The sequence below is a fragment of the Nilaparvata lugens genome, chromosome 2 (genome assembly GCF_014356525.2).
Source record: "Nilaparvata lugens isolate BPH chromosome 2, ASM1435652v1, whole genome shotgun sequence".
Classification (NCBI taxonomy): domain Eukaryota; kingdom Metazoa; phylum Arthropoda; class Insecta; order Hemiptera; family Delphacidae; genus Nilaparvata; species Nilaparvata lugens.
In genome coordinates, this window is record NC_052505.1 from 63,747,900 (window position 1) to 63,892,078 (window position 144,179).

A 144,179-nucleotide genomic window follows, 5' to 3' on the forward strand; every position below is an offset into this window, starting at 1 on the left:
AATTTTATGAGATGGAATAATACTTTTGTCACAAGTACTGAGATTCCAGAGGCGTTTGCAGATTATTTCTCATCTGTTTTCAACAGAAGTGACAATCATGCTGGAGTTTTTGATGACACAATTGGTCACTCCCCTTTCCACTTGAATTCTATCTCAAGGGCTGATATAGGTAATTCTATACGGAGCTTGAAAGGTAATGGATCTGTTGGTCCAGACTTGGTTCCACCGTATGTCATCAGGGGCTGCTCTGATTTGTTTATTGAACCGCTTGAGTTCATTTTCAATCTAGCACTGAAAACATCCACGTTTCCTGATCTATGGAAGCAAGCCAAAGTAATTCCCATTTTTAAAGCTGGGAGCAGACAATCTGTTGAAAACTACCGTCCAATATCCATTATTGATTGTTTTGCAAAGATTTTCGAAAAATGTATTTATAAAAGAATATTCAATCATATAGAACCGTGGATTGCTGATGGCCAGCATGGATTTTTGCCAGGCAGGTCTACAGTGACTAATTTATTGCATTTCCGGAGTGAGGTATCAGCTTGTCTTGATGCAGGTACTCGTGTTGACACTGTGTTTACAGACTTATCAAAAGCTTTTGATACTTTAAACCATACAATTTTGTTCCGGAAATTGTCATCCTTTGGGTTTTCACTGTCAAGTGCTAGATTTATTCTTTCCTATCTGTCTGATCGGAATCAATTTGTTTCTGTTGGTGGTCTTCATTCCAGATCTTTCAGTAGCCCATCAGGCGTTCCACAGGGTTAATATTTGGGGCCTTTGCTCTTCATAATATTCATAAACGATTTGCCGGCTGTCATAAAGCATTTGTCTTGTCTGCTGTATGCAGATGATGTGAAGATCTTCAGGGTGATTAGGTCTGAAACTGATTGTCAGCTGCTTCAAAGTAATGTAGATAGTTTTTTTGATTGGTGCTTGAGAAATCAGCTCAGAGTTAATATTGGTAAATGTGCTATGCTGTCTTTCACAAGACAAAGAGATCCGCAAATTCCCATCTATAGAATCAATAACCAAATAATTAAGAGAGTGGACCATTTTATAGACCTTGGTGTAATTTTTGATCCTGTGCTCAATTTCAATCATCATGTGAGAAGTCTATGTTCCAGAGCATGTCAACAGATTGGATTCATTCGGAGAACCTGCTCTCAATTTGACAATCACAATATTCTTATTCTATCATATAAGACACTTATCAGAAGTTTATTAAACTACTGCTCTGAAGTATGGCATCCATATCTCGCCTCTCATAAGCTGGAATTAGAAAGAATTCAAAGTAAATTTCTAAGGTTTGTATATTTCAAGCGTTTTAAAATGTTCTGTCCTTTCAATTTTCCCACAGCTAACCTAAGAGCCATATTTGATATTTAATCCCTGGAAGCATCTAGGAGCTGTAAATTGCTTTTGTTCCTATATAACATATTGAACAACCGTGTCCAATCAACCTACCTGCTTTCATTGCTGAATATATATGTGTCTTCAGTTTCACGGCGTTCCGGCTTCAGATTTCTCCCTCCCCAATGCAACTCCAATAGTCACTTCAATTCTCCAATCAACCGCATGATGAATCTTTATAATTACCATAGTTTTCACCTAGACCTTTTTCATATGAATCCCAGTCAGTTCAAGAAGGCATGTAAGCGGCTCCACCCGAAGTGACACCTATTTTTCCCACGCTAGACCTCATCAATTCACATAGAGTACCATATTTAGTAGATGACTACCTTTCATTCTTAGCTCTGTTATCATTCATCTCAATCTTGGAATGTTATTTGTATTTTCTTGATTCCCCTCTCATTATTTTCTCATACTGTAAATGGTTTCTAGTATATAGTATAGTATCTAATATTTAGTTTTCAGTATATTTAGATTCTCATCACATTTTTTTCTCTTCACAAATATGAAATAGTTTTTCCATTATCTCTTTCTCTCGATTTTCAAGTTTTTTGTAAAGTGATTATTGTAATTTTTTTTTGATTAGGGAGCAATTTTTGGGGTTTTCCCGTATGCTCCCATATTGTTGTGAATAAATAAATAAATAAATAAAACATTTTCCGCAAATACTGGGTGATTCATAATTATGGTAAAATAATTTAATACGTGATAGTAGAGGTAAAAATAAGAAAAAAAGTTCTTATAAACATAAATCTATAAACGCTTCATTAGCGAGCTATACAGAGTGAAAGATTTCGCCCGGAATTCAGTTCCTCTGGTGAAATACACCGATGCTGAATTGTTTGGGGACCAGTTTTTCAAAAACTTATGCTGGATTCATATGGAAAAATATCTGAAAAATTGAATAAAACTAGTCTGCAAGCTGTAGTGTGAGTAGTTTTTGAGAAAAAAGTTGAAATATGCAAAAAATCTAAGTAGAAAAACACAGACTTCTACGTTTGATGCCCAATAACTTTTTTTAATGACCAGTAAACAAATAATTTTTTGCAATAAAAATTGTAGAGAATTTAATTCTGAAAAGAATTATGTAAGCTGTGTAAACTAAATTTGAATAAAAGTTGAATAAAATGTATTCTTATGTAGTACATTACACCACAAAAATTTGCTTTTTATGAGGAGAGAACTAATAACTCATAGGTTGTAGCTGATTGTAAATAAAACATGGATTTATTAACAGCTGTACCAAAACAGCTGATTTATATTAATGTAAGGTTCAGAGTTACCTTACATCATTATTTATAGAATTATTATTCTATATTTTATATTATTATTCTATTATTCCATAACTGGTCTATGTTTCAAACAAATGGCACAAAAGTCAGATTATGTTATTGAAGCGATGACTATTCATTACGCTTGCGCCATAAAAATGTTCTGTCTGTCGCCGTGTCGTGCTATCTGCAGACGAACCAGATCGAAAACTAACCTCGAAAATCAGAATCTAATTCTGAATGCTAAAATTAGCTAATATCAACACTTCTCTATTTTATTAACGGATGAAATTCATTCATTTTTCAGCTCATACTTTGAATTCTGTAGTTTTTTTTACCAAAAACTAATTGGAAGACAGCTATCAGTAGGTACCTAATCGGCGTTAGTTGGATTTAATTCCCCGTAAATGGCCTGTTAAATTTTTTCACGTCGATTAGTTCAACCGGCATTATTTTTTCATTTTTACCTTTGTGCAACCAAATTTTATTCATTTCAGCTAATTGCCGTTGAAATGGTGCCAACTAATCAGAATTAAACATCTTTTAAGCCGGTTAGTTTAATCGGCGTTATCACTTGAAATTTCTGTTTTGAGCAAGCAAAATGTATCGGTAACCTCGATTAAAGTATGGCATTTTGAACTTTAACCGACGTACGTGCAACTGGGTTAGTTTATCAACATAGGTTATTCCCAGTAATGTTCTCTAAATAAAAACAATAATCTATATTTTCAGGGAATTTCCTTTATCATCAATCAAAAATACCAAGAGAAATCATCCTGAAATTTCACTCTCCAAATTTGAAATGATCTATCTAAAGAATTTAAACTTCAGGTACTCATATCTCGGAAAGTGATATTGGGAAAAAAAATCTTGCGAAAACTTATTTATATTGATAACTTGATAGTATACAAAACAGAGAACTCAAGGTTCGGATTCTAGTAAAATGCAAGTAAACAAATCTCATCCTAATAAAAACCTCATTTAACACCCAAAAATCCGTAGATGAATCATTTATAGTTGTGTCTCACTCAGATATTGTAATAGTTCATCACTAATCTCATGAGCATGATTCATTAAGCAAACTGAACATACAGCAATCCTCGCATGAGTTGATTCTATTTGATTCTCTGGAGAATTTGAGGAGAATTTTATATCCGTAGTTGATGCAATATCGGAGTTTTCAAAAAATATTATCTGGACCAACCCTGTGATCAGTTTTCATGTATGGGTGAGAGGAGAAGGGGACCAAGGGAATGGTGGGAAAACGTTTGAAGAGAGCATAATTGGAGCGAGACTCAGTGAATTTCCTTTTGAGCATTGTGCGGAGTCTTCCTTTGAGATAACGAGTACGTTCTTGAAAAAGGAATTTCCGGTTCGGTAGTGGTTCAAAACCAGAACTAATTAAAACGTCTTTGAACTGACGGAAACTGCGGACCGGATAAGGTTTTATTGTTATGAAATTTACAGATGAATGGTTGAAAGTATTTCCCTGTTTATTTGTGTTCGGACGAGTTATTCCAGACTGATAATATAACATAGGAAAATAGATTCTCTTCACTGTTTCAATTCTGTACCTCTGTGATGATACTCAGATTCCATGTATTTTGATAAAAATTGTTTGTGATGAATTCTCAATCTTATCCATCTCTTACGTCGTTTATCCTCATTATTTTACATAATGTCTCCTTAATCAAAACATAATGTCAATAACGTTTTCAATGATGTCAACTGTTTGTAACTTACAAAATAAACAATATTTTATTTGATTTGTGAGCAAATTTTGATGTGTCATGAACTATGTTTTCTCTGCATATCGTCTGAACGATATGGTGCTTTTGAATGGATTCTATGGTATTATTTTATCAATTTTTTTTGTTTTGAAAATTCATTCCAGCTTTTTGAAAATAATTGGGAGGCAAATTATTGTATGGGTGTAAAACGTATGCGGTTTGCGTACTTCAAAGTACTCATGTTTCTATAACAAACATAATATTCCACCAGTATCCTTTTTTTCAATGTACCTGTTTATTTATGTATTTTTTTCATTTGATTCGAGTTAGCTGATTAAAAATTTTGATAAAGTTGAGTTGCAGGTGTGGGTTGGATCGCTGGTGGAGGGTTTCTGGAAATATTGTTTACAACGTTATGGAGAGGAGAAACAACTTTTCAACTTTTCAGTGATTCACCAAAATTGGTGGATTCATTCCATCTGTACTCCAGATGACGTATACAATGAGTAGGCTGGAGCATGGACTATGGAGAATGGAGGATAGACCATTCTCTTTATGAGATTGTTTCATTTATGTGGTTTTTGGTTGAGAATTGTTTTGTTGTTTTTAATGATAGCCTACTGTAAATGACGTTTTCAATGTTATCAACTCTCTTACGAAATAAAAAATTTTACATTTGATTTGTGATCAAGTTTTGATGTCTCATGAGCTATTCTGTATTTGATTTGAGGATTGATTTCGAGAATCATATTCGATTTTGAGAATTCCAGTCTCACTCTTGGGGAACACTAGGCAGTCTAGTGAGTATTCATCCAGTGTTGAGAGATACTATGTAGAGGGACCCTCGACAATGCTGAGACCCTACAACGAATATTGTATCAAAATATCTATACTGGAGAACGCACGACAATGTTGAATGTCTCCTGCATGGTTGGCTCTCAGCTCAGGAATTGAGAGTCACATGGTTGGAACGAGCCAATTTTTCCTATAATCAAAAAATTATGAATTGTATTATATATATAATTATTATGCTCCGCCCCCTGGACCCCCGACTTGAACGTCCAAAGATGAGATCAGCGGGCTCGCTTCGCTCGCCTGCATGTAGACCTCAGCGGAACCTCTGGACTACCGACTGGATTGTCCAAAAATGAAATCAGCGGGCTCGCTTCGCTCGTCTGCATGTAGACCTCAGCGGAGCCTCTGTACCGAATTTGAACGTATTATGTCAATTTGATCTCGAAAAACACCTGCTACTATATCGGCGTATCTTTGGCGAACAAAATTCTTCCACCTCAGCTAAACCTGTAAACTGATTTTTTTGTAATATATTTCCATCAATTATTGAAAAAGGTGAGGAAACGCAGAAAAGCTGAGAAAACGCAAATTTTGGCTAACTGGATAAATTGGGATTTAGGAGGTCCTGGATAAATGCATTCCAATCTACAACTTGATGCCAACCTAACAAAGTCAACTCAACTTAATGCCAACCTGACGAAATTTTCAATTTTGTTACCAGAACAAATGTTTCGAAGAGGTACTCTCTCTAGATTATAGTTCTATATTAACATATGGTATGGATATTTAAATTATAATTTTAAGATATTGGAATAAGAATAATATACATGCTAGAAGAACTTTAAACCCTTAAAACCATCCTTAGAGTTAAAATATCGTCAAAAGATTTCTTAGTGCGCCTCTAAAGGGCCAACTGAACATATCTACCAAATTTGAACGTTTTTGGTCCGGTAGATTTTTAGTTCTGCGAGTGAGAGAGTGAGTGAGTGAGTGAGTCAGTCAGTCAGTGAGTGCCATTTCGCTTATATATATAGATTTTGGAATCGACCAACGGAATTTCCAGCAATATATTTAAAATAGTTATTGATTCATTAGATCTCGTCCATACTCTTAATCCTTTTGAGTATTCCTTTTGAGATTTGAGTATCTTTCTCATAATATTATGGTCAATCTCCAACAATGTGAACATCTCAGGATCTCTGCGATTCCTATTATCTACAACTCCTTTATAGTGTTCAATAACGAATAAGACAAAATCACAAACGATGTGAAATAGATGTATTATTTTCTGCCAATGTTTTAATTTGCAAATACAGTGGGAGTTAGAATCTTGCTGGTGGTGTTGATGGCACTAAGCCATCACATACAGGCCACTGCACATGCATGTGATGACACCAACCGACTACATACCGTCGTTACCGAGCTTCAAGATGCTTAATAATTTGACACATTGCCGTACACAGTCATGATCATTGAAGCGTGCTAATTGAATAGCAATCATTCCAATGGCGACGATAGAAGATGATTGGCTGGTGCCGACTAGTTGAGCGCGTTCTGGGAGAAGGCAACGGTGTGCTGACTGGTTCGGGGATGACAGACGACCATAAATGACGAACATAATTGCCAGACTAGAGTGCACCCGAAGGTGTGATGGAGACTGTATGGTGGGGAGGGGGAGGCTGTTTCCACGTGATTTCCGTTTAGGGACGCGCTATTGAGAGAGCGTTAATTATCCTTGCCTTACCGTGGCTCCACCGTGCCTTACCGTGCCAGCAGCATCCGCGCTGAAGGTCCTCCTCACTAAGCATTCATCAAAGAGGCCGGATATTAATATTACATCATTACTCTGCTGGCTGCCTTATCACTTTGGCCATGCATCCGCTATAATGTAACGTGACTTAAATGTTTACTCCTTTGCCGTGGCTTAATATTCGACACTAACTAACACCAGATCGTGTTTCTAGTCTCTAGGCAAACGAATTCTAGAGCATACCAGGAATTGATGGTACGCTAGAAAAAAGGGGCTGCAATATGGCTCCTGGTGAGATTGGTAACGCTAATTATTTATGTGAAATATATTAACGGTTATTGAAATTTGATGAAACATCAGAGGTAACTATTTTTGAAATTTCTGGTTGATAAAAGAGCTCATGGAAAATTAGACTGATATAGAAGCAGTAATAATATTTAAAAGCTATCTATCCATTATTGAAAAATCCTATTTTATGTTATGTGTACATTAACTCAAACTCAAAAAACTAAAAACAGTTTGGAAGTTGGAACAGGCAATAGCTCAACCCTTACACTTGAAATGTCTATGTACAATAATTTATTTCTATTGTTCTTAATGTTTACTCCTTTGCCGTGACTTAATATTCGACACTAACTAACACCGGATCGTGTTTCTAATCTCTAGGCAAACGAATTCTAGAGCATACCAGGAATTGATGATACGTTCCATTACATTTCACGTGGCAATAGTGAACTCTTCCTGAAAAAATATATTCATCCATAGAAACTATTATGTTATATTGTTTATCCATAATAAACAATGATATTGATCCTTATAACTCTTACAGTGGATTGCGAAAAAGTAGTGTAGTTCCATTACTACATAACCTAATACCTTGAAACGCGTCAGTAATTTACTGAGAAGTTAATCCAAAACAGGATTCAAGTACTGTGAATTTCTATGCAAAAAAAAATGTTCTAACTAGTTGTATGAAGAATCATCAATCCATTCCAATAATATAGCACAATCTCTAATTTTATGACTATTTATGACTAACAGTCATTCACACAATCAAAACGTATGAATTAATTATCCATAAATCATCACTGTTAATAATAGGGATAAATAGATCAACGCAAACATAATAAATTATGACATGTACTATGATTTGCTGTCGGAATATTTCAATCGGACAAAATTAACAATGGATACACAGCTATTGCAGTTGGTCTAGACAATGTGATTTGACTCATCAAATTTGAAGCCGGAATAGCAAATGATTTACACTGGCGCTTGTCAGAATGGACAGGAAATTGAGAGCGAACGATAAACGCGTTCTGGGATTTGTTTGATTGATTAACAAGCGGCGCGTTAATTATGTCGAGCAAATATTCGAACGAATTGTCATGAGGTGCATCCTCGTCATCCAGTCATCCAATTACGGTGGCCTTGTCGCAAATTATTGCCAAAGATACAAACAGCAAACAGCGTTGTTTGTTGAAATCAGGAGAGGTTTTGCGCGCAAAACAATCCGAGTTGAAATTACAAAATAGGCTTGATTCAATTTTTTCATTAAGCTCTTTATGTGCTCCTTCCAGGAAAAATTCTGGTCAATTACAAGTCCCAAGAATTTAGTTGAGGAGGAGAGTATTAAGCTATTTCTAATGGTTGGAAGGTGAGTCTCGTCTATCCTCGATTGATTGCGTATGGAACGAAATTGTATAAGGTGTGATTTATTGCAATTTAAGGAAAATCCATTCACTTTAAACCACTCGTTTATTTCTAAAAGTGTATTCTTTAATTGAGTTACCAATGTGATCTGATCATCGTTTGATGCTATACAAGTTGTGTCATCCGCATACATAATTAACTTTGAATTGGTTGTTGCCTTAGGTAAATCATTAATGAACAACAAAAAGAGCAAAGGTCCGAGGACAGATCCTTGTGGTACTCCATTTGGGACCCTGGTGAATGAAGAACATTTTGCAGAAGATGGATCTCTCACACATTGCTTCCTGTCGGAAAGATAGGAGCGGAGCCATCTTAGAGCTGTGCCTGCTATTCCATAAAAGCTCAATTTTTCTAGCAGGATTTCATGATTGACACAGTCAAAAGCTTTTGAAAGATCGCAGAATATGCCAGCAGCATGCTGCGATCGATCAATTGCAAGTGACATATATTTGACAAAATCATAGATTGCTCCAGAAATGTCCTTCTTTTTACGAAATCCAAACTGGTCTTCAACCAATAATACTCTACCTCTGGTATACTCACCTTTTTACGTACAACTGAATTTCAACCCCTCATAAGGGGGTGACTCAGGGGTTGTAACTCAAATATTTTAAATGTAAACACCCATTGTGTGCTTAATTTGAAAACAAGGCCTTTTCGAAACAAGAAAGATGGCATCAATAAAAATGTTCCATGGTACTTGTATCGAAAATGGCGGCTGATTGAAGTTTTAATTTTTGAAGAAATCAGGGGTTGAAACTCAAATATTTTTGATGTATACCACTGTGTGGTAAATCCTATTATATTGAGCGAGTAATTTGTGTATTCTTATATCTGGTTATTTATGTTCAACGGATCTCGAAAACGGCTCTAACGATTTCCACGAAATTAGGAACATAGTAGGTTTATGATATAAAAATTCGATTGCACTAGGTCTCATCCTTAGGAAAACTCGCTGAACGACATTGAAAGGATAATTAATCCTTGTCTGAAACAGCTGAGACTTTCGTCGTCTGTGGATAGATTCTTACCAATGTAAAGAGCTTACAATGTTAAAAATTAAATGAAAAATTTTACCATTTAAATTGAACTTCTCTTCAATAAAACTTGAACATTTAAAAGTTACTTTAGATAAAAGCTGGAGCGCACAACTTGGCAACGTCGCAGTCAAGCTAAGCTTCAGGCCGAGAAAAGTGAATTCACTTGGGTTGACTCCCGATTAACTACCAGCTTTACGCCCTTTATCAAATACCAATACTGAGAAATTCAATTCAATGATAGTAAAAAAATATATAATATTAACTGATAGACTAATTTTAACTTTAGCTCTAGGAGTTTCAAGTATAATGCCTATCTTGGCAATATATTCCACTGTACTTACTTTCTGTGTATGTATTTCCTACGAGCAATTTCAACGATCAAATGTATTTCATCAATAGATGGAAGTATTGAATAGTACCTTCTAAATGTGAAATAAAAATATAAGAGTCGAATATTGTCTTCTTTTTAAGAAACTTCTGAATTTAATGCATTCGCTTTTTGTGCATCTATAACTGACTATACACCGTAATGATAATCGATAGTTCAATAATATCTATCAAAGGGAATATATCATTCTACTACCATTCAGTTTTTGTTCGTAATAATATCCATCAATTGATATCAAAAAATATCACTAATACTTTCAAAACAAGACTTGTTTCAACTCATCTTCTTTTATTTAGGGAAAATGGCTTCAGATGAGTCGGAACTAGTCGTGTTTTGGAAGGAAAAAATACTAAGAGTACGGTATTGAAGATTTATATCATGTTTTAATAATTTCAAAGTAGCCTTATGAAGAGAAGTGATAATTCATATTAATAATGTATTAATAGGTTATTGAATGAATAAATTGCTGGAATAATGATAATTCATTTAATCTTGTCCATTAACTCAATTATATCGAGGCATAATAGTATACAAAAATCACAGAAGAATTGATATCCAATAGCAATAGTTTAATCTATCTTTACATATCTCTGTGGGTTTATAATAACATCATTGACATGAATCAAATACTTACTATTCCTACTAACAAATGCAAATGATTTTACAATATACAATAATACAAATGATTCTACAAAATACAATTTTTCTGATGGTGTAATGAATCTATGCATATCAAATGAAGCAAAGTCGGCCTGAACTACACTTGCCGTATTGAACATGTTCTGGCCTCCTATCTATAGTAAATAAATAAATAAATAAATAAATTTGTTTTATTGACCAATAAATACATTTAGGTAGGCTGTGATACAAGCCATTTTGAATTCAAGCAGGTAGTAGTCTTATCATAGAACATTTCTATTGATGTCATCTTTCTTGTTTTAGAGAAGCCTTTGAAATGATCTATCACACAGTGGGTGTTTACATTCAAAATTTTCGAGTTATAATCCCTAAGTCACCCCCTTATGAGGGATTGAAATCCAGTTGTACGTCAAATATTCGACCAATAACTTATCCTGGAAGTTACATTATTATATATACAACTGTCTCAAACTTATTGAAGGGTTCCCATACTTCACTCTGTATCACAAAAAAGAAAAAAAACACAAACAAAGTATCCCTGTGCAGGGTCAGGGGGGGATATTGCTGAAGTACGGTATACATATGAAACTTGCAATTTATTGTGATACTGTGTGATATTGTGTTGATTTGCATTAACGAGTGGAGTTCACATAGAAAATCTTCCTACTCATAACAGCAGTTACTACTTTGATTGTGATCACAAAGTAGTGAAGAGAGCCTTGAAATCACATAAGATTTCATCCCTAATCAATGCTCCAGTATTGTGGAATTATTTCAAGTAAATCGCTTCCTGAACCTGTAACATAAGTGACAATATAATTGAGAACTTCAATGACTAAATCTAAAAATGTGTTTGTTAAGTGCCTTAATTATTTGATTGTATTTCCACCTTATATTATTGTTTCCGTTAGGAAGGCACGTTAGGATGACTGTAAATGAATGTCAATTATGTATGAATGTGATTTTTTGTAACTCTTTGAACGCTTCAACTCTGTGTGAGCTGTTTGTAACTCGGAACAAGCAATACCCTAATATTCTTGATAGTAAGATAATGATTATTGTCTCTGAACATAAGAAATATTATTTCCGTATGGAGTAATCTAGTTCTTGAGCCACGTGAGCTACATGGGGTTCCCCGCAATTCTCGCATAACAATAATTCCATTTTTCTACTCAAGCATTTCTTAGTTGACGACCAGTCCTAATGGTTTTCATCATGTACCTGTATAATATGAATCACTTGGAATTAAAATTACGGAGGACAATAATATAATTGTATGACACAAGCACAGAAATTGAATTAACTGATTCAAGTTTTACACAAGAAGCTGTTATTATTCAAAACTGTTTAGAGAAAGCCAGGGAAACATTAGAAAGACGTGGAAAACAATTGACGCGTTAATAGGATTAAAAAAAAAAAAAGAACCACTAAAACTGATTGTTGATGAGCAGGGAAATAGCATACATGATAGTAATAAAATTTCTAATTCGTTTAATTCTTATTTTCTAAATGTTGTGAATAAAATGAATGATGAATTAGAACAAACCACATTGCAAACTAGGGAAGAGTCTGCTAGAATATCAAAAATAAGGTTTCCATACAATTCTCCAACAAATTCAATTTTTCTCCACCCTACAAATCCGGAGGAAGTAGCAAGTACAATAAGAAAATTGAAAAATAAATCTTCGCCAGGTGTAGATGGGATAAGCACAAGCATGATTAAAAAAACTTACATGAATTATTTGAACAAATTAACCGATCTAATTAACCTAAGTATTGCCAAAGGAAAATTCCCAAGCATGTTCAAACACAGCGTAGTTATACCTATTCCTAAAAAGCCAAATTGTAAAAACATAGATCAGTTCCGCCCAATTTCACTTTTACCGGTTTTTTCCAAGATTTTAGAAAAAATATTCAAGATTAGACTTGAAAACTTTTATAAAAATAATAACTTTTTTAGTGATAACCAATATGGTTTCCGTGAAGGAAGAAGTACAGAAGCGGCAATTAAAAATCTCATTTCAAAAATGAATGACAGTTTTAGTGTTAATAATAAGTGTGCAGCTCTGTTTCTTGATATATCTAAAGCATATGATGCAATTGATAAAAACATGCTTCTAAAAAAACTTGATTTATCAGGAGTAAGAGGAATTGCCAATGATTGGTTAAGATGCTACCTATCTAATAGGAGTCAAAGGGTCAGAATTAACGATACGTTGAGTGAACCCGGGGACATTACCATAGGTATTCCTCAAGGATCAGTGTTATCAAGTACTTTATTCCTGGTCTCTATTAACGATTTGACGGATGGTGACTTACAGGGAAAGATTACATCTTTTGCAGACGATACAGTTATATTTTATTCGGCCAAAACAAATCAAGAACTTAAAAATAAATTAGAAATGGATCTTAAGCACCTTAGGTGGTGGTTTTGCGAAAATAAATTAACTATCAACACAGACAAATCTAATATAATACAATTTAATCTTCAAAACACGGATCAGGAGTTAACTAGTATTTACTTCCATAAATTAGATTGTGCGCAACAGGTGAATAATTTATTGTGTAACTGTGAAACTATAAAACAAGCACGTACAGTTAAATATCTGGGCCTCATATTGGATAGTAGGCTCACTTGGTCAGATCATGTACAGAAGATAAAACATGAGTTATTTGTATACATAAGGAAGTTCTATTACCTCAGACAGTTATGTCCAAAAGAAGTATTGTTACAATTATACCATGCAATTATTGGTTCTAGAATAAATTATGGAATAATATGCTATGGGAGTGCATACAATGTTCATATTAAACCTGTGATTACTGGTCAGAAACATATATTAAAAATAATTTGTAATAAACCTAAACAATATAGTTCAATGATGCTCTTCAGAGAACTGTCAATATTATCAGTGAGACATTCTTTTCTATTCAAAGCATTGCTGGATTTAGCTGGAAATAATTTCGATATTCAACAGATGAGAGAAAGAATAAACCTCAGGAATTCACAGGACATTAACCTCCCAAAACCAAGATTAGAACATTCCAGACGACACTTCAAATACATAGCTATAAAAATATTCAATTCACTTCCAGTAACAACAAGGAAAATAACGTCACGTCAGTTATTCAGAAAAGAAATCAAGAAATTCATTTTACAACTAGACAACCCGAATGATTTTTTTACTAAATTAATATAGGTCTAAATTTAGTATAATTTACACATTACACGACATGAACACTGCAACAATCAAAGATCATTGAACTCACAAATCCCGTCCGGTATGCGTAAACAGTAAGACAGTATCAAATTTCAATCACTGTATCTTTCTTCAAAACGCATTCATTTATGGTATAATTACATCAGCACTTTGAAAAAAAAACGAAACGTTAACTATGAATAAAATTGAACTAAATATGAAAAAAACAGCAACCACTCCGTACATAGTTTTAAGTTTTGTGTAAGTGTGTGTGTGTGTGTGTGTGTGTGTGTGTGTGTGTGTGGTGTGTGTGTGTGTGTGTGTGTGTGTGTGTGTGTTTGTGTGTGTGTGTGTGTGTGTGTTTATGCGCATGTGTGAATGTGTGTGCGTATGAATGTGTGCGCATATGTGAATGTGTGTGCGTATGAATGTGTGCAAGAATGATTATAAATATTGACATATTGATTTATTTCAATATAATACCATATTCAATTATTATGTTCTTCATGATATAATATTTAAATTTGTATATAAATATTTTATTATATATATTCAAGTGTCCCCACACAGGGTAGCCTATAGGGAACACATATTAGAAATTAGGAAACAATATTGTATTTGATTTTTGGAATGCATTTGATTGTATAATTATTTTTTTTTGAATAAAGAAAAGAATTAAAAAAAAAAATTTTTTTTTGAATAAAGAAAAGAAGCTCTATTTTCATGATGATAACTTAGAAAGGATTTTTCACTGTCATATTCCAGTTCTAGATTTTGATACAGAACTCATTCTCAGAGCAATTCAGAATAGCTGCTGATCAATATATATTCTTGATCCTCCTTTATCCTTCTGAGTCAATTCTCAGACCAGATGTTGGATATTATGCCTGTTAGACATTCTGACGATGCTTTCAAGTTCAACTGAGCTTTTCCATAGTTTGAGGTTATATTTGATATAATTATATTGACCTTCATGATTATGAGAATTATTAACATATGAATATTATAGTAAGAACATAGCGCCTTATTCAAATCAGGAACCACCTCTTCATAATACCTATGTTATGGTATCTGTTGTTTGATAACGTTTTTCTTGAAGAATGTAGGCCAACTTGAATTCCGAGAGCACAATAAGTTGCACGCCTCCAGTGTGCATGTTCCAAATTACACCTCTTATGAGATGTGAGGTTGCTTTCCGTCTGGAGAAGATAATAGTGGAAGATGAGGCTTGGAGTGGTGTACTGTGGTGTAAAGCACCTGTCAGCAGAGTAGAACGGTGTCTCCGTGGTGTTGTGATTTGTGACCGGACAGCGTGTTGTTATTCATCGCAGTCTCGGCCATCACCCGGGGCTTTTGGGACAGAGTTCATCCCCTTGACTACCGTATAGGCCCTTGCTGTCTAGACGTCCGTGCAAAGATCAATAGAGCCACTTGGGTACCGTCTGTTTCTAATTGCCTCGCGTGTACTGCATATAGGCGACTGCAGGCGCAATGTCTGCAACCCGCCAAACAAACGTATACTGCATATAGCTGCGTGGACGTAGGCGCTGAGTACACCACCCGCCGCACAGATGTAGAGTCGTGTTACTGCTGACATCTAAACGATTGTCCAAAACAGTATTCAACCATTATTGTACATGTACGAGACAGGTGGCGGTTGCGAGTAATTGCTGTGTATGTACTCGGGCCTCCACATCGTGTTTGCTGTGTCATCAACTGTTCGAGCGATACTTTCCCAACATGGGAATCTAATATGCTAAATTAAGTTGGTGGTACTTCCGAGAGCAAACACAACACATTTATCGGCCATGCGATATAGAAACAGAACAGTTTTGATAGAATTCAAGAATATGAGCTGAAATGTGCGAACACTGAATCAAATTGATCTTACTTTTGAGGTCGAACTCATTGGGGCGTATTGGGACAACACAGCTTTGATTATCCACTGTAATGAAGTTGAATCATTATTTGAAACTGGTGTGGTTTGCATTGTATTTTCCTGAATAATTGAATCGTCAGCGAGCAGTTTCACTAGAACAACGTCTCTTTTTCTTATGGTTTCTCGAATAAACCATAACAGAAGACATCAACATTAGCCATAACATCAACATTCATTCTTTTAAACAGAACGTTTCAGGCTCCCTTGCTAGTTGATAGATGTCACCATCATATAAAAACAAGTATTTGCTATGTCTAAATTGTCTACTTGTCTAAAAGTTATTTTGCTATTGAATAATAATATAATGTTTCCTCTCCAAGATTAAGAATCAATTACTTCCAACTACATAAGTTCGACAGTGCTCTCTCCTCTTTAAATCGATCAAAATCAACTTGAAATAACTTTTTAACCCCACACGACACTTGGTAGTCGTTTCTTTTTTGTATGTTTCACTCAAGCTCGTTTCGATATGGATATGTTTTATTATTTAAAATGATCTGGAATGCATAGCTGGAATGGCACTTATCAATTGCGTGATAACAACTGATTGATGGTTCAGAAACCTTAAAATGAGTATTTTATAATTTCATAAACAATACCTTGATTTATTAGGATTGACTGTTGATGATATTGTTCCTATTGAACTCATTGGACAGTTGCTCACATCTCAATATTTTTTTATTCACAGATATGATAATCATAGCAGAAGCTTATGGAAAGCGTGAAGGATGTAATTGTGGGGGATGATTCTGTATAAAGCTTATAGTGCTACTACAACAAATAACAAACCTCTATACACTAAAGCCAGCCGGCCCTGGGTTATTGAAGGAACGAGATGTGGGCCACAGATTATGCACAGTATTGAATTCAGCAGACGATAACTTACTTATCAATGATATTTAGTGAGTCTGGAGTTGACTGAGCATAATCGATTTAAACTTCCACTACTGACTTTCACTGAGTTCCCAACAGATGCATTGTATTGGATTTTGTTTAATAATTAGCAACCGTAGCATCTGCTCTCAACAAGTGTCATAGCAATGTGCATAAATCATTTGCAGCCAACCAGATGTTTGCATTTATTTAAAGAGCATTATTTCGGAGCAGTCGCCTCTCTCAGGACTGAACTACACACATGACTCGTCGAATATGTTTAGAGTACATTCACAGCGCCCGTTTTCTATAATATATTCTGCTAAAAAGTTGGTCCTGACTTTTTTGCTCATCGCATCTGAATTGTAAATGAAACGGCGGAATCATTTTGAACTGGCATACTTGAGTTTGAGTGAAGCAAGAGATTCAATTACTGCGGTTGGAGATTTGGAGATAGATGATCACATTCGAGTACATTCGAGGTCAATAATTGACGCTTTGATTGCTATCTACGAACACGTGGTTCTGAGAATCGCTTTGAGAGAACTTGAGTCATTCAGAACAGCTTCAACTCACTCTCAAACATGCTCCATCAACGGGCAAGCTCAGGTAGTTTGGCAAAGTGCAATTTGCATCAATCATGCACTGTTTACAGGAGCCCTTCAACTATGATAATAGTTATTTCCCTGTTAATCATTTCCAAGAATTTCTCTTGCAATGCAATCTACCGAGAAGTAGGGCGTGTTTGCGCGAATATAATTAGATGGGGTACATTGAAGTATTAGTGAAGACTTGAGGCAACTTTAATAGACTTCTCAAGTGGTATCCATATCCTTAGAAAGTCCTCGCTCAGATTTCGTCCAAATATTCCTTGTAGCTTGTAGAACAGGGAATTCTCCTTAATAATAGAACTTACTCTCAGTTGACTGGTTTTAGAACCAGGAGTCGTCGTGGACCAGCGTAGCGAGTTCCTACTGATGACTTTAGTCACGAGTCAGTGTTCGTTTGTGGTTTTGTGAGTTGATGTGTATGTTCGACGGTGAATTTCGAATTCTTTTGTCAATAAACATCAAATTTCCAACACAAAATATTCAATCATTCGATCGTATTGACGATTTAGAAAGGTCACATTAAAAGTGAATGAGGGAAAATAGCTATTCATGTATTAGGAGCGTGAAATGCGACTTTTTCGCTTGAGAAAAACAGTTGTTGAGCGACACATAAAGGTACGTACAGACTTTCGCTCTGCTCCGCAACCGAACGTCACTCCAGCAGAGCGATTGATGATCGACCGGGGAGCAACAGTGGTTTGACCGGGGAACGCGAGAAGAGCTAACATCTTCCGGTGCGATGGAGGAACGAGGGCGGTACAAGGGCGGAGCGTGCTCGGTGCGGGTTGGAGGCGCGTATATGTGTACGCAGCTTAATGGAGCACGATATTCTGCGAAAGGATTCTAGAAGTTTCACGGTCGAATTACATACAATATCTTTTTCTACAACTGCAGTATAATTTTCCCCCAAAAAAGTTGTATGATTGACTCACCTGAGTCTATAGAATATTCAAAAGTCAGCATAAAACCAATTATTACAGCTACTTATACAGGGTGGGTGAAAAGTCCGAGAACGGCTTAATATCTCATACACAAAGGTCATTTGACGGTGGGTGTGATTGAAGATCCCACTCGAATTGAAAAAACCACTTTACAATGACTTTAAAAATCTGGTACACCATCTGGATCCGCCATATTGAATGCAACTTCATTTTTATCAAATAAGGAGGTGGTCATGCGATACATGATTTCGATAGGGAATTTCAAGATAAAATGAATGGCGGAAACCGCATATCGATATCTCAAACCGTTTCGGGAATATTCAAATTATTAATCAATACTATTCGAAGCAGAAAAGAGAGAAAAAAGTCTGAGAACGGCTTAGTATCTCATAAAAAGAAGTGATTCCAAGGTGGGTGTGATTGGGGATGTTACTTGAATTAAAAATAATACTTTACTATGACTTCAGAAACATGGGAAGCATCTCTATTCTAATATCTTACATTTGAAATATGTTAGAAGGTCTAAGCTCAGATGAGGAAGCATGATAGAGGTGTCTGTCATTGATTGAGTCAACTAAATTCAATACCACAACCAGAAATTTGATCAACTCATGAAATAAATGTTTGTATGATATTATATACTTAATATTAGTAAACGATAAAAATTTATACAAATTTAAAAATATCTTATTCTATTAAAAATACCAGCCAACAAATATTTTTCATCTGCAATTCAAATCTGAAATGCGTGATCTGTAGTCAGCCATTTTTGATAGCCGCCCAGCTGATAATTGTTACAACTTTTGTCGATAGATAGCGCAATCGGCAGTGCCAATCAGACGACCGGTTTTTAGGTTTTAGATTCGAAGTTATGTTGTTAGGAAACATTGTCACTAATAACGTGAGTTATTAAAATGATTTGATTTGCAGTTTCTATAAGAAATTTAGATGGGAGAAAAATGTTGTGTATATCACAAGCAAAAAATACTTTTTCCTCCACCTACTGTCTAAAGTACTTACTTTACTCCCTGAAACATAATACTAAAGTGTCACTTTTTCGCTCTAGGTAGTAAAAAACAGAAAAACTCCCTAGGGAGTAAAAGTGACTCCATTTAAATAACATGGAAAGCATCTCTATTTAAAAAACTTACATGGTAATAGGTTACAAGGTCTAAGCTCAGATGAGAAAGCGTAATAGAGGTGTCTGTCATTGAGTCAACTGACTTCAATACCACAACCAGAAATTTGATCAACTCATGAAATATATGTTTGTATGATATTATATTCTTAATATTGGTAGACGATAAAAATTTATAAAATTTTTAAAATATTTTATTCTATTCAAAATACCAGCCAACAAATATTTTTGATCTGCATTCTGCAATTCAAATCTGAACCGCGTGATCTGGAGTCAGCCATTTTTGGTAGCTCAGCTGATATGATTGTTACAACTTTGGCCGATAGATAGCGCAATCAGCAGTGCCTATCAGACGACCGGTTTTAAGGTTTTAGTTTTTAGGTTATGTTGTTAGGAAACATTGTCACCAATACGTAAGTTATTAGAATGATTTAATTTGCAGTTTCTATAAAAAAAATGTAGATGGAGGAAAAATGTTGTGTACATCACGAGCGAAAAATACTTTTTCTCCCTCAGGAAAATTGTTGCCCTCGGCTTCACCTCGGGCTTCAAACTTTTTCCCTCAGGGAGAAAAAGTCGTACTTTTCACTCTAGATATACAAATAACTATTTCTCCCTCAGGTTGTAACAAAAAGTTGCATCTTCCAATGTTTTGCTTACACGCTCATATCTTGAGGAAGGTGTAGGGATGGGGACTTTTGATATGTTCACCACCTAACTGGTCCCAACAAAGCTGCGAAGTCAAAAATTGTGTTCAAAACATTCTCTACAAATTCCTCTGTCAATTGGTCTATTTTTGCATAACTGAAGATCTCACACTCAACACTGAAACTGCTGCAGCAGTCGTGGGGATGTGCGTAAACTTGTGGAATTATACATCAAATTGAAGAGAATTTGATGATCTGTAAGCTCATGATCAGCGTGAATTTTTCCCATCGATATTCAAACAGTTATAAGAGCAAAAATAGCAAAAAATTGAAGGAAAATGTGTTTTTTCAAAAATGTCACATCTTTTAGAGCTAATATCTCGAAAAAGTGAGAGAGATATTATAGAAAATGGTTGTTATATCAATATTTTATGAAATTTTGTAAGCTTTAATTTCTTATAGAATAGTCATGTCTGTAAAATGCATAATTTTCGAGTTTTATGCGAGAAACCAAAAAATGGTACCCTTGAACCACCCCCACCACTATAGCACAATGGGTAGGGGTGGGGACTTTTGATATGTTTACCTCCTCACTACCCCAAACAGAACTGCGGGGTCAAAAATTGTCTTCCAAACTTTTCCCTCTATAACACTTCGTTGACTGGGCTATCTTTGAATATTAGAGGATGTAATCACGTGCAGCTGCAGGCGATCCCTAGCGGTCACTGCAGGAACTAGCATTTGAACGATAACCGCAGTGGCATGCGGCTTGCAATCGCCTGTTGCCACATTATCTGTTGCCACCGTCACCGCACGTGTGAACACGGAATTAACTTGGAGCACGTACGCAATTAATGCGGCCTGAATATTCATTGCGGCCGAATAGTAACTACCGGCCGAACTACTAAAGCGTTCCGTCGATTGGCGCGATAAAGCCAAATGAATTCCGGTGCTCATCGCCAGTTGTGACGTACATCTTGTTTTTTGCGCGCGCTAAATGTGTTTCGCCTAATTTTTGCCTCCATCAACGTTCGCCGCCGCAGGCACTAACACTCGATTGCTATGACGAACATCGTGTCATTGTTATAGAACACAATTTGGTGTCGAAATTCATCACCGTACAATAATCCAATGGATTAGAAAGCTAATAAATTCAAAGTGCTCCAAGTAGATCTGTTCAACCGCTATTATATTCTCATATCTTGTATGGGAAACATTCAATCTCATACTGTGATGGCCATAATCCAATAAATTGGTTATAATTCAGTCACTATATACATTATTGGTGCATGCAATTTATATTGTAGTTCTGATATTCTTATATATTATTCGGGTACATGAGAGAAGTTCAGAACCAATTTCCTCATGTCTTCATGCAAAATTTCCTTGAGCTATATACAGAATGGCCCAAAAACCTCATATTTTAGGCTCATTTTCCAGTTTTTAGCCATTTATATCAAATCATGTGATCGGCCAGAAGAATTTGCCCTCGCCTTTTTTTAGATTATAAAATTCTGAATGGAATTAAATCATTCGGAACTTTCTATCTCCAATGAATACTGAGTTATGATTTTTCAAAAATGAGTGATATTTGAAGAAAAAATGAATTTTGATGAATTCTAGTTTTTGATCAACAATATCTTCCGATTGTTACTATTTAGATGTATCCCTTAAGTGGTCGCGCGGGGTGTTTTAAACACCCCAGTAAGGTAAATTTTGCTCTAGCTTGATTGATCGATTGGCTAACCTGCTGACCGGTACAGTACCTTCAAACCAGTGCATGAGTGGGAGAACGAAATCAAAAAACCAGTTCTGCGACACTAATTGTACGAGTAAGATCTCTTCAATTGTCTTTGGGGTGTCGGAAACACCCCACGCGACTACTAAAGTAACTTTTTGTTAAGTTACTGACACATGAAAACAGTATGTAACAATTGCCTAAACTAGGTGAATGATGTTGATGCAAATAAAATGTAAGTTGAACATGGCCTAAATTTACTTTTCCTCATATTTTACGTCAATTTTCAGATAAATATAAAGTTACCTATTTAGTAAAAATTTCTGTTACACTTTCTCGCATAATATATGAATTGGTCATATTTGGATATGAGCTGCCATGTCATGGAAAGCATGATTGAATTGAAATTCATGGGATTAATTTAGTATTATTCATATTCAAAGCAGTAAAACATTGAAAACAAGAAAAACATTATTCTGAATATATATATGTTTTACAAAACTTGTACAAATACAGCTTGACTCGAAATCTGGTAATCTTTTATTTAAAAATCTGATAATTTATAAACTAAATTTTAAAATCGCATGAGTGTAAGCACAATGATATCAGGGGAGTCCATTTTATTGTTTGAAAATAATTTCTTCCCTTAGTAATAAAAAGGAAAGCAGTTATGAAATTTTTCATTTGGGGTGTTCTGAACACCCCATGCGAGCACTTGTGTTTCAAAAAGCTGCGCGACCACTTAAGGGGTATAAATCTAAATCACTCTGGGCGTATTCTTGTGCTCTACAGTCTGAGATCAGGTAGAGCGCTCTATATCATATTGATTTCCAGGTACACCCGTTAAATGCACTTAATTTCAGTATTTCCTAGTGGAGAGGCGCGCTTAAGGATACCTCAAGGATCAAAATTTCAAACACTTATAACTTTTGACACAATGCTCGAATTTCATCGCACTACACTTCATTCTTCTCGGCCCGTCAAAGCGGTCCAAAGTCATGCATCATAAGTCAAATTCGGTTGAAAAACGGAAAATTTATTTTAGAGTGTACTTAAGCCCCTATTCCAATAGACAAAAAATGACCAATTTCTAAATTCAAAGCTATGTATCTCGGTAACTTCTAATTATAAAAACCATCTCTTGATCTTGAAATGTACAAAAGAATTTTCTCTTTCATCTGCTGTTACCGATTCATGAAAAAATATGTTCGTGAAGAGAGTTTTGATTGTTGAGAAAAATCCGGAAATTGTAGATATTTTTCTCATATCAACGGTTTTGGCAGTTCTGTGATTGGGAAAAGTGAATCAAGATGAATTTTAGGCAACTTATCTCGAGGATGATGAATTTATTTACAATTTGGAATCAATCGTGAGTTTCTATGATGTATCAGACTCGTCTTATAAACTCTTGATCAACAGTAAAATCACGAAAAAAAAGTAAAAACTGAAATCGCCATTTTCGAAATCTTCTGTAAATTGCGAATTGTATTGGAATCGAGAGTATCATTCATTGGACTGTGTAGAGGGGGGCAATTTTCACATCCTTACCGGATTTGGAAATTTTATCAGAAGTATTTCACAAGACATGCAGCTTCGAATATAGAAATTTGGCCATTTTTTGTGTATTGGAATAGGGGCTTAAGTACACTCATCAATAAATTTTCCATTTTTAAACCGAATTTGACCTATGATGCAAGATTTTGGATCGCCTTGACGAGCCGAGAAGAATGAAGTGTAGTGCAATAAAAATCTGAGCTTTGTGTCAAAAGTTATAAGTGTTTGAAATTTTGATCCTTGAGGTGTCCTTAAGCGCGCCTCTCCACTAGGAAATACTGAAATTAAGTGCATTTAACGGGTGATTCTCATAAAACATAATCTCATGAACTCATGTCATTGTGCGAAATATCAATGTGAGGACAATGTAGTTGGTGATGATGGTTGTAGCTAAAAATGAGGTGTTTCTCACAATACAAGGAGCATTGTTGTCAGGTGTACCTGAAAATCTATATGATATAGAGCGCTCTACCTGATCTCAGACTGTAGAGCACAAGAATACGCCCAGAGTGATTCAGATTTATACATCTAAATAGTAACAATCGGAAGATATTGTTGATCAAAAACTAAAATTCATCAAAATTGATTTTTTCTTCAAATATCAATCATTTTTGAAAAATCATAACTCAGTATTCATTGGAGATAGAGAGTTCCAAATGATCTCGTTGGATTCAAAATGAAGCTGAATTTGAAATGAAGATGGATTCATATGACGGATCCAGGATGGCGGCAAAAAGTTTTGAAGCGACAGAACTTCGTTTATTTTAAAGAATAGGATTTCTATGGAACTCACTGAAAAAATCATACTTTTATGGGTGAGAGGTTGTGGAATAAGAAGAGCAGTTCGTGTCAAAACAAATGACGGAATTCCATCCCACCCCGATGACTAGCCATTTTTCAAACCATTGATGATTCCAAGAACATCATAATTTCAATCATTCTCTTGAATGAAAAACTGCCATACCATGAGGAACATCAAAACCATTCTAATTTCCCATGATTTGTGTATTTTGAAGACATATTTACAAATTCCTCAGCAGCTGTATTGAAATACCATGAGCTATAGAGTAGAGATTGATATAGGTGTACTGAACGAAATAACAATCTTAATTTTTCTATTAGAAAGTTGCTGTGACAATTCCAAAAATCGTTATTACATCAATTTCCAGAACAAAATCACATTAACTACAACACTGAATTGAAAAAATGTTGTTTTTTCCATTTCGATGCTGACTTATGTATAGATCAGACAAGTAGGCCCATAAATGAATTGAGATCAAAACTGAAAGTAGAATCAAACAACATGAAAGGGTTTATTGCTCTTCTATCTCATTGTTTAAGGCAATTTCCATACTGTATCCAGATTAAATGAAATATATTAGTTATATTAATAGACCGTCATCGCCATTGATAATTCATTTTGCTTTGCGGTTTCGTATAATGTACAATTTCGAATTTATTTAAAACATGTAATTGCTAGAAGCTGAATCAACTACACGTGTTAATGATACATACATTTTAATTCAAAATTATTGTGTGTTCAAATCATGTGCAGTGAATGCTCGCATTCAATATGTATATTTCACAGGAATAACTGCAGCTTTAAAATTCCCAACCACAAGCTCCCTCACCAAAGTTTTGATTGATTCCTGAAATTTTGATTGGAATTTCGATTGAAATTATTGGTATTCAAACGGTAGAATAGGCTCGTGTCCTGATGAGAATATATTTCTAACTGGTTCCAGATTATGGAAGGATAATATCCTGTTATTAGAAAACATAACAATGTGTGCTACACAAATTAATCATCTCAATTCGATTTTGATCCGTTTGTTCGAAAAATGCTTTACTTTGCTCTACTGTGAAATGCTTTACTATGCGGAATGATTATTTTGGAGCTCTCAAAGAAACTTTCTATTTCCAGAGATGTCTTCCAGCAGACACCAATCCAATAGCAGAATTAAAAGCACGGTGCTCATCCAGTATGTGCAATTGTGTAGTTCCTCAAGTGGATGAACTCTTATAAATTTGAAAAGAAGCAAACTCTTCATGAAAATACTTGCTCCATTAGTCAGTCTAATCTAATAAGAACCGACCCAATTGAATTAATCTAATTCCATAATGATTCCTACTATAATCATTCTATGTATTTGAATTGATATCACAACATCTAACTCCGAAATATCACTATTGTCATTATTATTTTTGTATCACACTCCACTAGAAATTTACGCGTAACTGTATGGTACCTTCATGGAAATGTTTATCTCCATTTGTACATTCATCCTCTATCCAACCTATTTGTCGCAGTCTTTCAGTTCTATAGCTGTGGCTAAATTATCTATAAGTGTACTGTATAAGTCTATGTGTGTATAAATTGCGATTTATGATATTATATATTATATTTTTGTTGAAGGTGTTTTTCAAATCGTTCACAGTCTATATTGTGATTACTATTTTTGTATCACACTTCACTAGAAATTTACGTTAAACTGTATGGTACCTTCGTGGAAAAGTTTATCTTCATTCGTACTTTTTTCTTGTATCAAACCAATTTGTCGCAGTCTCCTAGGTCTATAGCTATGACTAAACTACCTATAAGTGCATTCTATAAGTCTATGTGTGAATACATTGCGATTTATGATATCATATATATTTATATTGGAGATGTTTTTCAAATCGTTCACAGTCTACAGTATAACAAGCTTAGAAGTTTTCCAGTAGTAAATGAAATCACCTCCAATAGCTGTAAGCATCTGGTGCGATAGCCTGTGCTCAGGACGTCTATATTCAAGAGAGTGTACACTTGGAGGTAAGTTGGGTGATACGAGTTTCGTGTTTCTGTAAACTGAATACAGTGAGACAGAGACTATTATTGCATTGATACTGAAGCTACATAATCAACTAGCTATCTGTATGATGGTGTCTTGCTCCACTTCAATATTGTCACGGTAAGATTCGCCAAACAGCTTTGATAAGCAACTTTCTATAATAATAAGCTAAAAATTACAACTACCCACCTTTATTGGCTGTTGAAATAACAAAAAAATCTATTATATATTCATTCATTAAGATCCAGATTCACAAACAGTTGTAAATGGTTTTCGAATAACCTATAACAGCATAATGAATGTTTGTTTACAATAAGGGTTAGTTTCTCGATGCAAACTGAGCCGGCTACCTTATCAGTCAGCTGATAACCGGCGTGTCTGTTTCTGATTGTTGACTGCTTGCTTCGATTTTCAATTTTATTATGTTGTTTATTGTACATTCTGACCTGCTGAAAAATCTGCTCATTGTTCCCCTATATTTGTTTTGCTTGTTTTCTCGTTTTTATTTGTAAAATTATTTATTTCTTCTATATGGCACACCTGAGCACATTCTCTTCATTTGTAGCCATCCTATTGGTAGATTTGTTTTTCTGACCAGTGATTGGTCATTAACTGGTCATGTGACCTTTTCTTCCCCAAACCTAGCTTCTCAATTTCTGAGAAGAAGGAAGAAAGAGAGGGATTAACTGAGCACGCTAATGGAGAGTCGTTTGTAACTCCTATTTGTTATTTTTTGTCATTTTAAATGTTTCTTTGTTAAATTTATGTAAGAGTGCTGAATTTCAATTAATGTAGAGTTCCCGTAACGTTAGAATTTAATTTGATTACCAAGTCTCAGTTAAAAAGGAATTATTAATTGTTGAAATCGTGAGCCAAATAATGAAGCCTAATGATGCCATGCAGCCTGACGAAAGATGCCAGAAATGCAGTGAACAAATCTTCATGAGTGAGTGCGCGTATATTATGGGCCCATATAAATGTGAGTGATTTATAATATCATTATTTCAAAATCTCTGCGACTCAATTTTCCATAGACAAACTGGTATATCGTTTGTAAAATTTCTGACGTTACACTGTCCAAACTTGAGTCGGGCAACCCTTGGGTGAAAGAACTACATGCTCATCCTTAATGAATTTATAAACTTGAAAGAACTTTTTAAAATTCAAATTATATTGTTTATGGGCTTAACCCTTCATTATCAAATTCATTTATTAATTATTATTGAACAAACAATATTCTTATATGATTTAGTAAATTTAAAAAGTCTTCGACCACAGCACAATCTTTCGGAGGAGACAATAATTCGTCGGTCCCGACTACCAAAAAAGTAGCCTAGTCGTCATCTCTCATCATCATCCCTTTCATCATTACCCACGCACAAGCCTAAGAGCTTATGTGGGCATCACCCTCGATATTATTATTATTATTATTATTACATAGACTATTTCAAATTTCGAGATTGTACGTCCTTCCTTTCGCTACATATCTTCCGTACAGACGTTCACAATTAGAGATAATACTGTTCAGTTGAGTACTGAATAATATTAAATAATACTTCTTTCTTGAAAAGATAGAAATGTGACAGTGATTATCAAGGAGGCCCATCAATTGATGACTTTGAGATGCAAAACTTCGCATTGTAGAATCATATATACCTATAAATATAAAACGATCAAAAATTGGTTCTTTTATTAGCCTACTTTTGTCCGTGGTTGATTTTTCAACATTTTAGACTTGACATCTCATTCAAACATCTATAGAACAAAATAGGTTGAGAACTCACAAAAAAGCTATGCATACAAGAATTTCACATTTATTTCAGTTTTATGTAAACAAAAAAATTGAAGTACAAAATAGCAAAACCGATTAATTAAGTAATTTCAATCACACATTAAGGTGAATCAAAATTCAAAATAATTTCATTGTTGAACATTGGCAAAATATTACAACAACGTCAGTTCACATATCGATATCAACACATAATCAAATCAAATAGATCTTTATTCACATGATGCACATATGAAACAATTATAATGAGAAAATGAGAAGAAAATTCCTTGATAATTAGTTTTCAATAGTATAATTATGAAATTATCACAATAATAAACGACTCAATTGAATAATTGTCCATTCATAATTATAATTAATATAATAATCCATTCAAAATGCTCCTCAAGAAGTGGAATCCTCTAAAGAGTAGCTAAGAATTCAGTCATCCCAGAAAAACCATCATCATGCCCTGAACTAAGTCAACACAAAACTGACTGATCTCATCTGCAGTTGCAAAACTCTGGTCCAAATCACCTGATTTGCGTCCACGGGAATCGATGAAACTCCAAGCAGCCCTACATGGATTTGCAGCCTCTGTTATAATATGAATAGCGCGTTTGCATTTTTCTTAATAATTATCTCAATCTGTGTCGTCGGTATTCTCTTTTCAGCCTATTCGCAAGTTGCACTAGATTATACCTGGTTCCAGACAAATAATGCATTATCAATGATTCTCAAATGAGATATTTGGAAATGATAGTTTATCATATCCAATATCCAATCTCTCATTGGTTAAGCTCCGAACTAATCCTTTACTTGTGAACAGACTCTATTCTGGCCAAGATCGATTGAATTGAGGTTTTGAAATGCCAAAGTAATAAACCAGAACTGCCTGACAGGTGCTTGTTTTCTAATTCAATGTATGATACAACCCCACTTACAGTTTTCGGACCAATTCTACAACTGACCATTTCTACAGTATTTGAATAAAACCGGGATACATGCACCAACTTATTTTATTCATCTTGACAAGGACAGGATTCATAGCATTTTATTTTCCCTGATTTCTATTCAAGATTAATATTGAAGCTGGGATAAATAAACTGGGAATCTATAACGCTCTCCTGATTGATAAATAAGTTCTTTTTCTGAATAAAAAATGAGTAGTAAATATCTATTTGGTGTGTATAAATTTCTTTTGTGAATTTAACATGCGATTGATGAAATCGCTATCCTTCCCCACGTTTATAAACTATTTCTATTCTAATTCATTGTAGTTATGATTGTGACTAGTATAGGTGAAACAATCCACAAACTGAAAATCCTAAATGAATAATTTGGCTTATTATAATTACACATTCATAACATTTGAATAAACATTCCACGTATCGATATAAGCTACTCAGTAGGCTACTGGGATTCAAGAAATTGCACAATTCACAGTGAATCCCAACTCTAAATTCCGGGGTGGTCCTCGACATTGCTGGTAGGTGAGGGAGTACATAGAAACATTTTTTTGGGAACCCCTGGTCTACATTGCTATATTGCGTTTTTGCTATTTGTGCTTATTAAAAAAAAAATAGAGATTCCGGAACTGCTATACAATGAGCTTCCTGATAGTGATAGAGTACCGTACTTCATTTTATGTTTCATTGTTGAGAAACTTTCAGCTACCCAAATCAGATTATTTAATAATATGAACTAGAAGGACTCACTGCTCACACAACCCTGATTCCTCATTCTTTATTTTCTCCAAGAGGAATCATTCTGGAATGCCTTGACTCTTTGAGTAATAGCCTGCGCGGTCACCCTCCCTATATGAGAACTAGTGACTACGATTCTTTTTGAGCGGGGTATGATTACTAAATTTTTTCTCCGGAACAACGTCTTTTCACACGAAGTGATCATGCCATACACGAGTAAAATATTCAATCTAAGGTTCACAAGACAGTTTTTGCAAGGATATTGACAGACACAGAAGGAAATGGCAATATGGAGAGAAACAAAGAGACAAATTTCATTTTTTCTTAGCCTATCCTGATCTTTAGATATAATGTTAGGTTACCAACTTTTTAGTTTTCTGTAAATCAGATAGTGAATTCTCAGAGAAGCCTGTTCGAGAATATCAATTTACTGACGTGCTATTCTTGAATCTTAACAAACCTCCCATTCCCATCATTCTAGCAATAGACCAACTTCAAAGCGGGAAATTCTCGGGAAATTGGGTTTTCAAGAGTCCATGTCTCAGTCACCATTCATTGTGATGAACCTTATTCGGCGTTGAATTCTAGAGAATTTTGTGCTCTTGGAAACGTTTCCGGATTTTTTCACTGTGAATAGTTTTTGAGTTATATGGAAAAATAACAGGTATTTTTTAAGACTGTGAGGTTAGCGAAAAGTATTTTTCCGTGAGGAATCATTTACAGACTACTTGTACCAAATAAGTAAAAAATCAGTACTACAATACATTCTGCAAGCATGTATCCTCGCTCCCTTCTCATGTCTCAAGTGGATGAACAGAAAAATGAACTATGAATTCGCTAAGCTGTGAATCGATGAGACTGAACTAAACAGGAACTAAGCTTCTGATTCATAAATTAACGGCAAATGCCATAGCAAAACCAGTTACTTCGAACAGTGGAGGAGACGATGGGGATTTGCAGGGATATGCAAGTAGCCCGCATTGTATGCTCAATCCGTAAATGAGTTTTGTGTGAGTGTGTATTAGCGATCGTAGCACAACGTGGTGGCAATTTTGGGAACTGGAGTGTATCCCAATTAGGTAGATTACTAACAAAATGGGGAGATTTTTTTTTTATTACGTTTTTACATGGTTTTAAGCATGTAGAAGTGATTTTTACTAAAATTAAGCAGTGACAATACGGGGTCTCCCCTTAGTGTACACACCTCCCCTTAATGTGCCGTATTATACCTTGTTACAACACACCACACACACACACACACACACCACACACACACCACCACACACACACACACACACACACACACACACACCACACACACACACACACACCACACACACACACACACACACACACACACACCACACACACACACACACACACACACACCACACACACACACACACCACACACACACACACACACACACACACACACACACCACACACACACACACACACACACACACACAACACACACACACACACACCACACACACACCACACACACACACACCACACACACACCACCACACACACACACACACACACACACACACACCACACACACACACACACACACACACACACACACACACACCACACCACACACACACACACACACCAACACACACACACACACACACACACACACCACACACACACACACACACACACACACACACACACCACACACACACACACACACACACACACACACACACACACACACACCACACACACACACACACACACACACACACACACACACACACATACACACACACACACACACACACTGTGCCGGGCACTGTCTTTAATTCAGGCCTTTTCCCAAGTTATAATAGTAAATTTAATACGCAGTAGACTAGAGCCATTATTGTAAGTGAGTTAGCGAAATAAATTATTTTCTCTCTCTATTATGAACGGCCATGACTTCGAGTTTCCCATGATAGATATTTAAAAATTGTGGCTCCGAGTCGTCGAGGAATGTAGATTATGGAATTATCTCTAAAACTTAGCCTTCTTGTCGCGACATAAAATGCGATAAGTTGGAAAACAGCAAGCATTGAAATTATAACAAAGTACCGATTTTGCAGTTACTATTTGGTCCAAAGGCTGTAGAAGCCACGCGACGATTGGTCAAATTGATTCCATTCGCCCAATAGGAGACCTGTTTCTAAATACAGTAGTGGGGCGATTCCCCAGCCGACAGACCAGATTACGTTTCGGAGGACACTTTGCTAGGAGCACTACGAGAGTAAAGATGTAGTCATTATGTTTCGCCCTTTTTGGGCAAGTTTATAAGTTTATATAATGTAGGAGCTAGTTTTATTTTTATTAAAGTTTAAATTTACTAGTAGTGCCATGTCCTGAAAGGTTTAATTGTGTTTCTTCATCATGTACGAATAATTGTTTCTTCAAATAACCGCTAAGGTACGTAAAATAAGGTTAAAATATAATTTAGGGAATAATTTAAGTGTTATAAATTGATTGAAACTTCCATAAGAGTATTGAATTAATTAAGCCTGTTATTTTTCAAGTTAATAATATTGATTGAGAATAATCCTTTTGATTTTATTAGTGATGGAAGATAATTATAAATTTTTTTTCTACAGAAGTATAGAGAGTTTTCAGTTACGTTACATTTGAGTTATTGTTCCTGGAGATATATTATCGTAGAGTATTGCTGAAAGTCAGGAAGATAGCCTTTAAATTGAAATGAAACTTTTAAGAATTGTTCATATTGAGTTTATGACATTTTTTTAATTTATATTTTTCAGACTCTGTTTTCTTATGTCATTAAGGCTTTTGAATGATTTAGTAAATTTTTTATGATAGAAATCTTAATAGATGAAGAAGAAAGTTTTTCTTCTCCAGGAAATTAATATTAATGAATGCTCAAATTGTAATACAATTTAAATTATTTTCTATGTGTCTACTAATTTTATTTAATTAAAGGTGAATCTTATAAGGCAAACATTATCTTTCCTTAAAGTGAAATTTTCAATATTTTTTTCTTTTATTGTGTTATAAAGTGTCTTGTTTTATTAGGTGATAAATTCATAATTTCAGTTGATACTAGTTTTTGGACTTGTATTTGTAGGTAAATCAAATCATAAACTCTGGAATGTTCATTTTTAATTAAGGTTCTGAGCAGTTTTGGGCGAATGCCCGTTATTTACACTTGGATTCCGTCCTATAGTTCATAAATAATAAATAAAATAAATGTTGGCTAGCGCACAAGTTTCCAACAATACTAGCCGAGCTACTATATGAAAAATTGCATTTGATTTCGCAATCCAAACGAAAAATATCATATAAGTTAACATCATAATTAATGAAGTATTCATTTTCTAAACGCATTATATTAATTTATTACGGATGTTTTCATAAAGGTTACATTGTATTTCAATGACACTCTGGCAAGTAAATTTGTTTTAAATCTGTTAAATTTTGAGAATGAAATCAGAACGTCAAGATAAAATCTAAATTAAATAACAGAATAAACTCCTGTTTTAGCTTTTGATGAATTGTAGGAAGAGTTAGAAATTAATGCTGTAATACATTTATTTACAGCGGTTCATGTGTGTCCCCAAACCAACTTCTTGTACTACCACCCCTTTGGTTCCGCAACTTTATGTAAAACCGCTTCAAGACACCCGTTCAGACGACAGGTCTAGGGACGTAAGAGGACGTCGCCGTCAAGCCAAATTCAACCGGTAAAAGCTCACCGCCAAAACAAGGTACTGTAACCCCGACGATAAAGCAACGTACAAACCAACGAAAGTGCAGTGTAGTGAAACAAAGGTTCATTCGAGAATGTCAATAAAAAGTGGGGATTCAAAATTATTATGAAATGGGTTATATGGGTTACTATCGACGAAATTTGGGTTCAACGGGTTTTTTCTTTCTTGAGTAATTTCATGTTGAAATTGATTGGTTATTTTATGACTGATCTTGTTTGGTTTTGTGACGTATTGCTATCTAAACGGGGATAGTAATGCGCCCCCGAATCAGATGAAGAATGTCAACAAAGTAACATGATATTGTTGTTTCTGTTGTTCGATTTTAGCTGCCAATGTTTATTGAAACTGTTTGTATTTTTCAATTATTTCAAATTGTAGTGATTTTCTATAGTATAAACCTATTAAATCAGGCATGGCAAGATTAATTGAAGTTTTCTTGACTCTAGCCCGTTCACCTGCATGAATTAGGTATAGACTCAGGTATTTTCTAGATGTGTCGGCCTATTTCTAAATTCTAAATTTTATTCAAAATTATCTTCTCTAGGCACACAACTGCGCCGACTCTGCTGTCTAGAGATATTTAAATCTCTGGAATTCAAATTTGCTAAAAAATTAAATTTTTCATAACTTACTCTAATAATACTAGATCAATTTTTCTGAGTCTATACTTAATAATTCATTCTGTGAACGTGTTAACTGTCAATATTTTGGGTTTGGAGTTGAATGAATAATTTATTGTTGCTACTCTAATTTTTCTGAAGTTTAAATAATTGTAGATGAAACAGGAAAGTTATTCAGTTATGTTAAATCCATTAAAATGAAAATCTTTTGAAGTGCTTAAAGATAAAGTCAGGTATTATTGAAGCTTAAGTTGAAAGTATTCTGAAACTTCATATTGAAATTGATCATTAAGAAATTAAAGGTTTAACGTTAGAATAAAAATTAGTAGAAGAAACTAGCATAGGTGAAAAACAACTGATTCTAGTGCTGAATAAATTTTTGCATTCTGTAATTCCGTGAATGATGATAGAAATTATTGTAATGTCAACGTACGTATTCTGGTCTCACGTCTGGTAGTTGAATATCATTATTGTAGTAGTGAAAGTGAATATTGAGATTTTAAAGGTCAACCCAAGTAAATTAGGAAAATTCGGAAATTATTATGGGAGAATGTTTGAGGAAAATAGGAATTTTTTTTGATAAGTTTAGGTTGATCGAAGGTAATCAGAGAATAAATAGGAAACTGTTTTATTAGTTATTGTTGATATGTAGTTTTGAAAAGTTGATGAGTAGTTTTGGCCTTGAGATGTTTAAACTAAATAATTGGGTATTGTAGATTAAAGTTGAAACGATAATCAAATCCTTGGGAATTTGTATGAAAATAAGTTGATTGAGATGAGGTTGTTAAGTCCCTTTATCAGTAATGTTTATTCTCGAAAAGGTGAATCAGTTTTATTATTGGAGATATTTTTTTTAGGTGTGATTTTTGCGGTAGGCATGCGTAGTGATAGTGTAAAGATCCGTTGTGTTGATGACGATTCCTGTAGACTGTGGGGATTTTCTTTTGTTTGTTTAGTTGAGACTCAAGATTTAGAGGAGGACAAGGGGATGTCCTGCCTATGTGTGTTGTTGTTGAATTTAGGTAATCGGCGCGAGTGTAGGTCCGTGTCCAGAGAGAACGGAGCACTGCCCGAAAGTTGTCCATGTAACAAATCAAGGAATTTAGCTGTGACTAACCTTGCAAATTTGTACGGTGGAATTGTATAATTTTAGCGAAAGGCACCGAAGATGGTGTGAGCTAAGATTTAATTGTATCTAGTAAACGGTCTGGTTCATTCGAGAGTTATGGGGCTCGTCAGTAGAATAACGTAAACCGAAATCTAGAATATTTAGTGAGTCTTCGTAGTGATTGTAAGGAAAACAATCAGAATAAGGCAGTTTAGGGAAGCCCAGTCAAAAGGTTCGTTAATGTTTGGTAGGAAAGTCAGCCGCAAAAACACAAGTAATAATTAGTAAAAAAAAAGGGGTATTATTGAGTTTAAAGTTGCTTAGAAATTTGGTATGGTAACGGAAATTGAAGGTTTTAGACAATGAATATTTAAAGTGATTAGTTAAGGTATACAAATAAAATAACAGAGAAACTTTTTCGAGTACCTAGGTAATGTTAAAATGATTATCAGTGAAAGTAGAAATAAATATTGGAACACTAATTGGGTTAAATTAAAATAAAATTAACAGTAAAATTCTTCTAGTTGAATTTGAAATGAAAAGGGAAAAATCTTTTGAGTTAAGCATGAGTTTAAATTATTCTGTAGTTGAGAGTTGAAAGGTTGATTAAAAATTTAAATGGGGATATAAAGTAGAAATAGGTAGGAAAATTCGTGTCAAAAGGAAATAGAATTTTGTTGGGAAAACTAAATTGAGGTAATTAACAGTAGTAGGACCCTTTAGAGATAAGTAGTCAAAAAGTATTAATAAATAAAAAAAAATAGGAAAATCTTTAATGAAATGATCATTTTTTTTAATGATGAATAGTAAAATTGCAATCAAGTTTTCCATGTGAATAAGTTGGGATATTTTGAGATCTAGTAGAGTAATTGAAACTAGTTGGATATGAAGTTTATTGTTGAGAAATATGTGAGGCTCCAGTAAGGTTGGAAATGTCAGTGAACTTGGGAATCAGTAATAGTGTAATAGTAGTCTATTAATGTGTTAATGTATTGGTAAATTTCATAATGTTGGTAATCAGAAGGCAAGCAGCAGCAGTTCATCAATGCTAAGTTAGAGCTGAACTTTAATATTATTAAATCATGCCTTGAGAATTACTCTTCCAGTGTTTTGAGAAAATGTCACGTACTTTGAGTTTGAGATAAATAACCATGATCGCTGTCGAGTAAATTTATCTAGTTGAAGTTGTAGGCAGTGAGAAAATGACAATACTCTAGTGAGAAGCGAAATACAGAATTATTATTGTAGATTAAAGCCTGGCACCCGATATCATAGTTTTGTTTTGACTAGCGTTCTGTGGTAAAAGTTTCCTACTGGAATATTATAATGAAAAGTGTTTTTCTCATGATTGTAGAATGCAAAATCACGCTTGAGTCATGTTGGAAAATATCCGAAACAGATCAGAGAAAAATAGGAAACAGATCAGTCTATTGAAGACAAGATTTTTGTCGTGAGTTATAATTGGATAAGTTTTTGTGGAGTATGGCGCCACTCTATAGCCTTGTCTCTATACACTCAACGAGATGATTCCTAATGAATGAGAAGGAGAAAAGAGAAAAGGAGTTATGATAAAGATATTTACCGTATTTGTTATAAGGATTCATTACGGGTTCATGAAGGGTTTATTAGTCAAAGATTTTGTTACGTGACAATATAATGTATATAGAAGAAATTCCGGAATGTAAATAACTTGCGCAACTAGATTAGTCATTAAATTATGTTATTAACTTCGTAATATTAAATATATTTAGGTAGGTGAATTAGGTTTAATTTTATTTCTTTGATCGGCTGCATACTCGTGGTAAATGATTGTACAGTTTTCCCACGGTAGTAGGTAATTGATTGTTTGGTAAATCGGGTGATGATCAATTTTTGAAGTCATCAACAGTCATAATACTATGTATGTAAATGATGTCTCTAATAATAATAATAATAATAATAAGTTATTTAGCATAAGACGATTTATCATAATATTCTATACTATACCCATTTTCAATAGCTTAATACTCATCCATTCATAGTTAAGAATTATACATTCACATAGTTAGGAGTTAGTACATATAGATAAAATACATTCCCATTCATAAAATAATAAGAATAATGTCTAAGGCCTCATATTTTATATTCTATTCGCTTTATATTTCATATTATTTTGTTGAAATCCCTATTCTTTATTAGTTTACCTTCCATGATTAATACAATTATAATCTTATCATAGGTTTATTCAGTTTAACTGCTTCCGTTTTAGTTCAACACACACACACACACACACACACACACACACACACACACACACACACACACACACACACACACACACACACACACACACACACACACACACACACACACACACACACACACACCACACACACACACACACACACACACATTCAGACCAATACTCAAAAACCACATTTTTGTAGACTCAGGGGAGCTTGAAACGTATAGAAATTTACAAATTGGGGTACCTTAATTTTTTCGGAAAGCAATATTTTCCTTACCTATGGAAATGGGGCAAGTAAAGTGAAAACGCCCAATTAAACACAAGATTTCGTTGCAGAGTCGTCAAAAAGAGCTCATTTTTATGTCTTCAATAGTTATAATCAGTCATTTAAGTAATGGGCCCGACGTCGTGCTGTTAAATCCAATATCTACACTCGCCAAATGCATTTTAGAGGTTGTGATAGCTTTTTTTGAATGATGTTTATAAAAGTCATCTGTAATATTATCGCTAAATATGGTGAAAAATCTCGCCAAAAGCCAAGATTCGCCATATGGTTTATCAATTTCATGTGAGGTCTTTCAGGTCTGTTCACAGTAATGTCGATCGAAACTTTCCCCGATGTCAATACATTGGTTGGATAGAAGCATGTACGGAAATGTACGGAAAAAAGTGAATAGAGCTGCAGTGTGACATATGTGCGATGCTAATTCCAGATATGGGCTTCGACAAACGACTGTGCAACGACCAACCATTTATTTCAGTGATTTTAAACTATGTCTCACATGTTTGATTTTATGTAACGACTCTGCAACCGGGCAGCAAGTAGACTCCAACTATTTCTCTCTAATTACAGCAACACCTATTCTATTTTATCTCCCTGAGCTTAGTGAGCGAATCCGAATGCTATTGTCTACTAGGCAATCAAGTTCGATATAGAAGACCAGGAGCTGATGAAAAAGGTAGGTTGCAGGCGACTGACGGAAAATTTCGGCCGTTAAGCGGGGTACATGCGGCGGCAGCGGTCGTTAGGCAGGGTACAAGCAGCGGCAGCGGCCGTTAAGCTTGGTACAAGAAGCGGCGGCGGCCGTTAAGCATGGTACAAGCAGCGGCAGCGGCCGTTAAGCATGGTACAAGCAGCGGCAGCGGCCGTTAAGCAGGGTACATGCAGCGGCAGCGGTCGATAAGCAGGGTACAAGCAGCGGCAGCGGCCGTTAAGCAGGGTACAAGCAGCGGCACCGCTGCAGGCGCCAAACATGCAAACTGAATTACAGGCCGCAGATGCATTGCCATGTCAACATCAGCGTTATCACCCTTCTACTGAAATAATAGTACGCCTCTATTTTTCTATTGCTCCAGTTTTTTTACGTACAGACGTTTCTGTAGTAATCAGCATAATGAGATTCTGTGCAAATTGTATTTGCTTATGCATATGTTGTATTAAGCTGCGTACACATACTCGTGCTTCCAACCCGCACCGAGCACGCCCCTCCCTCGTACCGCCCACGTACCACCATCGCACAGCAATCGCTCCGCCTCCGCTCTCTACTCGCACCGATCATGAACGTTACGGAAGATGGTAGATCTTCTCGCGTTCCCCGGTCGAACCATTGTTGCTCGCCGGTCGATCATCAATCGCTCTGCTGGAGTGACGTTCGGTCTTGGAGCGGAACGAAAGTCTGTACGCACCTTTAGCCTGGCCACAGTCATGCTGAAGTGCATCAGTGATGCAAGTTTGAGATAAAAATGTAATGAATGCACTCTCTGCTGTTTATTATTATTATTCATGAGTTGGACAGATTGAAGGTGATTTGCAAAAACTTTCTGTAGGCTCAACCCAATTAACGCTTTTTATTCAATTAAAATACCGGTCCATGATACTAGCAAACTCATTATTTTAATGAATTTGAGAAACATGCGATGACATGATTACTACCTAGTGCAAGTCTATTTACATGTTAGTGAGAATTTTAGTGTAAGACTAAAACTGTGTGCAAATTGATGGTAACTACTCAACTAGAGAAATATTCGAAAGTTAATATTTTCCCATATAAAACCGAAATTCTCATTTATGTTCGATTTGTTGGATTATATGAATAATATTTCCTGTGAATCTTATTCCAATACTCAAAATATTACCGTTTGAATGCCTCACCTTGTAGAAGGAAGAAAGCTAGCTGAAATTCTCATATCAACTTGACCGTTCAGTTCGTACTCTAACAGTGACTGAGAAGGAACAACCACTATATGAGAATGGGAATACTTTATTTTTGAACATAGGATGAGAGTTGAAATACTTATAAGGGTACGAACAGAACGATTAGGTTGATATTTGACTTTCAGTTCAGGTCGCGCTCGCGATCAAAATAGTTATTTGTGCAACTAGTGCGCAAAGTGCCACTTTGCTGCACCAAAAGAAACGTTTACGCACGAGCCGTAGGCGAGTGCGGAATGATGGTTTCTTGAGTGCAGCAAAGAAACTTTGCGCACATATTGCACATTAAATTTTTCCTACAGTTACCATAGAATGTGAAAAGTCAGTAATAGACGGTGAACATGTCCTATACCAAATAAAATGTTTGTTTATGTAAATCTTTAGTATTTTTAATGCTGATAATGAATATTGCAACCATTCCACAACAGAATTGTTCCAAATTCAGTCTAAATGATAATAGAATGAATATTATAAAGTTATATGAGATTCAATTATAATAATACTTCATCTACAAGAAGTCATCAGAAAGTGTAGAAAAGGCCATATCACTTGTCTGGATATGTTTTTGAGCCTTTAATGAGCCTCACAAACGTTATACTTCACCCGTGACTAACAGTTTAATATTCTTTTATCCGAAAACACAAAAGTTTTGCAGCAAAACTTTGCTTATACTTATACGGTGCCCATTAATTTGTTTTATTGATTAATTTTTCTATGTGATCAAAGCTGTAAGCTTATGTTTTAACTTTTCTATTAATGTAAATAAATAAATAAGCTAATATGCCAAGGACTGATTAAGGATTAGGCTAGTGATCAGCCCTCAGGACAGACTTAAGTCTAACCTGACCATTCTATGAAATTTTCATGTGTACTATCTATTCCAGTTCCAAATATTTATTTATTTATTTATTTATTTATTTATTCATATGCAAATACAATTCAGGTAAAAACAACAGGCATTTGCCCAAAACTGTTTCAAACCTTAATTTAGAATACACAGTCTAAAGGTTATGCTAATTACGTAACTTAAATGATAATATATCCTCAAGTTTGAGTCTGAATGATATATTATACTCTATATCAGTGTAAAAATATAGTTTCAGCTTGTTTTATTCTTTGTAAATACAGGAATAAACTTGTCAATAATTAGACCTTTCTGCTTTTCTGGCCAAGCGCTCAGTAGCCTACCGCATGTAACTTAGGTATATGCCCAAGTAAGGTTATACTGCATTCTTTAAAATGTGATTAAATTATATAGACAGTACATTTACCTGAAATGCTGAACTTCAATCATTCAAGTCACTGTTGAGTAAACAGGATATTATTGTAAATCCAGTGTTTTTGATTACGGTATTCAATAACATCTATTCTGTATTCTGTTTCTTATTCATCAACGGCATTCATTGGAGTTGTTCTACGAAAATGTGAATAGAGATTTTACGGGGAGTTGAAGAAATGAATAAATTTTTTTGAAGTGTAAATATTTATGTTTCAAACCTAATGGATAGATTATTGTTTTGAAAATATAACAATCACAGCTTTAGTATCACTAACACGAGTAACCTAAACACAAAAGTAAATAAAGATATGAAAATACTTGATTCCTTGATCATAAAAATGGTCGATAAATGTTTCCAATGTATTCCAGTTAAAAACATAGGCATCTCACACATAAAAAATCGTTCATGATAACTTGAATAGAAATAAAATACTGATATTGAATACTATCAAAACTTCTTGTTTATTTACTGTTCATTATCCAATATCTCACGGTAATGATCAGCTGTTTTACAAAAATTTCCAGCCATCAAAATATTCAGGTTTACCAACATTTCTTTTACTTTGCCGCACTCTACCGTCATAAAGCGTGTTAACTATTTTGTGTTGTTATGTTGAAAATTTGGAGTGCGGCAAAGTACTTTGCCGCACTCAAATCTACATTCCCGCACTGGGTGTGGGAATAAGGTATTTTGCGTACTATAATTGATGCGGGAATGAGCACTTTTTCGGGTAACTGTAGGAAAAATACATTTTAAAGCATGTTAGTGAACACAACGGTGAATAGAACTTCTCGATCGCGTTCCAGTTTGATGAAATCGATATGTTTTTATCATTAGCAGTTGATTGATGGCATCGATCGAAACCGAAAGCTACGTCCTACTCGTAGAAAAGACAGTAAACCAATCATGGGAAAGCTTCAGAGGACGGGATCGGATAAGCTATCAGGAAATATAGGGAAAATAAAAAAAAACCGCTAATAAGACATTCGTAGGAAATCCATAAATATATGGAAATATTTATTGAAATTACTAACACAACTGACACAGGTGTCAATTATTTCTTCTGAAAATTTAAAGTTTATCGTTTTGTTCTAATTTGATTTGATGTGGCTGTTTGTAGTGCTGAAATAATAATTGTAGTGAGTATTATGTATTGTGAATGTAATTGGAGTGAAAGAGAAAGAAAAACGTTTTTGATCAATTATCTTTTTTTGGAGGAATAGAAGATCTGAGCATCAAATATTGCTTGCCTGCCTATTCGTTAAATTTATTATCTAGTTTTCAACTTAGACAACTTGAGCTTGAAATAAAATTATTCCTTTTTTCTCATTCTAATTGCATGCTGTACAAGTGGATTGAAGCGTGAGATCAAATTCTCAATGAAGTTTGTAGAAAATTTCCTATTGCCCCAATTAAAGCTGGACGAGAAGCATTGTCGTGAATAGACAACGTCCAAATCTTCACGTCACGCTACTTTGAACGTGAACTTGATTTGGAGCCTGAAAAGACACTGTAGGTCGCTGTGGTGGATGAAGAGTAATAGACTGATGCGATAAAGAGAGAAAGAGTGAGTGGGAGAGAGAAACGTCATCTCTTTTACCCCTTTCTTTCCACTCTGGAACGTGAAGAGATTCACTAATACCTAATGAGATCCAGAGCTTCGTATAAAACTTTGTAATGACAAAAGTTAGTTTACCCTGCCTTAGAACAACCTATGCTCACTTCAACTTATTCTGGTGTATAACCTTCCAAAAGACAGAGTCTGCACTCGGAATTTGACATTTGCTATTTCGGAGTTGATGATGATTCATTTTCTTTGAATTCTCAGCTTTCGGCATCGTTAACTGGATGAACGTATCTTACAACGTTACACTTAAATTCGGAACTGAAACTGTTGAAACAACATCCATCAATGTTCTGCTCTGTGAGTTTTATACCGAATCAGCAAATGTACCCTGATTTATCTACTCAATCAACAAATTATAGAACTATAAATAATTGGGGAAGGAGTTATATGGTATCAAGCATCAGGATCTTCCACATCAAAATTCTGGTAGATATAATATGTTTCATAAGATATTATTATATTCAGGTGGTGCACTAATATTCAACATTTATTGTGTTAAAAGCATGGTTCTCATAATGCTGTATTAGATATATTTTCACCTCTTATTGAATTATATGAATATTATGTTCCTTGAGTCCAGAATGCTTCCTATAAATATTGGGTTCAATAATTGAACCCATTTGAAGATTCAACTGGTATCAATGATTGGGAATATGTGGATATACTATTTCACTTGATCTCCAGAGTGATGTTTTTTTCCAAAAAGTTTATACATTACTGTACATCTTAATAATATGTAGTGCTATAACAGATTGATGACGTAGAGTACTTGGACTCAGAAAAGTGAGTTCAATTATTGTTGAAGTAAAAATTAAGCAGACTATACTACTCCACCAACACAAAATTCTCTCCACCAAATTCTAGGAAACTTCATGTTTTTCCTCCTTGAAATTATCTCATTGAGCGTGTTTTCATTGTTATTACGTCGAGCTTGTGTTTTTGTTTCAATTTTCCTAAGTTGGAAACAACTAGAACTCCAAATTGAGTACTCCTAGATATGGAGCTCAATTATATGATTCGTCCAAATGAGCACTCACGGATAAATCATCTTCATTCTGTTCACTTGTCGAGAATGTTGAGCTTCAGAAGTTCGAATAGCTTGTCATGAGAATCAAGGATCTACTGTGATCTATCATTATTGGCAATATATTTACAATTCTTATAAGCCTGCTGTGCCATAAATATTCAACTTAGCTGGACTAACTCACAATACATCAACTCGAATATGATGAATGAATGAGATTCCAACTTATATGAATTGATAATCATAAATGACAAAAACTCTTCTTTGAATTTGAGTTCCAGTTCAGAAAAATAATCTTTCATTTACATTCAAACTTGAAAAAACCCTAAAGAATCGAATTTCTCTTTGGAACATTTTATTTAGAATTTTGTACAGGAAGTGAAAATGTGATGGCTTCAACTTCATACACTGATGTAATTCAAATAGGATTTTGATGAGCTCGAGAATTCCAAAATCATCCACTAGAAAAAGGGCACAGATCTTAACTAGTTTCAATCAGACCATTATGAAGATTTGACCTTTAGCAGACAGTGATTCAGTCGGTAACCATTCCTTTATTTCCACCTTCAGCTTCAATTTTCGAAGAATATCTGTTTATATCCAATACTATTAGCCTAGTTCAAGACAAAAATTATAGAAATACTTTTCACGTTCATTCTCATCCGATGTCATCATTCAGGGACATTAAAACGGATGAATAAATCAATCAAGTTGATGCCAGTTGAGACAATGTGAATCGCGGTCATATATCATGGAATTAGTGCGGCGGTATTTTGATGATGGCTGTTCACGAACGGCGAACGTATAAATAAGCTGTAAACGGCTCGACAAAAAGCGGTTACGACCCGGCAAAGAAATTGGACTCTGCGTAGACGACAGAAGAGATCAGGCAACAGACTTGAAGAGTCCTGGTCTGTTCAGCTCTCCTCTGGTATAGTTGGCCGAGAATAAAGAAAAACTTCCAAGATAATCCGGCATGTGTGTGTGTGGTCTGTCCAGGCTTATCGGAAAGCGACGCCGTAAAATGGTTTGGGGGTTACAATAGGGGGGTGGCAGTAGCATTCGCGGTGCCCCGAATCGTATCATTCCGATGAGTCATAAAGTGAGTCCGCTCTGCTTTGATAAGCCTCCGACGTTATGGCATTGTTTTGAACGGACCCCCGCTTTTATCCGTGGCAAGGGGACCCCTAGAAGAGGGTGTCCAGAGGGGAGAGACGTAAAACCTGTCAACGTCTGTGTAACTTAACGTTTAGCCGGGGGCCCTTTCTTTATTACACTTTACTAAATAGAAAATTCCGTATTTTCGCTCTCGGGGCTAGACTCCAATTCACCTCCCCATTCCTCCCACCATACCATCACCACTAGATCTCCCCACAAACTTTTTATAGCCACTGTTCATCCCAGAGATAGTCTCGCGCACTTTTGCACAAAATATTAAGGGCGCGCACTTATCTCTCGAAAAACACGTCATCTACGACTGTTTTTATGTATATTTATTGCTGAAACTACCCCTGCAAACCCCCTTCGGCTCTGAAAAATTGAATGGGACACTCATTCTATTCCCATTTAACGCTGCATAATTTTTATGCTCCGAACAACGGTTCAAATTTCTTGTTATAGCTTTCCTTCAAAGTGCCACAACACAGCTTTAAGACCATTGTGACACTAATCCAAAGACGTGCAGGAAAATTATCCTTTATTGTCATCAAGACAGATGCCTCCATGAAAATTCACTTCATCCTAGTGAAAACTTCACCATTTAAAGTGAATAATCATAACTTCCTTGAATGAGCAGGTTTTTCTACTACATTAGGTTTTACTACATAGGTTTTTCTCTCTACATTACTATTATTTGCATTCTGTTTTACTCAGCCAGCTCACTTGGTAAAGACTCTATCAACATTTTTTTTCTATATTATCATCTCATCTTATCTAATAAATCTCTAATCACGAGCACGCCCAAAATTTATATGGGCATCATTCAGCAAAAGATCTGATCAACATAGTGCCCAACATGCCCATCATAAGAATTTCAAATTCTATTGGATTTTCGATTCAATTCATGGATTCATTTCAACTGATATCTTCCAACCGTAGTTATTTAAACATTCTCAAGCCTAGAGAATTCAAGCTACTGGCTTGACAGGTTGTGAAACACGTATGTCTGCTCTCTATTCATCTCCAGCGATTAATGTATCGGTACCCGCTCCACTCACTCGAGATCGATACAACGAATACGCTTTCAATTAACATGTTGAAATGGAATTCATCAAACACGCACATTATAAAATACACATCGATTCGTTCCACCATGAAGTGTCATGTTGTACTGCGCGGAACAAGTTGTTAATTTGCATGTGATGAGATTTTGCAAGTTGGTTTTGAATCTGCAGATGACACAGCACTTCACTTAGATGATTGTAGTGAGCGTCATTTTGAATGTAGTGGCTGTTTTCTCTCCTGATTGAAGAGTGATCGTGGCGTTTTCAATTATTCGTCTGAGTCTTGAACACAGGCTACATTCCAGCTTCTTGTAATTGAAATTGATCAATTTTCATTTGAAGGAACGTTTGGAATAATGTCGCATGTCTTCGAACCAATTAATGCGCTGTAATTGAAAAGAGTTCAACATGATCGTGTGGCATTGACTTGCCTAACCTAACAAGGTTCCTATTCATTCGTGTGATATTCAATTGTTTGTGTTACTTTTACAGTGCCGGTATTCAAATTATTCATTTCACAGTATTTCTTGATCAATTCATTACAATATTAAAATTTTGATCAATTATGAATTTCTTGACGTTTGAATCTCTTGGAATTTGTATTGTGTCAGTTTTCTAAGGGATGAGTAAATATTCTACTCCTATTTCATTTAATTTTAGTATATCATGTTATTTGAACCATTCACATTCATTTATTTGAAGGCTGATAAGCTTGGAACCTGGATAATGACTAATAATTCTAGGTATGAATTTGATCAAAATCGTTGGAGCCGTTTTCGAGAAAATCGCGAAAAACCCTGTTTTTGACAACATTTTTGCTATTTTAGACGCCATCTTGAATTGCATTTGATCGAAATTGTTCGTGTCGGATCCTTATAGTGTGAGGACCTCAAGTACCAAATTTCAAGTCATTCTGTTAATCGAGAGATGAGATATCGTGTACACAGACGCACATACACTCATAAGGTGCATACAGATATACGCGCCGCGAAAATGAGCAATAATTATTCACTTTTAATCAGCTGTCTATATCTGTATTTCTATAGAAACGGTAAGATACAGATATAAAAAGCTTGGCATCAGCTGATTAAAAGTGAATTGCTCATGTTCGCGGCGCGTAAATCTGTACGCACCTATACACACACACACACACACACACACACACACACACACACACACACACACACACACACACACACACACACACACACACATACAGACCAAAAAACCACTTTTTTGGACACAGGGGACCTTGAAACGTATAGAAATTTGGAAATTGGGGTACCTTAATTTTTTTCGGAAAGAAATTTACTTCCCTTACCTATGGTAATAGGGCAAGGAAAGTAAAACAGTGGGAATGACAACCTTGCTCCGGATAATAATCCAAGAAGTGTTGCATGGTACGCTTTGTCATCGCAACCAGATGCTTGCAGTTGTAATAGTCGAATATCTTGTAAATTGTCGCTCTTTTGAGTTCCTTGGAACTTCTGACCACTTTCGACAAATGAAAAAATAATTTCAATTATTACTGAGAGACTTGCTCGCTTCCACCACCCACTTAACTCTTGGGACAGACCAGTTTCTGGATTGTCGAAATTTTAATGTTTAACATAACTCATCGACGAACATAATCATTAATTATTGAATAACAGTCGAATGAATACGATCCAGATACCAATAGAAAGGAGACATTCTCCCATTATTTTGACTAAAGATTTTCAATACTTACGACACCCTATAATTCTCAGTGAAGTTATATTCAAAAGAGATACATAATTTTGCGATATTTTCAATTTCAACGGGAAAATTAAATTTCCTCCTCATTCTTCAACCCTAAACTTTTTTTAACGCTACAGGACTATCGGGGTTGATATATTATACGTATAAAATTCTGAAATTGAATTAGAAATTTGAGGAAGTTGCAATTCTACACGATTTGGAAACTCTGAGTCAAGTCTCAACTTATTTTATACAAACTTGATCATGTTATGCAACGTCGTCATTCTCCTTAGGCCGGGCAGAATCCTTCCAGAAGTGGCTGGTTGCATTGCTTCAGGCTGTCAGCTTTCCCAATGCAGCAAAGCTCCCTATTTGACCAATACTGACTTATTCTTATAGTAGCCAATACTTAATCAGATAGATGCTTAATAATTTAAATAATCATTTTGATGTGTTGTAGGTTTGGTGGAGAGCTTGCGCGGTATGCGAATCTTGGCGTCAGAAGCTGTGCTACGCGGACAGCCTGTGTTCTTGTCCTGTGACTACGACCTCGAGGATGCTTCACTCTACTCCATCAAGTGGTATCTCAACGATCAGGAGTTCTATCGATATGTCCCGAAAGAATCGCCTCCCACGCGAGTATTCGCACTACCCGGCTTACATGTGGATGTGAGTAGTAACGAATAAGTATCGTATACTTATTTTCTCAACACTTTAATAGATCATTCTGAACATATTTTTGTAGGGTCATCGTGAAGAAGCGCTTATATAATAGGAAATTTCTCTCAAGGACTATTTCTTCAGATCAGAAGAGGCGTTGAGTAGCCTTCAGCGATACTCTATCAACCACCCTCATGGCTTGTTTGTGAGATATCGCTCCATCATCCCTTACCTTTAATTATTGGGGTTTCCAACGGAAATCTCCACAAACAACTTTATGATATAAGTGTGAATTATAAGTAATATATTACTTATATGATGAAGATCATTATCACTCAGTGAGTAAGATATTACTTCTTCTCTGGATTGAAATCTTTCCAGTGAAATAGTTCCAGTTTCTATCATTCATCAAGTTATCATTGCTTATTCCTTTATAATCTCAATTCGAAATGTATAGTCTTAATATTTGTAATTATCAGAGTGAGAAAACAATTTTTCGCACAGAAAGCAGCTTTTTTCCAGTCCCTAAGTAGATCTGAAAGACATTGTTTGCAGACGACTCTCGTCTGATGTCAGAACAGGTTTCTTTCCGGCTAAGGCCGGAAAGAGTACCCTTTCCAGCCGCTAAATTTCAAGTGTGCTAAAACAGCTGATCAGAAAACTTTTCATAATCTGAGTTTATTATTCAATTATAAACTCAACCTCCCACATAATTGAACATAACCTTTTAGGTTATTTAGACAAATCAGAATGAAAAATGAAAATACTTGGACAATTTCCTTATATTCAGATTACCTCAGATTTGCTAGACCTATGACCTTCCACTTTTGCTTTCGGAAGTGCTTATAAAACAATTATTCTCATAATATATATTGTTTATTTTCCTGTGTGGCGAAAAATAGCGTTCGCACCACGGGCAAAGATGTTTTTCCGGCTCTCAATCTTTTCTAGTCCTCGGCCTACGGCCTCGGACTTGAAAACCGATTTCGAGCCGGAAAAGTCTCATTTTCGGCTCTAGGTGCGAAATATACTATTATTGAGGAACATTTGTACCAAAATTCAACACTATTATCTATTTTCGATTCGAATTATCAAGGATCTATTATTGAAAGGCAGAAAACAATAAAGTGATTTAAATTTCTTATCATTATAATATAATCATTCTCTAGTTAGAGATCTCTTGTATTCTTACGTTTACACTATTGCTGGGCTAGCTGCTTTGGTGATTAGTTTTGCAGGGAGTAGTCTTCTTTTGTTCAGTTTACATCTCATTTTTTCTCATTCCGTAAATAATAACGGTAAGAAAGTCCACTTGAAATTCTCTTATTGAAATAATTATGTAATGAGCATATCACATAAGATTAGTCACAACGTTTTCGGAAAAATTCAATCATATATTTGTCACCTTTTTTGGCCAGTCTGGCTTGTTCTATTCACGTTAAAAATGAATTAACTCAGTTGTATAAGCCTTAACTATGATGACGTACCAAACCGAGAAAAAAATAGGCTAGGCCAAACAAGCAAGCAAACTTGATTCAATTACATAATTAATTTTATATTTCTGTCATTTACCCGGTAAGATCTTCATTATTCTACATTTCAATCATTTTTATTCATTTTATCAAAATAATCTACAGCGACTTACTTTGCGACGTCTACTATGGACATTATTTGAAGAATGAATTTGACATTATTACCTTTATACATCACATTTTGTATTGTTACAAAGATTGTATTTTCTATCCTATTTTTTGTAACTGAAGAATATATTATTCTCCCAGTGACTATGTAGAAGGATCATTTCATCAACCTTTTTCAGAATTCAACATCAACATTTATTAGAGCTCCAAGTTCTCTGAATTCACTTGAAGGAGGCCCCTCTACTCACAATCTCGTTTTTTTCCAACCAGTTGAAGTAGTTGAAAACTAGATGACAGTTATTTGCACTAATCATGGAAGCACACACAGTGTTTATAAATTCATGTAGCGTGCAATTATGCAGTCATGAAAAGACATTGCTAAGAAACAGGACGGCTTTGGCCTTTGATCGATGGAAAATGAAAAGCATTGCAACGCCCCCATCGTTAATCATTGACTTTGAAACTTTGCTATGACGGATCAAACACAGGCGTAGCTCAACGCATCTTTTGCCTCCCATCTTTCCTACAATCCACCCTCCCATCTACCTTAATTTACCCTCCCATCTACCCTCCTATCACCAGCAACTGTCACATTAGCTTTCCGAAGTTTCAATATAGAATCAGTGTTTCTGTCGTTCAGGATAGCGTTAACCCTTTTCATTCCATGCCTCATTGCCTCAATTCATCAAAATACACGTTTTTGATGCCAGATAAAAATCTATGACATCCTACACGTATGTTACCCGCAGCTTCATTTTCTGCTTGTAAGGATACTTCAAAACTACTTTCAGCATGCGTTAGAAGAGTGTATTCTCCTAATGCATGCCACTTCTATTGTATGCCACTTCTAATGCATGCCACTTCTATTGCATTCCACTTCTAATGCATGCCGGAAGTAAAGGAAAGAGTACGATGAGTGAAGTTGAAACGTGCCACCCATCTACTGCTGCCATCTACCGGCAGAATGTAGAGTTGAATGCATTTCAAACTGTCTCGTCAATCATGAATGAAAATACTTCACCCACGATCCGCTGCTAACTACCATTTGAGTTTAGATTTAGAGTTGAGTACTTTCTCAACTGTCCGCCAATCAGGAAAGAGTGGACGGAGTTTGAACGCGTGTCAGTGCGTGTTGATTGAAACTGAAACTCATATGATTGATGCTTATTTGTTCCCTCTTTATCAATGTTTACTATGCAATACTGATATTTCAGTCATGAGGCGATACTCATAAGCTTGTTGTTAGTATGGGTAAATCAAAGTATGAGCTATACGAGTGGATGAGAATGAGTGAATGATTAATACATTAATGGATGATAGAATGCTTGGATTACATAAAAATTGTATTCTGGAATTAAAATTCTTTTATGTCATTCATAACTCATAATTCACTTATAGATGTGTGTACAGACTCATGCACCACGAACACGAGCATTTTGATTTTTTTCAGCCCTCATAATATATGATATGATAATAGCAATTTTCCGTGCCTTGCTGTGAGAATGAAATAAAAAATATTTCCGTTATGATCGTTTTTGAAATTCATCGTACAAACATTGATTGTTCAATAGAACAGGATTAACAAATTAATAGTCTCGTCACTTTCAAAGAATCTTAGACGTTTGTATCCGGAAAGGTGCTCTCTCTAGATGAAAATGCCAACACGCTCAAGATATTCCTATCTCAAATAGTTTTATCGAATGTGAGATGAGAAGAAGAATGTACATGCTATAGGAGCTGAGCTAAACTTATAGTTGGGACATATCCCGAGCTTTACCTCAATTATACTTAGTTATCCGGAAATCATTATCACTGAGTGAGTGAGTAAGGATTTTCATAAGTACATAAGCGTATAGATGTATCATGGCTGCGTACTCACATAGAGAAAGTGGTGATAGCAATGCAACAGGCACTGGAATAACTTTGGTTTTTGATTAGTTGCGTTCCTAACACTTCAATTTGAACAACACATTCACCACCTAACGAAAAATATATGCAACTGTGTATTTCAAAAGAGCAATCAAGTGAGTGATGCTTCATAGTTGCACCAAAATACTTTCTTCATATATTCGACATAATGGAATGTTTCTTGAATCATGCTATGTTTTTCAATCACATTGCCAAAAATTGTCTATGAAAATGTTCTATCTATTCTCAAATAAATATTTCAATATGACGAACAGAGTCCACCTCAATCTATATTCTGTATGATCAATATGTGGGTGAGAAAGTCCAAATTCCAATAGTCGCGCAAAGTACAGTTGGTACTTGTTCATTTGAATTTAATGATCTGAATAAATGGAGAAAAAGATTACGATCTTCTAAGTTCGACGTAAATATTATTCCCCTCGATTATCTCTATTGAATGATACTTCCTCAAGACTTGCACTACGGAAGATGCATTCTTTCAATTACTTGTTATGAAGAATAATCACTAACTCATTCTCCTTCTGAATGAGGAATGCATTAAGAGATCTTCCTTGTGAGATAATATTCACTCATGAATAACATTGAAAAAGTGTGATTTCTGTTTTCTGCGTTGAACTTTGACAAACTTCAATCGACGATGCAGTGCGGCGGAACATCGAAAAGTAATTGCACCGAAATTCGGGTGGAGCAAGGAATATTCAAAGGGAATTGATAATGACAAAGCATTATTTATCGTTTTGATTTCACGTGCCATTTAACGCATTAGATATGGAGAAGATTTGTGTGTGTATCAGAGGCTGGAGCCATCCAGTTTATTTGTGTGCTCTGTATTTAGTTTGCTGGTGGCTGGAGAGAAGAGTGTGAGAGTGAGTGAGAGATGGTAAAGGGAAGAGGTGTTGGAAGAAAAAGAGAGAGAATGTTGGTGACGAAGAGAGAGTGAGAGAAAGAGTGATTGAGAGAGAGTGAGAGAGACTGAGAGAGTAAAAGAGTGAGAAAATGAGAAATTGAATGAGAGAGAGTGAGAGAGTGAGTGAGTGCTGTTTATAGTCTGATTGGGGCTGTTGTGTTATGCTGGACGTCGTGTGCACACTTGTTTATTGCCTCCGAAAATCCGTGTCTCGCTATGAGCCCTACCCGTGACCCACTCCCCAAAACAAACCCTTAACGACCCATCAAATTCTGGAACCGTTCCGAAAAAACACTCCACTTTTGATAATCCTACTCCCGAGAATTTATTGATGTATACAGCATCGATTTCGAGCGTAGATAAAAAATACACAAAGCTCTGCTGAATCCTAAATGCTGTTCCGTTTGTAATGTGATATTCTGTTTGTCCATTCCGATAATAATCGCAATAATTCTCCGAATGCTAATACCCGCGGTGTCAAGACAATCACAAATGGGGTTCATTGATAACAATGATAGTAGGTGAATACTCCGATGAATAACTTTCATAATTGGAAAGTTTGATAGAAGTTCCAATATTTTTATGAATGTCTCAAAGTATTCGATCAAGACTACATCATACATTCCACTCCCTTAGGCAGATCACTAGAACTGGAAATGTATAGAACATGGAAACTTCAATTCGAAATCTCAAGTGAGAGAATATCTCCTGTTTTTTAATTTTCCAGATTGAAAATATTCAATTTATCAACGAACACTATAAGATACATTCACATTACAGGTACTGCAGACAGAAGGTAATCATCGATTTTCAAGTATACAGGGTGTCCCACCAAGGTAGTAACAGCCGTTAAATATAGATTCTTCACAACATTTTTGACAAAAAATGCTCAGTAAACGTTTCTACTATCGACCTCAGTTTTCGAGATATATCGATTTTTCGATATTTTCAGAATATGCCTACTTCCGGTTATTAAATACTCAATAACTCGAGAAATACTGGCCGAATTTCAATTTCAAGGGTATTGTTGGAAAGAGAAAAACATTTCAAGCAAGATAAATGTAATTTTATCTGTTGTTAGATATTTTGTAGTTTTTATTAGGGCTTAAACTTAAAATAATGCTATTCTTCAAATTCAAAGTCAAATTTCAAACCAATTTTTCTCCGGGTAATTATATTGTTTTCAATATCTCAGAAACTTCTCCATCTCATAAGCTTTTGAATGAGTATTAATTGGAAAAGGTAAGTTGCATGATAAAGTGTTCAAAACTGCTAATATTTGGAATGAACACCTTCAAAATGAAGAAATTCACAAACAGCATGCATCAAGTGGTGATCCTAAAGGGGTGGATCACCTGATTTATCTCTGACAATATTCACAAGTTTCAATCAACATTTTAACATTCTACAATGATATGAATTTTTCAATAACTTTCATTATTTTCTGTACCTGAATGAAATAACAATAAGTGTATGTCTCAGCCTATTGTCAGTATGGTATTCAGTGTGCTTTCCAGTTAATTGACATGATATGTATCAACCTTGTCTAGTAGAGAAGTGTTCGCGTTCATTATCATGAAATTCATCTTGATTGAGTACTTGAGCATGTTATTGGTGTATGGAGAGTGTGGATGCAATTCAAGAGAGGCAGAGAGAGTATACAGTTGACGTTTTCCTGACCGAAAACACCCATCTCATGACACGTTTTTGAGGTAGTCAAGATAGTAAGGGTCTAGGATCAGTTTCAAGGTACGAGAGGCCCATCTTAATTTCTGAAGCTTTTGAGAATCTTATTCTAAAGTATTTTGAGCAGAATCCTCGATCCAGTATTCGGTGGGCAGCTGTGATGTTGGATGTTTCAAAAATAGTTAAAAGAATATCGAAAAGAAGAGTAACTTTCGACAATTTTATGATACCCAATTCAAGAATTGAATGAACATGATACTGTTTCAAGGATGCAGTTTTTCCGTTGGATCTTAGCATAAGATTGTGTTTCAAACATTTTATTGACAGATCACGGATAAAAGTACGTTCACAAGAACTGGTGCTGTAAATTTCCACAATACACATACATGGACCTTCTATTTTCCCTGCAAGAATAAATGGTGAAGTTTATATGGACTTTCTGGTCAATGAGCTGCACAAATCCATGGAAGACATGCCTCTCAATTTGAGGCAGAGTATGTGGCTCCAATTGGATGGCTGCCTCCCTCATTCCCTCATCATGCCAGAAACGTCCTTGGGTGGCTTTGATAAAAATAATTATGCTGGGCGGTGGATTGGCCCAGGTGGACCCGTAAGTTGGCCACCACGCCGCTCATCTGATCTTACTTCGATAGACTTCTACTTCTGGGGGGTTGTGAAGAGTAAAGTTCACAGAGAACCTGTAGAGACCAGGAAGGAACTGAATCTCAGAATTCGATTGACGTTTTAAGTAATGAAGACACGGCCCAACGGAATGAGACAGGCAACTTGAAGCTTCATGAAACGCAGCAGAAATTGCATAAACAGAAATGCAACAGGCTATTTTGAATTCCTGTATAAGCAGTGAGCATGATATGTAACTTGATTACCATCTGAATGATTGCCATCAGTTTTTTAATTCTCTCATTCATCTATTTTGAATTATTATTCTATGAATAAATAATGGATCTTGTAAAATTGTATGATTAATATTCCATATAGAATTTAGGCTATGTACTACAGAAAATAATGCAATAATTGGGTTATTTCACTCTTTTAGGATCACCACTTGATGCACTCTGTTAGTGAATTTTCTCATTTTGAAGGTGTTCATTCCAGATATTAGCAGTTTTGAACACTTTATCATGCAACTTACCTTTTCCAATTAATACTCATTCAAAAGCTTATGGAATGGAAAAGTTTTTAAAATATTGAAACCAATATAATTACCCAGAGAAAAATCGAGAAAAGTCGGTTTGAAATTTGATTTTTAATTTGAAGAATAGCATTATATCAAGTTTAAGCCCTAATAAAAAACTACAAACTATCTAACAACAGATAAAATTACATTATTCTTGTTTGAAATGTTTTTCTCTTTCCAACAATACCCTTAAAATTGAAATTCGGCCAGCAGTTTTCGAGTTATTGAGTATTTAGTTAGCGGAAGTAGGCATATTCTGAAAATATTGAAAAATCTATCTATATGTATCTCGAAAACTAAGGTAATTATAAACTTATTGATGTATATGTATCTCGAAAACTAAGGTCGATAGTAGAAAAGTTTACTGAGCATTTTTTGTCAGGAATGTCGAGTAGAATCTATGGTCAACGGCTGTTACAACCTTGGTTGGAGACTCTGTATAACTGAGATATTCTGCAGAATTCGAGAACCTTCCAATATGGTTTATCACCAAAGTTATCAAGATTATTCTGTTCAATCTTGGAAAACTTAGAGATTATAATTTTAGAAAACTGAGTTCCATGTATGCCTAGTTTATGTATACCTTCATCCTTAATTATTACTGGTTGAGAATTTCCCTCTAACTCAGTTTGATAAATTAATTCTCGTGGACGAATGCTCTTGTAGGGTTATGTTTGTAAAATACAAAGTGTATGTGGATAGTATTGTACTTTCAAGTGAAAGTCTCTCACCTGGGCTTTTTATATGCATGATTTCGTTCTTCAACGTTTCCAAATCCAAGTTATCAAAAGAATTATTTTCGAACATAATTATCATTGGGTGGGTTGGAAATTCAATAACGATGATCGGATCTGTTGCACAAAACTTGCCAAAACTTGGATTGTGAGTTTGAGCGCAGAGCAGAGCAGAGGACGGAGGTTTCACCACGGAAATACCTTTGAGACGAGCTGAGTTATAAAATATGAAACAGAATCCACTCCACATAAAGTTTTATAATTCAATTCCAACTTGTAGACTCACTTCTCTGCCCTATAAAGAATGAAAATATATTGAAACGGAGATCACCTAACTCTCTAGTCTGAGTTGGCGAATAAAGAGAGAGGAAGAAAAAGAGAGAAGAACATCGCACCGCAAACCCAGTTTCTCCATTTTTCAGAACCGCAAACAGTATAGGGTTTCTCCTACGGAACTTTGCATTCAGTTTGAAGTTGAACAAAGCAAAACTAAATGCTTGGCAGCTTGAAATGTAATCTCTTTAAAGTTACATCTTGTTCGGCAGCTTAAATGCTATCATGAATTGAAATCAGAGTGTGGCCTGTGACACCTGTGGAATAATATCGACTTGCTTGAATCTGTTTTTTTGAACAAATCTTTTGGATATATTAATACGAGTTTTCCATAGGACGAAAGCTGATCTGAGTTTAAGGTGGATTGCGAAACACCGGAAAGTGATTTTGAAAGTTCTAAATGCCAGTTAGCGAAGCTTGTACAGCCATCCTTCCATCAGGAAAATCGAAAACCAAAAGCTAATCTCATCTTTTCGTTCGGATGTTGAGTTCAAAATATGAAGAATTAAAAAAAAATTCATCCTATATTAAAGACTACACTATTATGACAGTGGAAAAAGATAGGATAACAGCGTTGCCGATTTCCTGCCAAAACACTGCCTTCTATGGAGGACAGCTGATACCGGTATATTATACTCGTATTATTATGATGTAATATCAACTGTTCATTCTTGTTTGAAATAATCATTTATATTTTATTTGTGAAGAATATGCAGGGTGATTCTTAATCATGGTAAGATAATCTAATACTTGATAGTAGAGGTAAAAATAAGAAAAAGTTCTTATAAACATATCCATAAACGCTTTATTAGCGTGCTATACAGAGTGAAAGATTTCACCCGGAATTCAGTCCCTCTGATGAAATACACCGATGCTGAATTGTTTGGGGACTAGTTTTTAAAAAACTTATGCTGGACTCATATGGAAAATTATCTGAAAAATTGAATAAAACAAGTCTGGAAGCTGTAAAGCTGTAGATATAAAGAATCGGAGCTATGTACAGTAAACTGAATATCATGTCTAAAGTGCGAGATAAATTACTTTTAACATGAAGAGGAGAAACCCATTTCTCCCTCCACAGTTTGTAGCGTGGACACAGACGGACATCCTGCGCACAATTGGATGCGCCGTGTCATTTTGCTTAATGTTCTTATGATGAAAACATCTCTGTGACCAGTACTAACACTACTTGGAACATTGCCAGCAATTGATGGAGGGGAGTGTTGCCGCGTCACGTTACAAAGCTCTCTCACTCAGACACAAAAGAAGGAGAATGCTGCTAGGTAGTGGGAGTGATTAGTGGAGGATAGAGCATCGGACCTCTCCGTCTTCGAGAAAGAGCTGTGTTAAAAGTAATTTATCTCGCACTTTATATATATTATACAGATCGTTGATGGTAGGAAAGACAGGAGGTTACTTACGTATGAGTTATAGTTAATGCATATTATATTTTTATTGGATTCTAACGGTTGTATTACGTATTTCCTCACTATAATAATAATCTATGTAATTGGTCGTCCACAAGTACATGTCATAATGTATATAGATAGTCTACTCTCTCGTCGATTGAGTTTGTAGTTGAGCAAATGCTATTCAATTATGTAAGATCTCCAAACTTGTAGAGGCAACTAGCTATGTATCGTACAAGGTGCTCCATGCTCCCATCAGCAGCATTCTAATCACTTCTGAAATTCAACTCGTTGCAAGTGATTCCAGTGATCAGTTGCATGGTGATTGATAGTGACGTACTCAGGGAAACTAGTTCTTCAAAAATAATTTATTGAATCAGTAAGTGTGTCAATATCAGGTGTTTTTATTCAATATCCAGAACAAACAGCTAGGAGAACTGTTGATAAGTTTGTTCCACTGTTAGATTCAAGGGCAGAAGAGGTTCATTTACAGGCACAATTAGGCCTAGATCATTTCATTTGTGTTTTCAAAACTGGATGTTCTATTATTATGATGCACGAATTAGGTGATTTTTAGGATACTGATTTTGGTAGATTATGAGGGAGTCCTTGGCTATGAGGGAAACTGTGTGAAATTTGTATTTCTTTGACTTTAAGATGATGAGATGACTATTGATCGTTTCAAGTGGTAGAAAATGTCTAGTTACACACACATACATTTTGGACATACAATTTTTGCCCTCCTCATAAGTTATTTCAGATTAAATAGAAGTTGACGAACACATGATCACATTATGATATTTGTCAAGTTATGATGAACCCAATAGAATTTATAAGGACGTTCAAAAATCTATGTGTAAAACTGGACTAAAGTCAGTTACACACACATCGATTTTTGGAGGTAGATTTTTTTGCCGTCTTTATGATTTCTAAAACATAACACAGATGATGTGAAACAGATGTTGTTTGTCAAGTTCCGTTTGATAGCTGAACTGTTGTCGCAGACTTCGACTCTTCAAACCAAAACACACAGCTAGCACGCTCGGGTCCAGTGAAGGCAGCCATATTTGACGTAACTGCCGCTAGCGCTTGTGCGGCGCGACCAGGCACTAGCGGACTACGCGAATCAAAACTTGGAGTGTTTTCCTTTAAATTTGAAACAACACCAAAAGAAGCTGTGTACCTTGTTTAATAAGATTCATATGAATTTTCAAAGTTGTAAAGTCCTTTTCGAATCATCCGGCATTATTATGAAATGGGTATTTATATATGAGAGAGATTAGAAGCAGCATCCAAAAATCGAATTCAGATGCTACTGGCAAACGGATCGTATCGAAGGAGATAACAGCAACAAGAGAATGTATTTTGTATCTGTTACTAGAACAGTGAATGCATTTCATGAGCACATAAGGGATTCAGCTTTTATAATACCAAACAATAATTAATATTATGAACGATTCAACTTGGTCTCCGACAATGCAAAGTGAGTTTAGCGGTTGAAATGCTGTCTGTAATAACTTCCGAATAACAACGGGATAGCTGTTCTGCGATAGAGTGTAGACTGGGTGGAGACTGCAGAGACGCTTTGTGCAACAATAATTTCTGATGTGTCAGTCACCGCAGGTGGAAAGGTAATAAAGCCGAGCATGGAGTCTTAATGGCATCACCATCTGTTCCGTGGCAACATCTAAAACAGAAAATCTCATCGTTCATACATGCGAGCAGAGAGGCATGCCTCTAGATCTGATGCAAGATCAGCGTAATATGCGCCACATCTTAGAACGTTATCATGTTAATAGGCGATATATTATGGCGACGCAAAAGCCACAGTCGTTCGTTTATTATCGTGCCTAGGTGGAGCAGCTTATTTTAATGAATGCTTCATGATCATATTTGTTGAAAACGGGCAGTATCAGGAATAGTATAGTAATCTAAAATAATCATGCTTTTTATAATAATCAGTAGGGAATTGTTTCTAAATTGATCCACAGTTTTATAACCCTTTACAATTCAGATTTAATAATCTTTGTCGTAGATGGGGAGTATGGAAGTATTTTTGCACTATCAGAGCCAGGAATGAATTCTCCAAACATCTATCTCAATCGATAATGATCAGGAATGTGAGTCATTTGTTCTCCATTGTCCCGCTTGTTTTGATAACCCAATCATTATTGAAATGGAGATCTCTAGGAAGGGGATAGCAATCATAATGTAATAACGCTGTGTACAGTACAATGGAAATCCAACATTTCTAATACAGTATCAAAATTATAATTATAATTGAACGAGCGTTAGAGAAGTTCTCACTTTTGACTTACTAGAGCCCAAAGTAGTTTTCTGTCTGTTTGTATGTTCGACAAGAACTTTAGAGAGAATTGATCATATGATCAATGAGATTCAAATTTCGAACACGAATTCTTCATACCTTTTCACAGGTCAAGTTCGTTGGACGACAAAATTGAGTCACTCCTTCGTCCTTCTTGAGGATAGAAAAAAACATTGGAAGTGCATAAGAAGAAATTTGTTTCGGTTTATCATTTATCAGTCAGCGGACTGAATTTTTATCTCAAGAACGAAGTGTTATATTGATTTGAAATTTGGCATGAATATTTATGATATGAGGGATAAACTTCAAAAAATCAAATAAACATTTTTCGATGTACATATTCAAAATGGCGGCCATTTAAAATATTTTATGGCGAATTTCACGAAAACTGTTCACTTTACAGAAAATTTACAGGAGACAAAAAAGTTACCGATTTTTTTTAAGATTACACGGATACCTTATTTATCGAGGTTGGTTGAAGAATAACAGAAAAATTAATTCTTTTTGTACTGCATGAATGCACAAGACAAAGAAGATATTTGAAAAACATTGTAAAATCAGATGTATGGCCATATGGAGCCATACCGAGTTTCAAAGCTTCATCTTGAATACAGTTGCAATTGGAAACTCAATATTGATGTTTGAATGGTGAAAAGTGGTAATGCATGCAGTATGAAAAGAATTAATTTCTCTGTTATTCTTTGACCAATCTCAATAAAAACGGTATCCATGTAATGTTGATTAAAATTTGCTAACATTTTTGTCTCCTGTAAATTTTCTGTAAAATGAACGGTTTTCGTGAAATTTGCCATAAAAAAATTAAAATTACCGCCATTTTGAATACGTACATCGAAATTTTTTTATTTTATTTTTCAAAGTTTAATCCTCATAGCATAAATATTCATGCCAAATTTCAGATCAATACAACATTTCGTTCTTGAGATAAAAATTCCTAAGTGAAAAAACAAAATGGCAGCTATAAGTATAACCGCTGAGTTTTGGACACTTCAAATACGACATTAATTTATAGTCTCCTATCATCCAGGAACAATAACCTAAAATATTCGACACCACTTCTGAAGCACCCTGTTTATCTCTGTTATTCCGGGTCGAACGAATGTGCAACTTTATTAAACTCTTTTTCATTTTTCCTTTTTCTTCCACTTCTTCTTCACCTTCATCTTCTAATCTCTCTCTTTCCTCTCTCTCTCTTCCTCTTTATCATATTTCGTTCCATCTTTCTCTCTGAATGAACAATGGAAAATATAATTTTTCTTTCAAAACTGCTTATCATAAAATCATAAGACTTTTTCTTTGCTTTCAGAAAATTTCCTTTCCTTTTATACCTATATTTCTCTAGCTCCTTCTCTTCCTCTTTCACTTTTTATATTTCTTTCTCCCTTATTCTCCTTCTCTTCCTCGATTTTTTTCCTATTCACCTATTTACCTATTTCTCTCTTTCCCTTTCTCTATTTGTTCTTCTTCCTCTAGTAGAGAAGGTTAGGGAGAAAAGACGGACTTTTTTGCTCGAGATCCCCCTCCCCCCTCTCCCCCCTCGTCCATCCCTCCACCCCTTCCCCCCGCCTGTAGGGCGGGGGGTGTTCTAAAAATAGATTTCCCCTTCCCCCTGTCCAGTGGAGGTGAGGGGGAGAGAGAGAGAGGGAGATATATCTTTCTCTCTCTTTCTAAAAATAGATTTCCCCTTCCCCCTGTCCAGTGGAGGTGAGGGGGGTAAGATATCTCTCTCTCTCTCCAGGTGAGGGAAAAAAAATTTCCCTTTTAGGAGGAAAAATTCCCTCTCTCTCTACTGTCAAATTGAAGTGAATTCATATTTCTACATCTAATGCTGTACTGACAGATTGAGGTGAATCCTAAAGATATGGGGGAAAAAATCTCTTTGAGAAATTCCTTTGGTGTCAAATTAAAGTGAATTCATATTTCTACATCTAATGATATTCTGACAAATTGAAGTGAATCCATTTCGCTCCAATGGATTGATGACAGGTTCAAGAGATCTCCTTCTTTTACTAGTGCCATCTCTTTCCCACACCCTTTCCGAAAGGAAAGGAGATAAGAATCAATTGAGAAATTCTCTCCCAGTATAGATGAGAGGGAAAAATTCCCTTGGTGACAGATTAAAGTGAATCCATATTACTCTAATCCAAAGTGAGGTCAATGACTCTCTCTATATCTAATTGAATTGAGAAATTCTCTCTCATCTAATGCTATAAATCTCTACGTTCTTTTACATTTTTTATCTGCAATATCGTACAAGCATTTCCAAAGTTCATCGGAATTTTTAACAACAGATAATGACGAATCATTTGTACAATCATAATGTAGATGACCGCTGTCTAGAATATTGAGCAGTTTGAAAATCTCAGATAGAATCGAAAAGTGTACATTTTCTGTTTTTGTTAACGGTAAATCAACATCTTGACATCCTGTTGAAAATTTAATATTCTTCGCAATTGAATCAAATTCATTAAATGAAATCGACATCAAGAGACGAGATAATTTTTTGAATTTTTAAAAACCATAACACTGCATCTTGCAGATGTTTGATGTGAGTCGAATGAGGGGGAAAGAATTCTAAATTGATGAGATGCACGTGTTATAGACGCGCATGCACTAAAGATTACCCCACACGTGCTGTCTGCTCTAGCTCTAAATTGATGAGATGCACGTGTTATAGGCGCACGTGCACTAAAGATTACCACACACTTGGTGTCTGCTCTAGCTCTAAGCAGCAACTAAACTAAAAAACGTGAATGGGATATCGGAATGAAAAATCGTTTGAAGGCAGAAAACGTTTATTTACACATTTCACTACAACAATACATAACTTCATCTTCAATTCTAATTAGCTTATCTATACATAAATTATGAGGACGATAATAACATAGATAGTCTCTTATATCATTTAAATTCACCGTGCTTAGAAAAATGTCTTTCAATTGCTTCGCCAAACTATAATTTTCAGGAGTTGATTTCCTAATTGCACTTTCACACTCATCGTACCCTTCAATTTGAAGTATTAAACTTTAACATTGGTTCAGTTGCTACTGAGATCTCAGGGTTGAACTGTGCATTTAATAATATCGATAATACGAGTGGACGGATAATATTACAGTTATTGATAGATTTTCACATCTTCTCTATCTCATTGTGTAACGAATTGAAATTCGTATGGATAAATAAAAATTCCTACTTGTAGAAATTTATAGGTCTAAGTGGAATAATAGGCTAATATCGCCAAAGATTATAATGTTTAATGATAAGATAATATCAGGCATCATGGCTAAATTTATAACGGCCGAATAGAAATGAAAATAATTTTGCTACCTATATAATATTATATAAAATATTGAAAATTTGAGATTAGGCGTAAAATATCTATTGATCGGCGACCTAATGATCGACTGAGTCGCATAACGTAGAATCTAGCCAAACACCTTGGCAGAAATTTATTGTAACTAAATAGTATGCAACTTGAGGAACCAAAAAATACACATGGCTAATAATTGTTGTAATATGAGAAACAACCTATAATCTTTAGAAAATTACTTTGCATGTAAAAAATGTATTAAAAAACCCAGATAAAAATAATTTAATGTATTAAGGAAGTAGGAGGTTCCTAGGCGCATGTATATATACTATAATAATTTGCATGCACCAATCAAATTGTAGCAATTGATAGGCGGTAATAGTGAGCCGATTCAAATATATTTGTATATATTTCTATAAATGATAAGAATTTATGAATTATTGTTGTTCAGTTTATGTTTTGAATACGGCCCGAAGGCAGATAAATTATCAAAGATGTAACATAGGTAACAATTTAATAGATTGGCACGAACTATTTGAGCCTTGAATGGCGGAGGAACAGATTATTTAAATTTTATGTGAATTTGCAAGTCGGAAATGAAAATTGTGAAAAAGAAGGTAGAACTTGCCCACTTGCCTGCCAACCACTACCATGAGATGTCACCAAAAATTGTAGAGCGCAATATCTTACTGTACCTTTGGAAGAGACGACTTCGGCCACCAATAATCCAGGACCACCAGGAGTTTGGATCGCCATCAGCAGCTTATGGAAAATCCAGCACGTGAGTGAATAATATTTGAAATAGTGATAGGGCGCCCTCAGTGCTTCGAATGAAATAATAAATAAAAGCTAGCTCGTCGAAAAGGTTTCAAAGATTAAGAAATTGATAAAAATACTTGCGCAAGTTTTAAAATGGTATAAGAGATATTTTATTGAATAGTAACGAGTCAATTCATATATCAAAAAAAACACCAATTGAAAGAAATACCAAGTTCTAAGCTAATAATACAAATGTTCACATGATCATTAATTTTATAATATAATTTGTGATAATATAATGTAGCTCTGATTCATTAGATAAATTGATCTATCTATTTCCGTCAGGTGCCGAATCTTGCACCCTGAGATAAATATATTTATTATAAAGAAATTTATCGGAAACTATAGAAATTAATATATATTTTGATTATTGATTTGTCAACTTATCATGCTCTGATTTGAGAAGTTTATATATGAAATAGGATTATCCAAATCGACAAGCAACAGCAAGTTGATGTCAAAGCTGCATGCAGATAAATGCATTATGATCAATGAAGTGAAAGCAGCAAAGCACATGGTAAAGTTTCGTGCTATAGAACTAAAAAATAGTATTAATCTGTGATATTTTATTTGATTTCGTTTCTTGTTTCATCATATATTTTTGTTGCTCTATATTTATTCTTTGATATATTTTTTGAGATTATTTGTTAATATATGTATCAAAATTTTTATGGTGTACTATTCATTTTATTCCTCAATACTATAGGATATAAGTTATATTTATATATATTTTATGAATTATCAGTATTATATTATTGCGAAAGCTCATGTCTGAGCCTATGAAGATTTTAGTGAGATTATATCCTAGGAAAACCACGACCAGATTTTATAATTATTAAAATAATTCTCATGCTCTACCGATTGACGCCAAGCAAGAGGCTAAGCGTTATTCCACCAAAAGTAACGTGACAACTGACAACAGTGTTGGAAGCTGTTGACTATAGTAGTTCCTGCATAATCTCATCCAATTCTTGTTATAACACAATGAATAATGTGGTGCAGCAGTCACATGAGTAAAGTGAATTCGCAAGGCTTCTGTTGATGGTGAGAGCAAGAGACCTCACGTGAAGGACTCACCTGGCCTGAATAATCATTGAGTCGATAAGCCTCACAACTGTTATACATCTTCCTGAACCAGCAATTCAAATTGTCCACCTAATGATACAGGAAATGGTTACACCTGGCTGAAAAAAATTGTTTTTATTTGGACTTCTAGCCTGTTACGCAAGCATTAATAATAACATATATTGGCAATGCATGAGCATATTGTACTTGAGAGAATGATCAAATCACAATCAGACAAAATCCGCAACGCATCAAAGACAACAACAGTTTGTAGGACCGTGGGGTAGTTGATGAATTTGATCTCATATGCCCCTCCTCACGTTCATAAGGACGGAAATTATTTTATTAGTAAGGCTGCTCGAGATGAGAGTGGTGAGTGGCGAAGGGTGAGGCACATATGTGGGTTTCAGCAGCATTTACGTTTAAACGGAACAAAGTTTCATAACAGAGCATCTGGCTGGCTTTTTACAGCCGGCACTGTTTTTTTCTCTCCAGCAGAGAGCGTTCTTTGGCCAAGATATTAATTTTGCTTGGCCCTATTTGCTCACCTAGCCACCCGCCATACGAGCGCGCATAAAAGCTGCAGCGAAGGTCAATAAAAATACTAATCTCATATACATTGAATGAGTGGTAATATTATTTCGTGCAGTCTTAGACGTTCTCCAAGAATCTTCTCTAGTAACCCTTCCCACATCAACTTGAATAATAATACCATTATTCAAAGGGCACCGGTAAAAACAGACATAACTCAATAATCCTTTTATTTTTCGTTTCTATATTTCTCTCCTGACCCGTGAGAGAGTTCTCCTCCTTTTTCAACATTTTCATTTTGAAAGTGGTCGTGATATATCACCCTCATTAACATTATTATCGCCATATTCCATCATCACTCATATTATCATCTCTGCAGTCATCCACGAAAATGCATAGGAATTTAATATATTCCCGGTTAGCATTCTCTTCTTTGTTTTTGCAATCCCTTCATTGTGATCTATATATATTAAGAATATATTGGTGTCACGGAATGATGTGTTCATTCATGTGAATAGTAATATATATGTTTAACTAGATTGAAATTTTATTGATTATCAACTCAATAGAGTTCAATTAATATTAAAATAGATTTTAACCAAACATTGAACAGACAATAATTTTATGATGGAAGGGAATTAAGAAGTAGTGCGTGACCAGGAGAATGAAGTGAACAAATTCTACCAAATCAAGGTTTTTGAATACAAACAATTCAAATCAAGGTTTTTGAGTCGCGTAAGAAAGTGAATGAAACAAATTCGAATTAATAGAAAGAGGAATTCTGAGGATAATGAGCATTAAAAAAATATTCAGGAAAAATAAGAAGGATGAAGTTGGAATTTGACTTCAAAGAGGGTGAAGCATGCATTTCTCATCAGAATATACATTACAATCTTTAAGCTTCATTCGAATAGTAATAATAGTATACAGTATTTCCAAAGTTGTCTCTCACGACATCCTGGGAAACTTCTTTTGTAAGTTTTTTCATCAACTCGATTTCTGAGTAATTCTTTTCTACTGAATATCCTTACTCTTTCAACGGAATCAATCGGTCCATGTTTCTATTTGAGATAAAGTGGAGCGAAGTCGAAACTTTGATGGTACATGTTTATGAAAATTCAGTCCACCGGAGATTGAATTTGGTAAGAGTCAAAACGAGCTTACCGTTTTCTGATAAGTGGCTTTGATTAATCACAGTAATTCGATTCATTTTATTTATTTATTATTTTTTTATACAATTACAAATCATATGAATATGATCGGGATAGAACAACAGGCATAGCCCAAGACTATTCTGTTCCCAAATTTTGATAAATAACAAAATGTCCGAAAAAATAGGTAATGTTCTTACTCAGGGGAGTTAAAGTTCAGAGTTCTGTCCAAAAATATATATGAGCTAAAATTTCTGAATTTAGAATGTTTAAAGAACCAAATTATAGTCGAATTTTAGTAGACCTTTTTCTATAAAGTGGCAAATTTCAAAGTAGCATCGAATTCCAAACGTTTCTATTCAAAAATATACTGAAAATAAGGTATTGACCACCAGCAATAGAATAAAAGTACATAATTTTTTTATTCATTGTTTGTATCTATTTTGGTCATCGATCAGAACACTTCTTTATTGTATGAAAAAAGTACATGTAGTGCTTATCTATCAGAACTATTTCACCACTCATATTTTCCGCACTGCTTCATAATAAAACCATCAATTTTACTCTACAAATTACAAAACTATTAACAATTGGTATGATTGATAATCGATTACAATAGTATTATTATTTTGACGGAATTGAACTTGGGGAATTTCCAAGATTGAATTGGTGACTTTAGTAATTCAAGGATAATACCACAGACAAAGATGCTCGAATCTGTAATAATACTCAAAGTACCTTCAAACAATTTTTATCAAATCAAGAAATAGTGTGGTTTCTTCACTCGATTTATTACACGGTTTCTATTCGAAGATTGAAGCGGAAATTTACGCTATTTTTTCAATTCCAGAATTCGTAATCTGAACTGGATCAGGAGAGTCACACTATGACAAAATATTATGAGTCTCTTGTAGCAGAACATCTATCAGTGCTGTCGATTTTCACTTGAAATATTTGAATACTTCAATAATAAACAGGGCAAAAATGATGCGGAAAATCACCGACCCGGAGAGCAGATTTATTATTATCACAGTGTGTAGCGACTCTCAAACCTGGATTTATTTTCCATCGCAGTATGTCTGAGGTGTAATCACAAATGAATGACCGTGCTGAAATCGAATGGAATAACAGTCATGCTCGTGAATAACATCTCATTAACGATAATGTGATCCGTGATCATTACCTTATTGCTCCACTGCATCACTAATATCGATTTGATTATTGATGGGAGCATAAATAACCTATCAACTCTTATCATATTATCATGAAATTCTGATTTTCTCTTCGATATGATTTGTAGCCACTTTTGCTACCCAGTGTGCGGCTCAAAATGTTCACAAAAGATATCATCTACTCTCATATAATATTTATAATGGTGTCATTTTGATCAGACAGCTTTTGCTTTCATTATCATAGTTTAGATGAGGTGAGAAATTATCATCTCATGGAGATCACGCACTTTATGAAAATGTCTTTCTATATTCAAAGCCCTATTACCCCAATATTAACCAGAATTTCTGCTCAATATTATGCGTTGTTGATTTAATATTTTCACTCGTATGAAGTGTTATTCTATTACTGGGAGCATACAAAGTTATACTAGTTTGATAACTTCTGGAGCGAAATTATTTACGAATATATTTAACAATTTCTTCTCAGTTCATGGAACGATTTTACGTGTTTTGATTCCAAAATTTGATTTTCTCCCATGAAAATGAAGATAATTCGAAAGAATCCCTGGAAGTGAATATTATATTTTATTATTATTATTATTATTATATTATTATTATTATTATTATTATTATTATTACTATTACTATTACTATTATTAGCCGTCGATCTGAGAGGAAGTCCCAAAGTGGAAGATGCTGAGTATAATTCATGATCGTCGATTATTATACTTTGTGTTTTTCTTGTTTGCCCACCATCCGTTTTCATTTATTGAGAAAATGCAGCTTTCTTCTTCACAGCTTTCTCTCTTTTCTTGTTTCAACTATTGGAGCTTTCACCTCTCTTTTGATTTTCCATTCATTTATATGTGCTCATCTTATATACAGCACATAATCAATTAGATGATTGTTTCAAAGGATGTTTATGAGGATGGGCATAAAGAGTACAACAAGAGAGAACGCAGAATTGGCGTAATGCATCGATCATAGAATATAGCTATGATCATCCTTCAAACAGCTATTCTTTTATTCCAAACAGCAATTACAAAACATTATATGGCCATTATTGCGAACAACCATAATCATGAGCCTGGAAATCGATATGAAATAAACAATATATTTGGGAAGCTCAGAAATATAGAGAGTTGAGAAATGATGTATCAGTAGAGAAATGAGAAGCTGTATTCAATAGTGGTGATACTTATAATGCCTATGAAAATTATATTCAAATATTACAGGACTTTATATCGTATATCTACCGGATAGGAAGATAACTAGTGCCAGTAAAACCATGAATAACAAAATGTTCAATTAAAGAAACTTGTACAAGAGATCAGCTTAAAAGAAGAAGGGAGATCAACTAAAATGATTACAACTTGGCTGTGCAGTACTGCCGGTATAGGAATCGCCCTGAATGTATTAATTTGATAACCTGAAGAAAAATTCTACAAACAGAAAATAAATGGAGCAGGAAAGAATCTTTCCTTTCAAAAAAATAAAATAGATTAGATATACTGATGAGGTGCTTGAGTAAAGACTATATTTGCTTCAGTTGGAAGAAAGATGGCAGAGTCTAACATGAGTAAATTGAAGAAAACGTTACCAGAGATTGTCAATGATCACACTTCTGCTAATAGATCAGTCATTTCAATGTTTCTTTTACCATTGGATTAGTATCAAATTCTGTCCACAGTCAGTACACTCCACACTTCCAGTTCACCAGTCATTGAAAGAGTTGACAATAGAATAATTTAACATATGCTATATTGTAACAAAATTGCGGAATTGTATTTATATTTGCAAAACTTCATCAGATCTTGCCTGCACAATAACTAAAAACAGTTTTTTATGCTTTGTTTCCAATTTGAATTAATTGTTAAATTTGAATACTTATCTGAAGAGGTGCATATTACAATCATCTATACACTGTCACGTTATTTTTATAATTAAATAACGATTAGCCTCCTGCTTGGCATCAATCGGTAGAGCATGAGAAATATTTCAATAATTATAAAATCTGATCGTGGTTCTACTAGGATATAGTCTCATAAAAATCTTTATAGGCCCAGATATGAGCTTCCACAATAATACTGATAATTTATAAAAAAAAAATATATATATATATAAAACTTATATCCTATAGTAATGAAGAATAAAATGAATCATACACCATAAAAAATTTGATACATAATATTAACAAATATCTCAAAAAATAAGTCAAAACAAAAATATATAGAGCGACAGAAATATATATAATATAACAAGAACGAAATTAATAAAATATCACAGATTAATATTATTCTTTGAGTTCTATAGCACGAAATGTTACCATGTGCTTTCATTTCATGATCATATGCATCTATTTGCATGTCACTTCGATATCAACTTGCTGATACTTGTCAACTTGGACAATTCTATTCCAAATATAAATCTCACAAAACAGAGCATGATAAATTGACAAATCAATAATCCAAATATATATTGAATTCTATGGTTTCCAATATATTTCTTTATATTAAATTTTTTTTTTATCTCAGGGTGCGGGATTCGGCACCTGACGGAATAGATAGATCAATTCATCTAGTGAATCAGAGCTACATTATATTATCACAAATTATATTGCAGAAATTAATGATCATATGAATATTATAATAACAGCCTAGAACTTAGTATTCTTTGATTGATGCATCTTTTGATATATGGATTGATTCGTTACTATCTAATAAAATACCTTTTATACTATCTTTACTTGCGCAAGTATTTTTACCGAATTCTTAACTTATAAAAAACCCTTTCGACGAGCTAGATTTGATTCTTATTACATTTCGAAGCACTGAGGGCGCCCTATCACTATTTCGAATATTTTCCACTAACGTGCTGGAATTTTCTATGAGCTGCTGATGTCGATCCAAACTCCTGGTGGTCCTGGATTATTTGTAGCCGGAGTCGTCTCTTCCAAGGGGTTAAAAAATTATTAAAGAATGACTTCTGCTTTACATTAGCATCACAAAGTCTTATGAAAAAATTTAGAAATTAGATTTAACTTTAAGCTATTAAAGGTATAGTAAGATATTACGCTCTATAATTTTTGGTGACATCTCATGGTGGTCGTTGGCAGGCAAGTGGGGAAGTTCTCTCTTCTAATTCACAATTTTCATTTCCGATTTCCAAATTTACATGAAATTTAAATATTCTGTTCCTCCGCCATTCATGGCTCAAATAGACCTTACCAAACTATTAAATTATTACTTATGTTACATCTTTATTAATTTATTTGCCTTCGGGCCATATCCAAAACATAAACTGCACAATAATAATTTATAAATTCTTATCATTTGTAGAAATATATACAAATATATTTGAATCGGCTCACTATTGCCGCCTATCAATTGCCACCATTTGATTGGTGCATGCAAATTATTATAGTATTCATGCACCTAGTAACCTCCTACTTCCTTAATACATTTAATTATTTTTGTTTGGGTTTTTTAATATGCTTTTTACATGCAAAGTAATTTTATAAAGGTTATAGATTGATTCTTATATTACAACAATTAGCCACGTGTAACCTTTGGTTCCTCAAGTTGAATACTGTTTCGCTACAATAAGTTTCTGCCAAGGTGTTTGGTCAGATTCTACGTTATGCGACTCGGTCGATCATTAGGTCGCCGATCAGTAGATGTTTTACGCCTAACCTCAAATTTTCAATATTTTATATAATATTATAAGGTAGCAAAAACTATTTTCATTTCTATTCGGCTGTTGTACAATTTAGCCATGATGCCTGATATTATCTAATCTTTAACATTATCATCTTTGGCGATATTAGCCTATTATTTCACTTAGACCTACAAATTTCTTCAAATAGGAATTTTTATTTATCCATTCAGATTTTGAACGTTACAACACTCATGAAAGTGCAAAAACTTACTTGAAAATTATCAACTTCAGACCCAGACTCTACCCAAAGAAACTGCTATTCAGTTATTATGAAGTTTGAAGCGTTCGGCAACTATACATAAATACAGCTCTCATCCCTCTCAAAAGAAACCCTCATTCAACATACAATGTAGATCATGCGCACTACTCTAGATCCAGAGATAGGGAGTTGTATATTGCTTGGAGAAATACAACTTTTAGTCAGAAATCTGGACTATATTATTAACGACAGAGCATTCAGGTAATTGTCATAATACAGCTTGATTGCTGATTTCACTCTACATTTCCATCTCTTGAGAATATAGTCCATATACATTTCAATATTGAGAAGAGTGAGTCATAAGCTGCCCCTTGTCTTACACCTTGATTTATGGTCATTTATTTCAACTTTTTCTCACCTGTGTTTATCATTATTTTCGTGTTATGATACAGACACTTTATTGCAATTACAAGATGACATGCATATCTTCCCACAGAATTCGCCAGAGCTTGTTTCTATCCACCCTATCGAAAGCCTCCTCAAAGTCAATGAATGACATATTAGTGTTCCATATTGAATTATTTTCTCTTCTCAATTTTCATCCAGGCCTGAAATATTCTATTGTCCAAGCATGAGTGACCTTTCCTGAAACTATGTTGTACCTCACTCAAGATCACTTCATCAATTTTCTTGAATCGGTTATCGATAATCCTGGAATGCAACTTGTATCCGAAATTCAATAAACTTATACAGCGATAGTTCTTGAACTCATTCCGCTTCCCTACTTGAAAAATGGAATGATTTCAGCTCTTCTCCAATTCTCCATCAGTGATTGAATAGGTGCAACAATCTACACTCTAACATCAATTTGAAACTGAATTAAAACTGTCCTCCATATGAATCCAAATTCATTTTTTGAATGAGAAGGTGGTTATGGGATACATGATCTCGATACAGAGTTACAAGAGAAAATGAATGGCGAGAACCGCACATTGATATCTCAACCCATTTCAGTTTGTTGGTGTGACAGTTGTAAATTATGTTGTTTATTAACCAACCGAAATCATGTGTCAGTGCATGAAGGACTGTGATAGCTCCCAAATAGCCTCAGCTGAGGTTATGAATGGGAAAATTATTGTGGTAACTGCATGCAATGAATTCATCAGCCGACTAAATGATGAATCTCAACAATTTTTTTCGTATGCACTTTTGAATGTTATTTGTTATATCCTGAAAAAGGACGAAAGAGTCCGTAATTTTTTTGTCCAACGAACTTGATCTGTAATAATGGTCCAAGAATATGTGTTCAAAATTTGAAGCAGATTGATCAAATCTTCCAAAAGTTATTTTCGAACATGCACACAGACGGGAAACGACTGTGGCCTTGAATTAAAAGTAATAACTCGCTAACGCTCGTTCAAAAATTGTTTTCTTTGAAAATTTTATGCTACTTGAACATCCACAAGATCAAAATAGTTAATCACATGGTTCTACACTAATTTATTCCAAGTACTTGGTGAAGGGCGAGATGTCTTATTACAAGTAGATATAAATACAAAGCAAGGGATGCTTTCCGTACAATACGAGAATCCCAAGATCTGGTTAACCGCTCGTTTCCTTATCAAAATCGTCGAGCCCAAGCTATTAGGGCACCCATCAATAACTTCAACAGGGCAGTTGGAATCGAGGATTTCAGGTGGGCAAGTAAAAATTGCCTTGAGCCGTGAAAAGGGAACGAATTAATTAGTGCAGCAGAGGAAACCGCTACCGTTCCGGTTCGGCAAAGCAGATGGTGTTATGGGGCTCTTGTGGGAGTGAGGGAGAAAGAAGGAGAAGTCAGCCGATGATTAACGAGCCCACTGCATCTAGATCCGCCTCCCATCGATCATTTGTATTCCTCGCTCATTGTTTGTTCCTTCTCGCGTCCCTCAGCTTGCGTCTTGCAACACCGCTGTTGTACATATTAGGAGGCATTACATCACTTAATCCTTTCCATCCTCGTCTTCTTTTTCCCTCTCCACTACAACCACCACCTCCAAATTCTCATTATTGCAGCTATCAAACTCTTCTTCCTTCTTCAGACCTGCTGCTAATCCCTCGCTTCTTACGTATCTAGCAGCTTTCGAGCTGCTGACTAATGTGGGTTCATTGTCAGCAGATGATACCAACTCCTCCACACTCTTATTCACTGTCTCACTCTCCACAACCTGCTTTTCTTTATCTGTAATACTACTACTTCTCATGAACCACCTCAGCATTTTCTCATGATACTGTCTCGTTTCCTCCTTCAATCTCATCTCATTCATCTGCACTATTTTATAATATTTTGTCCTGTTAAATATGAGTGTGTAAATGGATATAAATAAAAAATATTGCTTTTGTTTAAATGCTTATTAATAGGTAATCAATTATCATTCAACGAAAATCCTAATCAAATGCTGTAGATCACCCCGGAGTCTTCTGCTACTGCAAATATTGACAGCTCGATGGAAATTCCATAAGAGCTACTATCCAAAAATTATTTGATGAAATGTCACAGTTTTGTTTCCATCGAATTTCAAGTGAATTATCGTAATTGACTTGATAATGATAAATCAATTGGAGAGAACAATGTTGTTGTTAATCTAGTGCCCATGACTCATTTAGTATTTAGTATTCTCTCACCCTTCCAGTGGTTAACCACAACAGATAAATATGGGCCAAGATTAAAAACCATCCTATCAATAAATTAATATTGATAAGCAGACTTTCCAAGTAAAAATACAGACCGGAAATGATTGTACTCTCTTTTTTTCATTCATTCATTATTGAAGAAACATATAGCCTACTATGATAGATACTGATTGCGAATCTCTCATGTGAAAAATATTGCCTCCATTGGAGGTTCGCCAAACATCTAACAGCAAATACTCATTTTCCGCAATGATAACACTCAATTTTTGTTAGGTCCATTAGGAATTCAATGGAAGAGATTCAAAGTCCCCTTTCCCCAACTATTTTCCGCTAGTCTTTCATAATTATAATCAATTCGCCGAGCGGAATGGGATCTGCCATCTGGCCAATCATCCGCAATATCGATTCTCTGATGAGTTGTTTTCGGAACCAGCTTGATATTGTGTTTGATAGACGCAGTGACCGAGACTTGCCGATGGGTGGTCAATTTCCTCTTTCTAGTGAGCTCTCCTGCCATCTTCCTCTTTCTAGCGTATACTCTCAAGCCATCTCCCTCTTTCTATCCTGCGCCTTGTCTGCCATCCATTCCTATTTCTCAATCGCTTCTCAGTTGTTTAATAAGTTGCTTCTTCAGTTCATTTAGTTCTTCCATCAACTCTAATTCAACTCCATTGACTGTGACTTGGGAGAAAATGCCATAGGACTCTCAAGAAAGGATTATGAGGAATAAAAGGAGAAATGCTAAAATTCGAAAGAGAAATAACGAATTGTAGGGGAGAGATATTGTTATAATTTGAAAGAGATATGGACGTATGAGAAAGGTTTGCCAATCGGAAAGAGCACCATGTGAACTGGAGAGAGAAAAACGAGAATTCGAGAGGAATATTAAAACTGACGATAAAAAGTACAACCAAGAGAAAAATAATACATTGAGAAAATAAAATATAAAATTAAGGAAAACTATGATTGAAGAGAAATAATGAGAAATTAATTTCTGCCTTCTTCGGAATTAACTTTCAGCATACAGCTCGGTCAGAAAATCCAAGTTGAATAATAATTATTTGACTAAGTATGTAGCAATAAAGAATTTTATCACCAAAGATTATTAAAGAAAAAGTTTACCAGAAGGTTATCGAAACAGTTCATAACCTGACATTGAAAAAATTACTTCAATAATTTATTTTATGAAATAGACGCCAGCTACAAAGACATGTTTGAAAAAGATAAACAAGTTTTAAACTTACTACACTTGATAATAAGGTGAAATCAGTTTGAGTCCCTTTATTTCTCAAAATGTATTAAATTTATCGGTCATAGCGTAGCAAAAGAAGTAGTTGAAATTCCATACAAGTACAAATGCTAAAGAACTCAATCAATCAATATCTCAGTCTTCTATTCGCAATATACACATCTGTATGGAAGTGAAGTTTTCAGAATGTCAGAATACACTTCAGTTCACTTCAGCTTCATTTTGGCTTGGGTGTGAAAATTGAAGAATTGTGTATTGAACGTGGTTCTCTTATTTTAAGATTCATCTTTGAATTTTCGAATATGTCTCCACGATCTTGTAAAGTCTGCATTGAATTTATTATACCCTGGACTATCCTCCAATTCAAAAATGTATCATACTTCGAATAAAAAATGGAAAACCAACAGAGAATATCAGCATTAGATTCATATGTACAGTATTATAAAAACTGGCAATTTGTCTTCAAAAGCCTTGTCAAAAGGGAAAAGAAATATATCGTTTCGTGTTAATTAGAACATTGATTTGAATATTGCTGGAATCAATTCCATTTTATGGGGTGAGAGGTGAGTTTTCTGTATCTTGTCTTCTGTTATATATCTATCTTGTATCTCTATATTATTATGATATGATATATCTATCATTTCTTCGTTTAAAGCTGATGCTCTTCGATTCAATGGAAGGAACTTATTGTGAATTTGGTTTAAATAATTATATGGTGCTAGTTCCCAGAAACAGTGAACCAGTTCTGCTCTCTTATACTCTGTACATTGAAAACCTCATTGATAATTCAATTTACCACATTTCACTATTTCAAGTGATTCAACAAACTCCAACAACCAATAAAATCAAACATTTCCGGGTAGTACTCAGATCCAGGTGATCTCAGTGAAATTGGCTTTGTCTTCTTAATTCTCCTGCAAGAGGTATCATATTATAAATCAGATGATACCTAGTCTCTTTGATACTGTCTTGTTATTCTGCACTTGTGAAGTTGTGTCATTTGAAAGGAGCTGTCAGGTTATGAGTGTTTACGTAGGACACATAGGTACAGTCCAGGGTTTATTTTGCTTTCATTTGACCTGAAATGTATGCAAATTTAATTTCAACCAACGCTGATGGCTTCTGGTGACAAACGAGCTGTTTTAATTATTATTTGCACGACAGGGAGTGAAACACGCGTGAGGCATTTGAAATTCGCGCCTTTGCCAAGTGTGTTACTGTGTACAGTGTATAATGGATAGTGTTGTATACCATGTGGCCACTTTTGGCTAGGCTTGCAACAATTTCCGTGGTCGCCACTCAAGCAATCTCATCACAATGCTGCGTCACTCACTGCAACCTCATCACAATTTCTGGCTTTTGTAGAAAGTTGAACCATAGAGAAAGCATAGACAAGCATGCTCCACATTGTTCCTCTGGTTGAACTTTGTAGAAGTAACTATTGCAAGGTGCCAACCCATTGTGATCTATGAACTCAAAGGTATTCACGTATGAATACGATGTTTGAAGCTGAATTTCCCACCATCGATAGAACCCTCCCAGACGGTCATTCTCCCAAGAAATCCCCTTGGAGCTGTCCTCCCCAGCCACCTAAAACATTAAAAATGCAGTTAATCACGGGAAATCAATTATCTCTGTAACCATTGATCGGAAACTGTTCTATTATACGTCATTCGATTCTTTATATTATGGACTACAATATTAGATTCATTCATTTTTTCAATAAGAAAACAGTTTTCTTGATAAAATAATATATATGTAAAAATTTAGGGGGATTGCGATTTGATTTTCTGTTTTCTTCGATAAACTTCGAAGCCAGTGGTTTTAAAGAAAAATTAGCGGAAAAGTCAATTTAGCCACTTCAATTGAAAATCCATTGATGTATATTGTATGTATTTGGGAATCAATTTGACGCTGTGGAAGGGGAAACAGTCGACGCGGTAGGGCGCGGCTGACTCTCTACGCCATAGTAAACAGCAAACAGGAAATCAATTATCTCGGTAGCAATCAATAAAAAAAATCGATCATAATATGTCATTCGATTCGTTACATTGTGGACTACAATATTAGTCGTATTCATCTTCTCAATATATCATACAGTTTCCTTGATAAAGTAATAATATAAATGTTAAAATTTAGGGTTTTTTCTATATGTTTTTTGTTTTCTCCGATTAACTTCTAAGCAACTAATTTTAAAGAAAAATGAGACAAATGATTAATGTAGCCACTTCTATTGCGAATCCATTGATGTATATTGTTATGTATTTGCGATCCGATTTGACGCTGTGGAAAGGGAAACAGCCGAAGCGGTACGGCGCGGCTGACTCTCTTCACCATAGTAAAAAGTAAAATAGTACTGCTTTCCAAGTTCCATCTTATTTAGACTATGGAGCTAGAAACAATCAATTTTGTCCATTGTTTTGACTTGCGCTGAAACCAAATTCACACTTTCTATCTCTCTAAATTCTAAATATTAAAATTTTCGAGATTCAATCAAGTTGATTACAGCAATTTATTTAGCTTTCATTGCCAGTTCAGGAAATCAATATTTTTCTAAGTGAATTAATATAATGCCACTATTACAATATGGTGATCATATGGCTGTCTGTGTTTTGAATGGAATATGATAATAGAAAAGAATAGGATACATTTTATTGATCAACAAAAATATGTAACATATACATGGATCTCGTCACGTCGGTCAGGTACAAAGGAAAGTGATAGACATTTACATACATGAAGTAACTCAGATGGGCTACGGTACAATATAAAACAATGTCAGATAGCATAAAACAGCATAAGATAACATGGAAAAACCTTGCCATATCAAGACAATCAATTTACAATTTATTCATTATGTGGTAACAAATTCGCTGCTGAGGTATTCCTCTAATGTAGGCTATAGAACACCCTAGTTTTTGGTAGATCCTTCACTTTATTCTTGAACATGTCTCTTGAAAGGTTTCTGATTACTGAGGGCAGTTTATTGAACACTACGAACTGTTGATATTATGGCTCTTGTAGGATTTGTGCAGTCCTTATGGTGGGCTTTACCAAATCGAACTTTTTCCTGGTATCATGTTCATGAGATTCAGATTGTTTGATAAAGTATATTTCATTTTCTTTCATGAAAACCGCATTGATGAAAATGTACATGATGGCCAGGGTCATGATGCCCAAACGTTTAAACGTTTCTCTGCACGATTCGTTGAATTTCAATCCCCCTATGCATCGCAGAGACTTCTTCTGCCATAAAAACACTTTATTTGTAGTGGCGCTATTCCCCCATGATCGAAGGCCATAATTCAAATGTGAATGAAACAGACCATAATATGTCATTAGCAGAATGTCAGTGTTAACGAAAGGTTTCAGTTTTCTTGAAAGAAATGTAACTCTAGCCAGTTCTTTACAAAGAAATTCAACGTGCATCGAAACTGTGTTGGGATGAACACAGTTTACTGTCCAGCACTATACCAAGTAATTTAACTGTAATTAACTGTAACTGTGTGTAATTTTGTAATTCAGTATTCAGACTGCTCTTCAATGAAAACAATATTTTCTTCGTTTTAGTCTCATTAAGTGATAGGCTATTAGAGGTGTACCATTCTTTCGATGCTTCAGATGATAGCTTAAGGTCACGAGTTAGATTCCGTAGATTGGTTCCAGAGTTCAGGATTGTTGTGTCATCGGCGTAAAGTACTGAATGACATGGAATGTTACAACTATAATCATTCACAAATATAACAAATAGAAATGGCATCAAAGCTGAGCCTTGGGGTACTCCAGTCTTTACCGTTCTTGGGGAAGATAGTTTATTATTTACTTTCACAACCTGTGCCCGATTGCTCAGGAAGCTTTCAATCAAATTCAACTCTTTGTCCTCTCGGCCGTAGTACCTTAACTTTTTACAGAGCAGTGAGTGTGACATAGAGTCAAATGCTCGGCTCAGGTCCAAGAGACTGCCAGCAACCATACATTGTTTTTCAAAGCTTTCCAGTATGAAGTCAACAACATTTTCCACCGCCTTAGTTGTGGAATGCTTTGGTCTAGATCCAAAATGATTTGTATTCAAGAAATTGTTTTCCACAAAGTACGCATACAGTTGTTTCAGGAGACAAGCCTCGATAACTTTACCTATGATTGCAACTATTGCTATAGGCCTGTAGTTTTCTGGGAGGTCTCTTGCACCTTTTTTATGAATCGGGTTCACTATTGACATTTTCAAGCAATCTGGAAAAGTACCAAGTAGCATAATAAAGTTGATTATACAGGTTAATGGTCTGATAATGGAATCGATAATATTCTCTATTATATAATTTGGAAGGCAAAATATATCCTCGCTGCGAGAGCAGCTCAAATTATTCACTATAAACCTCACCGTACCAATGTCTACTTCCTTCCACTGAAACTTCGGAGTTGCAGTATTCTGCAAATTCACCAACTTGAAATTATTCAACAGTTCTTCCATTGTTGATGAGGAAGTACTAGGCTGTATATTCTGTACATTTATTCCTACGTTGACAGAATAATCGTTTAGGGTCTCTGGAGGAATATCTACCAGAGCTGATGAACCTTTCTGCTTTGAATCATTGTTTATAATTTTCCATAATTAACTCATCATTTTGTTGTTATATATATGCTTAATCATGTATTCTATGACAGACAAAGATATTGTTTGCAATCGATAAAATATGCATGCTATTACATTATTTAATATCTTAATGTGTATGATGATAATTTTATGCTATATTATCAGAAGCTATGAATGTCAAGAAATGAGATAAATCATATATGACAATAGTGATAACAGTGGGAATTTCCTGAAAAATCATAGCGTGCAGTGTTTGCTGTTCTCCACAGTTAATAATCTCCATCCAGATAGATAGTGTACCAACAGTTGAGGCAAATATATATGACGGCTGAGGCATAAAAAAATTATACATTGGGCTTGTTGAGTTCAAACTTTCTATGATTCACACTTCCGTTCTTACTAGTTAAATCTACATATCTAAGCTGACCAATATGAAAATTCAGTGGATTCTAAAGATGAAAGCCATGCAAACATACAAATTAAGGAAGAGTAAGCATGCATAAAAAGTAGGAAAATCAGAAAAGTGTATTACATCCTACCCTCGTGATCACAAGTTGATCAAGTAGGATAGAAAATATTAAATATTCAATTTTGAAAACCAGATGTACGGTCCATTGGAGATGGAAAATTCGTAAATAATCATGAACCAAGTACAAAGTGGCATACTGTATAAGATGAATTGGAAGGTGATTTATTATCTTCTATTATTTGTTAACACATCAATTCTTCAACTCCTCTCGCATCTTGTCATTCATTACACAAGAGCCTCAATGAGAACTTCATAAATGGAAGTAAAGCATGAGCAGAATCATACTGGAATTACAAGGTTGGCAGAAGCTATTCTTGATGTTGATTGATATTGACTTTATTCGGGCACCAGAAGAATAGATCAATTTCTATTTAAATATTGAAGCATTCAAATTGAATCTATTGAAGTATTTAGCAATATTTCTTATGACTTGGCATGTACCGTATTATCAATTTTATAGTTTTCATACCATTCTTGTTCATTGTGATCGTTGAAGGGTTGAAGTGAGTTAGTTCAAGTGAATACTAGTACACGTATTTTGTGGTTATAATGGCCTCTTCTTTTTTTCTATGGAATTTTTGCTCCAGTATAGAAAATTGAAAATGTTGGTTTTACATTTTATAAGCTTTAAAGGTACGGTAATATGAATTCAATAAGTCCAGTATTTAATTAATCCATTATTATTATCTGTGTTTCTGAAAGTGTTTCTATTGATTCTCTTCGGTAAATATTTATATATTCTAATTCTGGAAGAATCTAATCTTGATAAAAAAGAAGACTAGAAGAAGACTACACAATTACTAGACCATCTTTGTTGATCCGTTTGAGTTAAATCTGTATATATATCTATATATCAATCATCAATGTATGTCATACTCTTAGTTTCCTAATTCTCATGAAGTGGGCATAAGCTCTTGGAGTGAATATGAAAATATGTATATTCAAGATTGATCGGAAAATGGATTGAAAATGATCAAAATGAACCAGAAACAGGATGCATGCGTTTGATCAGACACTTTTGAAGTACCGGTACTTCAAAGCACTTCTTGGGCTACAGATGGGAATAAATTATAAATTTCATTTGTTGATAATTGACGAATAATTATTATCAAAAGAAAATCCTAATTGAAGCATCTTGGTTTACAGCATTCTAATAGGATTAACGTTCAATAATAATTACTTCTTAGGCTATCGGGACACTATTTTTGCTGATCAAAGAGCTTTGTATAAAAAAGACCTCTTTATAGCTCTTTCCTAATCAAGTTTGGAGATTAAATCCAAGATCTTATCATTATAATTTTTAAACGTGCACAATTGTTAGTAAGACCCTTTAAAAACGTTATTGCAGGATACCTATGTCATGAGCTCGAAGATTCTACAACAATTTCGTTCAGGTAACCTCCCCGTTATTATGAATGCTTTTTAGTGGCGAACAAGCAAACACCATACGACAACAACAGTTGAGAGAAGAAGTTATCAGAGTTACAACGACTGACTATAAATAGTCAACAGTATAGGGAAAGAGTTGCGGCAGAAAAAAATAAAAGTTGAGAAGCTATTTGATACGCTGAAGTTTTCGGTCCTTTGTCTCAAACTTTATGCGAGAGTTGAATCGATATGAAGCGAGCTTCACAGTCCAACATCAGGGATCACATACAGAGTCGACTTTTGCGACAAACGAGTGAATTTCATTATTCATCATGGGAATATCTTTTGAAGAACGAACATGTTTGCTACAAATATTTGAATGTGGTGATGGCGGAGGTTATATGGAATGCAATTCCAAGGAAGAGATCCTGTTGTGATCATTAGAATTCAGTATGTATTGCTTGTTGATGAGCTTTCCAAGGAAATATTTCCTTCCAACAACTCAGAAATGAAACATTCGATGGTGGAGCATACTAAGAAGCAGAAGAAAATTTGAACAGATAAAATTGAAAACCAATAAGATGGAAACTCGATTGGTTGACTTTGACAGGCAACCTGATTCTCAGTCCCATATCTTGCATCAATCGTTTGAAATCAAGCAAGATTTGTATGATTTCTTTTGTATGACTTATATGATTTCCTGAACTGTCTTAATATGAATTCCAATAGTGCCTTTCAATTAAAGTATTTAGTTACTACCTTGAAACAGCCTACTTAATGATTTACAATTTATTATCATTCTCCTTTGACTATGCTAAGGAAGCAGATGTGTATGTTAACAAGCTGCTTCCGAACGTATTGAAATAACAATGAATTTCCAGTGGAAAAGTAGTGAAGAGGGATTTCCATTACATTGAATCAATTATGGATAAAATGCTCAGAATGAATCCAACATCTAACGATGGTTATTCTTCAATGATAGAAATTTTTATTTTATTGATAGTTCATTAATTCATACAAATTTATCAGGTTGTAACATTACAATGTTTGAAAGAAAAAAATCAGTGCTATCAGAATTTTTGAATGAGATGTTATACAGTAGAAGAGGACAGCTCTACCCTTCTCAAGCAAGGGCCAAACTCGCAACTCGCAAAAGGGTTTGCCGTTCAGTGACATATTTCTTGTGTTGGAGGGGGTGGGTGAAGGATAGTACTTGAGATTTCAGTTGTTTGATACTTATTTTGTACTTCAAAATTATGATTTTCCACATTCGAAATTTATAATGGTACAAGGGTTCTCAAGAATAACTAGTAGTTCTTTGAACAGTAGACCTCACGCAGTATTCTCATCCACAAGTAGTACCTGATTGAAACTATAGACCTTATGGAAATACAGCAATAGACTGGCTTCTCCACACATATGTGTAATGACTTGTCAGCTGATTTATCTATATATATATATAGAAGCAAAATGGCACTCACTCACTGACTGACTGACTCACTCACTCACAGAACTAAAAATCTACCGGACCAAAAACGTTCAAATTTGGTAGGTATGTTCAGTTGGCCCTTTAGAGGCGCACTAAGAAATCTTTTGGCGATATTTAAACTCTAAGGGTGGATTTTAAGGGTTTAAAGTTCGTCTTCTAGCATATATACTCTTCTTATTTTCTTAATGATAATATTGAAAAATGTCCATACCATTTATGTTAATATAGAACTATAATCTAGAGAGAGTACCTCTTCGAAACAGTTGTTAACTGGTAACTAAATAAATAATTTTGTCAGGTTGGCATTAAATTGAGTTGACTTTGTTAGGTTGGCACCAAGTTGAAGATTGAAATGCATTTATCGCGGAAAAAATGATTGGGCACTGCTACTTCAATCAGAGCTATTCCTGGGAATATTATATTACTAGCCGTCAGGCTCGCTTCGCTCGCCATATCCGTTTAGCCAGACGTTTAGTTTGGACCCCCGACTGAATCGTCCTAACATATGATCGCCCTACAAATGAAAAATGCAGGCGAGCGAAGCAAGCTCATTCTTGGACGATCCAGTCGGGGTCCAGGGGGCGGAGCCCCCTGGCTGGATGGATATGGCGAGCGAAGCGAGCCTGACGGCTAGTGATGAATAATTCTATAGTCTGATTTTTACTCTAATATTGGCGTATGAAGGAGGCTCCTTTTTCCTTTTAGAATGCAAAATTGCATTCTAAAAGGAAAATTAGGAATGCAAAATTTCAAATACCTTGTATATTCGTTGACGCGCAATTAAAAAAGGAACATACCTGTCAAATTTCATGAGAATCTATTACCGCGTTTCGCAGTAAATGCGCGACATATAAACATATAAACATTTAAACATTAAGAGAAATGCCAAACTGTCGACTTGAATCTTAGACCTCACTTTGCTCGGTCAATAATAAAAATGGTGTAACAATTTCTGAAAATAGAGATTGATTTCGGGGGAGATGAATAAATATATTTCTATTCAATCTAAAGCAAATATATAAACTATTTTGAAAAGTGATATTTTCTAGAAAAACTTGACATCAGATTCAAGAAAGCGTACTGGGGTTCTTGGGAGGACATCGAAGTTGTCAATATTGTATAAGTAATTGCTTCTCTGAAAGCAGATTGTGTGGACCTACAGAATTCAAGTATGGAGCTGGACTCGACCATCCAATGTTGACATCATCCCGAGCGGTTAGAATACTCAGGAGTTGTGTAGTTAGTTGCTCCTCAGTACACTGGCATCTGCGCTCCCTACCGGCTCCTACATTACTTTATGGGAGTGAAACTTGGTTACTATCCAAGCTAGAGGAGAGCAGATTGCAAGCATCTGATATAAGGTTTCTCCTTGAAACATAATATGGATGCAGTAGAGAAGACCGTTCCAGAAACACAGATATCAGAGCTCAGCTGGATATTTTTGCTATAGCAGATAAAATAAATGGGAGTAGGAATGTTTGGTTCTAACATGTGATTAGGATAAGTTGAGACCGAATTCCTAAGCAGGCCTTATTCTACAAACTAGTTGAAAATGAAACGTCCAAGAAAAAGATGGTCCGATTATACAGACGAAGAGGTTCGGAACGTGCAATAATGCCTTAACCGTGAAAGAAATAAGAAGAAGAAGAAGAAAAAAAAAACTACTTGCTTCAATTCTGGTTCTCTAATGATACTTTTTATAATCAAACTAAAAGAATTGGATGGAAGTTCGGAAGTAATTTGAGATCTTGAGTATTCTTTATTTCTATCGTCAACTCGGCGGGCCACATGAAGGAAGCTCGCGGGCCGAATCCAACGCGTGAGCCTTGGGCACCCCTGCGTACAATTGAATTCTATTCAAAGCCGCACAAGGCACAACACAACAAATGAAGAGTTGATTGTAATAGGGTTTCGTAGAACGTGGAAACGTTTCATAATCTCTGTAAGCACTGTGTAAATAACTGCCAGAGATACAGCAAACATATGGTAAAGACTTTCACGAATTCACTAAAACGGGATTGAATCCATCTTTTCCCATGACCAATAAATATAATATTCAATCGAAGGTGGATTGGTTGGCACTCAATCAATAATCATTGATACTTTGATAGCTTAAACTTGTATGCATAACAAATGTTTGTTGGAATCTTTCTCATTCAAGTTTCAAGACAAATGCCTCAAATGTTCTAAACATTACCAGAACACTAGACCACACATTACCATTATGAGATAACTAGCTAACTATGCATTTTAAAAATTTTAAAATTGTTTGGTTGAATTCACTTTATCCAACATCAAAGTGAACTTTTCAAGATGCATATACATAACGTGACAAATGCGATCTGTAGTATATGAATATATTCATCATTGCATGAGAGAGAAATTAAATTTGATAATTACACATAACTCACTAATAACTGTTCTATGCAGTTGGAATTCCGTCAAAGCTATCAGGTTCTGGCGGGTGACTGTCAAACAGTCTACAATAGTCTACAGAAAGTCAATATACTTTTTATTGATTAATTATAGAAAAATTCAGGCTTCAAACAGTACCAGTATTGTGCTTATTGGAGGAATTTTGAAGATTGTTTTGTCTTGTTTTATACTAGTGCCTCCTCAAAAACGACGATTTTTTTCCCTTAAGAAAGTTTCCTTCTGATCCGTTTGTATAACTGTATGTGAAATCCAACAAAGAAATGTTCAGCTTAATGTCTCAGATAATACTAACTGAAGTACAAAATATTCAGTTGACTCTTAGAAATGCATGATATCTGATTATAATTTGCGTAAATGTTGGATGCAATCGGTGTGATAATAATGACGCAGAACGTATTTGCTTAGAACGATCAGTTTATCCCATGTTTTGTGCCTCTCGATTTCTGATTTCACTGCGCAAATTGATATTTTTAATTGAGTCGACTTTGTTTGCTCTTCTTGCGCCGAATATTCCAATTACAACAAAGCCAGCGCAGCGCAGCCAGCTTGTCTGTTTTTTCGCCCTGGACAGCAGCATTCACAAATTGAATTTATCGGATTAAAGGTGGAGAGTATCTGTCCAATCAAATCCAACTGATGGCCTACCCCAAATATGAGATTATCGAGAAGATTTTTTCCGCGTTCTCTGTAATTGGAGAAATCCTGGCTAAGTCAGGCTTATGGAAATTATATTTCTCCATTGAGAAAAAAATATAATATTATATACCAATAGGTTCATCATTATCATTTTTTGTATATCTGAGATAATGGGAATAACTTGAAAATACTTTAAAATAGAATGTCATTGATTTTACATTGTATGAAATCGATACTAATGAAGATATTCAATGAAGATAAACAGGCAATTACGTAAAACTTCTTTGTTCCTTAATTTTGTCTCGTAGATAGTTCCAATACATCGATCACTTCATGTTTCTTATCCTTTCAATGGAAAATCTGGTGTGGCGCACTCACACAACTTTCCTTGCCGTTATGAAAATTGATCACCTGACGCCAATGTTCACGCGCATCTCAAGTCTACTACATTCAGCTCTCTGAGCCAGCTGGTGACAGGACAATAACGCTGGACACACACGAGGTCTGCTATCTCTTCATAGTGAATGAATCGATAGAATTGAGTTTGCAATTGAATAATCACATTTTCTCGAATTTCGAGCTTATTTTCAATTTTAGGTGAAAATGCTACTGAACTGAAAATTAATTGTAGAGATTCTCATGTTCAATCTCTTCCACTTGAATTTTTTCTTTTGAATTGTATCTGAAGCCTGATAATTGGGAACCTGAAATCAAACTTTGCATAGATGGGGCGGAGCTCCTGAAATTTTTACAGATATGGTACTTGTGACAGTTGATAGAGCTTATCAATGACAATTACAGGTATGAATTTGATCAAAATCGTTGGAGCCGTTTCCGAGATAATCGCGAAAACCCCTTTTTTGACAACATTTTCGCTTTTTTAGCCGCTATATTGAATTGCATTTGATCCAAATTGTTTGTGTCGTATACTTTAACTGTAAGGACCTTAAGTTCCAATTCCATCAATTGGGAGATGAGATATCGTGTACACAGACACATACATATACACTCATACACACACCCATGCAGACCAATACCCAAAAACCACTTTTTTGGACTCAGGGGACCTTGAAATGTATATAAATTTAGAAATTGGGGTAGCCTACCTTAATTTTTTTCGGAAAGCAATACTTTCCTTACCTATGGTAATAAGGCAAGGAAAGTAAAAATTATAAGTTCACTGACCATGAATGAATATAGCAAACTCATTTAAGCAAGATAACCATCGCTCTCCAACTCCAATGCAAAGTTTACTATTCAAAACGTAATCAACAAATTATTATTTTGAATCTGGATGACGTCTACATCTCTCAAGCTTCCATTATTATCACAATAATAGCCTACAAGATTCATTGATGTAAAATGTAGAGTGTACACGGTATTACAAAACCTCAATTGTACGATCACATAGAAATCGTTGAAAAACTCAGTCTTACAAACACCTCTATATAACGTTGATCGTGAATATTCAAGCACAATCCTCAATAACACGAACTTTCGTTGGTAATCATAAACATTAACGTCTATATTCATACACAACATTCATCGATGAAATCCCAAGCGCTTCTTAATAGAATTTACTTAATAAAACTCAAGATAAATACAATTATCGAATTACTCTACCATGGAGCGAAAAGCATCATTGTTATGATGTAAGCAGCGCACAATCAAGAGCTATGTACGAGCCGAGCACAGAATACATATAACAATGATGTTCTTTACTCCGTGGTACGAGTAATTCGATAATTGGATTAATCTTGAATTCTATTATGTAAATGCTTCAATAGACCATCACATATCTTATATAATTATGGTGATGTGTTGCAGGTCTCCAATTCAGACTCGCATGGAGTGATGCTTCTGAATGCCAGTCGACCGCTGACCGGTCAATACAAGTGCGAAGTTTCAGCAGATGCACCTCTATTTCACACTGACATCAGATCCACTCATCTTACTGTTGTTGGTATGTACAATTTCATTTGAAGATAGTTGTAGGTTAGGTTATAGATAACCAGTACAATCATTATATGTTATTTCCAATTCAGATTCTGTAGATCCGAAGAGGATGGGATGAAGAATTCTCTTTCATCTGATTCTCATGATAGATCTTTTCTAAGAAACACACGAATTTGAAGAAATGAATATACCTTCTAAGCAACTGATCCATTTCCTGTATCCGATTCCAGACCATTTATCCTGTTCCTCATTATTTTGTGTGTTCTATCATGATTCAATCGATGATTTACATTGTGTAATACATGGGCGTCCTTGAAACTTTGGGGGGGGGGGCGCAGCTCACGAAATAGATCAGCAGTGTGGTACTACTGATGACTACAGGAGAGGGGTACTAGCAGCTGAATTTCTCCTAATTACAGGGTACGGTGTGCGTTTTACTATTTGATCCATTCATTAATCAGTTGAACGAAAAATGGACAAATAGAGTCAATATATCTATTAAAAATAACAAAAATATAAGATAGCTGAAGAAAGGAAAGTTGCACCAGTGTAATCGATTTATTGATACTTGTTACTGCTTGTTGCAAGTTTGTATTAAAATATGCATTTGTATTGATCAAAAAAATAGGCTTTGATGATGTCGATCATAACAGCTGAAGTGAAATAGAATTTTTTTCTCATGAAACGCAATCCTAATCTCCGATGGCGATTCAAATCTCTCGCTCTCGTATTTCTATCCAGCTGGAAAAATCTGATAACAGTCATCCATGAAGAATCCATCAGAGTTGAAAATACTTTAATCAATGTCGATTCATCATCGATGAGAGCCGACCACCACCTTTGCACAAGTCTTATCAATGGCGGCTGATCTTCGGATCACGTTACCTCTCGCCGAAATTTATTGAACGTCCTCAATCCAATCAGTTGCCATCAAAGTCAGCGGAAATTGTGTGCTGAGTTTCAATTATGATCAAGTTCAAACGAACCAATTCCATTAACCGTGCAAAGATGATTGAAACGGGGGATTGAAACATCTTTTTTAGCTGATCATCGAGTGAAGTTTGCTTGCTTTTTACCATATAAATCATCAAAGCATAATGCCCTCAGACATTATTTCACGCCTGACGTTGGCGAAATTAATTGAGTTTTTCCACTTTGCCATCAGCTTCCAAAACTGCTCATGTTTTGTTTGCACCTGTTCGATCATCGATTCTCTTCGTGCCAATGACAGGCATATTTGAGTTACTGCACCAATTTATATTGTCTTTGTCCACAAACTCTCCTTTGTGCATTCACAACTATGTGAACAAGAGATAGTGAGAGAAGGAGCGATGGAGTAATTGGAAGGAGTCACGTAATTATTTTCATAACAGGAGGATAAGAATAAAAGCGATTTCAACGTAGTTTTAGTCTCAATTTTTGAGATAAATAGGATGGGAATAGTTGTACGAGCGTTAGCGAGTTCTTACTTTCGACTCATTGACTCAAGGTAGAAGTAGTTGTCCTTCTGTGGATTTGTATCTTCTACAATAACTTTTGAAAGAATTGACCAATCAGCTTTAAATTTTTAACACGTACTGTTCGAACCTTTTTACAGGTCGATTTCATTAAACAACAAATCTGACTCACTTCTTCGTCCTCAGTCAGCTTTCAGAAGCCGAAGCGAGTAGACGTGTTTTGTGAAATTCATGTAATTATTCTAAAAGTATACCATCAAACTGTTGTGTCAGTGAAAACGGCATTGCCGAATTGTGAGTGAGTGTGTGTGTGCGTGCGCGCGCGCGTTGGCAGCAACTATGACTGTAGCCGAGTTCGGATATTGCTGCTTCGGTGAGTGCTGAATCGGTAATTCTATTGTGAGAACTGAACTATCGTAACTATGAACGGTGACGATAATACGACTATTATTACTATAACTGAAGAAAATAAACCTCCTACAAGGTTCGAACTGATAAAATTCAATCAGAATGCGAAAAATTTTTATTTAAAGCTTGGAACGAAGCTAATACAAAATTCCAGCAATCAGAAAAAATAAGTTCTGAACTTAAAATTCAACTTGAACAGCTTCAAACTAGATTATCAGCGTTAGAGTCTAAATCTAAGAATGAAGAAAAAAATACGGACAATTATCATACCGATGAAGAAGAATTATCTACTGAAACAGAATGGATTCGTCAAAAGCAAAGAAAGAGGAAGAGAGAACAATCTGACTCACCTCCAACACAATCATCCAATGAGCAGAAAGTGAGTTCACGTAGAGAAACTGAACTAAAAGAGAATGCTGAACCAAAAAAAACTCCTAGTATCAAACAAGTTAAGAGACCTCCTCCAATAATACTCTACAACATCCAAGACTATCAAGTAGTGTATAAGATTTTGAATGAAAAAATAAAAGACTCTTATAAGATCACACTATTGATTAATGGTAGCTTAAAACTCAACGTTGAATCTGAGGATAATTATAGACTAGCTACATCATTGCTGAATGACAAAAAAATGAATTGGTCTTCGTTTGAAAACAAGCAAACAAGACCCATTAGAGTAATAGTGAAGAAGTTGCACAGCACTTGCAATCCACAGGAAATAAAGAGGAACTTCAGGAAAAAGGATTTAAAATATTGGACGTGGTGAACATTCTTAAATGGAAAACAAAAGAACCACTCCCAATATTCATGTTAACTTTTGAAAACACAGAGAGCATAAATAGAATTTATGAAATATGTGTAATTATGGGTATGAAGGTTGAAGTAGTCCCCCTGAAAAAATCGAAATTTCTACCGCAATGTAAAAATTGTCAAACCTGGGGACACACTAAAAAATACTGCCAGAAGGAGCCTAGGTGCGTCAAATGCGCTATCAACTGTACTAAGAGTAAAGAAGTTAAGCCTAAATGCTACAATTGTGGGATGGAGCACCCTGCTAATTATAGAGGATGTGTTGTAGCACAAGAGTTGCAGGCACTTCGAAATAAGAAAAAAGCAATAAAATCTATTTCGTCAGTCAACAAAAGAAACGATCCTATTGTGCCACAGAGAGCTGTAATAAATGACAGTAGAGTTAAGGAGAACCAGAGTTATGCTGATAAGCTGAAAAATAAAGTACCTATCAACAGTAACGAAAAGTCAAGTCTTCAAGATTACAACTTGAGTAAAGATTTGGAACTGAGCATTACAACTCAACTTAAATTGATTCTTGAGAAACTAGTTGTGCAAGAAGGCCTCAATAAATCAATTTTAAGTAGGTTAGAAAAACTGGAAAATATTTCAGTTCCAGAAGTCATTCACAAGAAGCATGGAAAATAGATTCAAAATTATGACTTGGAATGCTAATGGATTACTACAGCACAAAGATGATCTATTAGCAATTCTAATTGAGCATAAATAGATGCCTGTCTTATTTCACCAAAGAATCCTACTTTAAAATTAGAGGGTACAAAACGTACCATGCCATACATCCCAACAACAGCGCTAGAGGCGGAAGTGCGGTTATTGTAAGAGAAGAGCTAAACCATCACGAGTTCAAGAAGATAGAATTGCAGGAGTTCCAGTCGATTTCAATCAAAGTCAAACTTATCGGTAGACCATCTGGTACGATCACAATTGGAGCCGTCTACTGTCCACCACGATTTAATTTGAAGAAGATAGAATATATTGATTTCCTAAGCAACTTCACAGGGAAATTTATCATAGGAGGAGACTTCAATTCAAAGAATACACAATGGGGGTCCCGACTGACCACAACTAAAGGAAAGGAACTATTACTGGCTGTTAATGAATACCACTGCGATGTTCACTCAACAAGGAAACCAACTTACTGGCCAACAGACAAAACAAAAATTCCAGACCTGATAGATTTTTTCATCACAAAAAATATTTCACCAAACTGTGTTGAAGTTGAAGAAAAATTTGATTTCAACTCTGACCATTCGCCAATAGTTTTGACAATGCACAGTGCAGCTGTTAAAAAGAAATGCCACCTAGACTCATCAACAGGTACACAGATTTAGAAACTTTTAAAAATATGATAGACTCTAGAATAGACTTGAACACATCTCTGCAAACTATAGATGAACTAGAAACTGAAGTCCAGGAGTTTGTAATCAATATCCAACAATGTGCCTGGGAAAATACACCACTACTTCAAAGCAGGATTTTCAAAGGTAATTGCTATCCTGTAGCGGTAAGAGAGTTGATAGAAAAAAGAAGAAGAACAAGAAGATCATGGCAATCAACAAGAAATCCAAGAATTGAAACAGAACTTAATAGAATTACCAATGAACTGAGAAAGATGATACAGGATGTAAAACAACATGATATCAATAAATACTTAAAAGAGTTAACCAATGAGTCTACTACAAATTTTTCATTATGGAGATCAACCAGGAAACTGAAGAGACCTCTTGAACAAGTTACACCGATAAGGAAGAATCAAGATTGCTGGGCAAGGAGCAATAAAGAGAAAGCCGATTTGTTTGCTGATCATCTGGAAAAGGTTTTCTCACCTCATGAGGAAACAATTATAGATGAGAATCCTCATCATCTTGGAGCAGGAGTTATCACTCCAACATCGCCAAGGGAGGTAGAATATGAGATTAAAAATTTGAGCAGAAAGAAAACGCCAGGTTTCGACTTAATAACTGGAGAGATTCTACAGGAGCTCCCAAGAAAAGCAATTGTGAAGCTATGCCATCTCTTCAACGCTTCATTCCGATTGAAATATGTGCCAAGTTTCTGGAGGGTAGCCGATGTCATCATGATACCAAAACCTGGAAAGCCACCACATGATGTAACCTCGTATAGGCCAATTTCACTACTGCCAGTAATATCAAAATTATTTGAGAAACTTCTACTGAAAAGATTAAAGCCTTATCTGGATGATAATGGATTAATACCAACCCATCAATTCGGATTTCGAGATAAACATAGTACAATAGATCAGGTGCACAGAATAACAAATATTATTGAAAATACATTGGAGGAAAAGAAAGTTTGCTCTGCAATTTTCCTTGATGTAGCACAGGCTTTCGACAAAGTATGGCATTCAGGATTGTGCTACAAAATGAACCAGTTCTTACCAACAGAATACAGTCTGATACTGAAATCATATCTTCAAGACCGTTATTTCAGGATAAAACAAGATGATGCTTTTTCATCTCTCAGAGAAATCAGGGCTGGAGTTCCTCAAGGAAGTGTACTGGGTCCCCTCTTGTACCTCCCATACACATCTGATATACCTCAACCCGAAAACGTAACAGTAGCAACATTTGCTGATGACACAGCAGTTTTATCAGTTGGTGAAACTGTTGAAGTTTCTACAGAGAAATTGCAGGTGGCAGTCAACAGAATAAATGTTTGGACAAAACACTGGCTTATAAAATTGAATGAAGCAAAATCAGTTCAAGTCAACTTTACAAACAGAAGAGTTCAATATATCCCCTTAACACTCAATGGGAATATTGTACCCTACTCCAACACTGCAAAGTATCTAGGCATGACGCTGGATGCCAAGCTTAGATGGAAGGAGCATGTGAAGAAGAAAAGAGAACAACTTGGCATAAAATTCAAGAAAATGTACTGGCTACTTGGGAGGACATCAAAGTTGTCAAATTATAACAAATTGCTTCTCTACAAGCAGATTCTCAAGCCGGTGTGGACCTACGGAATTCAACTCTGGGGCTGCATCCGACCATCCAATATCGACATCATCCAGCGCTTCCAGAACAAAGTACTCAGAAGTTGTGTAGACGCTCCTTGGTACATCAGGAACTCTGATCTCCACCGCGACCTGGGAGTGGCGACAGTCATCAGTGAAATCCAAAGATTTGCAGAAAAACATGAGAAAAGACTTCATCAACATGTGAACGTGGAAGCAATCCAGCTGCTCAACGTGCATGGAGTAAGAAGACTGCAACGCAGAAAGCCACACGAATTAGTTTAGTGCTAAAGTGTTCAATTGGAAGTGCAAAGGCAGAATACTGTATCCTTTTATGCTAAAAATAATCTTTATTTAATCCTTGACCAATATAGAAGGCTTAACCAATGGGTTTTACCTTCACAAACAATATTCTTATCAATTTATGTCAAAATAGAATAGCTTATTAGTCTTTAACTAGGTGCTATAAAAATCAAGAAAAAAAAAAAAAAAAACTTCTTCGTCCTTTTTCTAGGATATAAAAATAACATTGGAAGAGCATTGAAAAATTGTTGTGATTGGGCATTCTGTTTTTATAATTAATTTTTTGCAATTTATATAATTTTTTCATTCATTTGAAAAAGCTGATGCTTTTTTGGAGTTATGTCCTTTATGCGCTCACACATTTCACCTGATTAATATACAACTTTTACATTAACTCGCTTCCGTTACCATGTGTCTGCCTTTCTATTATCTGTCTATAACATATTGCGTAATATTAATGATACAACTTGTAATGGCAGTTGCTGTGACATTGGTATTAAGGTAGGCGCACACAGATCGTCATCGGACGGAAAGCACGCATCGGACGAATCGGACGACTAGATTTGATGCATTGTTTTCAATTGAAATGCACATACCTATACGATGCGGATTTGATTCTGAATCATTCACTCATAAGGAGAAACCTACTGTATAAAGTTCCATGGATTCACATAGGATATGTAACTATGATATATTGACTTATACTGTCAACTGGTCAGCCCGAGTTGAAAACAAAGAAATGTGGAGAGGAAATGCTAAGTTACCCAATGGGTGCGTTCAACGCCACTGATTAATTCCATCGTGTTTTTTTTTCGCTCAGTAAAATACCTGATCACAGATCTGTGGCGCTGAACGGTTTCTCATGCTTGACAGCTGATGTTTCCTCCGCTGTTAATATTTATAAACAAAACTAGAAACTGACCCATTTCATTGTATACAGTGAACAGTTAAAATGAAAAACCATCAAGTGATTGGAGTTGTTTTAAATGCTTAGGAAGATGATGTTAATAATATTTCAAATGTTATTCCCGCTGTATTGGAACTGACTATGCCTTTGCAAAAGCCAAATTTGCTTTTCAATATTAGAAGGGACAGACCTCAGCTATGATGTCTGTTTACGTTCAGCAAGTAATCGGTAGAAAAGTATGCTGATCAGTGAACGAACCGGATGTAACGTAACTTTTTCCCTGATGAGTCAGACCAAACAGTGATTCGATCAGCGCCACGTTCACTCACCGATCTCATTGTTCACTCACCGATCAGTAGCGTTTAAACGACCATTAATCATGAATAACTCTATAGTTTGATTTTTACAGTCATATTGCACTTTGGAGGAAACTCCTCTCTCTTTTATTCCATCCTTGTGCTAATTTGAAATGAAAAATGTAAAAAAAAAACGTTTATATAAATTGCGACGCTCAATTCCTGTCAAATTCCATAAAATCGCCGTTGATACCTTACACACATGAAGAGAAATGCAAAACCGAATCTTAGAGCTCACTTCGCCTGGTCAACATACCGCATGTGGTATGGTACAATAAAATCTTCATGGGAACGGGCATCAGTTATGTAAGAATGCTACATCCTTTGACAAAGATTCTCTCCACCTATATGGTTTTCTATCACTTTTACATGAGTAGTTGCAGTTTCGCAGGTCAAATTATCCAGTATACTTCTCTTCATTATTCTGATCGAATTCAAATGAATTGATCTTCCTATTTATCTGAAACCACATGATATACCACCATTATATACCACACTTAAACCGATCCAAAGAAATTTCTACAGCAGCTTAAAGCACAGGATTTCTCAAGTGTGTTCTGAACCTGAAACTCAACCTGTCTTAACCATAATAGTTGAGAATCGACCTCTTTTTCCTTGTCAATGGGGGAATTGAGGATGTCACTTATGGGTGTAAACCGCCACTCAACTAATAAAGGCTGTCATTTTCAGAGGCGATTGTTTTCACCAGAGTTCTGTCGCAGAGGGTTAGAGTGGCAGTCCCCAATGACTTGTCGGTTGGAGGGGGTAGTTTTCCGACTTTTCTTCTGCTGAAGAAAATGATGGAATGAATTTCCGTCCACTTTTTCCAATAGGAAAAGTCGGGCTCGAGAAGAGTATGGTCAAGTTCAGACAATGAGTGTGACAAGGCACACTTCCTGTGCCGTCTTATCTGTTATTTCTCGACTTTTTGTTCCCAACACTTTTTGCGTTCACATTTTGTCGTACTCTGTGGTGTTTGTGAACAGAGACCCATCTATCAGTTTCTAATTCATGGTAGTGCGCACTGAGAAACTAATTCCGTCAAGAGATGCTTGAAATCTTGCGGTATCAATAAGAATATTAACTACTGTTAGAGCTGTATGGAAGCTATGTCTAGTGAATCCCTGAAAATGTAGAATTATTTTTGAATACTCATTCCATCAGAATTCCTTCACACCTTCCAAGTTCGGTTTATTTGGTTCAATTATCGGGAAAATAACTCACTTGAACTCCACTACAGACCTTTACTGTAGCAATATTGCATTTCCAATAGGAATAGATCCAGGTACATTTCCAATAAGCAGATTGAAACAAAAAGATTTGCAATTCAATTTACTAAATCGTTATTTCTAATACAACATTGTCTGCCAGGGGGAATTTAGCAAACATTCCTCATGGGCCGGGCCAGTTTTACTACACCTTTTCCAATTGTATTTGAGAAAGTATCAATTGTATTCGAGGATAGTCACTTGTAACTGAGAGAATGTCAGATGTAGATGAGAATAGTCAATTATTGTATTTGGGAAGTCATCATATGTAATTTAGAGCAGTGAATTGTATTTGAGAAATCGGCAAATGTAAATGAGAAGATATCAATTGAAAATGAGAAAAAATTCCAATTGACATGTCGTGACTCTTCTGTAGCCTACAGTACAGGTTTGATTTGAGAAGGAAAGGATATTGTACCACGTACACAGTATTCCAATTACTACCAAAGGCTTTGTTTGGGGGCAAATTAATATTTTCAATGATGGAAGTATTTCCCCTGTACTGTTTACGAATGATTGATGAGTATCATTTCTATGTATGTATTGGCAACGCGACTTTTGTCTCCAAACGTTTTGTGAAATATTGCACTTGATGAAGATCAAATTCTCTATGTTTACGGCGCAATTGAACTTTATCATCAATCAATTCAATCTCTTGATCAAACAATTCGGCAATTCTTTAATCGATTTTGGGGCTTGAATTTTTTTTTCCAAAAACTAAACGTTTTATTGGAATATATTATTTTATCATATATTGGATCATATTATTTTATATGTGTACAGTTATGAAAAATGTAAGTACTGGAATTATACTGGTTTTTCGACATCATTTCCCAATTTAAACTTACAACTTCTCGATTTCAAATCGTATGTTCTCAAATTGAAGTCTAGTTCACACCAGAGTATGAGACCTCCAATCACCCCACTCAACACAAACATGCTGCTTTCAAAACAATGATCCATAGACTAAACACCATCCCCTTATCAACAGAAGATTACAGTACAGAGCTCAACACAATAAAATTCTTGGCCCAAACTAATGGCTATGATCCACTACTTATAGACAGAATCCAACAGAAAATGAAAAGAAAAACTCAAAAGCCCAGCACTGAAAATAACAAATTCATAACACTAACATACATAAACTCAAAGTCCAACAGTTTAGCAAAGAACTTCAAAAAGGCAGGATTCAAGATAGCATTCCAAACAAAAAACAAAATCAAAAACCTACTTACCACAAGAGAACAGAAACAAAACCTATATGAAAACCCAGGGGTATACAAACTCAACTGTTCAAACTGCTATGTCGTAATTAATTGTTCAAAGTGATTATTTAACAAGCAGTTCGTAATGGAATCAAACATTGATGACTATTCTCAATTACAATTCATTGATACTTTCTCAAATACAGTTGGAAAAGGTGTAGACTGCCTGATGGCCGCGACATTGAAAATACATGATATACATAACACTATTGGAATCGTATCCCACTCAACAGAACAACAAGAGAACTGAAAAATATAATAAATTTATTCTAAGTTTTGAATTCATCTACCCATCCTAAAAAAAATTAATGCAATCATTTTATTCTATTCTATCCATTCATCCTACAAACTATGAAACTTCAAGAGAAAAACAACAGGCTACAGTCCAAATTTGCTTTTTCTTACGGGTGATAGTGGCACCATAGACTGAGTTAAATTGGTAAATTTCAAGCAGTAAAAACGTTCGTCAGCTTTGTGGTTTGTTTACATTATTTGAAATGTCATCATAGCCTGACTTCTCATTGAAAATAAATATGTTTATAAGAGATTTTTCTAATTCACTCATACATTTATTAAAAGTTTACCTTTTTACATTTAAGTCAAAAAATATACCAAAACTCTGGTGTGGCGCACTCACACAACTTTCCTTGCCGTTATGAGAATTGATCACCTGACGCTAGTGTTCACGCGCATCTCAAGTCCACTAAACTTATAAACAAAGATCTGATTCAGCTGGTGACAGGACAATAAAGCTGGAGACATACGAGGTCTGCTATCTCTTCATAGTGAACCATTCAATAGAATCGACAGTTGCCAACAGTGTGCAATTGGATAATCATATTTTCTCGAATTTCGAGCTTATTTTCAATTTTAGGTGAAAATGTTACACAACATTAATTTTAGAGATTTTCATGCTCAATCTTTTCCATTTGAATTTTCTTGTTCAAATTTGTTTGGGAGCCTGATAATTGAATGAAATAGAATTTTCAGATTATGTGAACCAGAATATTGTTTTTAGAAAGCATAATGCATGATTTTGTTATGAGAAAATTGGAATTTCAAATGTACTGCCATAAAGACCCCACATAATGGCCGCTCCATAAGGAACACGAGTGTCATGACCTGTATTTTTATAGACCTTGGTCTCTTCAATTCGCGTTTACTATAATAGAAACTGATCCCCACATGGCAGAAGTGTATCATTAGTATCTAGATACATTGTAACCTAGGTACATTGGTATCTATTACGTAGGCCTAGAGTTGATTGGTTGATTGCAAGCAATTCCAGCGAGCATTTTGACATTATTTTATTATGATAATAATAAACTGGCTAATGAATGATCATACGTGGATCCACAAGGCAGCCAACATGTTAATTAGACACACTCAATGTGTAGTTCAATTTGGATAATCTTCCAGAGCGAAACAGTTTTATTGGATTAGGTTGGTATAGTAGTGTTCCCTGTGGCGAAGTTATCCGGAAGACAGCGTATCACTTTTTCGCAGGGCTGCCAACTTACGCTCGAAATTAAACTATTACTGTTGAGCGTTTATTGCTTTGCACTGATAGACAGGCGGCAGGAAAAGCTTTAATCGGTTGCCATTAGCCTCCAGTGAGTGACGTAACGAGTACATGCCAGAAACAGGGCTGCTTGTAACGGCAAGAGAAAAGAAAAACGCTGAGTTAGAACGAAGAGGGATTGTGTGTGACAAGAAGGAATGGATGTGCAGATCAATTGGAGAGGATGAGATGAACTACAAGTTATAGCCTATAAGTTAAAGCGAAACTTTAAATCAGTGTTTGAATAGCACATGATGGGAGGAATTTCATTGGAGATTCAGCAATCAAAAAGATCTCTCTTCAAAAGTAGTTCAACAAAATAGCAATTAGACGATGAATAAAACTACTCTTCTACTATGCGGTTTGAGTATAGAAAAACAGACATACTTTTCAGCATTTGAGATATCAAGAATTAGATATGGAATCCTATTCTACTCTGCTAGTCTCCCTCAATCTTTTTGAAACACCCTCAAGGTTAAACCACAACTTTGATGATTCCCTAGTCTATAGACTGGAGCGATGACACCAAAAAAATGGAAATACATCAACATCAATCATATTGTTGCGGGTTTCTACACTAATAAACACTTGAGGCAATTTTTACTGATTAGTTTTATTACTTGCTAGGAGGCAACCCGTGCTCCGCAAGGCTCATCCATTTTGAAACTTGACAAACTGAAAACTTGACGTATGAAATCTAGGAGAATTGGAAATAGGCCTATAAGAATCATCGGTTAATAAGAATGTATATGCAACATTTCAAGTAATCAGTCCAGTACTTCAGACGTGATGATGCGTCAAACATAATTCTCCTATCTTTTACACGTGTATATACGTGTATAAGCCAGTTCTTTCCTTTATTATAGTATAGAAGGTATACTATGGGAATAGTACTTCTATACCATAGTATAGAAGAATAGATAGATGGATAATATATCAGTATCTTCGAATGAGAATAACTTTTGAATGTTTGAGATATCGATGTACGGTTTTCACCATACATTTTCTCTTAAATCCTGTATCGAATTCATGTTTCATATTATGATCATCACCTTCCAATTTAAAAAATGATGTTGGATTCAAAATTGCGGACAAAATTTGGGTGCGACGGAGAACCTGTATTTATTATTCGAATAATATCCCCAATCAAACCTATCTTCTAATTTCCCTTTTAAAAGGAATGTTCAGCTGCTTCCATACAAAAACTGGAAGCATGACAAATTGAAAACTTGACAAACTGAAAACTTGATGTGATGAAATCTTGAAGAATTGAAAAGAGGTCTATAACCATCCTCGGTTAATTAAGAATCTACAAGCAAAATTTCAAGTTAATCAGTCCAGTAGTTGAGACATGTAATTTAGTGATTTCGAATTTTGATTCTGAATTATTCACCCAAACGGAGTAAACTATGAAAATATTATTTACTCAAGAATGATTCACCCAAACTGTAACATTTATATAGGCCTTAAGCAGTGCCTCCACACTGAACAAATGTTCGACATACATGTTCGGCAAACATGTTTGTTGAGGAGCTCAGGGACAAACATTTTTAAAAGTTTGGACAATCATTGTTATTCAAACAAAAAATTATTGTTTTTCCGAACATTTCCAGTTTGACAGCAGTGAAGCATAAAGCCTGTTCTTCCCACTTGAAATTATTTGTTTGGTGACGCGTATAATACAATTTGCCCAAGCTTTTTCAACAAACATGTTTGTCGAACATTTGTTCAATGTGGTCATGGCTTTAAAGGTTGGTTTAAATTATGGGAACAGCTTACTATTACTTTTTCAAAAATAATTTGACAGTTGGTTTCATTGGAGATCCTATTCGAATTAAAAAGAAACAACTTTGCTGTACCTTCAAAATATTGGTCGATCATTTTGAATCCAACTTTATTTTCATGGGAAGGTTTGATAATAATATAGATGTGCAGTTTCCGCTATTCATATTCTCTTGAAAATCTGAATCGAAATTTTGTATCACATGTCACATTAACACCTTCCCATTGTACCAAAATTAGTCCCTAATAATTAACTATATTTTCATTTCAATAACTTGAATGATTATAATCGAGTTTTCTTAGTTTGTGATTCAAAGATTTAAATATTGTATTTTGGTTTGCGATTTGCCAAACCTGCTGTTGTACAGCTGACTGAGTGATTTTGCTAATTGTAAAATAATGTTGTATATTAATCAGCTGAAGTCATGTGTATTGGTTATTTTGATAAAGCTTCATGATGGCATTATGAAAAATATCATACAGTGTTTGGCATTCAGGAAAAAGCTTGGAAGAAGTAAGCTAGCTACACACACATCGATTTTTTGTTCGTACGATATTTTGCCGTCCTTATGAATTCTAACAGATTAAACGGTACTTGACAAACATCATTCTGTTTTGAATCATTTGTTTAATCTGATAGAATTTATAAGGACGGCAAAATTAATATCGTACAAACAAAAATCAATGTGTGTGTAGCTAGCCTAAACAATCGATGTGTGTGTAACTGGCTATAGAAGTAATACATATACTCGAATTTATTGTAAACAGAGAAAAGTAGTTCAATTTAACGCACTCATTCGGAAACGTTTGATACTACGCTTGAAAAGGAATTTAGTTGACAAAGCGACACGTTTGTGTGGTAGAATTAACATGATATTTGAATTGGCCGTTTGGTATGGCAGGCTATCGACAAAATGGACATTTTGTAGGTATCGTTTATTTGCGAAGATGTTGGAGTGTTGGGTGGCGCACCCACTTAGGCCGGATGCCGGTGACATAAAAATGCCATTAACAGAAAAGGCAGTGACCGTCGGTCCTGGCCTGAGGCGGTGCTCTTATCTGCACTACGTGAGACTGTTGGCAAAGCGGCTTTTTCAGCCGGTGCAAAAGTGACGGCCGGTCTTCGGGGCTCGAACCCCGTACCCCGAGCCACCAACACTCCGCAGGCTGTGAATTATTTAGCCGACCTCGACGACTTTGCCCTAGCATAAATTCCTTCGAATCTAGACCCCACCACACACGACCTTCAAACTATAACGCCACCAAACGACTGTGCTTATACGTGATGCAGACACCACCCCTCGCCACTTCTTACCAGCCGGGTAAACGCCTAACAAATGCATTTTTCAGTGGCATCTCTATGACGGAACAGCGTACATGTCCGCAATCGACAACTTTGAAAATTCAATCCATGTTGATCAAGTCCAAGTTGGATATCTTGACGGAATTATACCTGCATAAATATGTTCTGAGAAGGTTAACAATAATATTAAATGATAATAAAGAAGTAAGTCGAATGAGAGATGAATACATTTTTTTGATTTGGGGTACGAGATGATGACCACATGCGATTGAAAGGAAAAATGATGTGGTGAGATGAATAAAGCAACATTTTCAAAAAACGTAGCAAAAAAATTACTTTATATTTATTTATCCATTGTACGAAATACTATAATTATAATATGATTATAACCATGCAGGAAAAACTAAGCTGAGCCTGAACTATTTCTCTCCCAAATATTGATAAAAAATAAATTAAAGTTGTCCAATATTGTTTAATAATGAATTATGAAACCACACATCACTGCTACACAACTCAATGTTCGGTCCAGAAATAGTTATTGAAAATTTTTGAAAGTTGAGGAAAGAAATGTAACAAAGAAACCAATTGAGAACTTGAGAAATACTCATTGCACTTTTTTGAGAAATTTACTAATTTGAGAATAGTTTTTTCATTGTTGGAGACAATCCTTATCACCAAATTGATATCGATGGATTGAAGATGTAATAGTATATTGAGAGAAGAAAAAACAATACCCAATCAAAAGTTCAGTCAATGAATCTTGGTTTGATGTTCAACTTCTCTTCCATATAAAACAAAACATTAACATTTGTCATTTATTTGAACAAATTGAAACATTTCACTTATAACATATTTATTGAAACAAAAATTTATTAAAACAATTTCAGGATAGGCATTGCCATTTTAACAATTCTCTGTTATAAATTATGTCTTCTTCTAGTGTAGTAATACAATAGAATTATCTAGGCATCATAGACATAGTTGATTATCTAGGCATCTAGCCCAATAGTAGTAGTCAATCACCTTTATAGGTCATTCAACTTCCAATCAATTTGTGATCAATACCATAGTTTATATCCCGCCACCCTCTGCTTCAGTTTCAATTCACTATTATTGATAAGTATATAACAACAGAATCCGATACCTTCATATTTATATTTTCATAAATTTGCGGTTGTGACAACTGAGTATTCCCATTCAATATGTCAATTGCTTGAGTGAACTTAGCACTTACTTTCAATTTAAGTACATTGCTTATTTTAAGTACATTGCAAGATTATTTTCATCATCAATATACTTCTGACAAAATACAAAATATACTTCTCAAAAAATACCATATTTTTGATATGTTTTCTTGACGTAAGTGGTAAATTTACAAGGGACGTGTTCGGTTTCGGGAGTGTTGACTCTGCGTTATATCTCTTGGAGAAATAACAATACTGCCAGGCAAAGGAGACAGACAGAGTGATGAAAGTTGCAGTTGGACTTGCTTTCTTATGCTGCCGGTCTCTCTGCGTCAATTCAATTTGAGCTGTGGGCCACGCGCGACCAGCAAAAGGGATGTATGAGTGAACAGAGAGTTCTCATGATTGAACGGGCGGCTAGAACTGCTCTACCCTGCCAGAAAAAAGCATCGGGGACCTATAACATTCTCTTTGAGTGAGAGAGTGAGAGAAAATGAAGAAGAGTGAGTGGAGTGTGAGAGAGTGAGGGTGGTAGTGAATAAGAGAGTAGAGAGTAAGAGGTGACGCTCTGCCTTCTCTCTCCGCATGCCGACGACTTCCTCTGAATTTTTCTCAGATCACGTCCTAACACTATTTCCTATGTAGAGACCGAATTTTACGTGCCCCATTTGTGATCAAACGACTTGATGCCGACATGACATTCCGAATATTCCTCTCGATAACATCTCTTTCAATTTTTACCATACTGCAAAACAGCACTATGTTTCTCAACATACTATGGAGAAGTTCTAAATTATCCAAAGAATTCAACAAAACTGAAATAATCACTTTGATGAGAATTTTCTTGAGTGCCTCCAGTATTTCATAGAATGGAAATATAAATTTCAATTACTGCAATCAGAATTGAACTTCTTGAGAGTCGTAATTACTGGATACAATCATATAATATGATTAACTGGATACAATAGATGCTGACTAGAATTTTTGCTACTTCAATTTTTGCAATCAGAATTCAAATTCAAGAGAGTCTCATGACTTGAGTTTCAATCAATACATACCGTGTGTCTTTGAATATTATAATTTTCCCTAAACTTCATTATGAGTTATCAATGCAAAAAAGGATATCAAAAAGGTATTTGAGGGATGTATTCTTCCACCTTTGAGATTATTTGAATCTACATAATGACGAGAATATAATTATGAGACTTGTTTGTTGAGAAAAGTAAATTTTAATTGTTACAGTATAATGGAAAAGAATAATTGGGTTTACAATTCTCAAAAACTGATATATCTATCACTCAATTGTTTGAAATTGTTCTAGAATCCTTTTTGTCCAGAAACATATCTCGAAAAACATTTCAACACCCCTCTTCATAATCTATTTTCAAATTGAATCCAAGTTCATTCACTATTAATTTTTTTTTAATTCTGCATATTCTCGTACTTTACATCCATGATTTCATAGCTTCATCACATTGCTTTATCATCTCAATATTCATGGAGTTCCTTCGAAAATGCCGTTGATATCATCCATAGTCATCATTGTATCATGATCATGATCATGAACTTGTTGCTTCTGTTGATAATCCTGATTCAGTGTCTCAAGAGAAGCAGAGCAGCATTCAAACATAATATAATTAGTTGTAACACTCACATTCTTGTATTAACATTATGAGCTGCATTGCACGAACGTATTAGCCTCCTTCATAATATAGAAATTCAGGCGAATTCAATCATGTTTGTGCTCTAATTGACTAGAATATTAGCTGATTCTACCACTCGATTATGAATACATAATGATCGCATTTGGAGCAATTTGAGTTGATTTGCGATTCAAGGAATCCTCCCTTCACGTGAATGGCTTGCTCATTCCTAATTACACACAATATGGAATATGGTATCATTCAGTTGTTATAATTCATAAAAATCTCGTGGCAATGATTCGATGGAGTCAAAGGTATCTCTGATTGATAAAATTGAGAACATCCCTACTTGGTAACTATCCATACTAGTCATAGAAGTAACAAGATCTAGTTTGCAATTACAAACATAATCAGCAATCGTGATCCAGATAATGATATGTGAATGATTTCTGAACAAGAGGACTAAAGCTACATTCAAAATCATAATCTATATAAAATGTAAAAGCGGAATGGCACTGACTGACTGACTGACTCACTCACTCACTCGCACCAAATATCTACCGGACCAGAAACGTTTAAATTTGGTAGGTATGTTCAGTTGGCCCTTTAGAGGCGCACTAAGAACGGATTTGGAAAAATTTCCAAAGATACGCCCAAAATTTGCGTTTTTCCAGCGTTTTCTCAGCTTTATCAAGAACAAATGAACAGAAATTGTTCAAATTCAGTACAAAAGCTCAGCTAGAGTGTAATGATGTTGTGTTAGAAGGAATTTACATTAACGTCTGAGATACTCCCAAAATTAGCGTTTTTTTTGCTTTTTCTTAGATTTATCGAGAACAAATGAACAGAAATTGTTCAAATTTAGTACAGAAGCTAAGCTAGGGTGTAATAATGTTGTGTTAGAAGGAATTTGGAATAACGCCAAAGATATACGCCCAAAATTAGCGGTTTTTCGCGTTTTCTCATTTCTTTCATCAAGTTAGAACATGTTCAAATTTGTTACAGAGGTTGAGCTAGGGTCTAAAAATTTTGTAATGAGGTGAGCTTGATATTTCATCGAAGATACGCCCAAGATCACCGTTTTTCCAACGTTTTTCTCAGCTTTTCTGCGTTTTCTCAAATGAAAAATGCAGGCGAGCGAAGCGAGCCCGCTGATTTCATTTTTGGACGATCGAGTCGGGGGTCCTGGCTAGACGGATATGGCGAGCGAAGCGAGCCTGACGGCTAGTTAGTTATGATTCACATTTTTGTTATGATTATAATAGTCCAGGCAAGGAATGCTCGAAAAGGGTATAGAGGGAGAAGTTTGGAACACAATTTTTGATCCCGCAGCTCTTTTAAGGAAAGTGAGGAATGAACATTTCAAAAGTCCTCACTCCTACCCCCTTGGCTAAGGTGGTGGGGGTGGTTTGAAAGTACCATATTTTGGTTTCTGCACATATCTCGAACAATATGCGTCTTTCGGAATTTTTGTAGAATACAAAATTGAAGCTTATAAATTAGCATACAAGTTGCATTTGTAACATTTTTCCATATCTCTTTTAGTTTTCCAGGTATGAGCCTCGAAAACTTCAAAATTATTCCTATTATCAAAAGTCCTAACTCTTACCCCCTGTGCTAAGGGGGTGGGAGTGGTTTAAAAGTACCATATTTTGGTTTCTGCACATACTCGTACAATATGCATCTTTCGGAAATCTTTGTAGAATACAAAATTCAAGCTTATAAATTAGCCTACAAGTTGCATTTGTAACATTTTTCCATATCTCTCTTAGTTTTCCAGGTATGAGCTCTCGAAAATTTCACATTATTAAGAAAACCCCTTCCGGCTCCGATTTTTCATCTTTTTAGCCTTATAACTAACTTTTCAACGATTGAATAAAAAAATCCGTGCTAATTATGAGCTCAGAGAGCATCATATTGTATCCAATTTCATGTATTATTCCATTATTTTACGCATCTCCCTACGATTGTTGCAGTTTTTTCTTCCAACTTTTTGAACTGTCCGGGCTTATTATTCAACAACAATGCATCGGAAAAATAAGTACTATACGTTGGGTTGTAGAGGATCTCATTCTCATTTATTTGATGTATTTATTCACCATTTTATGCTTTCCATCAATTGTTATATCTTTAGTGTTGAGAGTAAAATTCTCAATCAATTAGTGTTGAGAATTGAATCCTCTACAACTCAACGTTCAGTAATTATTTTTCCGATGCATTGTTGTTGAGTAATGAGCCCCGAAAGTTCAAAAAGTTGGAAGAAAAACAGCATTTTTAAAGATTCCGCACTCTTAGAAGTGGATATCTTGGAAACTAAAGAAGATATCACAAAACTCCACAGAATAAAACTCGTTGGAAATTTTTCTAGCTTCATTTTTGTCCAGTTAGTCATGTCGCTGAAATGCATTGTTTCAAATATACATGAGAGTAAGCCAGAAATGGAAAAAGGCAACTTTTAAACAACCCTCATCCCTTAAGTACAAGGGGTAGGGATGAGGACTTTTGTAATGTTCTCCTTCCAACTAGTCCAAACAAAGCTGCGGAGTCAAATATTGTGTTCCGATCGTTCCCTCGAAATTTCCCTGTCAATTGATCTATTGTTGTTGAACTGAAGATTCTACACTCAACACTATAACGGCTGCAACGATCGTAGGCTATGATACTGTATAAGCTCATGATTTTTCCATTCAATAGTTGAAAAGTTATAAGGCTAGAAAGATGAAAAATCGGAACCGGAAGGTTTTTTCTTAAAAATGTGAAACTTTCGAGAGCTCATACCTGGAAAACTAAGAGAGATATGGAAAAATGTTACAAATGCAACTTGTGAGCTAATTTATAAGCTTGAATTTTGTATTCTACAAAGATTTCCGAAAGATGCATATTGTACGAGTATGTGCAGAAACCAAAATATGGTACTTTTAAACCACTCCCACCCCCTTAGCACAGGGGGTAAGAGTTAGGACTTTTGATAATACCGAGTGATTCAAAAAGGACCTTACAACTTTGAAAATCCATATAAATCTTATTAAAAAAGGTAAAGAAATGGTTTTGGTGTTGTTTTAAAGGAAAACACTCAAAGTTTTGACTCTTGCAGTCCGCTAGTGCCTGGTCGCGCCGCACAAGCGCTAGAGTTAGTTACGTCAAAGATGGCTGACTCCACTGGACCCGAACGTAATAGCTGTGTGTTTTGGCTTGAAAAACGGCATAGTGTACCTTGATATTTTGCAAAAATTTTTGATATCACAGATTGATGAACGAAATGTTCTCTTCATGCAAGATGGCGCACCACCACACTAGCTGACTGACAACCGGGATTTTCTTAATGACCACTTCGAAATCAGTGGATTGATCGTAATGCGCCAATTGCATGGCCTCCTCGTTCCCCAGACTGACACCGCTGGATTTTTTCTTGTGGAGTTTTATGAAAGATATTGTGTATGTACCTCCTTTGCCAGTCACTCTTCCTGAGCTTAGAGCAAGGATTTGCGCTGCTGTTAAGAAAGTTACACCTGAAATGCTATAGTGCGAGTCTGGGAAGAAATCGACTATCGATTGGATGTCTGCAGGATAACCAACGGAAGTCTCATAGAAAATTTTTAGTCTAAGGTAAAAAACTTTGAAGTGTTCTCCTTTAAAACAACACCAAAACCAGCTCTGTACCTTGTTTAAAAAGATTTATATGAATTTTCAAAGTTGTAAAGTCCTTCTTTAATCACCCGATATATGATGATCATCTCTCACTATCCTTTAAAGAGCTGCGGGGTCAAAAATTGTATTCCAAAATTTTCCCTCTATAATTTTCCATTGACTGGACTATAACTGTATTCCACAACTAAAAATAACATTGATCAGGCTTCTCTCGAATAATATTCTGTGTCTAGTGAATGAACTATTGATATCAATTCAATCTGTTAATTTTCACTTGGCATAACAATACATGTACATAATTATAAATATTTGATACTTAACAAAAAAGAATAACATTTTCACAAAAACAGTACGAAAAACATATTGATAGAGTGGAATTCCCCCAATAAGACTACGCGTCTGAGATTGGGGGACAGTTCAAGCAAGCAGTATTATTCAATAAGTAGTTATATGGTATTATAAATAATAATTCCTTTCCTTTTTCCTTCTTTCTGGTACCCCCAGAAGAAGGGAGTTCATTATAGAAAATATAAAAAACAAAAATAGGAATACACTTATATAAAGGAATCTTACATACAAAAAAAATGAGAATAATAAAAAAAGCAAGAATGACAAATGATAAGAAAATTCCTTCTCAGTGGAAAATTTTAAGAATTTTGAGCCAGACGAAATATAAATTCTCCAAAACCTTCTAAAGAAGGTTTGACTGGAGGAGTCAAGTTTTACATTAGCTTATATTAGAAGAAAACATAGAAATAGTACATTGATATAATCAATCAGTGATCTCAAAATAATAATTTTTAATTCAAATCATATCAAAAGAAAAATAGTTGTGAATCTTAAGTAGAAAAAAATTAATTGATACATTGATAATAATTCATTTAATTGTATTGTGTAGCAATTGTAGCAATAGTATAATAAAACAATGGGATTTCAGTTGTTGCTCATCACAAATGATGATACACAAGAAAAAAAAGAAAGAATTCATGAAGATCATTCAAATTCACTCAAATTATTTAACAGAAAGTGTTTCATCTTATTTTTAACAATCGAAATTCTATCCAGAAATTAAATCATCATTGAAAATAGTTGGTACAAGATAACTTAGTTCACATTTACCATGATAATTATTGTATTCGGGCACAATAAACCTCTTATATGCTGCACCTTGTCTTCGCTCATGCAAAATTCTTCTTGACGTTTTATATTTATTAGAAAAATAATTATTTAATAAGATATCATATCTGAAGAGATCGTTTACAGGAAGAATGCTATAATTGTGAAACAAATTTGGCTTAGGGTAACTCTCTTCTTTTGTATGAACTATTTTCAGCAAGGAATTTTTTAATCTCTTAACTCTATCAATTTCATAGCCACTTGCATTTCCCCAAACATTGACACCGTATCTAACTACGGATTCAGCCAGGGCTTTATAAACAACTATCAATGTCTTCTTTGAGACAGATCGCTGTAAGTTATATAAATAATAATATTTATATAATAATAAAAATAAATAATCAAAAATGGTAATAAAAATATGGTATTATATTCTCTATAAATTACAATATGTGTGATTAAAATTACAAAGATAAGATTCAGATAACAGAAGGTGAATTATTATAAGTGATAACATAATCATATATAGTGTTGATTGTAACTTGATATTCAGAGTGGGAGAGCAGGAGGACCCAAAAAACCGGTGTCAATTCATTGTTTTATGAGCCTGTATTATGTTTTGAAACTCTAAATATTTGAACGTGAGGTATGTATATATAAATGAATCTAGCACTTCGAAATATTAATGTATAAAGTTATTCCCCCATGCATTTACTCTTCCTAGGTGTAAGTTGAGTGAATTATGATTATGATTTGAAGTTGATACAGCCATTGCAATATTTCTTAGGGCCAGTTTCCGAGTCCTAGACTTTAGTCAAGTTCTACACTTTAGACAGCTGCAGTCAGAAAACTGGCTTTCCGAAACGGGGCGTTGTCGCAGTCTTTATAACAATCTTTATTTTCTCATTTCTATAATTGGAAACGTTTTCCTTAACGGAATTAAACATTCCTAAATAATTCAAAATAGATGAAACTTTTCACAATTTTGTGTTTATTCCATTTTGTGTAATATGTTCTAGTTTTCCGAAACTATTCCAAGGTTACTATGAAAATGACTACGACAATGCACCGTTTCGGAAAGCCAATTTTCTGATTCCAGCTGTTTAAAGTCTAGAATTTAGCCAAATCCCAAGCTCAGAAACCTCCCCTCAGAGTAGTAATTATTATCTGAATAATAATAATATCAATAATCTTTGGAAGGCTGATGAACTAGTTGTGATTAGTACTCCATCATGAGTATCTAGTGAGTATCCAAAGAAGACTAGAATATCTAGTGACAACAAAATATACAAAATATTGATTATGATGTGTTAATCGAATCGAGTATAGTCTTTATTTTAGTAGATGCTAAGCCTTTTTTCATAATTAGTGATTTGTTTTGATGTAGAGTGATTAATTCATACTATAGGTCATAAAATAGGAACATTTTGTATTCATGAATACGCATTCGCATAATTGCCGGAGTATTCAGGTTGGAAAAGGCATATTGTATATTCGTGTTTTATTCGAAGTGTAAAGCCGCAGGTAATGAAATGTACGAGCCTCTAGATTGAGTCGATTTATTCTGTAGGCTTAGTTTGTGCTTGGGCTGCGTGACACAGTTTTGGATACCGGCAACCATCTTCTCAAAGAATTATCTTCTAGATGATGAGAGTGGGGTTCCCTCTCTCCTTGAGGGGGCTCAACCACCCCTAACACCAAGGAGCTCAACACCCCTCTTCCTCCAACCTCATTTCTTGTTTGAATTTGTTCATCCAATTTGGGTGATCCACGACGCTTTGAATAAAACACGAGGCGCAAAGAGACAGACAAAAATTTGCCAACAGTTTTCTTCGTAAGAATATTTCTCCGAACCGGGTTTCAATACACCCTATGAATATTCTCTCGCACATTACCATACTTGACAAAGAGATAAATTGTGTTGTAATGTCGTCTAATGAGACCAGAATAAATAATGCGCGAAGAGTCTTAGGCCAGGTTCAAATTTAAATTTTGTCCACCTGAATTACAATGACTGTGAGACTGCCAAAAAAATCTGTGGCGTTTGCCAGAGCCAGAGCTGAAAATGTAGGCATTCATGTAATGTATTTCCATATCGAGTGCTAGATATATATATATATATTGATATTCTGATAGCAATTTTGTTCATATCCAAACGGAAGCTAGTGATAAGATTGGTCTATATGAAACTGGTGTCTTTCATTGATTGAACAGATGAAATGAACAAGCTTTCAGATTGAGTTGATTATTCAACTATTATGTTCATAACTTCATCTATTCAACTATCGTACTACTCGAATGTTATTGAGTTGAAACTTTAACTGTTGAGGTCAGCTCTATCTGTTCAACTGAAATAGTGCTACTCTTATATTAATGGATTATATTAATGAATTCTCATGTTGTGTGAACCCTTTACTGGATTGTATAGATTCGAAGTTGATGGAACGAACGTTTTGAAATATTCTTGTCTAAATAAAGGGACTACTTCTATTCAGAATCATATAACTTATCGCTCTATTCACAGATTCCAAGTGAAGTATATTACTCGAATCTGTCTCTCCATTGGTACTGCAGAACAAAACAATGAAATTAAGAGTAGGCCTAACATTTTTTGAACTTCATTTTCATTCATTCCATAATCATTAATATCTTACCTCTCTCCCCAACTCATGAAATTCAATGATCTAGCTTTAATATTACGTTATTTGTATCTTATTTGATGAATATAATTATATCAAATTGAACCAGTATTTTAATGTTTTGATATTAGTGTTCATCATCTAAAATCATCTAAAGATCATTTCGGATGATATCATCATAATATATTGTCATTTTAAAGCAAAACCAAATATCCTCAAACTTTCAACTAACCTTCGGAGAGAACATTTTACAATATGCTCAAATTATTTTTACTACCTTATAATTTTGATCCGATTCCATTCCAATCAGAATGCGACTAATTCAAACTATTTAACAATTATTTAGAAAGATTCTGGGAAAACCAAAGTCTCGAAAAACTTAAAATCAGTTTTACCTCAATGAAAAACCGGCCGATCAACATTGATAAGCCGTTATTTAAGCGGAAAAACCATGCATTTAGACTGCATTCCTGTGCGTTGAAGCCGGCGTGCACGCACGCGCCTACAAGATTAGCGGCGAACTTGTGCGTTGCAGGCCATAAATCTTGCGTTAATTGCGCTTTTGTTGTAATTGACTGTTGAACAGAGGCCACAAAACATGGAGCGAGTTTGCCCACAGACCTTCTTCATGTTAACTTTGGTTTAACTATGGTTTAACTGTAGCTCTTCGACCGTAAATGGCCGAAATCCCGATAGTGGTAAAAGCCAAGTGCAGCTCTCGATAGCCTTGTTATAAGTTTGACCTCCGATCTAGTCGAAGAAATAAGGTAATATGGGACAATACAGGAGACGGCTCTGCAAACAACGGTAGGCCTGTCGAAAGGCGCCCAGTCTAAAGGAAAATATCAAGGTGTGAATAGAAAAAAATAAGACCTCTTCGATCAAATCATTGATTCTCTGCTTAAGTCTCATCATATCAACTCGAATATTACAAGTGAATATGATAGCTGAGAGCTGGTGTTATTTCGAGCCGCGTCTCAAGTGAGTAGACTAATGTTTTACTGCAATGAAATATCACTGGTGCTGTGCTCCACCTAAGTGATGTGCGTACATCTCTGAAGAAGATTCATGATCCGGCAGAGCAGCATCTTCTAACATACTTGCTTGTCGCATTTATTCAAAGAAGGAGATTTTGCGTCTGTCTTGTGTGGGAACAATAGCAGATGGAGGAATCAGGAAATGTCTTATCTTGAAGAATCGTCTCAAATCTTGTTCGCACAGGACTAGATAATAACTGAGAACATACCACATTTAGCACTCGACATTCTTCCCAACTACTATGTTATTCTTCATTGATTAGTCGTATCTCAGATTTTGAAATTAATTATTAAAAAAAACAATTCGATTGTCGTTGTTATTGACTCCAAACCACTGAAATATTTTCGATTATTCATTTACATTGGAAATTGTTGAACAAACTTGAAGCAAGTTCATGTATTATGAATACATGAATCGAGCACTAGAGTGCCTTGGGGATGTAACAATATTTATTGTTACAATTGTGAGTGATGAGAACTATGCGAATTAGCCTGAGAAGTTAGCCTGTTATGAAAATGGATTTTGCTGTTTTGCTTTTCTGCGGTGTGTTGTGTCGACTCTGTCAGTGTGTGTGTAGAAGTTGTAGTACTCAGAAAAACTACAATTTTCCTGGAGCAACAGCTTAGTTCATGACCCTTGCTTTTCTGCGTTGTGTAGTTTCAACTCTGTAAGTGTGCGCATAGAAGTTGTGGTACTGAGAATATCAACGATTTTCCTGGAGGAGCAGTCTGGTTCACGACCTTATAAGGCAAGGAATTTATAGCTGTCAAGGAAAAATAGCTGTCACTTGGTGGGAGAATGTATCTTAAATTGTAGTTGTAACGTTCCTTTCTATTGGTGGAAATTTTTCTAGAGAATAGTAACTGCCAATCACAGTTAACGTTGGTTAGGTCTATCTAGTATGGACGATCACACAGCTGTCCACGGCAAGACGAGAAAAGCGAAGTGGACTCACTCAGCGTCTGTCCTCTGTCATAAGCAGTACTAAATGTAGTCTGATCAGAACTTTGTGTTAATCATGGCTTTCATGCCAGCTTTAGGCCTTTTTAGTATTTGGCTCTGGAACCCTTTGTTCCAGTAGCATTTTTAGTTTTTTCCGCCTCAGTACTTGCTTTAATTAAGAAGAGAGAGAGTATCAAATTGTCACCTCACAATGGAGATTTTCCTCCTATAACCGCTACTAAAGGTACGTCATAGATTATAATATAATTAAGGAAATGATTATCGATGAAAGCTTCCATCAGAGTGTTGAATTTGTTGTGATAGATACATTTGAGTGTAACATGTAGAAATGTAGAGTACCTATTAGAAGAAGGAATTGAGAATGATATTTTTGATTTTAAATTATTTTTGAAGAGGAAGCTATTAACCTAAATTTCAAATTACTGTTGTTTAAATCCAAATTGACTGATGTTTATAGTATATTATTATGAGTTCTATCAGTATTTTTGTTATAGATTTTATTTATCTTTTTGATTCTAATGAAAAGCTTTCTTGATTATTTAGGAAACACCTATCATGTAATTTATTCTTTTAAATTACACCATATATGTAATATATGTAAGAAAACTGACTAAACTAACAACAATACTCGAAATACCTTATTATGAAGTAATTCAATCAACTTGTGAATTATGTAGGCCTATTATGGAATACTATGTACTCATCGCTTTGTGTATAGGGCATAACCCTGATTACAAATAAATTCTATTCTATTAAATCAAGAGATTGAAGTAGGTAATGTCTATTTATGTTTTAAAGTAATAAGTATTGATTTGAGTTTTATATAACCTAAAGTAGGTTGATTTTATTATATAACTGAAGTTAAGTTAATTTGTATTATCCTAGTTTATTTTGTTATTCTAACAGCGGTGTAAGTACGAGAACATCAAGTACGGGATCAACGTACGAATCCATCAATTTACGGGTTCATGAACGTGTGTCTTTAAGCCGCTGAGACGCCTCTGAATCGATGGCCGTCCTAGAAGCTTGGGGTATGCTGTCTCCTGTCCATCTGGACGTGTAGAGCTCGATCACCGAGCCTAGATTCAATTTGAAGAAACAGCTATGAGGTAACAACTTTTTCCAAATTAAACGAACGTCCCAGGAACTCCGGATGTGACAGAATGGGTTTTAATAATTATAGACTTTCAAAAAAGGGAAAGGGTGTAAAACGTGCGGAATTAGACTTTTGTTAAATCATAATTTTGAGATATTGTTGGGATTGGATAGATTACTAATTTTATTAATTTTGGTTTGAGTAATAGATTTTCGGTTGTATCTTTACATTGAAATGTGAGGCCATATTTTCTCTGTAAGGATCCAGCTGGGAATTTCAGTTTTCTTTAAATAAATTTATATTTTAATCTACTAAGCTACTAAAGTTGAATTAGTATACGAAATGTTCAAAGGTCCCTTATTGATAAATTAATGTTTTGAATAATTCTCATCTTAAAGTTGTAAAGGATCAAATGAAGTTTCAAGGACCCTAACCTTTTCTAAATTTGTTTTGATGACATATATTTTTTGAATAGTTTTTCCAAGGTAGTATTCCATGATGTGATACTTGAGGAATGTTTGTCTTTACAGCTTTCATGATATAAAGATACAGAATAGTTATTATTGGGGATCGTTAATATTTGATGTTTTGATAGTGTTTTAAAGTTTCCAAGTGTGTTCTAAATTTAATGTTCTAAGAATTTCATGTGGATCTTTTCTTAAAATATCTATTGTTATTTATGATTAACTTCTGAGACATATCTATGATAATTTTCAAGTCTTCTTTTGAAATTAGAGCCCTTTAAGCTTCTTATGATTCAATCTAAAACGTTTTCAATGTAGAGCATACAGAGTAGGTTATTACCGAATTATCTATATCAGAGATAACTTTCTAAATTTAGTAATATTATTTTCGGTTTTCATGATGTAACTTCTTTGTTTTATTAATTGTTGAATTTAACTGTAAGAGGTGACAATATAGTTGATATCTTCTCTCTATTTCGTTGTCTCTCTTATCATTTCTGGATTCCCGTTCTCTAGCGCTAGGTATGTTTATCAAGCATCCCTTTTATTAAGTTATATTGTGTGTGCTTCTAAATTCTAAATTCCAAATTCATAGCACGGCACAGGGAATAGGAAATTTTGAAATAATATCATTCTCACGAATAGATTCACGTGATTTGTGAATTACGAACGAAAATGCATCTGCTCATGTTTTCACAATTCGGGTGTCAAAAAGTGAGTAGGCTTTGTATCAAAAAGTAAGAGGACAACGCAGAGATGACTGACAGTGTAGCAGATCTTGAGTGTTCTCCTACAGTCATGTAAGATATTGTTGCAGGATGAGTACGGTAAACTATGTAATTATGAGATATCCTTGTAGATATCATGATTTACAATTAGGCTAGATTCACACGCATTCGGTTTCATTCGGTTCGATTCGGTTCGTTACCGAAAACAAATGAGGCTTTCACAACGTTAGTAGACAGAAGGTTGATCACTCACAGGTGTAAGATTCGAAGTGGTGGGGGGAATGCCAGCGTGACGTCACGTGTAGTAAAAAAGTGATAGAGTAACCACACTGAGCATACAGTTTATTCACTGTATCTTCAAATAAATCGTCGTTTAATCCCCTCAAGATCGACCTAGAACTTAAAAATTCTCCATACTCATAGCGAATTAATCACCGATTCTAATGATGTTGTTTAAAATTTCAAATTTAATTGAACATTGTGAATTATTTGAATAGTTTATTTTTGATTATGTTAATTTTGGATGTTCAGAGAGATTATTTTTTTTAAATTGAAAATTTGTTCCTTGTTTTGACACATGGTATATAAACTTCATCTCTTCTTTCCATTGATGAAATCATGTAATATTCGTGTAAAAATAAAAAAATAAATAGAAAAAAAATTTCCCCTGAGTTTTAATTTATATTTTTCATATTTTTTCAGCAAACTATTCACGTTCGGTGCTATGCGGTTGCTATTCGGTACCGAATTCAAACCGAATCATCGTTTCACACTTATCGGAATTTGCCGAAAACGAAACGAACCGATTGAGTGTGAAACTAACCTAATTCTATCAAAATCAGATACTATACAAACCCTTCTGTTCATAAGAGGATGATATGACTAAATCCCAAAACTCTGTATATGATGGGGCTATGTTTCCATTCCCATGGAGTGAAGATAATTTATATGAAAACATTGACTGATTAATGATCAATAAGATATCGCTATCAACTCCAATTTGATAATCAAATAAATGAATAAATGTTTATTTCCCAAAAAAAACGAAAACTACAACATCAATTACACAAAATATTAGATAAATTACAATATTACATACAATAGTTAGTTACAAAAATTCTTATAATGTGTCCTCTACTTGTTTAGTTTTTTCTTTGTGGAAATTGACCTACTCCACTATGGCGTACCATGTTCTAGAGTAGGTTTTGTTAGTTTTTATTGGTGTATTATTAATTAGTGTTTAGTAAGTCATTAGGTGGTTAGTTGTTTGAAATAATGTTTTCTATGTTCTGTCTTCCTTTGCTCATCAACCAATTGTGTACTATTGTTTTGAACTTTCTTAGATGGTTAATCTGTTTAAAGTTTGCAGGGAGTATATTATATAATTTTGGTGCTAAATGATTGAAATATCTCTGGTATAGTGCCTTCCTTGCAACACTGGTGATGAGAAGATTCCTGTATCTGGTGTTGTGGTTGTGGTTTCTGGTTTAAAATGTTGTTGGGTTCTTGTGTAATCTGCATAGCATCTCCTTGGACTAAAGCTTTCTTGCATCCATCACGTAAACTCATTGAATAGCTGGTCTGATGAATAGCGTGGAGGCTTCTGGTTGATGACCCTCATGATCAGCTTCTGTACCCTGAGGAGCGGTTCGATGTGCAAGAAGCTTGCACCTCCCCATCCCACAATCCCATACAGCATGAGGCACTGTGCTAGAGAGAAGTAGATAACTCTTAAACATCCCTTGTCGAACAGTGTCCTCAGAATCCTGAATCTGCAGATGGTCTTCCTCAGTCTCCCGCATAATTCATTGAGATGATGATCTCAGCGCAGAAAAGAGTCCATTGTAACACCCAGGTATTTCTGTCACTGTTTCTTGTGAACTGTGTATGAAGTGTTATTCCGTTGATTCTTGATTACTATCTCATCTCCTGTTGGCTGTCCATGTTGAGTCTCTGAAAAGGTCAGAAAGAAGGCTTTCTCATGGTTCAATGTTAGCAGATTTTTACTCAACCAGCGAGACACCCTCTGAAGTCCAGTCTCAGCTCCTCTCCAGGTAAGAATTGTTCCTAGTACTGTTCCTTGTGGCACTCCAAACTTTACAGTCAGCTTGTTGCTTATACATCCATTGACTCTGACACATTGTGTTCGGTTTGATAGGTAGCTCTTGAAAAGATTCCATGCGACTCCTCTTACTCCATAGTTATCAAGCCCTGAAAGAAGAATGTCGTGTGACACCGTATCAAAAGCCTTCTTTAAATCTAAGAATATTGCTAATGGTTTCTCTTCAGTGTTTATTTTATCGGCAATCTGAGTGGTCACATAGTGGATAGCTCCATTTGTACTGCGACTAAATCTAAAACCATATTGGTTTAGCGATGGAAGATCATTTTCTTCAAGAAAGCTGATTTTTGATAATGTACTGAGTAATGATATGGGTCTGTGGCAATTCATATCTTTCTTATCTCTTGTTTTGAAGATTGGACAAATGACAGCTTCCTTAAGACACTGTGGAAAAACACCTTCCTCAAAAATTCTGTTTGCAATATGTGTTAAAGGCTTGGCAAGTATAGTATTATTCTGTTTGAAAAAATCTGGTTTTAAATTATCGAGTCCTGGTGCACTATTAACTTTAAGATTATTAATGATTTTTATCATTTCGTCCCCACTGACAGGTGTAAAGAATAATGACCGGCAGACTATCTGATCAGCTGCCGCATGCTCATCTGCGCCATTACAATCGCTATTTAGAATGTCCTGGGCCAGTTTTGATCCAATACTAATAAAAAATTCATTGAAAGAATTTGCCATATCTTTATCATCATCTCCCAATCTCAACTTTCTCCCTTCCAAGTTGATTTGGTGGATTTGTGTTCTTGACCTTCGCACTTCATTATTTGTATTATTAATTAGTGTTTAGTAAGTCATTAGGTGGTTAGTTGTTTGAAATAATGTTTTCTATGTTCTGTCTTCCTTTGCTCATCAACCAATTGTGTACTATTGTTTTGAACTTTCTTAGATGGTTAATCTGTTTAAAGTTTGCAGGGAGTATATTATATAATTTTGGTGCTAAATGATTGAAATATCTCTGGTATAGTGCCTTCCTTGCAACACTGGTGATGAGAAGATTCCTGTATCTGGTGTTGTGGTTGTGGTTTCTGGTTTAAAATGTTGTTGGGTTCTTGTGTAATCTGCATAGCATCTCCTTGGACTAAAGCTTTCTTGCATCCATCACGTAAACTCATTGAATAGCTGGTCTGATGAATAGCGTGGAGGCTTCTGGTTGATGACCCTCATGATCAGCTTCTGTACCCTGAGGAGCGGTTCGATGTGCAAGAAGCTTGCACCTCCCCATCCCACAATCCCATACAGCATGAGGCACTGTGCTAGAGAGAAGTAGATAACTCTTAAACATCCCTTGTCGAACAGTGTCCTCAGAATCCTGAATCTGCAGATGGTCTTCCTCAGTCTCCCGCATAATTCATTGAGATGATGATCTCAGCGCAGAAAAGAGTCCATTGTAACACCCAGGTATTTCTGTCACTGTTTCTTGTGAACTGTGTATGAAGTGTTATTCCGTTGATTCTTGATTACTATCTCATCTCCTGTTGGCTGTCCATGTTGAGTCTCTGAAAAGGTCAGAAAGAAGGCTTTCTCATGGTTCAATGTTAGCAGATTTTTACTCAACCAGCGAGACACCCTCTGAAGTCCAGTCTCAGCTCCTCTCCAGGTAAGAATTGTTCCTAGTACTGTTCCTTGTGGCACTCCAAACTTTACAGTCAGCTTGTTGCTTATACATCCATTGACTCTGACACATTGTGTTCGGTTTGATAGGTAGCTCTTGAAAAGATTCCATGCGACTCCTCTTACTCCATAGTTATCAAGCCCTGAAAGAAGAATGTCGTGTGACACCGTATCAAAAGCCTTCTTTAAATCTAAGAATATTGCTAATGGTTTCTCTTCAGTGTTTATTTTATCGGCAATCTGAGTGGTCACATAGTGGATAGCTCCATTTGTACTGCGACTAAATCTAAAACCATATTGGTTTAGCGATGGAAGATCATTTTCTTCAAGAAAGCTGATTTTTGATAATGTACTGAGTAATGATATGGGTCCGTAGCAATTCATATCTTTCTTATCTCTTGTTTTGAAGATTGGACAAATGACAGCTTCCTTAAGACACTGTGGAAAAACACCTTCCTCAAAAATTCTGTTTGCAATATGTGTTAAAGGCTTGGCAAGTATAGTATTATTCTGTTTGAAAAAATCTGGTTTTAAATTATCGAGTCCTGGTGCACTATTAACTTTAAGATTATTAATGATTTTTATCATTTCGTCCCCACTGACAGGTGTAAAGAATAATGACCGGCAGACTATCTGATCAGCTGCCGCATGCTCATCTGCGCCATTACAATCGCTATTTAGAATGTCCTGGGCCAGTTTTGATCCAATACTAATAAAAAATTCATTGAAAGAATTTGCCATATCTTTATCATCATCTCCCAATCTCAACTTTCTCCCTTCCAAGTTGATTTGGTGGATTTGTGTTCTTGACCTTCGCACTTCATTATTTCTCTTATTACTTCCCATGTTTGCTTAGAGTTGCTGGAAGTTTCAAATCGCCTTGAAAAGTATTGTTTCTTCGCATTCTCTATACAGTTGTTAGTAGATTTCTGTACCTTCTATAATACTCTCTAAGCTGTAGATTCGCTGTATTATTCTTGCTTTGTCTGTGTAATTTATCTCTGCTCCTTATTTATGTAATTAATCCATTCGTAATCCAAGGCTAAATTTTGCTTTTTGTGTGCGATACTCTATTAATAACTTCACACTCTTCTGTGTATTTCTTCAGTAATTCTATCATTCTCTTCAAAGCACTACCAGCGCATTCCTGCAGGTACACGGAATTCCAAGTTTCATTCATTAGTGCTAATGAAAGTTCATTATAATCAATACTCTCATAGTAGGGTTTTCTTCTGTTGAGATTGTGTTCTACTGCATCATATTTAATTCCCAGAGTAGTTATAAAATGATCTGTGATAGAATTTGGGAAAACTATTGGTATTATATCTTTTTTAAAGTTTATCAGAATATGATCTATAAATGAAGCGCTATTATTTCCAATACGAATTGCCTGCTTTATACAATGTAGGAATCCATATTCACTGAGTAGATTATCATAGTCTTCCAGTTGCCTGTGCTGATTTGGTTGTTTTGTGTTGATGTTCAAATCTCCTAGGATGATGTGAAAATACTTTCCATTATCATCCAAAATCTGCCTCAGATCAATGAGAAATTCTGTTGAGTCCAAGTGTGATGGACAATAACGCTGTTATAACAAAAGTATCTTTCCCAATTTTTTAAATGCATATTCAAACAGTTGGCCTGCCTAACTGCAATTTCTTTTATTTCGACAAAATAGTCGGATTGGACATAAATTATTCCTCCATAATTCTGTAGAATATTGTTTTCTGTTTTGTGGCAGGTGAAATTATTAATTGATTACAAGGAAACACCACCAGCAATCCAGCATTCCGTTAAGACTATCACGTCGAAATCCACGTTTAGGTCATCCAGTTGAATAAGAAATTCTTCAAAATTCCTATTGTAGCTTCTGATGTTGAAATTGATGATTTTCAAGTTGAAAGGTTGGATTGTATTGTTGACATCTTGTGAATTTGGAACCGAAAAGTCTTCAATGTCTAATAAATCCAAATCCTCCATCAAATCAGCCATTTTTGTTTTTGTGTTTATAATTATTTGTGTGCCAATTGTAGATATCCTTGTCCTCAACTGATTGTATTTTTTGAGTTCATGACAGCATGAGATCTTGCTCTCCAACTGTTGAATATCTGAATGAGTTGGTATGCCTACTAAGTTCTACTATTATGTGCTGAATGCTTTTGTAAATCTTGAGTGGTTTAGTATTTTTCCTCACTAGGATAACATCTCTAAACGTTAAACCCTGAGCTTCATGTATAGTTAGTATTGTTAATGAGCAAGCGGTAGCCTTGTTTTTTACAGCTTCAAGTACCATCTGTTTTTCTGATTGCGTGAATGTGAGGATTAAAGTTTGTGGTTGTAGGTTGTGAGGTTCTCCGTTAGTTATTGTTGGTTCAATTGATCTAATAATTTTATTTGTAGTGCAGATATCATTGTAGTAGTTAGACAACAGACAGCACACATCCATTGGACACCTGTTGGTTACTGATTGGTAGGAATCCGGATCCGCGAAAACAGAAATATTTTTCCAGACTGCTGGTAAACCACTTCTCTCGATTCAAGATATTTGTTTTGAGTCTCCAACCAGTACTATCTCGTCTGCGCCTGTCAGCTCAGTGACGAATCTCACGAAGCCGGCGTGCATAAGGACAGCTTCATCGATGAATACGCGCTTATATTTTTTGTGGCACCATTAATTGGAAACGACGTCACGGTTCTGTAATTTGAATTGATGATTGAGTTGAATTCATTTCCTTGTTTCTCCTGTATAGTTGATCTTATTCCTTTGATTGCGGCTCTAGTTTGAGTTAGTATGAAGTCTTCCATTGGTCGATGTTTATCAACAATTAGATGTGTTTTTCCGCTCCCTGGAACTCCATCAATCCATCTGATTCTTGGTATCTTGCATCGAGATATATCAATTTTCGAAACAGCATCCAACAGTTCCTCATTAAGCATCACTTGAGTGTCTCGACTAACCATAATATATTTTTCATTGGTTCTAAATCTGCGAGAACTGTTGTCAAATTATACGTAAGCTCCGCCTCCCTCCATACTGAAACCCATTCTATATTTTGAGGTAGTTGGTAGAAGGAACATTTTCAATTCATTATCATAAACATTCATACACCTAAATTCAATTTTTCTGAAGACCGACGATGAAGCATGAAGATTTTCGGTTCGAAGTGTTAAAAGAGCTTCTTTGAAAATATCTGCGTTTATTTTATCATATTCCTGTAAAAGATTTTTCAATTCAATCATGCAATTTAGAAAGTTATGATGCTTGCTATCTTCTGGTAGATAGCCTCTTGGGCATACTTTTTGTTCTGGCCGATCTGGTTCTGGAATATTGAGAAAATTCATGCTGTTAGTGCCCCTAAGATAAAATATATATTTCAAATGATTAGTTGATGAGATAAAACTGAGTAAATCAATTGAGGATAAATCTGCTAGCTGGCTGAATTCATCTATGCCTACGACAAGTGGATAATTCATTGATGCCCATTCATTTATTTCCAATAGCACTTTTTTAATTTCTTCTAGAGCAATTCATTTACTGGCAACAAGTTATTCCGAATTAATTGTTTACTGTCAGGCGTGTTGATTTTTTTCAGTAAGATCGCCGAGCATTTGTTTTGTAGACTAATTGGCTAAAGGCTACACCACTCCTCTAGCGTCAGCGATTTTGACTTTAGTACGTGCGAGAATCCATCTGAGACTCGAATCTTATTCTCTCCTACGAAAGCAAACGCTAAATTAATATAGGATTATTCACCGTAATTCTGAATTAATGATACTCTACTTTTTGACGTTTGTTTATTTACATGTAGCTTATTTATCTTTTTTAGATATTTTTCAATAGTCGACGGCTCTCTTCTATTGATGCTAGGCTTAATCAGAGTTTCTTTTTTCAATATCTTATTCTCCAATTTTTTAAACAATCCCACAGTTCGTTCTATCAATAACTTGTTTCAGTGCTCTTCTATAACATGGGCATTTTGCGTCATTGGCTTTAGTAGCCTAATATTGGGATTACTGCGAAGAATTTTTGCGCAATTACCGAGAAATAAGGAAAAATTTTTGCGCAAATCCCCCTCCCCCTCCCCCTTCCCCCTCCCCCTCTAGAGTTTGCGCATGCGCAAACTCCCCCTCTCCTCCCCCTCTCCCTCTCCTCTCCTTCTCCCTCTCCTTCTCCCTCTCCCTCTCCTTCTCCCTCTCCTTCTCCCTCTCCCTCTCCCTCTCCCTCTCCCTCTCCCTCTCCCTCTCCTTCTCCTTCTCCCTCTCCCTCTCCCTCTCCCTCTCCTTATCTTATCTCCCCTCTCCCAGTGAGGACGAGGGGGTTGAAAAGAGAGAGAGAGATATCTCTCTCTCTCTCAGTGAGGGAAAAAAAATTTCCCTTTTTGGAGGAAAAATTCCCTCTCTCTATAGTGACAGATTAAAGTGAATCCATCTAATGCTATACTGACAGATTAAAGTGAATGCTAAATGAGGGAAAAAATTCTCTACTGTCAAATTAAAGTGAATCTGTTACATCTTTATACTGAGTGAATCTGTTACATCTTTATACTGTAAAATTATAAAGTGATTGCAAATTAATACAATTGGTTTGCTTTCCACCCGACAGTTAAGAAAAATTTCACAAATTTATATTGAAATTTTCTATGTGCTGTACAAACCGCAGGCGTTATTTTTTAAGTGTTTCTCCGAGAATATCTATAGTAAATTTAGTATGAACAAGCATTCCAAAAATGGCTATAGATATCCTCAGACCTATATCACTTGGGGTATCAGCTCTATTGATGTCTTAACAGAGAGAGGTCAATGATCTAAGTTGATCTTTTACATTTTTTATCTGCAATGTCATACAAGCATTTCCAAAGTTCATCGGAATTTGTAACAATAGTTGAGAAATCATTTGCACTACAATAATGTAGATGACCTGTATCTAGTATGTCCAATAATTCGAAAATCTCAGATAAAATTGGAAAATGTACATTTTCTGTTTTTGTTAACGCTAGATCAACATCATCGCCTTGGAATCCTGTTGAAAATTTAATATTTTTTGCAATAGAATCAAATTCATTGAATGAAATTGACATCAAGAGGCGAGTTAATTTTTTGAATTTTGCAAAGCTAAAACACTGCATGACCTTGATTGCTATGAACTATAATTGATAAGGTAGGAATGTGCACTTAGCTGTAACAGTTGTGTCTGAGGGGGCGTATCTCTTGATAAGGTAGGAATGTGCACTTAGCTGTAACAGTTGTGTCTGAGGGGGCGTATCTCGCGTCCTCACTCAATCAAGTCTACACTGATACTAAACCAAAATGTTCGAGGAAATATCTATATATTTGTTTACAACATTTCACTACAACAATACATCATAACTTCATCTTCAATTTTAATCAATTTATCTACAGACAAATTGTATGGACGGTAATAACACAAATAGTCTCTTATATCGTTCAAATTAACTGTGCTTAGAAAAATAGCCTTTAATTGTTTCGCCAAACTATAATTTTCACTAGATGATTTCTGAATTGCAATTTCGCATTCGTCATACCAGTCTATGCAGTTTTTTAACCTCACTTCCAACTGGTGGTCAGCAGCTAACCACTTTGCCGGATCCATCGTTGTCGAGCGAATGGAGAAAACTATGTGTAGGCTGGCACTATTATAGAATAATTAAACGGTCTTTCTTCATTAATAATTGTAGACAGACAACACGTGCGAGCTTTATGCAATCTCAGTGCATGCAAGCAATAAACACACTGTAATTCCTTTCCGTTGTAGAAGAATCCATATCGTGCAAAGTTTCTTTTCTGAGCATTTGTATACATAGGCGCCAATTTCATACTTTTCATACGAGTATTCTCGCACAAGAAATTATTTGTTTGATACATATTTTTAAACAGCAAAGAATTATAATGTTGTGCACTGTACAAAGCACACCTTCCATCGGGTCTATACTTATGTATCTTACACGCATCATAACACCACGAAGTGGTGAAAAAGCTGAAATCGGGCTTGACAAAGTCCTCCGGTATGCATTGTACGTTAGAATGCAATCTTCTCAAAAACTTTGCTTTTTCAGTTCCTTTTGTAAAAATTTTTTCATAACCTGCGAGGTATTCACGGATAATTGTCTCATTCCATTCCAAATCTCCATCGCTCCATTTTATTTTATGATAGTTACGTTCCAGCCATGTTACGTCGTTAAACAATTTTGTAGTCAATTCCATCTTTGGAAATGGTGATTTGAAATGAAATACAACATAATTATTGCTCTCATCGACAATAGCAAGTTCCTTTACAATAATTTGATTACAAGTTTGCTTAAACCAGTGAAGATCAACCGTAGCAATTTTCGTAGGTGTCTGCTTTTGCACTCCTTTCTGTTCCTCTTCTCGTTTCTGTTCCTCCACCTCTGGCGCCCCCTCCTCCTCCTCCTCCTCTCCCGACTTCTGGATTGGTGTACTACTCCTCCTTGGTTCATAATAGAAATTTGTTGATTCAATATCGTAAAGTAGCGACGACTGAGTTTGAGCTTTGTCCAAAATATCAGAATCAAGATCACACTGGATACCAATAGAGCGAGTTTGTGGCTTGTCCAAAATATCAGAACACAAAGAATAGGACATGATTCCTGTTCAAAGGTAAAACTGATAATGGCTTACATTTGGCGCAGTACACACCTTATATAACCTGCAGTGATGCACTCTATCAACAAATTACTGAACTTCTTTCACCATGCTCGTGAGAGGCGTGTACTCCATCACACGATCGCTAATTAAAACGCAATACGCGGAAGTATTTGCAGGTACTGCACTATTAAATTCCATTTCAATACGAACATCTGTCGATGATTTCAAATGACTTGGTTGGTGTGAACAATCTACAACAATCAGCGGTGTTGATTCACAAAACGTTTTAAAATCGATTTCTGTTCCGAGTTCGCTATTGATTGAATGATTATAATACGAGGGTGCGAAATCCAGGAACATCCGGTATAAAACTTCCTTCTTACCTAGCAGATTTTCGTATGGATAATACTCACTATTCAAATATACTTTAATATTGTAAATATTACAGCTGTCAAAATTAGATATTGATTTTTTAATTTTATTCTTTCGATCAGTTTGAAATGCAATTATAATATATTTTGGAGTATCAAAATTCGATGTCGTGCGTACTGACCAAGAATGAACAAGTGAATTTTGCAAATTTGGTAATTCACAAATTTCCCAATGGCGGAAACTTAATTTCAGTGGAGTGTCGGCATCGAGCAGTCTCAAAAATTTCAATCGCACATGATCTTCTAAAGTAATGTAGGGCATCCGCCATTGGAGCTTAGTAATTTTTACACTAACCTCTGTACCGGTTGCAGACTCGACGCAATTGAGGTCTGAGGGCGACCTCAATAATACAAGCTCTTGTTTCAAGTTTAAAATTATTCTTTGAAAATCTTCAAAAAATGGAAGGATTAATTTCAACGGCACACAGAAAGTGAATTTATTATCTGTTAGCTCATATCCTGCTCTGTCAAAACCAGCTAAATGATATGTGTTTTTATCAGATGCGTTCTTCACAAGAATAGCTTTAATTGTAGAAGTTAAACCAATTAATCTTGATTTGGAAATTTGTTGACCTGCTAATTCGTATCGTATTTCATCAAAAAGGTTGCCCACTATGTTACTGCTTAATTTTTAGTCTGCCGCAACGGGTGCACCAGCCGCTTCAGTTGTTACCCCACTTTCGTTAATCGCAGGGGTTGCCGGCTTTGTACAGCTCACCGTTCCCTCAATTAATATAAAAGATTTGCAAGGTAGAGTATAAACATCCAATGAATTTATTCCAATTCGAGCTTCATCAGAGTTCTTTATCTCTTGACCCGAATAAACTGTATGTGTATGAAACTGGAATTTGGTTATGTCATTATAAAACTGAAGCTCTGTCTGTACGTCCAGAATATCACTAATTGCGGCCCCTCCTGACATGTCGCCAATCAACTATAAAACCTAATCTTTCCAAAGTTCTCGCACTTTTAGCTGATAACGCCCTATTATTATGTTTACTAGATGTTGACGCTATCGCGACCTTTTCTCTACTAAGGTCCTGATTATGCGTACACGTACTACGTGTACGTGGGTTGAAAATAAGATATCCCATTACTTTTGTTTTTCACGTATGTGCAGTCTAATTGTAATTGTATCTCCGCGGAAATCAATAAATGATCCATTCTGGTCTGTTACCTTTACATTAATAGTTTGAATTCGACGTGTATTCAAAGGTACATAAATAATTGGAGAGGGTACTTCATTTATTAAATAACCGCTAGGAACCTTTGGCAAAAATTCGTAGATTATATGTTTTTCTTTTCCATTAGAATAACTGCCACATGCTAAATTACATTCAACAAGAATACCATCAATGCTCGATATGTTAACCAGATGTTTGGAATAATACCATTTATTTGCTTGTAAAACTACATTATCAAAACCGAGTATCTTAGCAATCGAATCAGAGCGTGTTAAATCAATAGGCTTATCAGAATAAATTTCAATCTTCATAGTTTTTGCATTTGCATGTATAATAAGTTTATTCTTCTTCCCATCAATATTCAATTTATTCTTTAAAGATTTTATAATATCTTCAAGTTCATATGCACCGGTATCCAACAAGATTAACTTATCACCATATTTGAAGCTAGAATTTGTTCCTTTGTTTATGTTTGCAATACTATTGTAACTACAAAAATTAATCAGACCAATTTCCCATCCACTATTTTTGTCCAATTCTATAATTTCTTGTAAATGTTCGTAAAGGTTACTTGACTTTGATCTTAACGTTATAACGACCATCTTGAAATGTGTGTTCAACACAAACACTTAATTACAACTGATTTGCAAGAAACAATAACGTGAGATGACCACAAATATCACTATCTAATGGTTGCAGGTGATCCAAATTATAAAATATATTTACTCCATTTTCTTTTTTCCAATATTTGTCCAATTCGTATGGAGGTTGTAAATTTCCAATTGGATCAAAATACCATACATTACTTCCTACCTTCTTATATGCAATCCAGTGTGTCCCCGGTTGGCTGTGCTTGTCCAAATTCACGATCGCATTTTCGTTTTTTAGAATTTTTTTGGGTAATGCATCTAGCATATATATTCCTCTTAAACGAATTTGTAATAAGCTAGCCCAATCCATTAAATCATAGTTACTCAATTCTCCTTCAATATTCATGCCTTCTTCTTCTTCTTCTTCCTACTCTTCTTTGTTGTTCTACGTTTCTTAACTTGAGGGAATAAACTCACACCATATGATGATGGTGGGGGTGGGGGTGGAATTAAAAGTCGCCCACCACTAAGCGGGGGGTACGGCTTCAAATAATACCCTTTACCTGCTATATGTTGTTTCAACTGAGCTATAGCCTTGCGTGTAATATCATTACTATAACTTCTCCTCTCATTCTTCTTCTTCTTCTTCTTCTTTCTCAAAGAACCACCAAAGTAATTTTTAGCTTTCATTACATTCGTAACAAGGTAACTGAGACCTCTCTCGGCTAGGGGAGTTTTCGGATTTTTAAAAATTTCCCACGCTGCGTTCGCTAGAATTCTGTCAGCTTTGGCTCGATTAGAATTATCACTATTTAGTGAATATGCTATATCGTGGGCCTTACAAGCCTGGTCAAGTTTGTTTATTCCAGGATCTCCACGTGCTAATCGCTTTTCAAGTTTGGTTCCTGGTCCGCAATACTGGTAGCCAGGTGCTATGGGGATTTCAAAGGGTGTTACATCGATCAATTTATTTAAAATAGTTGAAGTAATACCTGTAGCAGCCCCTGCCGCCCCCTTAAGTACTTTCGCGGCCGAGCTTAAGAAGCCTCTCCCTCGTTTTCTTCCACTTTGCTTTCTCTTACATACCACCATTTTCATTACCTTTCAACTCAATGGTTGAACATTAACTAAAGTTAATTAATTAATCATTACACTAACTTAATCTAAAAGAAAAATGGAAATTTTCTATTAATTTGGAATAATACTTTGAATTCATCTATTCAGATCATCTATTTGAAAATGCATTTCAAATAGCTGATGTGAAAAAGTCAAACACAAAATAATATTGATAAGAATGAATGGAATACCAATCCAGCCATGTGTACGATGCATTCATTCATACAAGACCTTGCAAGGCACAACAAGGAAGGCAGAGCGTTGAGCCGACCTTGACACAGTGAGCTATCGGTCGATGTTGTCAGCTCATGCGCATGCTTGCGCGTGCGTACACACTTCATTCTATAAAACACATTTTAATTTTTCTTATCACTCAATGCAACTTGGAGAGTGAGTGATTGAGTTCTCTACACGTATACTAGTGTGATAGGTGAGTGAAAACTTTTTATAGAATAACATACTATTTTTTATTGATATATAACAAGTAAATTATGCGGTTAACAAAGTAGGTTATGTATATGCTGATAGGCGATGCAATTGTCACCTTAACACAAAACTTGTAAATTATAGATTCATACAACCTCAGCTGAGTGAAGTGGAGGAAACACAATACTTGAAAATTATAGATTATAATGAAAATATATGTAATGGCTTGTGCCAAAACTTAATAACACAATACTTGAAAATTGTGATTTACAAGATATAGGTTATAATGCCGAAAGGCGAAACAAAATATGTAATGGCTTGTGCCAAAACTAAATAACACAATACTTGAAAATTATAGATTATAATGAAAATATATGTAATGGCTTGTGCCAAAACTAAATAACACAATACTTGAAAATTGTGATTTACAAGATATAGGTTATAATGCCGAAAGGCGAAACAAAATATGTAATGGCTTGTGCCAAAACTAAATAACACAATACTTGAAAATTGTGATTTACAAGATATAGGTTATATTGCCGAAATGCGAAACAAAATATGTAATGGCTTGTGCCAAAACTAAATAACACAATACTTGAAAATTGTGATTTACAAGATATAGGTTATATTGCCGAAAGGCGATGTAATGTCAAGTCCGAAAATATATGCCGAAAGGCGATGCAATGTCAAGTCCGAAAATATATGCCGAAAGGCGATGCAATGTCAAGTCCGAAAATTTGTTACAAGATTATTAACAAAATAAGTAATAATAAAATTCATAAAATGTTAAATGGTAATATAATTATCATGATTTAAATTTTATGCATTTTGACAATGTTGATGTCGGTCATGTACTGATTAATATGTTTGACAAACAGTAACAATGATTTACATTTACTTTTAAAATTTTGGATGTCTTTGGGGGTCAAGATCAGCGTGAAACGTTCAGGTATGTAAACATCTGTTGTTCTCTGACCTGACAGCCGGATCTTGAGCACCACGCGACGTCCATGTTGATTGCAGACCTCCCTCACGTCCTCAATAGGGTAAGGCGTACCCTCCATCAACTCTCTTAGAGGAGTCCAGGGTTTCGGGGCGTACCTATTGATGACAGTGAGGAAGTGCTCCTCGGGGAGAATTTCATCCTCCTCCTGCTGTAACAGCGTCATTATGGAGCTGTCCTCCTCATCCTCTTCCACCGCACGTTTCTTTTGAAAAATATTTCATTAGACTCTTATTTGTTTCAGGTTATAAAATCATACAAGAGAGAGATCTTGCGCTCAACAGATTCACTACTCAAAACTGTGACTAATAACTCGCAAATTCTCTGACATGAGAGAGTGATCTTGCGCTCAACAGATTCACTACTCAAAAAATGTGAGTAATAACTTGGAAATTCTCTGACATAACTCTCAATTATCGGAAAAAAATTTTTCACTCCATTACAATCAACATAAATGATTGCAGAAAACATAAATATTTCACCTTTCATTAATCATGCAAATTTTTGTTTCACACTCAAACAACATATGATTTGATTTTTCATATATATATATGTAATCAGTATGTAATTCTCCAATTCAAATTGTTTCAGTAGGAATGTTTCATGCAACATATTTAGTAAACATGTTTAAACAATACAACCATCGTGTGAAAAATTTATCTGTGTTCGGATTAAACGCTCAGTCTTGAGACTTTGCTCACAGTAATTTCATATTTATTCGAGTAAACATATAGAGACTTGTAGTAATGTACACAAAAGATTTTATCGATTATAGATTCATAGATTATAAAATCTTTTGTGTACATTACAATAATAATATTTTTGTATGCTAACCTTCGATTGAGTGAGGATGTTGGAAGGCTCCTCCTCATCCTCGTCGAAAAACAGCCTCCTCTTGACAGACTGCTTGGGGGCGGCAGGCACAGATGTTAGAGCTGCTCGTCGCGGCGCCCAAGTTGCTTGCGTCGGAGGGGTACTGTCTCCCACGATGATGCTGGAATCCTCATCTTGGACGAAGATCCCTTGTTCCTTCAAGGGATCTGAGGTTGAGGCTGAGGAGGAGGTGGCGGCAGCAGCAGAGGTGGAGGCGACAGCTGATGTTGTAGCCGTGCTGCGGCGCTTCTGCTGCTGCTGCTGCTCCCAGAAGTTGAGTTCCCTCTTCGGAGGCGGGCTGCCTGGCAAGATGAACATTTGCGAGGAGTTGGAGTTGGAGTTGAAGGATGCACGGTGTGACTTGTCCATGGTGTTTTGAAAGTGTTGAGAATTTTAGCGCGTACTAATAGCTCTCTAACGTGAATGATGATTTTCCACTGAGAAAAGCGATTATATAGCAAGTCGTTTCTCTGTCTGTTGCAGGCTTGTACGAGTGAGATAGAAACACAAAGGAGGCGTGTATCACAATTGGCGAACACTGCCGATACTCCCCAGAGCTTTAGCACGAGGTCACCGCTAACATTTGATTGTAAGTGAAAATTTTTGTTATATTCTCATATTTTTGTGAAATAACACTAAATTGATTTATAATATATATATTTAGTGTTACAGTTATTAAATATTTCATTGTTTTTCCACAGCATTTTCTCACCTCACAACTCGGTCTCATAAGCAGTTGTGCTCTCGTGAAGGAACCTTACCTACATCGAGAAAATCATAGGCGAGGAGCTACCTGAGTTGAGACGATACCTGAACCGAGTCGAGGAGCTAACTGAGAGAAGTCGATTATTTCATTTCGTCATCATCAACACATGTAAGTTCATTTTTACTTAAAGTTTTATCCTCGGAGGAGAAAATTAACCTTCTACATTATACTGCATGTTTGTGATTTTTTCGGTTCATCTATATGATGAGCGTCTTTTGTCTTAGACTCATCAGCATAATATATACAAAACGGTGTATGCATTACTTTTTCAAATGGTTCAACGATAATATATTTACAAAACTCGCATTGTAGATTGTGAAAGTTATTTAAGAAATAACCATTTCTTGCAAAATATTCTGCTCTATCAGTTAATGGTTTGCATATGTAACAATGTAGATGGTGTGGTGGCAGTTTTTCAAACCACTCTCCTTGTACAGATAAAACTTCTGGCATATTAGTAAATGATAAATATCTTTCTTCATATTCTCGTAGAATATTATTATCGTAATTCTCATCTTCAATTGTTATATTTCCTTTCCTTCTACAGTTCGGGCTAAATTTTGCATGTTCGTTGACTACACAATCATTTTGATCCCAATCTCCTATACAAACTGAACAAAATACGCAGCGCACAATATCCGGTTCACTTGCGAATACAAAACCGTCTTTCGCCATATTTTCTGCCGACAAATTCTGACTAGTTTTTGTCCATTTTTTATCGAATGTTAATAATCTCAATCTTTCATGTAACATTATCTGTCCTTGTGATAACATCGTGAATGCCAATTCACAACTGATTGTGAATTACATTCCTTTACACATACTATTAATTATTGCCCCTATGCCATCCTGATCATTATTCTTTTGTTTTTTCAGTATCATGCCGAGGGAACGCAGACTTCGTGGGATCAATTCAAGCGCAGTTCGCCATCGCATCAGTTTTGAGGACGAGGATATTGACATTGAGAGTGTGCTTGAGAGGACGAAAACTCGAGTTTTCGAGATAATTAGGGAGCATGCGGCACGGTATGATGGAAATGTAAGGTGGTACATAGTTTTAAACGTTTTATTGTATAAATTAGTGGTGCTGGATGACAAGTTTGATGAGTCTGTTTCATCTCTAATAAATCTGCATAGTTACTCCAACATAGCGCTAAACGTGCTTGAGAACTATGACGACTTCAATGAACATTTCATGTTAGCTGTAAGAAAAATCATCATGTCTTTCGAAAATTTCGTAAGACATGGGAGTGGATGGGTGCTAAAGAAAATTGAATCACTGGATGTAAATGTAATCAAATATAATCCTATATACACATCCAGTTACATTCAAACACCCCAGTTTTTGAAAAACAAAAAATGTATTATAAATGTCAAAAATCTTTCTGACGAAAAATGTTTTTTGTGGTCGGTCCTCGCATATTTCCATCAGAAACCAAATAGAGCGAACTTGACTGTAAAGTATTTGAGCAAGTTTGCTCACAGACTCAATATGCGAGGTGTAAATTTCCCGGTGACGACACGCGATATTAAGAAATTCGAAATACTCAATCCGGATATTGCAATTCACGTCATCGCGTATGACAACAAAAAATTTTTTCCCTACCGTACAAGCATTTTCCGCACGCGTAAACACCAAATTAATCTTTTAATGTTGAAAGCTGATGCAGGAAAAACACATTATTGTTTAATCAACACCGCTAACGGAAAAAACGGATTATCGCGACTTTTCTCTCACCTTTCAAAACACCATGGACAAGTACATGTTTGTAATTTCTGTTTTCACCGGTTCACATCAGACAAATCTATAAATTGTGACGGGAAAGCAAATTTGATGAAACATATGGAACTTTGTTCCAAGTTTGAATCTCAGCGCGTTTCATATCCTAAACGCGGAGAGACAATTAAATTCAAAAAACTAGGCGCGACGTTAAAGAAAAAGTACACCATTTACGCGGATTTAGAAACATACGTTGTGAATATTAATGATGATGATGTTGATGATGATTCCGATTCCGATGAAATTACTCGTAGTTACACAAAGAAAACGGCGCGGCATATTCCTTGCGGGTATTGTTTCGTTGTTATAGATGTAAACGGAGAAATTGCATACGGACCTGTACTCCATAGATCGAGTAGTTTAGACGAAAAAATCATGGAGAAATTTCTTCAGGAAATTACAGATCTTGGCGAAATTTTGTATGAGGATATGAAACGAGAAATTCCGATGCAACATTTGTCCGAAAGTGAAGAGCGCGAATTTCAAAATTCAGTAAACTGCGGGCTTTGTGCTGAACCGTTCTCAGAAACCGATATTAAATGTCGACACCACGCGCATGAAACCGGTAATTACCTATGTGCAGCACATGTTTCTTGCAATTTAACAGCTCGTACTCCGGAGTACATTTCGTGTTATTTCCATAATTTCTCCGGTTTTGATTCGCATTTTATTCTGAAAGCGCTCGGTAAATGTAAAAAAGAAATATCCTGCATCGCGAATACATCAGAGAGATTTTTAACACTTTCGGTAGGCAAAATTAAATTTCTAGATTCCTACAAGTTTATGTCTGAATCCTTGGAAGTATTGGTGCGTAATTTGGTAGAAAGTACAGACATGGAAAAGAAGTTCGAAAGATTATTTTCGGTGTTTCATGATCCACCTCGCGAACACAGACAGCTCTTGTTGAAAAAAGGAGTATATCCCTACTCGTACATGAGCTGTCCCGAAAAATTCGCGGAAACATCGCTCCCTCCCATTGAATGTTTTCATAACGACTTAACTGATACACCTCTGTCTCGCGAAGAATATGAGCATGCGCAAAGAGTGTTCTCAACATTCAAGCTGAAAAATCTGGGTGAATATCACGATTTTTATTTATGTTTGGACGTAATGCTATTAGCGGTAGTTTTTGAATCCATGAGGTCTACGCTTTTTAGCTCATACGGTCTTGATGTGACGCATTTTCTTTCTCTCGCGCACTTCACCTGGAATTGCATGCTGAAACACACTAAAGTCGAACTGCAATTACTTACAGATCCGGACATGCATCTTATGTTTGAGGCGGGGATGAGGGGTGGGGTGTCATTTATCGGTAAACGTTATTGCGAAGCAAATAACAAACATCTACCCGAAACATACGATCCTTCAAAACCGTCTAATTATCTGCTTTATATTGATGCAAACAGTTTATACTCGGAAGCTATGAGCAGACCCCTCCCTTTTGGGAATTTCAAATTCCTCACAGAGGAAGAAATTTCCAAACTTGATTTCGCGAATTTGGACAGCAATTCAGGAACTGGTTACGTAATTGAATGTGATCTCGAGTACCCGAAAGATTTACACGATAAGCATGCCAGCTTCCCTCTCGCGCCGCTACACTTAACTCCACCGCGGGAATTGCTGTCCGAGTATCAGACAAATGAGAACGGTCAGGGAGTGACCAGAAAACTCATGAACACACTTTTTAACCGTGAAAAGTACATTGTACACTATGTCAATTTAAAACTCTACCTTCAGCTCGGTTTGAAATTATTGAAAGTGCATCGCGTCATTAGTTTTTCCCAATCTCCCTGGCTGAAAAGCTACATCGACTTCAATATCCGGAATAGACAGAACGCGAAAAATAAATTTGAAATATCCTTCTTTAAGGCCTGTTGTAACTTGATATTTGGAAAAACTATACAATCAGTTCGGAAACATATGAATGTTAAAATTATTACAGACGAAAAACGATTAGACAAGTACATTTCAAATCCGTTATGCAAACGCTGGCAAATAATTAGTCCGGACGTGATCGCGGTTTTCTCTCGCAAGTTGGAACTTAAAATGAACAAACCTGTCTATTCCGGCTTTTCCGTACTGGAGTTGAGTAAATTCCATATGTACGATTTTTTCTATTGCAAATTACAAAAAATCGTACCCTGGAACTGCGTAGAACTCTGTATGACCGATACCGACAGTTTTCTTCTAAACCTGAAAGTCGAAGATGTGTATCAGTTGATTAAAGATAATTTGAACCTATTCGATACTTCAAACTATCCACCTGCCCACCCTTGCTTTTCCATGGAGAGAAATAAAGTTGTAGGTAAGTTTAAGGATGAAACGGGCTCAAGGCCGATCTCTAAATTTATAGGTCTTAGATCGAAACTTTACAGCTTTTTAGTTTGTAATGAGAATGATGACGAGGTTGTAAATAAATGCGTAGCAAAAGGAGTAAAGTCATCGGTTAAATGTAGAAAACTTAATTTTAATTTGTATAAGAAATCATTGTTTGAACGTAGTGTACATGTAGAAAAATTTAGTATGTTAAGATCCTATAACCATAGTATGTTTCAGGTCGAATGTGCTAAGGTCTGTTTGAGTCCTTATGACGATAAAAGATACATTGAAGAAAATGGTCTGAATACTCTGCCTTTCGGTCATTATACCCTCAACACTTCAACTGATTGATCAGTATGTGTCGTGACAATCATCCAACACCACTAATTTGATTTGTCTGTTGTAAATATCATGAATATTATTAGATCTAAGCTAGCTTTAGAGCTTCATAGCGTGCCGCGTGTGAACTATCCCACTCGCAAGTATGAACTGAAAAGTGAAAAAGATCTCCTTCAAGCAGACCTTATTGAAATGATAAGTTTATCACGTTTTAATAAGGGTTATAAATATATCTTAGTTGTTATTAATTGTTTTACAAAATTTGCATATTGTATACCATTAAAAGACAAGACAAGTCAATCTGTATTTAACGCTCTCCAACCAATTATTTCTAAAAATAAGGGCATTAAGCTGTTTCAAACAGATCAGGGAACAGAATTCTTCAATTCAAAAGTTAAAGCATTATTAGATAAATATAGTATTAAACATTACCATGTTTTTACCGATAAGAAAGCCTCCATAGTTGAAAGGTTTAATAGAACACTTAAAGCAAAAATTTATAGATATTTAACTGAGCACGGAACAAAAAACTGGTTAACCAATCTAGACAGTTTGGTTCGTGATTATAATGCTACAGTGCACAGTTCAATTAGAATGAAACCTAAAGATGTTCGCAGGAAAGATCGTACACATGTTTTATCGTCATTGAATTCTGCATTCAATAGACGATATAAATTGAAAAATTCAAAACCAAAATTTAAGCTAGGCGATATCGTGCGAATCTCGAAGAAACGATTATTTTTCGATAAATCTTATAACATAAACTGGAGCGCAGAGTATTTTGTGATTCACTCCATTTTCCCTTCCAAACCTATAACCTACTCACTGAGAGATCTAAACGGTGAAGTAATTAGTGGCCGGTTTTATGCAGAAGAAATTAAAAAAACGCAATTAAACGAAACAGAGAGACAAGTGTATTTGATTGAAAAAATATTAAAACGTGATAAAAAAGGATTGTTAGTGAAATGGATTGGATTTTCTAAACCTAGCTATATTAGTAAAGATCAATTATTAGATGAAAAATAATCTTTTGTACTCAATTGTAAATAACATGTACATTTATTGTAAATAATCTATCGAAGATTTTATTGTAAATATCATGATGTACATTTGTTGAAAATATATTAGAAGTATTATTTGTCATCATCAAACATTGGTTCTCATTTCGTAATATAAGAATCTTTTGAACATCCATAATCTGTCTGATGATGTGGAGAGGAGGTGGAGAGTGTTGCTCTGCATTCCAATCTCTGGGAAACGCCTCTCTCACACAAGTAGCGTCATCATGACCTCGGTCATTGTTCTAAATACCAGTGCCTTTGTTCTAACTATTCAGTGGCTTATCAGATCACGTACTGTACGTTTGTAATCATGAGCCAATTACCAATTGTTAACTTTGATACCTTAATTACAAATAAAGAAAAGCCTACATTTTGTAAAAATGGGAATCTGCTACCTCACAATGCGCGAATGTTAATAATTTCTCCTAGTGCTGGAGGAAAAACAAATCTCTTATTTAATTTAGTATTTGCTGAAAATGGTTTAAAATTTAAGCACATTTACTTATTTAGTAAAAGTTTATATCAACCAAAATATGTCTTTTTAAAACAGGTATTTGCAGGTTTGAAAAATATCGGTTTTCACATGAAAGATGATGTGAGCCAAATTCCACATCCTAACCGAATCCCCGAGTATAGCTTAGTTATATTTGATGATTTGCAACTTTCCCATGTCCCACAGATTAGAGAATATTTTACAATGGGTCGTCATCGTAATATTGATACTGCATATTTAATTCAGAGTTATGGTGCCACACAGAAACATTTCACTAGGGATAACGCAAATATGATTATTATTTTTAAAATGGATTTATTGAGTCTCAAATTAATTCACAGAGATCATGTTGGAGGAGATATGTCTTATAAAGATTTCAGTAAACTTTGTCATACAGTTTGGAATCGTAAACCGCATAACTTTCTTACAATTTTAAAAGAATGTACTATAAAGGAAGGAAAATATCGGGATTCACTGGACACGATACTTTCCCCTCAGTAGAGTATAATTCTTTGTGCAGTCATGTTGTCTAAAACACATAAGAGTAGGAGGAGGAGGGGGAGGAAGAGGAGAGGAAATAGCTTAGTAAATAACAGGAAGGAGAATTTAATAGAAACGATTAAGACATTACGAAAGGTGATTAGTGACAAGCATAAAAGCCTTATTAATTTTGAAAAACGAACGGATGAATTCAATAGGAAATCTCTTTCGCCATTAATTGAACCTATAATTGAATTGGGAAAAACAAATCTCTTATTTAATTTAGTATTTGCTGAAAATGGTTTAAAATTTAAGCACATTTACTTATTTAGTAAAAGTTTATATCAACCAAAATATGTCTTTTTAAAACAGGTATTTGCAGGTTTGAAAAATATCGGTTTTCACATGAAAGATGATGTGAGCCAAATTCCACATCCTAACCGAATCCCCGAGTATAGCTTAGTTATATTTGATGATTGCAACTTTCCCATGTTCCACAGATTAGAGAATATTTTACAATGGGTCGTCATCGTAATATTGATACTGCATATTTAATTCAGAGTTATGGTGCCACACAGAAACATTTCACTAGGGATAACGCAAATATGATTATTATTTTTAAAATGGATTTATTGAGTCTCAAATTAATTCACAGAGATCATGTTGGAGGAGATATGTCTTATAAAGATTTCAGTAAACTTTGTCATACAGTTTGGAATCGTAAACCGCATAACTTTCTTACAATTTTAAAAGAATGTACTATAAAGGAAGGAAAATATCGGGATTCACTGGACACGATACTTTCCCCTCAGTAGAGTATAATTCTTTGTGCAGTCATGTTGTCTAAAACACATAAGAGTAGGAGGAGGAGGGGGAGGAAGAGGAGAGGAAATAGCTTAGTAAATAACAGGAAGGAGAATTTAATAGAAACGATTAAGACATTACGAAAGGTGATTAGTGACAAGCATAAAAGCCTTATTAATTTTGAAAAACGAACGGATGAATTCAATAGGAAATCTCTTTCGCCATTAATTGAACCTATAATTGAATTGGGAAAAACCAAATCTACATTGCATTCTAATCATGATTTTACACCTAAAAAGGAAGAAGTAAAAGAGGAACAAGAGAGTATGGAAATTGATAATGAAGATGATGATGATGATGAGTATGAAGATGAGGAAGAGGAGAGGAGGATGGTGATGATGATGATGATGATGATGATGGGAGTTCACTTGGTGCTAGCAGAATCAATGATTTGTTGAGCAAATACCTAACAGTGTTTCATAACGAAAAGTTGAATAATTCAATTACTTATGGAGTTTCATACAAACATCAAAGTGAAAAGTATTATATCGGTGATATACAGGTAATATTTGATAATGGATATATAGATGTTGATAAAGAAAGAATTCAATTAACTCGCGGATTACTCGAATTATTATTCAAAGCGAGACCAAACAGAAATCTTTATAATAATGATGACCTTGACAAGTACAAACGTATCTTATTACTTACTGGCGTACATTTAGATCGAAGAGGCTATGTTAAACGTAATCATGGAATTAAATCGCAATTGATTCAGAAATTATTTCCCAGTAAAAAACTTGTTAAAAAGAAGGGACAAGGTTTGTTGAATTTTGCAAAAAATATTTCTCATGAAAGAAATTACCAATACTTTGATAGTTTTGATGAACTAGTGGAAAGATTAAATTTACTCTATTCCTCAAAAGCTTCTGGGAATTCTGCTCATGATGTTGAGATTTCATCTATACTAGAAGAGCTCAGAGAAGCAAAACTAATTATTTAGTGTCACGATGACCTTGCATCGATTCGGACGGATTGAAACACCTACTGCTACCGCTTCAACTGCTGAGGTTTCCTGTAATATTGATGTCATAACACAGACTATAATTGATTCAATAAATCAGCAGGGAATCAGTGAAGCTGTTAAAAGTTCATTACAGAATTTTAGTGCAAATATTGATAAAGTTATCATAGAGAGAACACAAACTCTACAGAGTGCATTAGGAGAAGTGAAAAATTTATCAGATACCTTTTCAACCCAGTTGGTTAGTATTGACAAAAATAAGGTTGATAAATCTTATTTGGACGAAAAATTGAAAGCCATTTCTGATAAAAATTTAGAGATCTTGGACAGAAACTATCTTAACACTAAACTGAAACAGCTTAGTACAGAAATTTTTACTAAAGTAAATGAAACACAACCGTCAGTAATTGATAATAAATATTTAGATACTGTTTTGGAGAAATTGACTAGTAAAAATATAACTAAGGAAGAATTTGAAAAAAGATTATCTGGAATGGCAGACGCAATAAAAGCTACTATTTTTGATGGGATTAAACAATTCGTTACAAAGGATGCTGTTAATGGTCTGATTAAACAAATTAATGAGCAATATGCACAAAAAACTGATTTAAAAGATTTTATTAAGAAAGATGAATTGGATCTTGCTGTTAAAAAGGTTAATGATGAACTAACAACCTTGATTACAAATTCTGAAAAAGATACTGTGATGAGACTGCAATGTTCACCCGCTTTTATAGATTATTTAAAATTATTCATTCACAAAATGGCCTACGATATTGTAAGGAATTACGCAAAAGTTAGTTTTAATATGAATTGGATAGAGGCTAAACAACATAATTTGACTGAGGAACAGGTGGGAGATTTGATTACATCGAAAATGGGTCTTGGTCAATATGCTGGGTTTGTATTAGCCCCAAAAGAAAATCTATAACGAGCGGTAACAATTTAATTGTAAGCATAGCTGGCGAGGGAAAGCAGAGCTGGCGAGGGAAAGCAGACTTC

General features: G+C 35.2%; 2 protein-coding genes across 2 annotated transcripts; one reads left to right on the forward strand and one right to left on the reverse strand.

The window, feature by feature from the left end:
* Positions 1-27,093: 27,093 nt before the first annotated feature.
* On the forward strand, positions 27,094-89,300 carry LOC111044738. The gene is made up of 3 exons (XM_039422435.1): positions 27,094-27,193; positions 47,936-48,144; positions 89,078-89,300. Exons 1-3 carry the CDS (start codon positions 27,094-27,096, stop codon positions 89,231-89,233), a joined length of 465 nt encoding a protein of 154 aa, XP_039278369.1. The 3' UTR covers positions 89,234-89,300.
* Positions 89,301-132,927: 43,627 nt separating this feature from the next.
* Positions 132,928-134,480, reverse strand: LOC120349660. The gene is made up of 2 exons (XM_039420145.1): positions 134,073-134,480; positions 132,928-133,443 (listed from the first exon to the last, which is right to left on the reverse strand). Exons 1-2 carry the CDS (start codon positions 134,478-134,480, stop codon positions 133,048-133,050), a joined length of 804 nt encoding a protein of 267 aa, XP_039276079.1. The 3' UTR covers positions 132,928-133,047.
* Between the last annotated feature and the right edge of the window lie 9,699 nt (positions 134,481-144,179).

Coding starts and splice junctions, on each gene's coding strand:
- LOC120349660 (XM_039420145.1), bottom strand. CDS start 134,480: ATGGACAAGTCACACCGTGCATCCTTCAACTCCAACTCCAACTCCTCG. Junction 133,444..134,072: donor ACATCCTCACTCAATCGAAG/GTTAGCATACAA, acceptor ATTTTTCAAAAG/AAACGTGCGGTGGAAGAGGA.
- LOC111044738 (XM_039422435.1), top strand. CDS start 27,094: ATGAAGCCTAATGATGCCATGCAGCCTGACGAAAGATGCCAGAAATGC. Junction 27,194..47,935: donor TATTATGGGCCCATATAAAT/GTGAGTGATTTA, acceptor GATGTGTTGTAG/GTTTGGTGGAGAGCTTGCGC. Junction 48,145..89,077: donor TACCCGGCTTACATGTGGAT/GTGAGTAGTAAC, acceptor GATGTGTTGCAG/GTCTCCAATTCAGACTCGCA.